General features: G+C 45.0%; 1 protein-coding gene across 16 annotated transcripts; it reads left to right on the top strand.

The window, feature by feature from the left end:
• Positions 1 to 27,148: 27,148 nt before the first annotated feature.
• On the top strand, positions 27,149 to 141,673 carry SCML4 (Scm polycomb group protein like 4). 16 transcript variants are annotated; one of them, XR_012378513.1, is made up of 9 exons: positions 27,152 to 27,406; positions 62,339 to 62,663; positions 77,465 to 77,679; positions 93,541 to 93,670; positions 95,862 to 96,062; positions 100,656 to 100,835; positions 119,271 to 119,561; positions 126,680 to 129,588; positions 129,682 to 129,794. XR_012378513.1 is itself a non-coding variant. In XM_073893726.1 (9 exons), exons 2-9 carry the CDS (start codon positions 62,627 to 62,629, stop codon positions 132,507 to 132,509), a joined length of 1,326 nt encoding a protein of 441 aa, XP_073749827.1. In that variant the 5' UTR covers positions 27,154 to 27,406; positions 62,339 to 62,626; the 3' UTR covers positions 132,510 to 141,673. The 16 variants fall into 16 exon arrangements, 14 of the variants coding, with proteins under 14 accessions (XP_073749828.1, XP_025719342.1, XP_025719293.1 ...); XR_003206234.2 differs by lacking the exons at positions 126,680 to 129,588; positions 129,682 to 129,794 and adding exons at positions 123,391 to 123,577; positions 125,047 to 125,359 and having other exon boundaries at positions 27,153 to 27,406; XM_073893726.1 differs by lacking the exon at positions 126,680 to 129,588 and adding an exon at positions 132,384 to 141,673 and having other exon boundaries at positions 27,154 to 27,406; positions 129,682 to 129,827.
• Positions 141,674 to 144,179: the final 2,506 nt, after the last annotated feature.

The raw sequence follows: 144,179 nt of genomic DNA, 5'->3' as shown, positions 1-144,179 counted from the left end.
TTTACCCTTTGTGTGATACATACATACTTCCCAACCACACAAGTGCATTACCCTCTAAATTAGTACTTTAGGTAAAAAAAAAACTTTCCATATTGCAAGAGCGAAAGAACTGAGCCTTCAGTTTATAGTTCCCGTCTCTCCAGCAAATCTCAAAACTCCATATCCCTTCTCTCGATCAAGATTTGATAACAAACCCTGGTTTGCATTTAATCTAATGGAAACTCTTAGTGTAGTTTCAGTTTTGTTTTCATGAGGAAACTGACATTTTGTCAACAGAATAAATGAACATATAGATGAAAACATTCAGTGTGTGTACACAAAGTGAAACTGGTTATGAAATTAAGTTACTTAAATTGTGTAATATTTTAATCTCTTTAAATTGGTGAAGTACCTATTAAAAGGTAACTCTTCCATGAGAAGACCACAATTGAAAGTCTAGCAGTTGTTTGTCATGTGTGTATCTCAGTCTCAAAAGTCAGGTGTTTGTGTCCTTTCTAAAAATTTTTAAGTTTTCATGAATATTTTTTAAAACTAAGCACTTTGAACAAGGTTCTCTGTAGAGAACAATACTCTTCTAGTTCTCCCAGCTTGCACTGAGGGGTGGAGGATGAGACTGTCCACCGTGCTCCACTGCATGGCGGGAAGCTCAGACCTCGGGTGCAAGCAATAAGGGTAGGGGGATGCCAAAGGACTGATGGGGAAGGAGTGGGGAGGATGTTGAGGAATGTAATGAAGCTCGCTGAGTGCGTCATTGACCGTGACGTTTATCTAGTTATTTGCTTCAACAAATCAAAACCAGATGCAGGAGTGTTCTTTAGCAACAATTATTTCAAATGTGATTCAGCACTCTACATATTTTTTGAGTGGTTGCTCATCATTCATCATATATTCACTTGAGTTTCTTTGTGCCTGGGTCTATGATTGGATACCGGAGTTATAGAAATAAAATAATTCATGTTCCAAGGACTCACTGGTATTATGACAGGAAGATGTGTGGCAATCCATTCTAATCCATTTGCATTAGCTAATGGCCATTGTTTGGAATGCTTTTTTTTTTTTTTTAAGTCTTTTCCACTGTAGGCAGAGGAATTTTGTTTTTTAGATGCTAGGCATTGGCTCTTTATTTTTTTAATAAGCGATTCCTCATCCTTTATTTTTAAGTATTTCTTTAAAGCATTTTTCTCCCCAAATATTCTTACTCAACTCCATGAAATCCCCTAGTTTGCCTTAAAATGAAACAGCCATCAGTGAACCATAAAGTAACATATCACTAGCTGTGTTGTGATTAGTCCAAATATGTCTTAAGTTAGCATCAAACATCTTCACACATTTAAACTAGATACTAGGGCTATTTTGCAAAACTTTGAAAAGCTGTGATCTTGTACATTTTTCTGTAACCTGAGCTAAGAATCCAAATACAGCGATCACTGGCATGCTTTAGGACTGTGGTTTCAGGTGGGGGTGTGTTATATCCCTGGGGTATGCAGATAAATCAGTCCATTGGGAAAATGTTAAAATGGTTATTTGTATTTACTCTCATCCTTTTAAATTTCTATTTTTGTGTGTTTTATAATGTACATAATATATTGTACAATTGTACACATATAATTCGTAAATAAATACATTTATTGGTTCATTATTTTTTTCTGATTTCAGTGCATGATCGAAACATTTGGATACGTTGCTTTTAGGTATAGATAGGGTGGCATTTAAACTAAAATGATTTGGACCTTTAGCACTCAATATTTGAATTCACAGTGTGATGTTACTCTACTGGGAGTTGGCATTCACTCTGTCTAGCCCTACTGTAGTCCCCAGGAGCAAAGTGACACTTTTCTAAGATGAGAACTGAGTAGGTTTCGTGATGGGGTTAATAGATGAGGGTAGAGTTCTAAGCAGATGTCGTCCGTGGAGTGGAAGTGGGGCAGGTAGAGGCCAAAGACGGGCTAACTGCTGGGATGTCCAGCAAAGGCTACAGCTGTTAAGAGGTCCCTGTAATCTGGCTGCCACAAATTAAAGGTGAGTATGGGAAGGATTGTCCACTCTCTTTTCAGCACTAGGTAGTTCAGCATTAACCTGTCAGGCTGCATATGCAAAGGGAGCTGTGTTCTTTTATCTTTCTGAACACCTGAGGTTTACCCTTTAAAATCTGGAAAATGGTAGCAATAGATAACAGAGATGGGAGCAGTTTCCATAAAGAGCAACTTCAAACTATTTGCCTGTAGTTTCCAGCCTGGTTCCGGTAGAGGGCGATAGGGCTATAATTTTCATTAGCAAAGAATGGTTGAGCTTGTGGGACTAAACCAAAATTAAAGACATGCTTTGTAATTTATTTCTGTTTCCACCTTTTAGGATTACCTTCTTTCCCTTTACTCCTTTTTTAGCCTTATCTAACCTTTGTCTTTCTTAACATGTATCCTTTAATACATTATATTTACTTCTCGGTTTTCTAGCTGGAAATACTAGGTCCCTTTGCAACAAATTCCAGAAAATCCATATTTATTCATTGTGCTGGAATTGTATTAGATCGTTTGCGTGAGAGAGGTGGGAGATTAGGTAGGACTAAAAGATCCTTTTATTCTATAAAATTTAAATTTTGGGGTTGGTTGGTATCAAGAACTATGTATGAAGGGTCTGAGACACTGCAGGCTAACAAGTTAACCCGCCACGGTGTCATGGATGTTAGCAAAGACAGGAGAATCCCGGGTCAGAAGCACTGCAGGCTGCGTGAGCTTCATGTTCCCCATCTGCTCCTCTGGTTCTCCCAAGTTCCATGGGGGCTCCGCAGAGCAGATGTTGCACAAGAAAAATACTTGAGTCACAGCTGAGGAATTTCTAGCTCAGGAAGCCTAGTCTTTTAAAGGGTATACAAGCAAAGCTGTCCAAGAGGGAGATATTCTCGATTCCAAGCTAGTTTCCTACATAAACGAAAAGTCTGGAACAAAAGCTCTGTGCCTCTGCTCACAAGGTGCGCCGAAACATGAGATCCCCATGGAAAATTGTCTCAAAAGTTGGAATTCAAAATACATAGTACCTCTACTTACAGGGAGTCTTTGGACCTTTGGTTAAAATTGAGGAACCTCTGAAATATTCTCAACAGTTGTGCTGGCACCTATGATCATCCTTTGAGGGAAGATTTATTTTTGGTTTTGACTGTGAAAAGTTGCCCAGAGATTATGCAGATGAATGGGGAGGGTAATCAAATTTGCTGATAGACATTTTGATCAAGAATTAGGCATGTGACTAAAATACAATGAGAGACTTTAAAAATCTTGATCATTAAACTGCATTTGAGACATCCAATGATATTACCAGGATAACTCTAGCCTCCCTCATGTATATGCATTAGTCTGCATCTATAGCTTTGGAAAATTAGTCTACTTACTTTATAATCACATCCAAAGTTTCTCCAGCTTTTTCAAAAAATTCCAGTGTAATTAACATACAGTGTTACATTAGTTTCTCTCCAGCTCTTTAATTTCTTGATTCTCTGCCACATTCCTAGGATGTCAGTCACTGGCTGTGCCACACATCAATTTCCAAGTTTCTCCAAAAGCCTACAGTTCCTCTTCTTGATGTGACAACATACACAGAGAGAAAGGGGGAGCAGCAGGAGGGGCGCCCCAGCTGAAGGGAGGCAAGGCACCCCTTCCAAGTGTCTTGGAGTTGCAGCTCGCTCCACAAGCCCCTCCCGGTTCAGAACTCTGCAGTTAGTCTTTTTCCCACCATCCCAGGGAGCTCTTGCGGCACTACCCACCCCTTACTCAGGAAACACTGATGGGGGCCTATTATCATGGAAATCATAAGGATTAATGTGATTTCCAGCAAAGTGCTTTTGAGAATTGGAGATGAAGCTATAGTGTTGTGATTCACAGCATTATTTCTTTATACACTGAAAGCCCCCACATCTTTCAAGTCTGCTGACTTAATGACAGGGTATCTCAGTAAATGTCAGGAGTGACACGTCAGGAGCAGCACATTTCAGATGGGAGTTCGGGTTCGGTAATACTAAAACGGAATTTTGAGTAGAATTTTGAATGTGTGTTAAAAAGAAAAATCTTTAGAGCTAGGAAAAAAAAAATCTTTAAAAAGCCTTCCTCCGTCTCGCTCAGTCTGATTTGTCAGGTTTTGTTTTGCATTTGGTACGAGGGTACTTAGAATCTGATCGAACCGAGGGCCTGCCTCCTAAGCCCTCCACGGAAGCGAGCGGGAATGCAGGACTGGAAGCGAAAGCCCTGGGCTCTAGCGTTGGAGCTCCGTCCGTCCGCGGGGCGCCACCGGCCTGGGAAGTTAGGGACGGTGCGCGCGGAGGTGCTGGGAACCGTAGCGATGCCCTCTGCAGCTGGAGGAAATGGCGCTCCCAGTCTGACCCACAGCGGGCCGGGCGTGGATGGAGGGAGAGACAGAGAAGAGAAGTGACCTGTCGCAGCGAGGGACAGAACTGGAGCGGGGACGCAGGCACGCTTCCGGACAGGGTGCTGCGCACGGGGCGTCTCCCGGCGCCACGCCGCTTCCTAGGGCTGAGCTACCCCCCGGAGCCCCATCGCCGAGCTCCTCGCCTGCGCGGGCCCCAGGGGCCTGGGGCTACGGGGAGGGGCTGTTGCTTCCTGGCCCGGGTGCTCGGAACACAGAACGGAAAGAGAGGGAAAAGATCCCCGCCCTACACTCTACAAGGGGGAAAAGAATGAACAATAAATATAATTGATAAGCGCTGTAAATAGTACATTTGAGCGTGGTAAGTGTAGTGGTAAAAAGGAGTAGAGAAAGGTAAAGAAGGTAGGGGGAGGACAGGTTTCAGCTTTCAGGGTCAGAGGGAGTCTCCTCTCAAAGCCGGCATCTGGGCCAAAACTTGAAGGGGTGAAGAAGTTAGTGGTGCAAGTGCTTGGGGGTTAGGGTGTTCCGGACCCGGGCTGTCAGGAGCGGCCTGGCCTGTGGGCAGAGCGCCGGAAAGGCCAGTGGCCACATCAGAGTCAATCAGGGGAGAGAGAATGAAGTCGCGGCAGGCTGGGCCTTGTAGGTCCTTGTAAGGACACCGGCTTCAACTCTGAGGAAGTGGGAACCATTGCAGGTTTTTGAGCAGGGGAGTAATGGGATCTGCGCGTGTCTTAAAAGGATCCCTCAGGCTGTTGTGTTTAAAACAAAGACAAAGGGGGCCCGGGTGGCTCAGTCTTTAAGCGTCTGCCTTCGGCTCAGGTCATGGTCCCGGGGCCCTGGGATCGAGCCCCGCATCAAGCCCCGCATCGGGCTCCCTGCTCGGCGGCGGGAAACCTGCTCCTCCCTTTCCCACTCCCCCTGCTTGCGTTCCCTCTCTCGCTGTGTCTCTCTTTGTCAAATAAATAAAATCTTAAAAAAAAAAAAAAAAAGACAAAAACCAGAGAGGGGCAGAAACAGAAGACCCAGTGAGAAGGTTATGGCAGAAATCTCCCGGGAATTTTGACCCACTTACAAGGCAACAGGTGCTGTGCGTTTGTCCACACGGAGGCTCTGAGAGGGTGGCAGCTGTGGAGGTTGGGGGCAGAGTTTGGATTTGGGCTGTGCAGATTTGAAGATAAAGCTGGCAGGATTTTCTAGTGAATTGGATGTGCTGTTAAGAGGGAAAGAGAGGAGTAAGGATGCTGCTAAGAGTGTTCCTGAGCAAGTGGAAGGATGGAGTTGCCATCAGCTGAGAAGGTAAAGGCAAGATGTGGAACAGATCTGGGGGAAAGACTACCAGTTCGTTTGAAATTCTTCAAACGGAAGAGTTAGGGAGGCAGCTGGATGTATGAGTCTGGAGTTTGCCAACAAAGTCTAGTTAGGAATCTAAATTTGGGGCTAAATGGCATTAACATGCTCAATGAGATCCCCAAAGAAACAAGGGCAGAGGTCTGGGCCCCGAGGGAGACTGACATTACCAGACTGGGGGGCAGGGGAGGCAGAGGAGGAGTCTCGGGAAAACCAAGAGTGTGGTGACCTGGAAGACACTGTGTCAGGAGAAGGGGTACCTCTGGTGTCACCTGCTGCCGAGAAGGCAAGTGAGATGAACATGGGCGTTAGCCAGGAAGAGGTGTTGCTGATCTCCCTAAGAGCAGTTGCAGGGGAACAGTTGGAGACAAAACCCTGTTCCAAGTGGGCTTGAAAGAGAATGGGAATTAGGGCAGTGTGGTATTGGGACAAAAGCAAAGAGGTCAGTGATACAGAATGGAAATCCAGAAACAGACCGGCGCAGGTGGACAGACTCACACAGCTGGTGTACGTGACAGGTTGGCATTGCAGTACAGTGAAGGAAAGGAAGGCTTTTTCAAAACACTGTGCTGGGACAATGGGACACCCATTCAGGGGCGGGGGGGAACGACGCATGGTCCCCTTCTCATTCCTTATGCAACAATTAATTCCAGGTGGCTTGGAAGTCTAAATCTGAAAGGCAAAACAATAAAAGCTTTTAGAATATAGGAGATATTTATGACCTTAAGGTAGGCTACAAAAAGCATGTCTAAAAAGGAAAAAAAAAAAAAACTGAGAAATTGAGTTACATCCAAATGCAGGACTTTTGTTCTTCGAAGACACAATAAAGAAATGAAAACCGGAAGTCCCAGCATGGGAGAAGTTATTCGTCACACACACAATTCACAAAGCACTTGAATCCATACTAAACAAAAGACTCCTACAAATTGGTAAGAAAAAAAAATACAACTCAATGGGAAAATTGGCAATAGGCTTAAAAAGACACTTTGTGTCACAGATTGGGTCCTTCAGAAGCAGACACTGAGAAGGGGTTTGTGGTGTCAGATATTTATTAAGAACCAAGATGTTTATTGTGAACAAAAGAGGGAGGAAGCAGAAAGGGGCAGAGAAAGGAGCTGAACTTTGACATAGACCTAGCAAAGCCTGGACCAGCCTAGGAGGGTGCTCAGGAGTGAATATTGCTCATTAGTATGTCTCGTGCCAGGATGTAAAGGCTGTGTCTTTATAGTCCTGCCTTGCTCAGTGAGCATGGGCTCCTCAGGAAGAGCATGACCTTGACAAGGTGGTTCTCTGTATCAAGGCCAACCCTGAAGGAACTGTTGGCTGGAGGCTGTCTGCCGACCACACTCCCTGCCGCTAGGCAACATGACCTTCCTTGAAGGAGGATCTGAGTGCCGTGTCTCCATGTCTACTCTGCTGCACAAAACACTGCATCTGAAGGGCAAAACAAATCCATGAAAAGCTGTTCAAGTTCTTTATCCATCAGAGAAATGCAAACTAAAACCACAATGAGATATCACGACCTGTTCACCAGAAGGCAGAAGTTGAAGAATTGGCAATACCAAGTGGTGGACACGTAGCACCTTGAAATCTCATCTGCTCCGGTAAAAATATAAATTTGTAGATCACTTTGTAAAGTAGTTTACCATTAGTTACTAAAGTTGAAGTTATGCATAGGCATGGACATAGTAATTATACTTTCAGGTATTTACCAACAGAAATGCATGCGCATATGTACCAGTAGACATGTATTAAGAATGCTCATGGAAATAAGTCAATCAGAGAAAGACATGTATCATATGATCTCACTGATATGAGGAATTCTTAATCTCAGGAAACAAACTGAGGGTTGCTGGAGTGGTGGGGGGTGGGAGAGATGGGGTGTCTGGGTGATAGACATTGGGGAGGGTATGTGCTATGGTGAGCGCTGTGAATTGTGCAAGGCTGTTGAATCACAGACCTGTACCTCTGAAACAAATAACACATTATATGTTAAAAAGAAAAAAAAGATAGCAGGAAGGGAAAAATGAAGGGGAGGAAATCAGAGGGGGAGACGAACCATGAGAGAATATGGACTCTGAGAAACAAACGGAGGATTCTAGAGGGGAGGGGGTGGGAGGATGGGTTAGCCCGGTGATGGGTATTAAAGAGGGCATGTACTGCATGGAGCACTGGGTGTTATATACAAACAATGAATCATGGAACACTACATCAAAAACTAATGATGTAATGTATGGTGATTAACATAACATAATAAAAAAAGAATGCTCATAGAAGTTCTATTCATAACAGTCCCAAATTAGAAACAACCCAAATGTGGATTGATAATAGAATGGATAAATAAATTTTTCTATGTTTATATAAAGGTTGTGATGGGCAGCCTCTGAGATGGTCCCCAGTGACCCCCTTCCTCCTGGTGTTCACATCCTGGGCTGGTCCCCTCCCACACTGGACCAGCTTGGTCTCTGTGATTAATAGCAAACAGCAACAGTGATGGTGTGTCACTTCTGAGATTCGGTTATAAAAAACACTGCAGCTTCCATTGTGAGAGCTCTCATTCCCATATTCTCTCTTAGACTATTTGCTCTGGGGAATCCATGTCATGAGCACGCCTATGGAGAGGCCCACATGGCCAGGATTTAATCTCTTGTCAACAGCCATGTGAGTGAATTTGGAAGTGGACCCTCCAGCCCTAGTTAAGGCTTCAGAGATTATAGCCTCAGGCAACAGCTTGACTGCAATGACTTGAGAGACTATAAGCCAGAACACCCAGCTAAACCACGAATGATTCCTGACTCTCAGAACATAGGTCGTATAGTAAGTGTTGGTTTCCAGCTGCTAAGTTGGGGGTAATTTGTTACACAGCAATAGATAACTAATGCAATGGGATAATATAAAGTAATGAAAACAAATGAAATGCAGTTACATATGTCAACATGGGTGAATGTTACCAACGCAATATTGAGTGAAAGAAACCAATAACAGAAGACATTTTTAATTATCCCATTATTTAAAGTTCAAGAAACAGGTAAAACTAAAGCACGATATTTAGGGATGCATGTCTAGATGGTGAAACAGTCAAGTCAATCAGGGAAGTGGTTTTCATAAAAGTCGGGATGATGGTTACCTTTGGGGGCAGAACGGGGTCAGAAGTGAGAGGGGGCAGGAGGAAGGCTTCTGTGCTCTTGCTAATGTGCTATTTCTTGACCTGGAGGGTGATAGCAAGGGTATTTGTTTTGGATAAATCATTAAGCTTTATGCTTTTGTTCTTAACCCCCCACTCCACCTTTTTGTCTATGTGTCAGTTTCACAATGCGAAGGCAAACAAAGAGGGTGGGATGAGAGAAATTAGGGACAGAGCACAGACAACTCTTCAGAGGAATGTTGTTGCAAAGAGGATCAAAGAAATGGAATAGTAGCTAGAAGAGAACTTCTAAGATTTCCAAAACAAGACTTTCTTTTTTTAAAGATTTTCTTTATTTATTTGACAGAGAGAAACACAGCGGGAGAGGGAACACAAGCAGGGGGAGTGGGAGAGGGGGAAGCAGGCTTCCCGTGGAGCAGGGAGCCCTACACTGGACTCGATCCTGGGACCCTGGGATCATGACCTGAGCCAAAGGCAGACACTTAACAACTAAGCCATGCAGGCGCCCCTAGAATAAGGCTTCTTAAAACATGAAACAACAGTATGTTTTATGCAGAAGGAAATCATCTACTGGAGAGGAAAAACTGGTAAGACAGAAGAGGGATCTTGCTGGAACCAGGTTGTGAAGTAGGTGAGCGACAGTCGGGCCTGAGCTAGGGGTACTGCGTCAGTCAGAGTCCTCTGGAGATAGAAACAAGAGAATGTAGCTACACCTATACACTCTATACAGTAAGCTTGTATCTGTATCTATTAATAAACCTATATCTGTATTTATCTATCGACCTATCTTTAGATTTATTTTAAGGAGTTTATCTATAGTTTATTTTAAGGCTCACATGATAGGCGAGTCCCAAGCCTCCAGGGTGGGCTGGCAGGCTTGGCAAGTGGTATATTTGAAAAGACGGGATTCCCCTATCACACATACTCAAGGTGATCCAACTGGTGGGGCTGGCAAGCATTAAGCTACCGAATCCCTGTAGACGAGCCGGGCAAAGAGGTCCTCAGGAGGAATGAGGATCTTCCCCGGGTGGACAGGCAAATGCGGGCTTAGTTCGGCCAGCTGATGTGGGTGACCTGGTAGGTAGGTGCTTTGGGGGAGTTGCAGCTGTTCCCAATCCGTGAAGACACTGAGAGAGGTGCCTTCGGTGGAAATGCTCCCTTTCTTCTTCCCTGCCCCCGGGAGGCAGGAGCCCATTCCACCCCCCAGCCTTACCCCCAACTCCCCAGTGCTGGTGCTCAGCGCCCGGGTCCGGACTGCGGCGCGAGCGGGCGAGCCAGCTGCGGCCGCCAGGGGGCGTGAGGCGGCCGAGGAGGGCCGGGCTGGCCGGCAGGGCCGGGGATATCCGGGGCCCCTTACTGGAGCTGGCGGGCCCCAGCGGGGTGGCTGGAGCTCTCTGCTCCGCCGGGCCCCCTCGGCCGCGGGCCAGGCCCCCCCCCCCCGCCCCGCCGCCGCCCAGCCAGGCCCGAGGGCGGCCTCGGGCCTCCGCTGGTTCACCGACCACGTCTCCTGTGCCTCTTGCCAGCCCTGAGCTGCTCTCCTCGGACCCCTGGACGCCAAAGGTGGTCCCCTGCCGCTTGCACGTTTGGCCTCTCAGATGCTAGAGCTGGCGCCCTGCCTCGTGCGGGGCCCTCCCCCTGCCCCCGGGCCACCCTGGAGGAGGGGGACAGCTACATAGTTCACGCCTCAGAGGTGGCCCAGTGAGCTTTCAGGACCTCTCGCTAAAGCAGGGCGGATACAGCTTCCCTCGCCTAACGGAACCCCCCTCCTCCTTAGGACCCGCCACGCACCTGGCTGAGCTGCGTCCCACTTGCTGGGCGACCGGGAGCAGGGGGGCCAGATGCCCCGCACGCACGGGACGGACACATACATACGTATTTGGGACAATACTTACCGTATTATCTATCTAGTTAAATCTATCCATATCTATATAGTTTAAAAAAATCCGATTTCTCTGTTTTGTTTCAGTTAAACCCAAGTACACTATCCCCCCCCCAAGCCATCAGCTTTCTTAACAGATTTTAGAAAAAGAAGGAATTTATCCTTTTAATCATGGCATTCATTCAGCTAAAGCTGTGGCCCTTTATGTCTGTGGAAACTTTCCTTTCAAGGAGCTTAATGTTTTTATGTTAATTTATTTTTATGGGCGAATCTGTAGTTTGCTTTCTGACCGGAGTCCACGCTGAATAGGAGCTGTTCAGTGGGGCAGATTTTGGAAATCATGATAACATCTGTACACCACCCTGAACAAGGCCCTGTGGGAGTCTCCTGGGGACCTTACTTCTGGGTAACCATTTCGCACCCACTCTCCTATGGGAATGGGACACACACACACACACACACACACACACAGTCTATGTGTCCATTACATTTATATTTTGGGTCAAGAGACTCTGCCTTGTAAGGGACAAAAGCCCTTACAATATTCCTAATAACACTCCTTGGCCCTTGTGGAGCTCATTTCCTCATTCCACTGTGGAATGCCATCCAAAATCAAACTGGCTCAAATGTAGATATGCTCTCCCTTGATCCTGACCTGCTTGGTCTGGGGGGACAGGAAGCCAAGAACATCAGTTTCCTGGGACAAAGTACCACAAAACTGGATGGCTCAAGCAACAGAAGTGTAGTGTCTCACAGTTCTGGAGGCTAGATTCCCAGAATCAAGGTGTCAGCAGGTTATTTCCTTCTGAGGGCTATGAAGGAGATCCAGGATCTTTCCTTGGTTTGTAGATGTGTCTCTTCACATTTTGTTTTCCTCTATGTATGTCTGTCTCTCTGTCCAAATATTTCTTTTTAATAAGGAGACCAGTCATATTGGATTAGAGTCCACCCTAATGACCTAGTGACCTCTGTCAAAGACCCTATCTCAAATAAGGTCATGTTCTGAGGTACTGGGGGTTAGGATTTCAACATATCTTTTTGGGGGGAGGGACACAATTCAACCCATACACCAGGAAACCCTGATGAGGGAAGGTGCACTTCACTGGTGTCTGAGAGATGACTCTTTGAGGGATCCCATCAACACCTCAATAGACAAGTTTGGCTGTCAGGCTGGAGTTTTGGTCAGGAAGCTTCTAGAACCAGGAAGTGATGACTTCATGGGAGAGCTCGCTGTTCCTGTTGGACACCTAAGCTTGGTCTGAGAGGCCAGCTGAGCTCCCAGTAGCAGAGGTGCTTTCCTCTCTACAGGAGCCTCAGGGAGGGGTCCTTGTCTTCACCATATCTGGTGGTGAAGCCCACTTACCTTCTTATCTGGGCAAGAAGCCCACTTAGCTTCTCTCACTGCAGGTGGGAACAGGACTGTGAGCAGAGCATTCTCCACAGACTTGTCCAACCCACGTGGCACCCGAGTTCAATGGGGAGCTGGGAATTGGTCCAGGAAAGAAAAACAATGGCAGGCATTTGGAGGATTTGAGGTAAAAATTTAATAACATGTGTGGTAAATGTTAATAGTAATTTGGGTCTCATAAAACCCTGCCTTCCCACACTGTATCCCCTTACTCGGACAATAAAACTCTAATGTTGTGTCACACACAATTGAAATCTGAGGATTCAAAATAATACCTTGCCTATTTCTTTCTAAGGGAGCACAGTCAATGAAGAGTTTCAAACTTAGATTTTGGTCACTTATCATTCTCATAAGACTTTTTTTTTAAGAGAGAGAGAGCATGTGCACACAAGTGGGGGCTGGGGGGAGGAGCAGAAGGAGAGGGAGAGAGAGAATCTTAAGCAGGCTCCACATCCAGTGTGCAGACCAATGCGGGACTCGATCTCGCAACCTGAGATCATGACCTGAGCCTAAATCAAGAATCGGATGCTTAACTGATTGAGCCACCCAGGTGCCACTCTCATAAGAGTTTATTTTATTTTATTAAAGATTTTATTTATTTATTTGACAGAGAGAGAGAAAGCACAAGCAGGAAGGGCAGTAAGCAGAGGGAGAGGGAGAAGCAGGCTTCCCACTGAGCAAGGAGCCTGATGCGAGGCTCCATCCCAGGACCCTGGGATCATGACCTGAGCCGAAGGCAGCCGCTTAACTGACTGAGCCACCCAGGTGCCCCTCTCATAAGATTTTAATACTCTCTTTAGTAGTAGGAAATCATGCAAGCGAGAAAATCCCAGTCCCTCTATTGATTCATGGAGAAAACAGACTCAATCCTTCTGTCATTTCCAGGGAACCATCAAACTTTCCAACAGCTGCTAAGTCCAGTGTGAAAAGAAGCTAATAGCACATGTGATCTCCCAGCATTTCTGGCCCCATGGGAAAGAATATTCAGGCTCCAACAACACTAACCTGATAGGCAGGATCATCATGTCCTGCCAAGTTAGGAAAGATTTTTTGACCCCCTCCCAAGCCTAATTTCAGATGGTCCTTTTTGCGAAAGTGAGATCCTTTGAATCACTATGTTGGGGATATGATTTCTTAGTCTCTCCAAAATATATAGTGTGTTGGAGGTGTGAAATTTGGCATGTGAACATATGGGATGGAGAATTGACTGCAGGGAGGGAGTCCCCCTGCTGTGACTGCCCACGCAATTTGGGGCTTCCGAGGTAGTTGTTTGGAAAATGAATTAGATTCTGTCCTTAAAAATAAAGTTATTTAGCAAAGTGAGGAAGCCTTGATCCAGCTGCGGAGCCACAGGAGCAGCTGGGGGCTTAGCACCCTTCTGCACACCTCTAAAGACATTTGAGGCTTTTGGTTGCTAATCAGTACCTGCAAATCATTTTAATCATCAGCTTCTTGTTACATTGTGAGCACATTAATAATTTTTTCTCAATGCATTTAAGGGAAAAAGAGATTGCCAGTAGAAGCCTGTTTAATTTGATCACCTGTGCCCATGGGCACCAACACCCTTTCTTCCGCCTTCCTTCCTTGGCACCCTCTGGCTATGACCTATATCCATCATGCATATGTGAGTCAACCCTGTGGCACAAGACCTGCTCACCCTCCTGTAGCCAAGTGGTGTTTTCTTTCTGCTCTTCATTTCCTCTTCTCCTCCTTAGACACACGCACATCTGTTTCCCATCATTTAATTATTCTGTGTCACAGTTGACATTTTATTTTTCAGTCTTCCTCTGTCTACCATCATATCTCTAGTTTTCCTTTAGCAAACACGTACTCATTTCATTCTGATACTGTGTCCTGATAGTTTTCCCTACTTGGTTTGCTACTGTTGTTTGTTTCTTTTCTTTTTCTGATGTTTTTTTTTCTGTTGCTTTGGTTTTTTTCTCTCTCCAGGGCCAGGGAAACCTGGGTACAGGTGCCAGAGCTGGTCAAGAGGACATTGCCAGCAGCCCGGGGTTATACCTGCCCATCTCGGGTGAAAGTGGGGTGTGATAAAGACCCCTTCCTCCCCCCTCACCTCCAGGCCATTGCAGGAAGTTTGGGTGGGTCATCCCCACCTAGCAATATGTTCAGTCTCCTTCTTCCCCAAAGTTGAGTGTGCCTATGAGTACGCTGCTTTTCAACAGTCCCCCTTTGCCATGTCCCCTGTGCTGGGGACAACAGTCCCGACATCACTAGCAGGGTCTGCAGGCAGAGGAGGGAGGTCGAAGAAGAAGGCAGTGAGTGACAGAAGTGTACCTGTGTAGAGGGAGTTGTTTTCCTGGTTTACTTTGAATAAGGCACTTCTCTGTACTTTGGAATATCTGGTGGTCAAAGGGCATGCTATTGAAAGTTTTAAGATTGTTGCAAAACAGGTTACTATAAGTTTGGTGAAGTCAATGTTAGATTCCTTTTTTGTTTTTAATTTTTGGATTGACGATCTTCTAAAAGGGCACAAGAATGATGCTTTTGGCAACTGTGTGAGAGTCTCCTGGCTTCCTCAGGGAATGTAATATGCCTTTTTTCTTTGGCTGCCTTCAAGATTTCCTTTTAATACTTTATTTTCGGTGTGATTTTTTTTTGAAGATTTCATTTATTTATCTGTCAGAGGGAGAGAGAGAGAGAGAGAGAGAGAGAGAGAGCACCAGCAGGGGGAGCTGCAGGCAGAGGGAGAAGCAGGTTCCTCCCCCCCGCCACCCCCCAGCAAGGAGCCCGATGTGGGACTCAATCCCAGGACCCTGGGATCATGACCTGAGCTGAAGGCAGATGCTTAATCAACTGAGCCACCCAGGCGTCCCATAGATGTGATGTTTTTGTTTGTTTGTTTTCTGCTTCGTGTTTCTGAGCTTCTTGGATTTGTGGTTTGGTGTCTGTCATGAACTTTGGGAAATTCTCAGCCATTAGTTCTTCCAATATTTCTTCTGCCTCCTTCTCTCTTCTCCTTCTGGTATTCCAATTGCATATATATTAGACCATTTGATATTGTCTCACTTAAAATACAGGAACATAGATTCATTATGGCTAAGAGGATGAAAAATAAATACCTTGCAAACACTAAAGAAAGCTGGAGTAGCTATATTATATTAATATAGGAAGAAGTAGACTTCAGAACAAGGAATATTTTCAAGGATAAATAGTGACATCGTATAACGATAAAGAGTTTAATCCTCCAAAAAGACCTAACAATCCTAAATGTGTGCATACCTAACAACAGTGCTTAAAAAAAACACAAAGCAAAAACTGCTAGAACTGAAAGGAGAAAGAGACAAATCTAATTAGAGATGGAGACCTCAATGATTCATAAAAAAAGAAGGCAAAATCAGTAGACATAGATCTGAATAATATCATTAACCAACTTGACCTAAGTGACATTTACAGAATACTGTACTCAACAATAGCAGAATACACATTCTTTTCAATTGCACACAGGATAGTCACCAAGATAGATCATATCCTGGCCCATAAAGGAAACTGTGACAAACATTTAAAAATGGAAATCTCTTCTTGGCTTCTGGAGGTGCAGCCTGTGGGCAAGAGTGGTGGGGCCTCCTAGAGAGTGTGCAGGGCGCTCCTGCTGGGCTCAGGGGTAGAGGGCAGGAAGAAACTCTCACAAAGCATATTCTTGGAGCACAATGGAATTAAACTAGAAATCAATAACTGTAAGATATCTGGAAAATCCCCAAATAATCAGAAATTAAATAATACACTTTTATGGAATCCATGGACAAAACAAAACAAAACAAAAACAAGCCTCAAGACAAATTGAAAAATACTTTGAACAATATAAAAATGAAAATTTATTATCTCTAATTTGTGGGTTGCAGCTAAAGTAATGCTGAGGGGAAAATGCGTGGCACTAAAATGTTTATGTTAGAAAAGAAGCAATGTCTCCAATCAATAATTAAGCTTCTACTCTAAGAAACTAGAAAAAGAAAAGCAATTAAAACCAAAACAAGCAGAAGGAAGGAAATAATTAAGAGCCTAAATTAATGAAATCGAAATAAAGGGAAAGGCTTCCTCCCACCCACCCTCCCCCTAGAAGAATCCCATGTCTCTAGTACATTAGTGGATGCAAACAGAGACGTGTGGAGGAAGAAGAATATATCAATTTACTCAGATCAGACTGTGAGTGTTAGCTCTCTCCCACCTAGGACCTCTGTGAAAACTAGATATTATAAATGTTTTTAAAAATATTACAAGCAGGGCACCTGGGTGGCTCAGTCCATTAAGCATCTGCCTTGGGCTCAGGTCAAGATCCTGGGTCCTGGGATCAAGGCGAGCCCTGCGTCAGGCTCCCCGCTCAGTGGGGAGTCTGCTTCTCCCTCTCCCTCTGCCCTTCCCCCACCCCATTTGTGCCCCTCTCTTAAAAAAATTATAAATTATCTATGTCATTTTAAAAGCTAGCATCTATTGGGAGCTCATGACATCCCAGGTACTCTTGTTGGCACTTTAAATATTAGTTTATGTCATCCTTACAAGTAACTTATTTCTACTCCCATATTATAAATGTGGGAACCGAAGCCCACAGAAGTTAAGTAATCTGGCAAAGGTTATTGACCTAGTGAGTGACAGAGTCAAGATCTGATTCCAAGCAGTCTGGCCTCAGAGCTCAGATGTAAAGGAGTGGTTTTGCTGGGACTGTGAGGTCCATGATACAAAAGGCTGTATTTGTTTCCCCTGGGCCTGGCACCCTCTGACATACAATAGCTCTGGATTTACAGTTTAAGACCACTGTAGAATAAAAATAGAAACAATAGTGACTTTTTAGAAAGGTAACTTCAAAGTTGCAAAGAGACTAGGTCTTAAATGTTCTCACCTCAACAACAACAACAAAAAAAGCAGCAGCAGCAGCAGAAATAACTATGTGAAATGATAGGGGTGTTAGCTAAGCTCTGGTGGTAATCATTCTGCAATATAGAAATGTGTCAGATCAACATGTTGTACACTTTAAACTTACACTACCTTATAAGTCAATTATGTCTCACAAAACAAAAAAGGTGATGACTACAACTCTACAATTTAAACTATACATACTGATATTGATCAGTATAGATGATCCTTCACTTTATTGTTTGATGCTATATAGTGGGGAATGGAAGACAGATGGTGTGTTTGGGGATTGAGTAGATAGGTGGGGAGTGAAGTTTCTCTGATAACATCACAAAAGTCCAGAAGAGAGCAAATAAGTCAGTCTCAAAAATCTTCATATCCCTTCTTCATGGTAACTTCCATTACGCCCGCTCTGAGGGGCCCACACAGAGATTAGGTAACTTGCCCAGGGCTCCTTTGCCAACATGCAGTGGATGAGGGTCCCCCAGAGCGGATACCCCCGCTCACCTTCTTTCCACTATGAATTGTGGTGGAGTTGAATTCACTGGGCTCTGCCCCACTCCCTCCTTTCAGGTCTTAAAACATCTTCACCTCCAGCAGACTCTACCGGCTGCTCTCATTTTAATCACAACTCTCTTCCTCCTCACCATCACTCTGGCATTCTCTAGCCCTCTTCCAACTGCTCAAATGTTTCTCCTTAGCACTAATCCCTATTCAACATGTACCTACTTTACTTATTTACTTGCTTATTGTCTGTCTCCCTGCAGTAGAAAGTAAGGTCCCTGAGGGTAGACATTTTGGTCTGTTTCTTAAGCTGAGCCTAGAATACTTCCTGACACTCAGAAAGTATTCATTCCATATTTGTGGAATGAGTGAATGAGTAAAGATTCCCTGTCGTTTCACCTACAAGTTGGGAGAAGGACATTCAGAAGCCAAGACTCTGTGAACATCTGATATGCTAGATAGCTCAAAAAGTGCCATGTTGATGAGAAAATCCCTGCTTATGACAAGGTGTGTGCTCGGCACATAGTGGCTCATGTTATTTGTCTCAGATCAGGACCCACTGATAAATCTGACACAGCCTCTGCTATTAAGGAACTCTCTCCCACTCATTCAGAGTTCAAGGGATATTAGATGTTCATAAGTGTGTAACAAATTAGTATTTCTCATTCATTCATGATCATTTAACAAACATTTATTGAGTGCTTACCCTATGGCAGGCACGGTTCTAGGCGCCACATTGTTCATTGGATGTCACCGAGAAAAAAAGTCCAATATTCGACTAGAGAGCAATGGTTAAGTATCTTCATAAAGAATCTGTAATAACATGGCATTTGTATTATAAGTAAAAAAGCCATAAAATTAAGTTTACATTTCTTAAAATTTTGTTTACAACTTTTATTTTAATTTATGATTACATTTTATTAAATTTTTTTAAAAAAATGGCAACTCTCCTTAGGTGAAAAAATATCATGCTCATACTTTTTGTGAACTCTTCCATTCTCAGGGGTAGAGAATCCATGATTGTTTTTTATGTTAATGAGCATGCTTAAAACGTTTTATTTAATGCTTTTTACAATCAAAAGTATGCATGCATATATGTATGTATGCATCTATTGAGAAAGATTAAAAAGGGAAATAGTTCTATAAGATTTATATCAAAAATACTTGCTTCCTGTTTCCCGTCCCTTCTCTCTAATGACAGCCATGGTTTTAGCTGTTGCTTCTGATATTTGCCTCCGAATTTCTAATTAACATGCACATATTATCATTTCTTGATTATTTTCTGTTTTAGATATAGTCGATTGATTTCTTACTTTGGAAGGTGTGTGTTTAGTTGAAAACCTCATCTTACTTTTTCCTCCCTCCATCCTCCCAATAAAGTTATAGCACAATTTTTGGTGAAATCAATACTTAGTGATAATATTATTTTGAAAATGTGTATATTATCTAGAATTGAGCTACATAGTATACTAGGGTTATGTTTTCTCTTTCTCTGAGTTAATAAGTCTCACTCTCTTTTTTATTTGTTCACTTGGTTTTCCAAGTAACTCTCATAAATTTATCCCCAGATTACCCACCTGCACTGTAACACTTTCATTATGTCCAAACATTACCTGGCCTCCTACTTTTATTTTTTCCCTTGGAGACATTCCTCTAGGATGGACAATTCACTAGGTCCATTGATAACTTTCATTCTGAAATTTCTCCTCACCATTATTCTGGAATGAAGCATTCCTACCAACTGCCTTGTGATGCTCTGTCCATCTTCAAATACTCCTGCACCAAGCCTTAGAGGACACTGTGGAAGAATTAAGGACAAGCCAGACCTGACATCATGTTTCTCTTACCACCCCTGGTATATGAGTTACTTGACCGCCATCACAGACATGGTTGAGCCAGAATCCCTGCTCTGAGCCACTGAGCTTCACATAAAACTTGTACATTTCTTGTTAAATTTTCTTTTCATTTTAGTTTTTGCTATTTCTATCTCCTTTAGTGTTCGTATATGGGCTGTACCCTTCCTACAGTCTGGGAAAATGAGGCCTCTCTCTCCAGAGAGTCCCCCCAAACTCTCTGGGTTTTGCTCTTAGTCCAAAGAGGTCATTCCTAGTCTCCATCACTGGAAGGTCAGTAAAGGGCCCGTTTTTAGATGGTGCTGCCCTGTCCCGCTGCTACCTGAGTCCCCTCAGTGTCGCTTGAGCCCCAAGCTGTGTGATGCTTGCTCACCAGCTCCTTCAGTTCCCCCCTGGTCATTTTCCCAAGGCTTGCCTGTACCCCTGACATGGTCCAAGAGTCCAGAACCGACCCTCCCACAATTCCCTTCAGGCAGGGCCTGGCTCTCAACTCCTACCCCACGCCACACCACACGCACACATGCACACATGCACACATGCACTCGCAGCCGAGGGGCAGACTGCAAAGTCAGATTAAGGCAATCACAGTATTCTCTTAAATAACTCATGTGGAGAGTACCGGTTCCAGTCAAGTCTTCCTCTCCAGAAGATCCCTCCCCTTTATTACAGGACACAATATAGCTAAATACACATTCCACTTACGTGGCTCTAGCCCCTTTGTTAGCTGGCTGTCTTTCTGCCCTTTAAATTCCTGATTTTCACATCCTGGAAAAGTCCAGAGTCTTCCTGGTATGGCTACCTCCTCCCCCAGGCTTGATAGTTTCTAAATCCCTTTGGTCTCGGCCCCCGGGCTTCTCATGAGCTATTTGGTTTCACCTGCATTAACCCAGGATGCAAAACTCAGCCTCTTCAACTGTTTCTACAAGAAATTCAACCACATCAACCACTTCATGATTCCTGTGGTCTTTCCTGAAGATCTGTGTCTGAGAGCGCTATAGGGTGAGGGTCACAGGCGCAAAGCCCAGCCTCCTACCATCTCCTCCCTACCCCCGCCCTGCGCTCTTCTCTTCTTCCAGATCTCCCCCTCCCCGCCTTCTACTAGTCAGTAGCTTCTTGCCGATTTAGGTCTTTTAGCATCCATTTCTCTTTCTTTTTGCTAAGAGTACTGCAACTATTCAGGCATCTAGCCCTTTCTTAAATAACTCATTTGCCTGGGGGAAAGCAGAACTCTTCTCCTTGCAAAGGTGAACTTAAGCCAATCAGCATATCCTGGTGGCACCGGTTGGTTCCAGGATGGGACTTTGTCCCCATGAGATGAGAAAGATGTTGGCAGGAGACTCTAGGGAAAAAAAAACTTCCTAGCTCCTCTGTGGAAAAGTACCAGGAGAGGCTCTCCCTTATGTTGGTTGTCAGTGGGAAAGGATTGCAGCCTGAAGGCAACTGTCAGCCATATTGTGACCATGAGGGAAGCCCGGCATAGGATGATTCAGACCATTTCTTTGGTGGCATTACTGAGTTGTTGGATCAGCCTCACCTCAGGCTCACTGGACACTCTGCCAATGTATTCTTTTTATTTTTAAGCCAGTTTCAGTTGTTTTTACTGTTACTTGCTGTCTTCCTCTTCCTTCCTCTTGCCCCAGACCCAGTTTTTTGGGTTCAGCTTCTACCCCAAGTGAGCTTATCAGAGACATGGTCCACACTAAAGTTGGTTATCCTTAAGAGGAATTCATCAACCAGTTGTTTTTTATTCACCAACTAGCTGCTTTTTTATTAAGGAGAGTGAAAAATTTCAGACTGTGTATCATCTGCATTCAGATGCAAGTTTTAGTAACTGAAAGGCCCATCTTGGAGATCTTCCCTCAAATAAAGGGAGACAGGGTGCCTGGGTGGCTCAGTCGGTTAAGCGTCTGCCTTCGGCTCAGGTCATGATCCCAGGGTCCTGGGATCCAGCCCTGCATCTTGCTCCCTGCTCTGCGGGAAGCCTGCTTCTCCCTCTCCCACTCCCCCTACTTGTGTTCCCTCTCTCGCTGTCTCCCTCTGTCAAATAAATAAATAAAATCTTTAAAAAATAATAAAATAAAGGGAGACAAAGCCTCAGGTGATCCATGACTTTATTCTAGAAACTAGAAGTGCAGGCAACCCTAACAGAAAATATCCAAATGAAATTTAAAAAAAAAGTAGTCTCTCTTGGCTGTGCCCCCTGCTATGTCCTTTCTACTTTACATGTGTGCGTGCACACACAGACACACACATACACAGACACACACACAGACACACAAAGTCTTTCTGTAGAAATTGGGCCCAGGGGTGCCTGGGTGGCTTAGTCAGTTGGGTGTCCGACTCTTGATTTTGGCTCAAGTCATGATCAGGTCATGATATTAGGGTCATAGGATCAAGCCCCACTTCAGGCTCTTCCCCCCTCCCTGCCCCCCTGCTCAAGTGGTTTCCCTCACATGCGCTCTCTCTAAAATAAATAAATCTTAAAAAAAAAGTTTCAAACAAACATGGCTCAGAGAAGAAGGGATCTGAAGAAAATAACATTTTAAAAGTATAAAGGAGGAAGAAGATAGGAAATAGAAATCATCCTTTTAACAAATTCGGATTTTTTTTCCTTTGACAGACATCCAAAGTCAATCACTTTTATCAGGGAAAAGGAATAGTGTCTAAAAGCTTATACTAACATTGATTAAGATTAGGTTACTGTCTTTAACCCCTAGTTTCTTTTATTTGTCAACAATAATTATTTGTTGACTATAGAAAAAGCACGTGTCTTATGCTGCAGTTATAGTGGAGTGTAAGACTGGTGCCCTGCCATCTTGGAATTTATGGCCTGGTGACCAAAGAAAAAGCCCCTGCTGTCGTCCCCCTCAGCTCTCCCAGCTGTCAACACATATCCTCACCACACCACCCCTGTTAACAGTCGCTGTCCCTGGGATGAGGGTCTCTGGGCTTGCACCTACCCAAACTGCCAGACCTTGAGACAAATATTTCCACTAAGTCAATCCCTGAATATCAGCCAGGGCCACAGGCCCAGAGCCACAAAGAGAGGAGGCCCCACCTGAAAGGAACCATGTTTTAGGCCCAGGAGAACTTGAATGATTCACTTTTTCCTTGGACAGAGTGATTTTCACTTAATTCCATCACCTTCCCCCCTTCCCTGACCTCTGGCGTCTTAAGCACGTGGCTTTACTTTTACAAGGCTGAGTATTACCAGCTTGGAGAGGACCCCACGGAGCCCTTGGGTGAGCCAGGGGCGTCTGCCCCTGATTTTGTATCAGCTGTGCTGAATATCCAGTGTGGCTTAAAGGTGTTAGAAGGTGGTAAGACCCAGTGTGGAGGACAGCAAGGACAACTTAGCGAGGTGGGGGCAGTCTCCATGCTTGAAACACTGCTTTAAGGCCGTGACTGAATGTGGCCTACAACCAACCACCAGGCAGAGGTTTTATTTTGATTTCATTGCTTAGAAAAAGAAATTTGAGACTTAAGATTTATGAGAATTATAAGCAAATATGTTTGCAGAGGTGATAGGAAAAATTCTGTTGCTAATCCATTGATTCACATAACTTTTTATTATCACCAAAAAGTAGGTCTTCCATTGTAGAAAACATAAAAAAGAAAGATTAAGAAGATACAAAGTACTCATAATCCTATCACCAAGAGAACATGACTGTTAACATATCTCCAGCATTTTGCAAATTATTATTTTTTTCTAAGTAAGATTCTATTCTGCATATTACTTTGTAACTTACAATTTTTTTTAGCAATTCTATATTGAGAGCACTTTTTCATGTCATTAAGTGTTCTTCTATGACATCCTTTTTGGTAGTTACATTGTATAATCCATGGTGTGGACACATGATACACTTACTTAAGTAAGCTCTCTGTTTTTCTTTTTTTTTTTAAGATTTTATTTATTTATTTGAGACAGAGAGAATGAGAGAGACAGCGAGCATATGAGAGGGGGGAGGGTCACAGGGAGAAGCAGACTCCCTGCCGAGCAGGGAGCCCGATGCGGGACTTGATCCAGGGACTCCAGGATCATGACCTGAGCCGAAGGCAGTCGCCTAACCAACTGAGCCACCCAGGCGCCCCTCTCTGTTTTTTTTTAAGATTTTATTTTTAAGCAATCTCTATACCCAATGTTGGGCTTGAACTCACAACCCTGAGATTGAGTCACATGCTCCACCGACTGAGCCAGCCGGGTCCCCCATTAAGCAATTCTTTTTTATTGGACATTGAAGTTATTTCCCATTTACCTTTACTAAGAAGAATAGTTTTGTTTTTGTTTTCGAAAGATCCCTGCTTGCATGGTTTAGACTGAAATCTGGCCCTGTGGAAGGTGGGGCTTTGGGTTGAAAAAGACTCAGGTTGGAGGAGCCCAGGAGTCTGGCATCCACATTTTGTTCTACCTGTCTTGTCTGACTCACCAGGTTAATCATTTGTTGCCTCGATTTCCACTTTGGCAAAATGGTGACATAAGCCTCGTGACTTCCGTAACCCTGAAACTTCTGAAACTCTTGGACATGTAAGGAAAAGTCGGTGTTGAGTGATGGGAAGCAAAGTCTTGTGGCCTCGTGAATGTGGGAGACTGGTCTGCCTTTGCTACATCAGGAATGGAATCTCGGCCTTTATGACTTCCCTGTTCTTTCTACATGCTCTCTCCCGCTCCCCCCATCCCAAACTGGCTTCCAAAGCACTGGTTTGCCAGGTCTTATTCTACTGAGAGAGAGGGTGCATCTTGTCCCTTGGTCGTTGTCATGGCCATAGCCACAACTACACCTGAGTTCTCCTACAACCCGAAGTATTGGCCTGTTCCAGCCCTGCAGATAAAGCAGTTCATCGGGCTGTAGAATGTCAGCACCATCGGGGACCACAAAGATGATCTAGTCCTCTACCCCTGTCCCCCCATGCTGTTTAAGGACAGTGATTTGACCAATATCTTTGGTTTAATGGCAGAACTGGAACAGGTGTAGTGCCAAGGAGGCCATGTGGCCAAATGATGAATCATGTGTCTTTGGGGACAGACTGGCTGGCTCAATCCTCTATCCAGCACTTCTGAGCTGTGTGACCTTGGGCAATGTATTAGCATCCCTGTCTCAGTTTCCTTATCTATAAAGTGGGGATGGCCCTCATAATACTTCATAGGGTTGTTACAAAAGAGGCAACTTATGAAAAAGGCTCCTACATAGTATTTCCCTAGTAATAATAATTACTTAATTAATTTCCCAATTATTATGCTAATATGGCTGGGTTTTGCAGCAGAACTGACACCCCTGCCCAGGACACAGCTCTCGTCCCCTGATGCTTGTGTTGGAACCATAGCTCTTTACCAGCAGCTGACAGGGATTACTCTTCAAATGGATACCACTTTGAGTAGGTTTGCATTTGGGATGCCCCCCGATTAACCTGCTCCCTCTGGCTGCCTCTTTCTAACCGCCAGCCCAATAGCATTTGTGTGGAAAGAGTGGAGCAAGCGGCCTGTGGTCGGAGACAGAAATGTAACCACAGCGCCAAAGAAAATTAGCAACGTGGCACAACTAAGTATCCTGATTGCAGCCCAGGGGTGCACAAGACTGAGAGGTATGTTAACTGGGAAGGGCTCCTTTGCCGCTTAACATACCCCTTGGCTTGTACGCAGCCATCCCAAATTTCTTTTCCTTACATGTTTAACTTAATTTTTTGCTTGGAATTAAAAACATTTAGGATTTTTACAAACATGGATTTAATTTCTTAAGGCCAAAGTCCTGGTGCATAAAAAAAAAAAGGAATTCCAGTAGATATCTATCAATTATCTGTCTATCATCTATCAGTTCTATCATTTTTTAAGCAAGCCATCTTTTAGTTAACTTCCATTTTAAGCCTCACTGCACAGCTGACCTGTAATGCCAACGCCTGTATCCCAGACACACTCGACTTAAGGACAGCCCACAAGAGCACCTCTGGGAGGAGGTGAGGAAGTGTGGACTTGAAGGATCAGAATCACAGACTCTCACAGAGCTAGGTAGGAAAACCGGAAGCTCCTTTCTTTTGGGCAGATTCTGCCAAGCTCCTTCCTCCCTCCCCCCACCGCCCCATCCCGTTCCTTCCTTCCTTCCGCAGGATTTGAGAACTATTTTGATTATTTAAGAAAGATTTATCCTATTTAAATCTAGCATCCCAGACCACTTGAGGCACTTTGCTGATCATCCTGTGGGATTGTGTTTGAGGCCTTGGGCACAAGACACACAACCACTGTGACAGAGGTGCTGGCAATTGGATCGTCCATTGGGTCCTGTTTTCCTTCCTCCTTCCCTTCCTTCTCCTTTGCTGAAACCAACTTATACTAAATGACCAAGGTGAAAAACTACCAAACTTGCCTTCTCTCACACAAAGCAAAACAACAAAATTAGATGATTAAATGAACTAAAGTAGTTAATTTTACCTTTTTCTTAAAAAAAGATTTTATTTACTTAGAGCAAGTGAGAGAGAAAGAGAGAGAACACGAATGGGGGAAGGGGCAGAGGGAGAAGCAGGCTTCCCGCCGAGCAAGGAGCCCGAGGCGGGGCTCGATCCCAGGACCCTGGGACCCTGACCTGAGCCGAAGGCAGACACTTAACGACTGAGCCACCCAGGTGCCCCTATTTCTTGTTCAATAAGTACAATGCTTTGACTTCAAAAAATTTTAATTTTTTCCTGTGTTCATAATTCGAGGAGAAAGATTTCTTATTTCTTTCTAATGTGACTCTGTGTATATATTCAGAAAAACCTCAAATTGTAATTTCTTTTTTTTGCTCTCAGTAACTGTCCAAGTTGTGGCCTAAGCCTTAATTGGCCCTAGTTCATGGTTAGTCCTAAACATTTGCTAAATTTGCTTGTTGTTCATCCCCAGGAGTAAGCCTGTGGGTGGCCACATATTGGTTGAATGGATGTTTCATCTTGTAGGAAAGACTTGGGAATAATAAATACTCCAGAATGGGCTGAATGAAATGGGTGATGGGGAGTCTTACTCCACTTTACTAAAAAAAAAAAAAAAAAAGAGAACAAGTCCCTTTACCAGTATAAATTGATTTGCCACAAAGAAGACAATGGGGTGTGGAGGCTAACTAGTAGCCTTTCTCCTGTGTGAGGACCGTTCTAGCCCACGTGGGCCCTGACCGCCGTCACGAGTGGAGACATGCTTCTGCGCTTACACACAGATCTGGAGCCCAAGTCCGGGCTCATCCACTGACCACGTGCGCTGCCTGCAGCTATCGAGTCAATGCATATGACTGTGCTGTGTCCACCTGTGTAGGCAACACTCTTCTGGCAAACACACAGTCTCTCCCGCACAGCGATGTTATTAGAATATTGTTGTTGTTGTGTTTGTTCAAAGTCAAATATTTACTCCCCCAGATCCCCAGTATCTTCTAAGCCCGGCGCTGGCCCACACTGCTGCAGACTGGGACAAAGAGATGATGTTACAGTCTGGTTTCTATGGCAACAGAAGAGGGGTAATGAAAACCGAAATGTTGGAAACACCCACTCTGACAATTGTGACATAATTCAGGTTATTACAAAGACGTAACTACCAAAGGAGCAGAATTGTCATTACCTTGCAGCTCATGTCGGCAAAAAGCTACACCGCACATTTCTCTGAGTTGGGCTGCTAAGAGGAAGGAAACACGAAACACACACACACACACACACACACACACACACACACACGCACGCAAGCGCCTCGTTTTCTGCATGTAAAATGTGTGTGTTCTTTAAAAGCCAGTGGTTGGCTGGTTTTCCGGACATGATGTGGTTGAAGCTGTCATCGTAATGGAAATTCATTGCTGTAGCTATGGTAAATCGAGTTTTCTGCCTGTGCTGAATGCATTAGTCTAATGAGATGTTTGCAGCCGGGGAGCGGGGCTGCTGGAGTCTCACTGTGAGCTACTAACACACGGGTGGAAGATTAGCTTTTGTAATACTCGGTTTGCATGTACCGAAAGTCATCTGTCTTCTGAGTCAACATTCCCGGCCTGGTCAAGAACCTGATCAGGGCTCTGGTGAACAAGCCGTAGGTAAGGGAGATGCACAATCGGAGGGTGTGCCATTGACATGGGATCCTTCTCTTTCTACTGTCAGCATGACAGGTGACCTGTTTCAGTGTGTCTGGCTTGCATGCCTACCTCCGTGGCAATGCCCGAGTGTCCTGCACTCAAACCACTGAGGTCAGCAGGTAAACTTCAGTTCCTCCTACTCAGAACAGAAATGTTTGATTTCTTAACCAGATCTCAGAGAGGAAGAGGTGTAGCCTAGAATTATATAGTTTTTAAATTTGGGGCAACTCCATATTCACTACTCTTTAACTCTGCATTGAAAGATGTAGAAAGTTGTTTTTTTCCCCAAATGTGAACTCAAATAACTGTTTTACTTTTTTGCATGATGATTTTGCTTTGCTTTTGTTTTGTTTTAATTCAAAAAGTGTTCTATGTCTTGGGATAAACATATTTACTAAAATTTAATTATTAAAATTGATGTGTTGTGAACTCGCAAGAGTACTTTTTAAAATTGAATTTTATTATTTATATCCCAGGTGGAATATTTTACATGTCTTCGTGTTTTTTTTTTTCCCCTTAATTTATCAAGACAGATGAGAATACTATTTACTGCTAGTAGCTGGTACTGGTTAGTTTTGGGGGAAAAAAAACCCCAGGTGTCTATGGAGTGTCAGGATCAGTTTTCCCAAGTTCGAATACAGTCACCTTCTTCCCAGATAGGGTGTTGTGTGACTAGAACCCGGTGGCACAAAGCTTCCTCTCCAGGTTGCTTGCTGAGTAGAACAGGACAGTGGATGAAGGCGGTGTCAGCTGTGTGGAAGTCATTTGACCGGTAGCTGATCTGCTAAGTCCAAGTTCTTTCCGCTCCCACGTAGTAGTAATGGAGAGCTGCCTCATAGTGTTGTCTCTAGATTCTGTGACGGTCTCAAGAAGGTAATCAGATAACTCAAGATAATCAGTAGCTTTCTGAGAAAGTGGCTTTTGGTTGGTCTCAGACACTGTGGTACTTGAGAAAGTGATCCTGGCGCTTCAGAATCGAACACTCTTGTGTTTTTCTTTCAACCAGAGGAACCATTTTTGAAGAGTGAGAGACATAGTTGTTTTGGGTTTTTTTTCCAAGACTTAAAAAAAAAATAGAATATTTGGAGTGAAAGCATAAAAATAACTATGAAGGAATTTACAGTGTGGTAAAGTAAACCATCCAGGGGCACAATATTTGTGTGAAGCATTTTTTTGTGTTTGGTAGAACTAGCCTGAAAAAATGAGGGGGCAGTTCCTGAGCAGTAGCAGCTGAGTGAAGATTACCTAGAAAGACAGTAGTGACTATCTCAACTCAAATAAAACGTTAACGTAGAAACTTCAGTTTTAGGGACTTTGTTTGGTGGCTCCAGATCTTTACCATTTAAACACATGTGTGTAAGCAGATATTTTTTTAAAATGTGAATATGTTTTCTTCAGCTCTTTAAACTGTGCATGTGCACAGTCTCTGTGTGATATTTTGGCAAATCTATCAGTCTGCTTGCTTTGTAGAATCACAAGAGCAAATCCCACACACAGAAACCCCCCAGTTCTTCTGTGCTTAACATGTTTAAATTTCTTTGTGTTACCAAAACGGCTTTTATTTTGCTGCAAAAAAAAAAAAGAAAAAAAAAGAAAAAAGAAAAAAAAATATGAATACAAAGAAAAGAATCAGAGACACAAGAGTAAATCGCTTTCGGTCATTTGTTTGCTTTTGGTGGTGTGTTTTCAAGGCAAGTGGAAACCAGCAGAAGCAGTTTCACTTTCTGGTTCCTGGCCCCTGGGGGCTGGGGTCGCAGGGCTCTCCAGCAGCAGGTAGGACTAGCAGACCAGCTGCTGGGAAGCAAGTCAACCCCACGTGCTGTCGTCCTGCCGCGAGAACTTTTCTACTGAAAATTCATGAAAGTCGTGACTTTTTCAACGGGAAGTCGTATTGGCTTATTCTAAAAATTCGAGCGATGCCCCAAAGCGCAAAGATCGAATTTAAAATTTTTTTTAAACTTGCAATGATGTGAAAATCACAAGCAGATGGCCTCCAGCCTCTCCTAATGGGGTGGGTGTATTTATGTTTCAATCTCAAATTGTGGAGCCCACAGACTTCCAACACATTGAAGGCAACATTACTGAAGTTCCCTGAAATCCAAAGAAGGCACGCTCAGAGAAGGGTACCTCTTCGTACGTTGGCGGGAGTGGGGTTCAGTTCCAGGCTGTTTTGCAGAGCGGGTGGATAGTTCGGCGCGGCGGGGGGACGCATCACACACACACAGACCCTGACACGCTTGGGTCCCGGCAGGGGTGGGGCGGGCGGAAGCTCGGAGCGCACTCACGGCGGCTCCCAGGCGGAGCTCGGCGGGGCGTCTTTCCTCCCTCGCCGGTGCCCCCCGGCAGCCTCGGCCGCGCGCTGAAGCCAGGTAGCCCGGGGCGTGCCCGCCGCAGCCCGCGCGTCCGAGGCCAAGCGGGAGGCGACGCCGGGCCGCGCCCGCCTGGGGGCTCCCCATGCCAAGCCCCCTCCCGTTTCAGCTGGCGCCACTCCTCTACCCCCAAGCCTCCTGCTTCGACCCGGGGACGGTGAGGGAGAGAAGAGAAACGACGGGAGGAAAGACTCTCTTCCCATCTCACCACCCAAGGGCATGAAATTCGGTCTAATGTTTTTGGAGCCCAAGTTTGTGACAGCCGTGCCTTTTGGTGCGGGCGTCCGTGCTTCCTCGTGGGGGGTGGGCGCCCTTGACCTGTCTAGGAGGGAGCTTTAAGTGCGTCCTTGGACATCTTAATTCAGCCAGCTCCCCAAAGGCTGGTTTGAGATTTACACGTTTTTAGTGTTTTTTTTGTTGCCTCCGCAGGCAGACAGATGAGGAGAGATGAGGGGGATTAATAACAGCCCCTGGGAGAAAAATCAAATGGTTTTGTACATATATAATGTAACAGAAGCCCACCAGTGTGTCTAGTAAATGACTCTAAATTTTAATTAATGAGTCACAAAAGCCACACCATAAGCTTTAAAAAATTACCCCTTTATCAATAAAGTGATAATTAACTTTCTCTGGAATTAGCAATTCTCTCAGCCCTGGGCAGTATGCAGCCTAGTAAGTTCTCTGGAATGCTGCCAATTTTAAACGATCGCTCTTTCGGCAAATCTACTGGATTTTAATTCAGACATCTATTGTGACATCTTCCAATGTGGTTCAGAGACCATTAGGATCAGCCAAATCAGGGTAAAATTTCTGAGGTTGAAGGAGTGGCTCAGAATGTTTGGATTGCATGGGGATCTGTCACTTTCTCTTTCTTCATTGTCCTTTTCTACCACCCCCCCAAACCCTCTGCCTCTGCAAGAGTGCCACACTCTAGTCTTTGCTATAAATCTCTGCTAGCCTCTCCGCTATAAATCGCTGTGGCGAATTCTGCATTTGTTGGTAGGCGCATACTAGGTTTGAGGGCTCTGGCTGCAAGCCCACAAGGTTCTAAGTGCTTTTCATTGTTGTATTCATCTCGGTTTCAGTGCTGGCAAGGGTTCTTCCCTAATATTTCTGCAAACTCTCACCCGCGGTTTGTCAGATGCTGAGATTTAGGTTGAGACGCAGAGGAGAGCTGCTGCAGGCAGAAGGGCCATTTTAGCTATACTCCTGGCCGATTGAGATTTGGCTTCTTCTGACACACACATATTAATGTCTGAAGAGGTACAGGAGCACTGGGCATTACAGAGCAGCTGGTTCCACACTGAACCCCCCCCCCAACACACACACACTCACTCACGCAGTCCTCAGTGCTGCTAGTCACTGGTGGGTGACGCTCAGGGGCAGCCTGATGACAGATGCTGTTTGGCCACAGTGGTTAGGAGGCAAGTGGCGATGAGTGCAAATCACTCCTCCAGAAGTCAGACCTCTCTCTCCTCCTTCTGGATCCTTCAAATGTTAGCATCGGTGGGCTTCTGCTTCTCTTAGCCAAGAGCCTGGCTAGGATGGCATGCTGGTGATAAAGTTTGCTGCTGGGTTCAGCTAGCAGCATCAACACAGTCAAGAACATCCTTCAGGAGGGTGAGACGGACGTGAGCAGCGAGCAGGAGCTGTGCATTGTAGAATCAGTCAGCACCTTCCAGTCAAAAGAGGCACTTTGCCACCACCGAGGAGATAAAACACCTCTTGGCATCTTGCAATGATGACCTTGTGGACTACTATTTTAGGACAGAAAGGAATTTATTACCCGGTGGCAGTTCTCACTTTGTATTAAGCTGAAAAGCATTCCACGGAGTCTCTGTGACGCCCCGGAGTAATGGGAATGTATCCGGAGATCCACACTGTAGGTGTCCCTGTGATGGCTGTTGTTACTCTTGGACCACTTGTGTTTTAGAGAGAATCTGGCGGCACAGAACCATGTGAACTTCTCTTGACTCTCCCACCAACTCAGGCATGTTCCACCTAAATTTTCATTTGTGGGGAAGCATGTGTGCATTTCTTTTTCAGCAGCTGCCTTGACTGATCGGCTAAAGGGAACCTGGTCCCAGTGTTGCTCATTTTCAAGAATGACTGCATACTCTGGCAGGCAGGCTATGCCAGCCCTTTGAGGAAGGGGCTTGGCTGAGGAGTGGTGCCTTTACTTTCTCCATAAGGCGTACAATGCAGAAACAGTGGAGTTGGCTGTTATGAGAAAATTGATGTGCCAGGGAAAAATAGTGTCAATGCTGTGCTTTGCAAGGTGGTGACGTTTTCTGGTTAGCCCCGTGATAGTGACTCAACGTTTGGGAGCTAAATATTTGGTAACAAAAGCCTTTGCCCTTTTTCTCTCTCTGTGCTGATCGTTACAGAGCAAAAGCCGTTATAGTTTCAAAACAGAAACATATGGCTTGAAATTAATCCTAAAGAAACATGCAGCTTTTCATGAGGATGGGTACTAAACTTGGGACCAAACACTGGGCTGGCAGAGCAAAGAGTTACCCTCGTTGGGTCCCAGTCCAGCCATCGGAAAATGGCACCTAACAAAGAGGTACTGGGATAAAACCCAAAGGAGAGATCTTATTCCATGACCCTTCCAACGAGTACTTGACCATCCCTCTCCCTCCTATATCTGCTGATGCCGTTCAGATGGGACTCAGTAATGGCCAACAGTAGCATATACGGCTGTCAGCTTATAGACCTGCTAGGTTTATTTCCTTTTGGGTGGAAAGAAAGGCTTTCTCTTTTCCCTTTCACATTTGTCCACAAGTCATCCTGGGACATCATCATTCTGATGAGAAAACCAGTGTCAAACATCAAGCACCAAGGAGTCTGTTTTTCCCTGGTGTCTGGAGCTGAGCCTGCGCCCTGCCACCAGACCGATGTTAAGATCACAGAGGCCAAATCTGAGGGTCTGCCCTGGATGCAGCCTTCGAGCTGGCAGGGGGGCTGGTGGCAGGATTTTAATCCTGTTTGACAGGCAACTGTGAACAAGGAAAGGAAGAACTGAAGAGAAAACCACAAGGTGAAAGCCAACTTTGGCGCATTCATGCTTTTTGTTTTGGAGGTCATGTAATGAACAATTCCTTTGGGCCTAGCCATTTCTAAACTATTATAAACCAATAGGAATTATTCTCATTTTTTTTTTAGATTGTATTTATTTATTTGAGACAGAGAGAGAGCATGAGCCGCAGAGAAGGTCAGAGGGAGAGGGAGAAGCAGACTCCTTGCCAAGCAGGGAGCCCGATGCAGGGCTCGATCCCAGGACCTAAGATCATGACCTGAGCTAAGGCAGACGCTTAACCGACTGCGCCACCTAGGCGCCCCATCATTCTTTACGGCCTTTTGAAAAAGAGGCTGACTGCTTTTCTTCACAGTCCTTTGGGATTTGGTACCCTCACTATTGGGGAATTATGGTGATATCAAGACTTACATCTAACAATTAGCTATTAAGATATGCTGTTCATCCCAAAGAGAATAACTCAAAAATGTCATGTAAGGCACTGGACTTATTGATCGGTAAAGAATGCTACTCTGGGAATAGATTTCAGTCATTTTTCAGTCTTGAGAAAGGTGTGCCATTGGTTCATGTTGTTGCCATTGTTGCCTGTGCTAGGGGAGTTTGCCTTGAGATTTGGGGGTCAATACAGTACATGGACATCTGTGCATTTCCCCTTATGTTGGGAATATAATATAATATATAATCCCTTTCAGATGCCATGAGATGCTCCAGCATATTTGATTGTATCCCTCTTAAGAGCTCATTTGTAAAAATGCTTCAAGTGAATAGGTGTAGAAAGCTTTACGTTTGGGTGCACAAATTACAAAGCATAGAAACAGTGGGGAAAGAAACCTCAACTAGTTCTAGTGTCTGAAATCACTACCCACAGTATGAAAATGTAGCATTTGTTTTGAGTGTTTGTAACATAATTAATATTAAGGACTTGACATAAATAACGAGGGCAAACTGTACGGTGCAATTATGTTGGTGCCAGATATGGAAATGGTTAATTGGTCCCATAGTGAGACCTTTACCGTTGTGTGTTGCCTTAATGAGACCAAGTGAATATAAACTCTCTCCAGGGAATTGAAGTTATAAAGTCAAGTTGGGTGTGATGTGTGTGACAATGTGTGGGAGACTGGTCCTTCCTTTCTATTGCCCTCCCTTTCAGTTAGAAGTCATTTGTCATGCGTCCGGAACAGAAATTCTCTGTTAGCAGAGTAAGGAAAAAAGGACATTCAGAAAACTTTGTCTCACACATGTTTCCAAATCAGCTCCTATCTCTGCTAAGGTCAAGTGCTGAGTTTCTACTAATTGGCTTGAGACCAGAGTGATGTGGATAAGCTGGAAATATAATCATTTAAAAATATATTTTTGGGCACAGGTTAGGTCACTGTTTTTATGGAATATATTTAACATTTTCATGCCTGAAGAAAAAAATTCCGTGGAACCAAAGACCTGGCTGGTCCTTGTAGATTTCTAACAGTGGATAGTATGGGTTACATGGCTTCCTGGACAAAGTTAAGCAAACTCAAGTTCTCCTTTGGCCAAGATTTCCTGTATTCTGTTTGTGTACTTGGTAGATTATCAGTTTCCAGGGGGTTTTCTTTCTCTTCCTGAGAATACAGATTTAGGACAGGATAAGAAGAATTTACATTGGGACCATGGAATCACTTAAGTTCCAGACCATGTTCAAGCCAGTTCACCCTTCTGTGGAAGCTGGAAGGTTAAAATGTAACCAAACTAATGAACTTGAGGGAAAAACAGCTGACATTTGAAGGGACAAGCTAAAAGCAAAAAGCTATACTCCAAGAAGTGGTCTTAAAGTGATTCTTAGATTCTTAGACTGAATGGATTGTAAAGGCCTTCCTCCCAGGGCAAGCCTCAGACTCTTCCCTAGTGTCTGCAAAGGATGCAGATAGCGCATCCTCCATTCTCAAGAGGCCGCCCCCTCTTCCACCGTTGGAAACTTCAATTGTGAGCAAGGGCATTTTTCCCTCCAGAACTTCCCCTAGCCTCCTCCTTCAGTAACTTCCTGCTGGGGTTACTTTTGTCCTCAGAGATGTAGAGAATAAATGTCAATGGAGCAGCATGGATTCTGAGTGGGAAAAGCCAGTTGAATGGTCACCAATGTGACCTGGGGCAAGTATGGTGGCAACCCTGGGCCTCCCTTCCTCCCTGTGGATGGTATTCCCTGTCAGTCCCCACTGCTGAGCCCCAGTGCTTTGAATGGGGCAAGTACTCAATAAATATTTGTTGCATGAGTGATTGCATGAATGATAATGTCAGCATGGGTGGAGACACCATGGTGTTGTGGAAAGAACATGCCCACTCTTTAGTGTCACCCCAACTTTAGCAGATCATGGGATATAATACTTCAGAAGTTGTTGGGAAGGTTAGTTAGGTTAATGTATATAAAGTTCAAAGGAAACAGTATATGGAAAAGGGCTTTGTAAACTGTAAAGTGCTGTACAAATGGTAATAAATACATGTTCCCATTTATTGTGCATCATATGCTCAGGGATGCCGAGAGAAGCACTTAACAAGCTTTATCTTATTTATCTAACTTAAACCACAGAGGAAGTCAATATGAGGGCTATTTTTATCTCCATTACACAGGTAGAGAAATTGAGGCTTACGTTAAATAACTTGTGGAGGGTCACATGGCCATGCGAGGTCTGCTGAGTCTTTCCTTCAGTGTTGAAAAGCCAATGGGGCGTCCATGTCTTTTCACCTGTGAGGGCTGAAGAGAAAGAGCTCTTTCATGCCTCAGAGCCAGCTGCTCTTGCCGGCTGGGCTGCTCCCAGGTCCAGCAGGTTCCAGAAAGGAAATGATTCCCTGGTGTTTCCACTTGGAAAGGCATTTGTGATCCACAGCGAACTTCTTTTAAAGCAGTAGGCTTTCAGTCCTGTCAGATTCAACCCTCATTTTTATTGCAAATATTTTTAATGCCCTGTTTACAATCCCAGAGTGAAGCTCCGAGATAATACAGCCCACCCACACTCATAATGGAAGAAAAACCAGTGTCATGTCATAACTGAAATATGAAGAGGAATAAAGGCAAAGCAATTTATAATTACTTCCGGTGCAGGCGCCCTGCTCTGGACACCATAATGAAGTGGTCAGGTGCTTCACATCCGCGGTCTCCAATGAAGCCTAAAATAGTGCTCTGGGCCACTCGGATAACACAAGCTGGCCCTGCTGCCAATGATGTGATTTTCTCAAATGGTAAACAACTCTTGAGATCCTGAACAAAACAGAGAACAGTCTTCCCTTGATTTATGAATTATTTGCATTCCTGGAAAATAAAGTATATATTATGGCTAAGTAGAAATATGTTTATATGTAAAATGCAGTTAACTCTAGGTTCACAAAAACGAGATTTTCACTCATGTGACCATATGGTGAGACAGTGCTTCATAATGTGGGACAGCTCCATTTGTCCAGCATCTCTGGTCTCTGCCCTCCAAGTACAAGAATGCTCACCCCGCCCCCAACATTGTGCCAGCTAAAACCATATCCAACACATTTCCAAAATGCCCCTCTGCAGGGAGTGTTGCCACCACCACTGAGCACCTGTGGATCAGAGCATGCCAACCTGCCATGAATTTCACTTTCTCTTACCTCCCCAAATGCCTGATTAATTATAGTTTAAGAAAGATGGTGCTGTTTTGCCAGTTCCCTATAGGATTGCCGAGTAGAGGCATTTCAAATATCATGGCAGAAACTCGGGGGTATCTTTCCCATTCTGTGAAGATGCTTATAGTGGATTTTCTCTAAAAACTGTAGCTTTGAGCCTGAGAAGACCTTTTTATCATGTTTCATTCTCTTTCAGATTATGCCTAGGTTTTATCATAAATACAGTATTTTAAAAACACCTTGGTAAAATCCTCACTATTCTCTGGGTTTGCTTAAAAAGCATGAACAGTTACTAAGGGACCATGATGATGTTGGCTCTGTACTAGTTATTCACACCATAGTCTTGGAAAGTATCATTATTCTACTTCACAGACAAAACTTCAAGATTCAGTGAATTTAAGCAGTGAGTTTCAGTGCCTCAAGGTCATCCAGTAAGTTCTGTAATTGATTTCAAAGCCAAACCCATGCCTTTGCTCCTGTATCAATTTGGATATATGGTATAGACTTTTACCTGTGATGTGGAAATCCCATGTCTGAGAACTTCCTCCTTGTTGAGTACATAAAAATGGGGTAGAAGAATAAACATGGCCAGAGATTCTTTGACATTCCTTCCATGAGGCTGTGGGGTCTAATTCCCCTCTCCTTGACTCTGGGCTGTTCTAAGTGACTCGCTTGGTTCATAGGATGTGGCCGAAGTAATGTTCCAGGACTGACATCAGGAGTGTTCCGGTTCCACTTGGGACTCAGAATGCTCGCCCTTGGAGCCCTGAGCCACCACAGAAGAGGTAGATGCCCCAAGGCTGCTAGGAGCCAAAGTTCTGTGGAAGGCCCTGAACAAAAAGACGTTAGGGTGGGGCTGGGGGAGGGGGGAAGAGAAAGAGGCAAGAAGCATGGAACTACTAGATGTGGGGATGAAGAAGACACCTTGGAAGTGGGTCCTTCCATCCCAGTCTCCCCAGCTGGTGCTACACAGATCAGAGACGAACTGGGCAGTCTAGCTTTTCCTGAATTCCTGACACACAAAATGGTGAGGCATAATAAACCACACATTTTGGAATAGTTTTAAATGTACTAACTCATACCCAAAACACGTGTGAATGGCATTCTTTCTCTTGTAGTGTGTATTGTGGATTATTTTTGATGCCTAAGAGAGAAAGATTTTCCACTTTATTTTTTTAAAGGTTGTATTTATTTGTTTGTTTGTTTATTTATTTATTTATTTAAGAGAGCACGAATGGGGGGGAGGGCAGAGGGAGAGGGGCAAGCAGACTCCCTGTTGAACAGGGAGCCTGATGCAGGGCTTGATCCCAGGACCCTGGGATCATGGACCTGAGCCGAAGGCAGATGCTTAACCAACTAAGCCACCCGTGTGCCCCAAGATTTTCCACTTTGAAAAAGAGGTTAAGATTCACTATAAAATATAGTTGATCTTGGGGTGCCTGGGTGGCTCGGTTAAGCATCCAACTCTTGATTTTGGCTCATAAAATAAATCTTAAAAAATATATATATATTGATCTCCATTTGCTAAGAATCGAAATGAGAGGAGTTTTGTTCCTTATATAGTTACCATCAGAAGTATGTGTTTTCGGGGGGACTATTATTTTAATAAGTGCATATTTAATTTTACAGTTAATTTATGGATTTACGTCTGTAACAACAAATACTTGATTTGAATTTGTAAATATGACATAAACTTGGATTTAAGTATTTATTTCAATAAGCCATTTAAAGATTTAGTAAGTATTAAGTAAATGTGGTATAGGAGGTGTATTAGTCAGGATTCTCCAGAGAAACAGGACCAGTGGGGTAGATAGATAGGTAGATATTGTAAGGAATTGGCTCACATGATTTTGGAGGCTGAGAAGTCTTAACGTCTGCCGTCAACAAGCTGGAGACCCAGGAGGACCAATGGTATAGTTCCAGGACAAAAGCTGGCTGACTGAGACCCCAGAGGAGCTAATGTTTCAGTTTGACTCCAAAGGCAGGAAAAAAGCTAACGTTTTAGCTCAAAGGCTGTCAGGTGGAGGAGTTTCCTCGTACTCAGCTTTTTTTTTATCCTATTCAGATTTTCAACTCATTGGACAAGGCCCACCCGCATTAAGGCGCTTTACTGCTTTGCTTATTTACAGATTCAAATGTTAATCTCATCCAAAAGCACCTTCACAGATACACTCAGAATAATGTTTGACCAAATACCTGAGTACCCCATGGTCTGCTCAAGTTGACACATAAAATTAGCCATCATAGGAGGTGTTCAGACATAGCGAATTTTGCAAAGGTTGTACCTGAGGGATCGGAAGTTTGGTAAGCACTGCTTTGAGCCCTAGGCTGACTGTGTCTCTAGTTCCTGGGTTTAGAGCTAAAATCCCAGGTGGTATTGCTCATTCATCCATAGGGACATGATCCTCTGAGTCCCTCCCATAACATCTCTTGAAGTTATCCTTTGGTTTGCAGAGCAGCTTTTAGAGAATGTCCCTGTTGGTGACTATAACTGTGGGAAAGTTTGAGCTATCCTTTAGATTTCTGGCTGCCTCTCAGGAGTGGCCATTTCCCAGCATCCCACAGCTGGCTGCCATGTTTACTATCAGTGCCTTGGGCCGCCCGCAGTTCTATAGCTGCAGTTCAGGCTCCCTGCGGGCTCCCACGCAGGATCGTATGTCACAGCAGGCTCAGTCTTCTAGTGAGAGAATGTCTGCCTTGAAAGTCAGGGTCACTGATACCCTGTCTCACTATTTAATGTTAAGTCTGGCTCAGTGGTGACAAGGAGCTCAGATGTGATATATATAATATGACATCATAGGAGCTATGATTGCTCCATGTCTCAAGCCATGAAGGCAGCTAGACATTTTCACGTCCCCCTCTGGGCCGTGCTTGCTTAGATGATGCTATGTGGCACCATAAATTTCACTTACCCACTGTCCACTCTCTGTGATTTTGTGTCCAAACTGCCCCCCAGAAACAAGATAAAAATCTTGAGGTCAACAGTTTCATCTCTGGCTTCTTTGGCTTAAAGTGTCATTGCAGAACAGAAAATCAGTGACGGGCACCTCAGTGGGTTGGAAGAAGACACATGTTTTTCTTTAGGTGCATGCCTTTTGATTAGAGCATTCTGGATAGCCCTCAGCTTACACAAAGTGCTACAAATCAGTGCAACCCGTTACTGCCCTCACCTGTCTTTAGCTGTGTGAGGGGGGGATGGAAGCTTCCACACCATAATGATGAGCCATGGTAGGACTAGAGAGAGAAGTAGAGGTAGATTGATTCAGAAGTAATATGAAGAACAACAAGAAGCACAAAATGTAATAAAAGAAAGGTAAGTTCATAAAAACAAGTTGTATTTATCTTGATTATGTATTTATAGGACGAAAACAGAGGTGATCTGTTTCCCATGCTAAAGAAGAAAATGTGTTCACAGTGTCTGTGTTAGTTGGTAGGACTGCCATAAGAAAACCCCAGATGCTGGGTGGCTTAAACAACCGAAATTTATTTTCTCACCATTCTGGAGTCTAGAAGTACAAGTTCAAGGTGTTAGCTCTTTGATTTTTATTGAGGCCTCTCTCCTTGACTTGTAAATGCTTGCCTACTTACTGGGTCTTTACATGGTCTTTCCTCTGTGCGTTTGCACCCCTGGCATCTCTCCTTCTTATAAGGACACCAGTCCTATGGGATCAGGGCCCCACCCTTATGACCTCATTTAACCCTCATTACCTTTTTAAGATGTATTTATTTGAGAAGAGAGAGAAAGAGAGAACATGTTGGGGGGAAGGGGCAGAGGGAGAGGGAGAGAGAAACCCAAGCAGACTCTGCTCTGAGCACAGAGCCAGATGTGGGGCTCCATCTCACAACCCTGAAATCATGACCTGAGCTGAAATCAAGAGTCAGACACTTAACTCTCTGTGCCACCCAGGTGCCCCAACCTTCATTACCTTTTTAAAGGCCCTATCTCCAAATACAGTCCCACTGGGGGTTGAGCCTTCAACATACAAATTTTGAGGAATTCTGCAGCTGTAGAACTGTGGGCAGCCCAAGGCACTGACAGTAAACATGGCAGCCAGCTGTGGGATGCCGATGAATTATGCAATTTAGTGTATAACAATATTTATCTTAAGATTTCATCTGACGGTTTTCATCTATTTCCCTGTAAATTGCCAATGGTAAATGTACCTCATAATGGTCTCTTATGATTTGGTAAATACTTACTCTTTTTAATGTTAGGTCAGTCACATTTCTGCTATGCCCACTCCAGATAGCCTAGGGATGTACCTCACAAAAGTTCTAACTCTCCCCTCAGGGCAGAGTAGGTGCTCTGATGTCTCCAAATCCTTTTTAAATGACAACTGGAATCTCAGGGCAAGTTCCCAAAGTCCATAAAATTTCTGAAATTCAACAAGGAGTGTTGTGTTGATAGAGATAGGCTAGCACCCCACGGCCGATGCTTGCTAGGCTCCCGCTGTGTGTCCCACCTCTCCTGGTGGGACATAAGATGCCCCTAGTGGTCAGCAGACATCCTAATATGCTTTGTGCCCTGGTTGGGAGGGAGAGTCTTGAGGATACAGATTCTTCTATTTGAGTAAAAATTATAAATCTTACTTTCATCCTTTTAACTAGATTTTCACGAACTCTTCAGTCTGGGATTTTCCTCTAATTCATGAGAGCTTAACCTGTTGAAAATGAGTAATAATTATTGTAGCCTGAATCTTCAAACTGACGTTCAGAGTGCTGCATCTGTGTGAGGTAGTTAAGCTTTGTTGCAAGGAGACTGAGGTGCCTTAAATGTCTTGCTCCAGGATCAATGACAGTAACTGGATTGGGACAAAAATCTTGCATTCTTGAATCCTTTGGCCACAGTCATTGCCAACTGGCCCCAGATGTTTTCCTAAAATGCCTGACTTGAGGATGAGCAATGCGTGATGCTTGAACAAGGGGAAACTTGAAAATACTTGCTTATAACATAAAATTGCAACACTCTCCTCACTCATATTTGATGGTGTGAATTTGACCATCTGACCTGTCATAGTTTGACTAATGTCCCAGGTGTTGAGAGAAAGCGCGAATGAAAAGAGCTGCCTTACCTAGGGACCAGTGGTTTTCCTGGGGGCTTGGTTGGCAACTTTCTTTATCCATATGCCAGTGCCCCCACCCAAAGATTTCCAGCAGATTCTGGGTCCTGATGTGGCAGGCAGTGTGGAGAGGGCTGTAGTGAGAGGAGTGAGAATGAGTGCCCATGGCTTTGGGTCCCTCACCTGATAGTAGTGATGGTATCCAGATTGCTGTGTGAGCCTCCAGGACAGAGGCCAGTGGCTGAGTAGCTAGTGTCAGGGCTCAGCTTTATCAGCCCAGAGATGGCCTCTGCTCATTAACTGCCCTTGCCTGCTGACCACGTGAGCATGGGGCCTAGCACAGAGAGGCACTCCTTGTGTTTTCTAGATGGAATGAAGGATATATGGACAGGAAAGGAGATGGGTCCTTATGTGAGGGGGTTACGTACCCAAAGGCTTGCTTGGCTAGCTCCTCGGGTTCCAGGCAGGAATTTCAACTGTTTTAATGGCCACCTCCCCCCATGTGTTTCACAGGCACCCTACACTCAACATTTCCAAAGCTGGACTTCTCATTTGCCCCCTTCCCCACATCTTCTCCTTTATTCTGTCTTCACGAAAGCTATCACTGCTACCCTTCCAAGGTAATAGTTTCAGAAGCCTAAACTTTTCTTACCCCATGGCTTCCAACTGGAAGTCCTAATTGATGCTGCTTTTCCAAAAGAGTTTCCTGTACTTTTTCCTTTTTCCCCTCCACCCTCTGTTGGCCTTGCTCAGGTCCTCACCAGCACCCTCCACCTGGACCATAGTCGTGGCCTCCAGCTCCATCTCTCTGCTTGCAACTCCCCTCCCATCCCCCACCTCATGCATCACACAAGGTTATCCTTGTAAGACACCCACACACTCTAGCCACTCAATTGCTTAGAAATCTCAGATGGATTCCCTTGCTTATGTCAATGGTAGCCAAATGTTTGGACTAAGTTCCCCATCATAAATAATTCCTCGAGTGCACATCCCCGATGTATGTATCATAGATATATACATAGTAATACATTAATGCATTATACATATTACAAAACACATGCAAAAACAGAAACGAAAAAGGCCACATGAGCCCTTTGCCCTTCCCCATAAATTCTCGAAGCTTCTGTGTTTTTTCACTTTCTATTCCTGACTCCTGGAATTCTTCTCTTCCCTCATTTCTCCACATGATGAAATCCTGGGTGTCTTTCAAGACACTGCTTACACATCACTCCCCTGCGCTTGATTCACCACACAGACTGCCTCTGTGCCCCCTTTTTATATAGCATTTAGATTCTTTCCCTTCTCTCGTGGCATGACTTGAGACTATTTTTCTAGTGGGCAAGGGGAAAAAAGGAAGGTATCAAGATGTATGTCCCTCTTGTTGCCAAGAATAAAATTGTAATAGTACGTATCTTTCCTTCCTTGTCAGACATTCTAAAGAGGTGTTTTGTTTTGTTTTGTTTTTTCCCTCTTTCAACCTTCCTGTTGCTCAGGGTAAAATTTTGCACCGTCTCCCCCAGACAAGAGCAAACACCGGCACCAGCCAGACACAAAGCGGGAGGGCAGGAATTGAGGGAGACGTGCAAAAGTAAACTTAATTCTGCATATCAAGCAATTAGGCTAATGTAATTTAGAGCAACGTGATGGGTGAAGTTTGTGTTTGATTTCCCCTCAGTCTGTAATTAATTCATGGTAGTGTCGTAGGTTGTTACATTTTGGTAAATGAATAAAGAACTGTTCTTTGAAATAAAAGCAGTGAACAACCTAGTCATTTCACAGTATCATGAGCAGAAGATAATTACAGTTTGAGGGACCGTCCCCCTCCAGAGTGAGAATACTGCCTGCCTGTCGACTTGTCTTTGGAGGGGAGTTGCTGTGAGCCCGAATTGCAAAGGTGCCGGGTGCCACAGGGAAAAGGCAACGCATTTTCCCCATCTAGCCATGGAGAGGGCTTAACTCACTTTTTAGATATTCCACCAGTGTCCTACAGGGAATTGTGCTAATAAATATGACAATAACGTTGTAAACGGGACAAGAAAGGCTGACGCAGCATTTTGTTAATTTGTATTCAGCATTAGCAGGGAGCTTTGCAGCCCCTGGGTGATGAAACAGGAGCGTATCAGTCAACTGCAGGCATTTTAATTAGAGGTCTTGGGAATATCTGTGTGCTATGGCAGCAGAGTGAGACCTGGCCCCACAAAGTTTACCCAAAGCGTGATTTCCTTCCCTGCCCTCAGCAGCCATTAAAAGGTCTTACTGGTGACAGGGGCTGGGGAATGGCAAGAAAAAGTTTCTGAGAAGAGGAGGACTCCTGATGGGCTGGCATCCAACACCAATTAGCTACTCGGCTGTCAGCACCTGCAGCCCTGGTTTTAACAGAGTGGTGGCAAAGATCGACAGAAACGGCTTGACCCCATGACGGATCCCAAAGCGTTTTTAAAAGGCTCTTTTTACTCTTGCTACCTTTTCACAATTTGGCTTAAATACAATGCAAGAATAAGAACATCATAAATCAAAAGCTGCTAGCGTACATGACCCCTGAAATGTATGGGTATTAAGCAGAAAAAGCTTAAGAACATGTCACCGAATAATTTCCCACTCCCCTAAGCCTCATGTAAATTTCCCTCCTTTCCATCCCCTGTTGCTGATGCATATTTACTGCACAGGTGCATCTGAGACCCAGAGTGGAAGGGGCCCCCTCCTTGCCATCAGACAGACTGGCTGATTTTTATGAGGTGTAGCCCAAAGCTCTGCCCGGTTACTGGCCCCACAGGGGCAAAGAGCCAGGAAGCCCAAGAAAGCCAACGGCAAATGCCCTCTGTCAGTGATGCCGCCTTGGAAATGGCCGGGTCTATCAGTGCCGCCCTCCTTCCCATTTCTTTCACCTTCAGTCCTGGCGCCAGAGGGTGGGGAGCTTCAGTGGGAGATGGTGGGACTAATTGGAGGTAAAGGGCCCACTGCCAGGCTAGGATGGGGACTTACACGGAAAGCCAGCCACTTCAGTGACGGTTCAGGGAAGTGAGTGCCGGCGTTGGAGGCCCAGTACTAAGGCCAGGAAGGCAAGGTGTAGAACCGTGGGCCCACCAGAAGCCAGCCCGAAGGGGCAGAACCACCCAGTTATGCCCTGGATGGTGGTTACTGGGTCTCACTGTGTTGGTGGAGAAGTAGACACCAATTAGTGGTGTTACTTACATTTGTTAGTCAACCTGACAAATAATCCTTGAGCCCCTCTGATGGGCAAGACCCTGCTTTGGGCCAAGCAGGCAGACAATGTGAGGTGAGTATCCACCAGGGCCAGAAGTGGCTCTCCTGTCCTCCAAGGATCACCTCTTCCAGACAGCCTCCTAGCCTTCCTCCAGCCCTTGTATTTACTCTTGGAGGGCCATTCAGGTCTGCACTTCAATCTCCTGCTTCCTTAGGTTGGGGTTTCCCTGGTGTGTGTGTGTGTGTGTGTGTGTGTGTGTGTATGATTGTGTTTTCTTCTCAATTAGGGCAAACTCTGAGGACAGCAGCTGCCTCGCACACGAGGCTCTGTGGTATACCATTGGGGTCCAGACAGCCTAGGCTCTGCCTCCCAGCCCTGCCACTGCCTCAGTGGTCACCCTGCCTCTTTCACCTCTCTGAGCCCCAACCTTCCCACCGTGAAAATGCAGACATTAGCACCTGGATCACAGGTTGCCATTAGGAGCAAATGAGTTATGTCCAACACTTTGTATATTGCCTGGCCCACAGGGAATACACAATAAATTGAAGCTAATATGATTATGTCATTTATTCATTTTATTTATTTTTATTTTTTAAAGATTTTAAAGATTTTTTAAAGATTTTACTTATTTATTTGACAGAGAGAGACACAGTGAGAGAGGGAACACAAGCAGGGGGAGTGGGAGAGGGAGAAGCAGGCTTCCCGTGGAGCAGGGAGCCCGATGTGGGGCTCGATCCCAGGAGCCTGGGAACATGACCTGAGCCGAAGGCAGATGCTTAACGACTGAGCCACCCAGGCACCCTTGATTATGTCATTTAGCACATGGAGTGTCAACTGAGCCTCTGTTCATTGTCTACTAGGAACAAAAATCTCATTTGACTGTCTTTTCCTTCTTGAGTTGAGAAGGGGCCTTCTAAGTTAAAACCTGCCTGGGAAAAGTAGAGAAGGTGGTAGACATAGGACTCTCTGTTGTGTCACTTGGGCCCTGTGATAAATTCTATTCTATGCTGTGAGGAAATGAAAGAAAAGGAGCACATCCTTAGACATTCTTCTGAGGCTGATGGGAATATACATGGTTATCTATCAAGTAACCTTGGCCTTCTCCATATGAATCCCTGGGCTCTCAGGCTCTCTGATAATGTCTGTCCATTTCAATGCCATTGTTCTTATTGTGATTAGGAATATGATATTTCAGAACCAGGCTGATTTCTCATCAGGTCTCCTGGCCAACATTATAGCTGCCATGCGCTCTTAGATCTGAGGACCTATAAAATAGCTCACCACATATGTGAAATTTTATGTCACTCTTCACTGAGCTAAGTTGGAAAATTTATAGTTTAGAAGAACAGAGTCAAGTTGAAAATGAGGCTTTGGCTGGTCTGGGCATAATTGGGGTTTTCAGGTGTAGTTTGGCAGCTTGCAGCTAACAGAAACATCAGGCCCATAAAATCAGTCCAGTGTCAGAGTTTGAAGGTGCTGTATTAAATATCCCTGCAGTGCTCCATCCCTCACTTTTCTTTTTTTAAACTGAGGGTATCAAAATGGCAGGATATACTGTTTTAAAAAGGCTGCCATTCCAATCCGCCTCACAATGAGTGAGAATAGCATGCTGTTGAAAAAGGTGCTGTCTGATGTTTTCTTATTTATTCATATTTCCTTAATATCTATTGGCCTTCCTGTATTTTAGGCACTTTCCTGTAATAGAAAAAAAGAGTAAGAGGCAGTTCTAGTCCTCAGGGAGCTGATGGAGTACTAGAGGGGTCAGCAAACATATTCCGGAAAGGGCCACACAGCAACTATTTTATTTTGGGGGGCCGTGTGGTTTTGAGGGTGATACCCATACCAGCAACTCCAGGCATTTCCCACAGCCCTCCACTCTCCATTCTTGGTGCTCTCCCTCACACCCGCTGAGCCTTCTCTTCTGTGCCGATACCCATTGCCTCCTCACCTGTAGGACACACACTAAGGCTTCCAGCACGAGCTGATTGCGAGGACAAACTGAGCTGACAGGTGCAAAGCCCTTGCTAAGGCTCTAGCTGTCACTGACAAATGTTAGCCGGCCTCCCTCCTGTCCTTCCAGATGAATCAGAGAAAGCAAAATCCCTCTCGCCTCTTCCAGGTTAAGCCATCTACCCATGTCCCAGCTCCAACCCAGGCATCTTCTCCAAGACCTTCATCTACTCCGCTCTTTCTCTCAAACACCCAAGCCACCTCTCTGTCTTGTTCTGTTTTGCTTGCAACACACTTAGGTCTCTTCTACATTAAAGACGGATTTAAAGAAGGAGAAGGAGGAGGAAGAGGATGAAGAAGCAGAGGACGGGGGAGGAAGGAGGAGAAGAAGGTGAAGGGGACGAGAAAACCTCTCTCTGACCTTACATCCTCCTCCAGCTACCGTTCCTTTTCTCTTTTATCCCAGTGGTCTCACTGCCTTCACTTGCCCATTATTTCTCTTTGTTCATTTCTGCTCCTTCCTTCTGTTTTTCCTTCCCAGAGACATACTGGGCTGTGGAAAGGGAGTGCTCTAGGGTCACGCACACATCTCCACAGTTCTGTTTGTGGTGTCACAGACCCGGGCAGCTTCCGTGGCACCAAGGTCCTCATCTGTGAAATGGGAACAGCAGGCTGCCCCCATGAGGGAATTATGAGTAATAAGGGAGGTGATCGGTGAAAGGCACCTTGTCAGGGCTTGGCATGTGACAGGTGCCTCTCAATTAATTCTTTTCTCTTTCTCCTCTATGAAGGAGGAAAGGCAGGGGCCTCTGTCCTTGGGGAAATGGGGAGGGAGTGGGGTAGGGACTATTTTTTGTTCCAAAAATACCTACTATAGTACTTTGAGCTGGGAAAACATGCCTAGACATCTTCTTTTCTTTTTTCTTCATCTTTTTTTTTAAAGATTTTATTTATTTATTTATTTGAGAGAGAGAGAATGAGAGAGAGAGAGAGCACATGAGAGGGGGAAGGGTCAGAGGGAGAAGCAGACTCCCCGCTGAGCAAGGAGCCCGATGCAGGACTCGATCCTGAGACTCCAGGATCATGACCTGAGCCCAAAGCAGTCACTTAACCAACTGAGCCACCCAGGCGCCCCTCTTTTTTCTTCATCTTTGATAAGACTTGCAAAAAAGTAATATGGGATTCTAGTCACGTAAAGTGCCCAAGTTGATTTCATTTGTTAATTAATCACTCTACTCAACATATATTTATTCAGTATCAGCTATATGTTCACTCCTGTGAGAGGCCTGGTGGTTCCTGCTCTCAGTCTGACTGCGGGTACAGAGAAGTGAGCCAGGCCAGTCACACCGGATTCCTGTGCATTGGAGGGTGAGCTGTGGGAGTGCCCACGGAGTGCCATGGGAAGGCAGACAGGGAGGGGCCCTCTCTGCTGCACGAGGCAGGGAGTCTCGTGAGGCCATGAGCCATGTAGAAGGATGTGCCAAGGCAAAGACGACAGTGGAAAGGGATCCTAGGAGGCTGGACAGCTCTGTCTGTAGATCAGTGAGAGCCTGTCCTCAGTCTGGATCAGAGAGAGGTGAAGTGAGAAAGGCAGGCCGAAAGTGTGAGTCTTGTCTTGATCCTCCTCTAGAAACATAAAGACTTATTCTTCCGTGGGAAGGGAAGAATGGACTTTCCCATCCTGAGGGTAAGAGGTGAGGCCTGAGGAGAGAAGTTTCTGGGAGGCAGAGTTCAACTCAAGATTAGGAAGAATTTGCCATCAGTCATGTCCAGCAACGGGAAAGGCACGTGCAAGCTGGAACCAAGGCATGTGAGGGCAGTGAGTGTGGGGAATGTAGAAATGGGATGGGCGGGAAAGATGAACTTGATTCCCAGCCCATGCTTGGGCCACGCCCACCCTACCCCAGCCCACACTGAGAGCTGGTGCTGGCTCTCACAGCTCAGGGTCTCCTCCCAGGAAAGGGCTGTGTGTCCAGCTCAGCTCACGGCGGCCTCAAGAACTCCGGTTTTGCCACACATTTTCCCTTTAAGGGATAAGAAAAAGAAAAGGGACAACTGGATAATACCTTCTGGTAACAGGAGTTTATAGAGTTAGCCAATTTTTAAAATTAAATGGATGTGTACATGCATGGTGTGTGTGCAGACGCACACATATACATAGGCATAGTATAAAATATTATTATTTGATTCCAAATATTATTATTCCAATAATAATAATCATTATTATAATTATTATAATAACATAATTATTTATTGTTATATATTTATGCTTGCTATTTTTATATTTAATTATATAATATAATAATAATGATTATTATTAATATTATTCCCAATATTAGGTCTGTTTGGAATGCTTAAACAAACCGTGATTTGCATCTGGCCCACACCGTCTCCTATCTCCTCTGGACTCCCCTTTCAGAGTCTGAAAGGTGGAAATTAACATTGAGAAGTGGAGCCCCAGACCCCATCTTGTCTTCCCATGGGGCCTGGCCACAGGCAACTGTGAGCATTCTGCCAGGACTTAATCTTGTAGCAGGCTGCTGGGGTTATTTATTTAAAATTATTTTTTCAAGGTATACAAGTTGTACATACACATATTCATGTTTACAATGAAAATTAGTAAATTAGTACAGAACCTACGAAGTTGGGCTCTCCTCACAGCAACTGGAGTGAGTCTGAAAATGTGAGTCAGATCATTTCTCTGCCAGGCTCAGAGAAAGAACCAGTGATCTTAAGTGGCCTACAAGGCACTACATGCTCTGGCCCCCCACTCTCTGCCTTATCATTTCTCCGCCCCCCTCCCAGTCACGTTGTGTCCCATATCCTTACTGTCTTGTCACACACCTAGTACACACCCACCACGGGGCTCCTGTGGTTTCGTTCTTCTCTGCCTGGAACGTCCTTCACCTGCACATCCCTGCTGCTACTCTCCAAGCCCCTCAAGGTCTCTGCTCAAATATTCTTTAATGAGAGAGGTCTTCCCAGACCATCAGTATGGAATAACACCATCCCTGCCGTCATGCTTTAGCTCCCTGAACCTGATTTTGTCTTACAGCATTTATCATCAGCTGGCTTATTATATATGTGTTTACTTGTTGCCTACCTCTCCCTACTAGAACATAAGTTCTATGAGAGAATGTAAGTTCCATGACTTTATGTTGTTGTTTCTACTATATTCTCAGTGTCTGAATAGTGGCACATAGTAGGTGTTCAATAAACATTTATTGACTAAATGAATGAATTCATGAAGACTATAGTAAAAAGTAAGAATTTCTCTCTCATGTCTTCACTCCATTTCCACATTTCTCAGTTTTTAGCACTGTAATGGTGTATCCTTCTAGAAATTTTCTTTGCATGTGAAAGCATACCTAGAGGTCTATGCTTCTAGTCAGGATGCAGAAGGATGTGAAAAACTTTTGGCCATGGGAAACAACAGTGCTTTTCAATGGGAGTAGCAGAAAGTGATGGATGCAAAGAAAACCTGATGAACTGTATTCTAGAGAGAAATGAGCCCTTCCCAAGTATAGCAGAAGACTCTAGCTTCCACACCCGGGGAATGGGCAGATTCAGGTAGGTTGTAGGAGTGGGGGGTTTTCCCAGATGGAGATGTCCATCTGGAAGGATGACTTTGAGGAAGGGAGGTGGGGAAGGGATTACAGGAGTTGGGAATAGTGTGTTCAAGGATAGTGCTGCCTGGGGACCATTGAAGGTGTGACCTGGGTCTGGAATGGAGGAGTGGACCTGCAAAAGACAGAGAACCGACAAGGAGAAAGCAGTCAGGCTTTATATACAGTGTGCACTGGTAGGAGGGATTGGAATCTGAAAGACCCTTGGGTTCGGTCAGAAGACGTTAGCCATAGGCGAAATTTGAATAAGGAAGATTTAATATAAAGAACTGTTAACTGTATGAAAGGTGGTTACCTACTGAAAGAGATAAAGGAGAACTCTAAAGTAGTAACTACAGAAAGCAGTAACTACCCCTAAAGCTGACAGAAAAGTAAGTAATCAAAGAACTTAGATGCAGAGGAAAGGCTGAGATTCAGACCTCTGGCGGAAACTGTGTTGACATGCATCAGAGAGTGTTTGCCGCTGAACCAAGGACCGTCCTCCTCCCTGGGAGACTCTGCCAGGGCCCCTGCATGCAGATCCATTTGCCACCAAGTAGAAAAACAAAACACTGGAAGAAGAAAAAGTCCCTTCTTTCTCTTCCAGATTTGCAGTATCTCTCCAGTGCCGTCTGTTGACAGGGTCCAACATCAAGCCAACTGGCAAGGGCAAAAGGTAGTCTGTAGAATTACCCCAGGATCACAGAGTGGGGCAAAGAAAGATGGATATGTTGCTGAGAAGCAATAAATTAATAAGTGGCCCAGAAATACATACATAAAAAACACACAAAATCACCACAAATCCATCTCCTTCTTTCTGAATTTTGCTGAGACAGCACCAGTGGAGGAGGGTCTGGTGGGCAGAAAAAAAATCAGGTAGCTTCAGACATTCTCCTGGTTTTTGGATTCTGGGGGCCCTGTAAGAGTTGAATTAGAAGGTAAACAAAGAATAGAGGGCACTGGCTGGGAGTTGGGCAAATCGCAGGTAAACTCGGTCTGTGTAAAGCTGCAGCTCAGCGCCGGGTCACTTCAACTCTGGGTAAATGTGTTCCATTTGCCACTATTTTTTTATACACCATTTCTGGAGTACTGTTTTATTTTATTTTATTTTTTTAAGATTTATTTATTTATTTGAGAGAGAGACTGTGCACGTGTGCCCATGTGTGCGCACAAGTGGGGGCAGAGGGAGAGAGTATCCAAGCCGACTCCTGCTGAGCACAGAGCCTGACTCAGGGCTAGATCTCATGACCCATGAGATCGTGACTTGAGCGGAAATCAAGAATTGGCCGCTTAGGGCGCCTAGGTGGCTCAGTTGGTTAAGCGACTGCCTTCAGCTCAGGTCGTGATCCTGGAGTCCCTGGATCGAGTCCCGCATCAGACTCCCTGCTGAGCGGGGAGTCTGCTTCTCCCTCTGACCCTCCCCCCTCTCATGTGGCCTCTCTCTCTCTCTCATTCTCTCTCTTTCAAATGAATGAATAAATAAATCTTTAAAAAAAAAAAAAAAGAATTGGCCGCTTAACTGACTGAGGCACCCAGGTGCTCCTGGAGTACAATTTTAAAAAAGAGACACAGGTAAAGAAACAGGGAAATGTTACTCATGATTGAGAAAAAATGCAGACAATAGAACATATCCACAGATGGCCCAGGCATTGGAATTATCAGTGAAGTACTTTAAATTAACTATTATAAACATGTTAAATAATTTAAAGAAAAGAGATGGATATTTCAGAAGAGAAATACCTAAAATAAAAACAAGTGGAAACTGAAATTCTAGAACTGAAAAATAAAATACAAGACATAAGAATAAAAATCACTGGATAGGCTTAATAACAGAGTAGCCATTGAAGAACAATGGATAAGTGAACTTGAACACGACTAAGAGAAAAAGCAAGAAGCCAAGAAGCCAAAACCAGAAATAAAATGGAATTCTTAAAAAAACCCACCCAATTAATACAAAAGAAGGCAGGAAAAGAGAAATAAAAGACAAGTAGTGAGCAAATAGCTAAATGGTAGGCTCAGAGTCAACTCTTTCAATAATTACATTAAATACAAATGGACCAGGGCATCTGGGAGCTTCAGTCAGTTAAGCATCGGCTTTCGGCTCAGGTCATGATCCCAGGGTCCTGGGATTGAGCCCCTCGTCGGGCTCTCTGCTCAGTGGGAAGACTGATTCTCTCTTTCCCTCTGCTGCTCCCCCTGCTTGTGTCCTCTCTCTCTGTCAAATAAATAAATCAAATCTTAAATAAATAAATAAATACAAATTGGCCAAACACTTCAATTTAAAGGCAGTAATTGACAGACTGCATAACAACAACAAAAAACTTTACTCTGCTGGCTACAAGAGACACATTTTAAATATAAAAATTAAACATAGGTTATAAGTAAAAGATCAATAAGAGAAAACATGCAAAAATTAATCAAGAGAAAGATGGAGTGACTATATTAATAGCATTGAAATAGACTTAGAGACAAGTAGTTTTATCAGAAATAAAGAAGGTCATTCATAATGATAAAAGAGTCAAATCATCAAAAGAGTATTAAAATATTAAAAGCATTTGCACCATAATAACAAAGCTTCAAAATACATGTAGCAAAAGCCATCAGAATTTAATGTCCCTTCATGGCAACAAAACAAAACAACTGTAAGGAAACTAAAAATAGAAGAAACGTTCTCAGTCTGATCAATGGCATTGCGTAAATGCCTAAAGATAATACCACCCTTAAACATAAAATATTGGAAAATTTCTCCCTAAGATCAGGAACAAGCCAGGATGTTCTCTTTCATCATTTATGTTCAGCATTACCCCAGAGGTTCAAGCTACTATAGCAAGGCAAGAAAAAGAAATTAAAAAAATTAAAAGGCAAAAAGATTAGAAAGAAATATAATTTTTAATTCACAGATCAGACTGTGTATATAGAAAATCTAAAGGTGTGTACAAAAAGCCTCGTGAGGTCTGGTCATTTAGAAATGGTTTCGTAGCAGAAGACAAAGTCAATGGACAAATGTATTTGTATGTAAAAGCAACAATTGGAAAATAGTGAAAGTACCATTCCAATAGCATCAAAAAACAAAATATACTTAGAAATAAATGTAATAAAACATGTGCATGATATCTACACCAAAAACTACAAAATGTTTCTGAGAAAAGTCAAAGTCATAAATAGAGAGATATACTATGTCTATGGATTGTAAGACTCAAATTTCAGTTCTCCCCAAACTGACTGTCAGGAGGTTCTTGGCACTTACGTGGAAATTCAAATGTAAATTATGAAGTAATCATGAAAAAGGAAAATAAAGTTGGAGGACTCACATTACCTGATTTTAAGACTTACTATAAAGTTATATTAACCATAAGAGTTTGGTATTGACATAAAGATAGACAAATATGTCAATGAAATAGAATAAATAGTCCAGATAGAAACTAAAACTCATATGGTTAATTGCTTTTGACAAAGGCACCAAAGTAATTCAATGGAGAGAGAAAAGTCTTTTCAACAAATTGTGCTGGGTGATGGATATCGGTGTGTAGGAAGAATGAATCCTGAACCTTATCTCACACCAAACACTATAGTTAATTTGATTAAATCATAGATTTTATTTTTTTTCTGATTTTTACATGGTGGGATTTTAGTTTAATTTAGTTTAGGTTAGTTTTGTTTATTTAAATTCAAGTTAGTTAACATATAGTGTGGTATTGGTTTCAGGAGTTGAATTTAGGGCTTTCTTGGCATTTCCTGGCTAGCAGTCCAACATCACCCCAAACTCTTCCTCCAGCCAGAGGGCCTTCATCCCTCTCTGTGATCTCTGTATCTCTACAGATCAAGTCCCACATATTGGGCTCCCTGCTCAGCGGGGAGACTGCTTCTCCCTCTGCCACTCCCCCTGCTTATGCTCTCTCTCTCTCTCTGACAAATAAATAAATAACATCTTTAAAACAAAACAAAACAAAAAAACAGTTGAACATAGGGGGAGAGAAGGAAAAATAAAATAAGATAAAAACTGAGAAGGAGGCAAACCTTAAAAGACTCTTAACCATAGAGAACAAACTGAGGGTTCCTGGACCGGAGGTGGGTGGGGGATGGGGTAAATGGGTGATGGGCATTAAGCAGGGCACTTGTGATGAGCACTGGGTGTTATACATAAGTGTTAAATCACTAAATCTTTTGTGGTTCTACAAATTTTAGGATTATTTGTTCTAGTTCTGTGAAAAATGCTGTGTTATTTTGATCGGGATTACATTGAATGTGTAGATTGCTTTGGGTAGTATAGACATTTTAACAATATTTGTTCTTCCAATCCATGAGCATGGAATGGTTTTCCATTTCTTGGTGTCTTCTTCAATTTCTTTCATAGGTGTTCTATAGTTTTCAGAGTACAGGAATAAACCTCTGTGGTTAAGTTTATTCCTAGGTATCTTAAGGGTTTTGGTGCAATTGTAAATGGGATTGATTCCTTGATTTCTCTTTCTGTTGCTTCATTATTGGTGTATAGAAATGCAACAGGTTTCTGTACATTGATTTTATATCCTGTGACTTTGCTGAATCCCTGTTTCAGTTTTTTTGGGTGGAGTCTTTTGAAAAACCTTCTGCTTATTAGAAGACACTATTTGGAGAGTGAGCAGGCAAGCCATGGACTGGAGAAGTTTTGTAGTGCATGTATTTAACAAAGGAATTGGACCCAGAATAAATAAAGAACTTTTATAGCTCAATAATAAAAAACGTTAACAACCAATTAATAAATATTTGGGCAAAGGACTTGAACAGGCACTTTAAACAGAAGATACAAGAATGGCCAATATACACATAAAAAGTTGCTCAACATCTTTACTCATCTAGGAAATGCAAATTAAATTCCACCTGGTAGAACAGTTGAAATGAAAGACTGACAGCACCAATGTTGGTGAGGATCTGGCCCCTCTGTGCTGCTGGTGCTGTGAAGATGGTGCAACCACTGGGAAATTGTTTGGCAGTTCCTTACAAAGTTGGACAGGAACCTATCCTATGACCCAACAGTTCCACTCCTAGGGATTTACTCTAGAAAATGAAAACATGTCCACAAAGGACTCAATACCTGAATGTCCCTAGCAGATTTATTCAAAATAGCTTACAAGTGGAAACAATCCAAATGGCTATCAACAGGTGAATGGATGAACAGACTGTGGTACAGTTATCCAATGGGATACCACTCAGCAATAAAAAGAAATAAACTTCTGGTATATGCAAAAATAGGTTTATAAACTAATGAAGCCAGCTGAAAAGGGTACAAATTGTATGATTCCATTATATGAAGCTCAAGAACAGAAAAACTAATGTGTGGTGATAGAAATCAGAACAATGGGGCGCCTGGGTGGCTCAGTCGTTAAGCGTCTGCCTTCGGCTCAGGTCCTGATCCCAGGGTCCTGGGATCGAGTCCCACATCCGGCTCCCTACTCAGCAGGAAGCCTGCTTCTCCCTCTCCCACTCCCCCTGCTTGTGTTCCCTCTCTCGCTATCTCTCTCTGTTGAAAAATAAATAAAATCTTAAAAAAAAAAAAAGGAATCAGAACAGTGGCTGCCTTTGAAGAAGTGGGGTTGACTAGAAAGAGGCATAAAGAAATTTTCTAGGGTGACGAAAATAACTACATTTGATAGGCATATGAGTTACATTAGTGTATACATTTATCAAAGCTCATTTAACTGTACCCATAAGACCTGTGCATTTCACTGTGTATAAATTATACCTCAATTAAAACAAATATTTTTATTTGGAAAATATAAATTTAAATGGAAAATTTATTTGCACAAATTAGCCTGGGGATAAAAGAGTAATATTACAAGAAGGGCTATCACACCTTCTTCATCTTCCCAGAGGATACAGGAAGAAAAATGTCTTTATTTTATTATTACTTTTTGAAGATTTACTTATTTTTATTTGAGAGAGAGCGCACACGCGTGCAAGCTGGGAGAGGGGCAAAGGGAGAGGGAGAGAATCCTCAGGCAGACTCCCTGCTGAGCAGGGAGCCTGACAACAGGCTCCATCCACAGACCCTGAGATCATGACCTGAGCTGAAACCAAGAATCTGATGCTTAACCAACTGAGCCACCGAGGTGCCCTGCAAAATGCCTTTAAATGACAGCAAAAGACTTCTGTAGAAATTCATATTTGAGTTAACACACCACCATAGCAGGTAAGGTAAAAGACAGTATTCCCCCTAACTGAAAGGTTGATACAGGTGTGCCTGGGTGGCTCAGTTGGTTAAGCGTCTGCCCTTTGCTTAGGTCATGATCTCAGGGTCCTGGGATCGAGCCCTGCGTTGGGCTCCCGGCTCAGCAGGGAGCCTGCTTCTCCTTCTCCCTCTGCCCCCTGGCTTGTGCTCTCTCTCTCACTCACTCTCTTTCTCTCAAATACATAAGTAAATTTTTTAAAAAAATTAAAGGTTGTTGCATACTACTTATATTAGGTTGAATAGCATCCTCACAAAGTTCATGTCCATCTGGAACCCCAGAATGTGACTTTATTTGGAATTAGGATTTTTGCATATGTAATTAGTTAAGATGAGGTCGTCCTGGATTAGGACTAGAGTCATTATGAGGAGGCCATGTAGAGATACAGAGACCACAGAGAGGGATGAAGGCCGTGTGACAACGGAGGAAGAGTTTGGGGAGATGTTGGACTGCTAGCTAGGGAATGCCAAGGATTTCTGGCAACCACCAGGACCTAGAAAAAGGCATGCAACAAATTCTCAGATTCTCCCTCATGGCCCCAAGAAGGAATCAACCTTGCTTGAAATCTTGACTTCAGACCTCTAGCCTCCTACACCATATGAGCATAAATTTCTGTTGTTCTAATCTACCACGTTTGTGGTAATTAATTATGATAGCACTAGGAAGCGAATATACTACTCATTAGGTTATCAAAGAATAAAGTTTTAAGTATTCAGCAATCTGTTTGGTGTATACTCAAGTAGACTTTAATCAATAAATTAAAAATATGCTCTGAAAAATATATGCTTTTTTTTTAGTATACATTCAGATAACACACAACTGAGATAAGTGTACATATTCTTTGGCTACTTCATATTGTTGTTTTCTAATGGAACAACAAATCCTGAAGATCTGTCCCTGTTAGCACACAGAGAGAAGGCTGAATGTGCCCCTCTGGCCTGCCCTGGGACCAGAGAATTAGTCTTTCTAAAGAACTGAGCTGTGTTCCGGGATGTGGATTTACCAGGATTTACTTTGCCATCCAGCTCACTTAGATGAACGTTTATTAAATGCCTCATCCTGAGTGCTTCGGTTTAAATCTGTTCAATTCAATCCAATCCCAAGCAAACCAATTCAATAAGCATCTACTGAGCACCCTCTTTGGGCCAACCAGTCTGCTATGATCACATTTTTGTCTCATCTTGATTGACTACCTCGACCCTTCAGGTCTCATAGCAAAGATACTTCTTGAAAATCTATTGTGAAATATAACACAAGAGACTGATAATAAGACCATAGTAGGGACGCCTGGGTGGCTCAGTTGGTTGAGTGTCTGCCTTTGGCTCAGGTCATGTTCCCAGGCTCCTGGGATCGAGTCCCACATCAGGATCCTTGCTCGGCAAGGAACCTGCTTCTCCCTCTGCCTGCTGCTCACCCCTGCTTGTGCTCTCTCTCTGGCAAAGAAATAAGTAAAATCTTAAAAAAAAACCACCCTAAAAAATAAGACCATAATAAAAGGAATTGATGTTTGGGATGGATAAAATATTTTTTTTCTATACTGACCTCCTTATTTTAATAGACTCTAATGTATTTACTTAATTAGGCTTCTTAGGATTTGGAATTTGTCCCAGATAGCAAGGTGCAACTCAACCTATCAACAAGCGACAGAACTGCTGAAAGCTTAAAGATCGGGATTCCATCGGATTCACCCTGAACAAGACACAGTCTTCGAAGCAATGAGGACAAATCCAAATGTTTTGTCTTGCAGTTATTCAGCACTTACTGGTCCTGTTTCAGGTTGTGCAGGCAGGGGCTTCCTGACCTGTGCAATAAATAGCCACGGGCTGTAACACAGTGTCTCATTCAGTTCTTGCTGCACTTTAACTGTTGCTTTCCTGCTTTTGAGTTAGGCTGGGTCTTACATAATGAGAACTCTGACTCATCATCCCTTTAATTAACAATTTAAATTCTTTTTTAAATAAAGATTTTATTTATTTTACAGAGAGAGAGAGAGCATAAGGAGAGGGAGAGGGAGAAGCAGACTGTCCGCTGAGCAGAGAGCCCGATGTGGGACTTGATCCCAGGACCCGGGGATCATGACCTGAGCTGAAGGCAGACGCTTAACCGACTGAGCCACCCAGGTGCCCCCAGTTTAAATTCTTGGCTCAGTATGAGAATGCTCTACCCAGGGGATGGGGATCGCCAGGCACCATCTAGGAGGCTGCCCTCCTAGCATAGCGTTATCCTGCTTCTGCCTTGGAATAATCGGTCTCTTCTCCAGGTCAAACGTCCTTCATTATTTCAACAGCTCCAAAAAGGATAGTCTCCATCTGCCGCACTCTCCCCCATTTTGGAGGCAGTATTTCCTTTAATTCTTGCCCCGGACACAAGTGTAAATCTCCGATGCTCTACAGATACCGGGATTGTTGTTTCCCTCGATCTGGACACTACTCGATCTATATTCCCATGAGTTTCTTGCTAAAATGGGCCACCCCATAGTCTAAATAAGCCTCTTTATTAATGAAAATTCCTAGATCTTTTTCACACAGGAAACCTTTCCCGTCAAATCTCTCCTGTACATCTGTGCACAAGGTGTTAGCTATTTATCTTTTTAAACTTCCATTTGCCTGATTTGGTCCATCCAACGAAAACATTTTGAACCTCAACACTGTAATCTGTGGCATTTGCTGTCCCTCCTAGACTCGTGTCATCTGCTTATTCGTTAGTCCTGTCTTCTAAATCTTCAGCCACATCACCAGGGAGAATGTAACGGGAACTAGAGACCTGTGGTGTACCATTAGAGACGACCAGCAGATTGGTGCTATATCATTAGTCATGCAACTTGGAACCTTGCTTATGATTTTCCCCCAAAGTATTATGCTTCTGCTCCTATGAACTGTTTGATCCATAAAATAATCTTGGGAGATTGTGTCAAATACTTTGTGGTAACCAACATAGACCATGGTGATGGCATTCCTCTGATTTCCAGCCGAATTTCCACGCCCTCTCACAAGTACACCTAGCTAGGGTAAGCCTTAAACGTAAGGGGAATTTGCTCTCAGAAAGTCAATGTTCTAGTATTAGTGATGAGCACTTTCTTTCATAAGAGCGCATTAATTTCCACATCCAGAATCCCATCTGTTTCGAAAATTGGGATAAAATATGCCCCTCTGTTCCTCTAGTGCTTCTCTCCCGTCCATGATTCCAATTTCCAACCGCAGCTCCGAGACCCTCTGTGTAAACTCCTGCATTCAGGGGATGTTTTGTCTGAGCCTGAAGAGATCTGAGCTCATTGAGGTGATGTGCAGCTTGTCGATATCCCTGCCTCTCCTCTCTGTCCTGGGTTTGTGGCTTCCAGTTTGAGATCCTTTGCTTTTGGGTGCTAAACACATAGAAACAAATAGTTACTGCCACTTGTGAACTCCCCAGTCTATTTTGAGCAGTGGGTTAATTCTGTCCCTGTTCTTCTTGCTTTGAAAAAGAAGAATTAACCCAACGACACCTCCCTGCATTCTTTAGTGCTTTTTGTGACTGTCAGCCCCTTCTGTGTTTTAACTTCTGCTGAAACTCTTCTTCCTGCCTCCTCCACTTAGGCATGAAAGGTTTGTCTTAGATTAGGCACGCCTGTCGGCCGCAGGCGTTTTTCTGTTTGCAAGGTTGTCCCGATGCCCCTTTGTATCTCCAGGGCCTGGCACAAATGCCTTGCACCTAGTAAGTGTTCAATAAATATTCATATATACAGGTTTTCAAAAGGTAAACTTTGAAAGCTAATTAAGAATTGATTTAACTGTCGTTACATGGCCACAGGAGGCCTTTGGAGAGGGGAGACGGTTTGGAAAATTATGCTATTAAGCGGAGGGAAGCAGGACAGAAGATTGGTTAGTTTTTCCTTTTCTGACCTTTCCTTTAGCAACCAAGAAGTGGAAGACCACAAGAGCATTGTTGTAATACACCCTCCCTCCCTTTCTTTTTATCAATTAAAGCGTATTTATTGGGGACTTGCTGTGTGCAAGGCCGCAAGAGGTCGCAGAAGCTTTTACCCAGCCCAGACACAGCGCTAGTGACGTCATCCACTTGTCTCAGGGTGTGGTCAGCTTTTAAAATGAGGCGTCTCCCAGCCAGGAAAGAAAGCCTTGGGAGATGACCCTCCTCGGGTCTCAGCAGCTAACATCTTGCTGGCCACAAGAGACAGGCTGGCCTGGCCTTAGCTGTGCGGCCTCTGACAAGACATGGAGCCCTTCTGAGCTGTCATCCATGGAGATCTGACAGACTCCATCTGTATTGTGGGGGTACCCAATAATACTCGCCTTAAAGGCTTATAGTGAGTAAGAATCTAACAACATAATGTCTGCATGTATATGTGCTTTATCAGCCCATTTGTTTATCCATCTACTCTTTGTCGCCTTGTTGGTCCTGTCAGCAGGGCCCCGGGCCTAACTGGGTCCACCAGAGACAGCACCGGAAGCAAGGGGATGCGGGTGCGAGGCAAGTCGCCCATGAGGGCTGGAGCGACTGGGAAGCCTGTGTGTCCAAGGGTGGGGTGCTTCGCTGTTGGAGGGGAGAAGGGGTTGCCCCAGGAAGACCTGAAAGGTAAACCTGGCTGTTTTGCCATGGGCTGGTAGGCCTGGTCGACAGAGGCTCTGTCTTTGTGGTCATTGCCCAGCCCTCCTTGTCTGGACTGCATGTGTGCTATGCTGGCTTCACCTTCTTGGGTGAACCTCGAGTGTCACCAGGCTCAGAGCTATCCCAGGGGTGGGGGTGGGGGAACTGAGACCGAGAAGCTGTGTGTTGACAGCACGGACGTGGAGGACTCAGCTGTGGGGGTCCCCCGGAAGGGGACATGTGGGCATGTGCATGCCCATGGATGGGGGGAGGTGCTGCACATGGGGAAGGGCTGGAAGAAAGGAGATGTGGTGACCTATATGCTCTGCTTCCCTTCCCTCCTCCTGGGAGTGTCTGCGGAAGGGATCATTCTGGGCTCATCTTCACGTCCCCAGTGGGCTCTGCACAGGGCCTGGCACACAGTAGGTGCCCAGAAAATATTTGTCAAATGAGACAGGTGGGAAGAGTCCATTTCTGGCCAGCAGTTCCCTTTTGAGGGCCCAAGAAGTTGTTTTTGGGCCCTGGTCTTGTAGTGCCATGAGGCCCGAGGGAGCCACCAGGGGACGCTGGTCAGAGAAGCAGCGACCTGCCTGCGGTGTCCGTGACAGGATGACGCTGGGACCATGCTTCCCAGGATAACTGAAGACTTTGTGATCCTTGGCGGTCAGCAGCCAATTAGGGCTGCAGTTCGTTGTCCTTCCTTTAAGTGAGACAAAAACCATCCGGAGCGAGTTTGCTGGTACTGCTTGTTCTAGCCCTGGCGAGAGCTGGCACTCCTAATGTTTGAAGCCCCTGGGATTTTTCTTTGTGAAATGAAGAGGGGGAGCGAGCCAGAGCGCAGGGCCTGCGTGTGCAGGCGACACGTGGTGACCCACGCCGCGTCTCAGCCTCCCGGCTTTCTCGAGAGCCATGGAACCTCCCAATGCCAGGCTGTCATCCCCAGCTGCACCCCCATGAGGGGAGGTTCTAATCTAGGCGGGAGACAGGACTCTAGGACTCCCCGCAGGAAGCGACGAGGAGCCTGGCGTTCTCTGGATGCATTTGGGTGGACTTCTTCAGCGTGGTAGATACAAATGAGGGCTCTTGTTGTGTGTGGTCTTTGGGGTCCCTGCAAGCAAGTTGGTTGGGAAACAGAGTTCCTATTGACAATCTGTTCTTCACAGAGGGAACAAAAGAAAAGAATTATTTGTCTGGCAACAGAGGTAATTTATGTCACGTGGGGCTTTGCAGATTACAATGGATTCTCACGGCCATTTTCTCATCAGATCCTCACGGCAGCCTGGTGGTTGGTGTGATCCTGGAGAGTGCTGGTGTCTCCGTTTGCCAGGTCAGGACACAGGCCCAAGAGTCACACGGCTGCTCTATTTCTTTCCCATGGTGACTCAAAGCCGGCTCTCCTCATCCCTGCTTGCTGGCCCCTGACCACCTCTGCCTTCACTGACGCCTCAACCTCAGGAGCCTGGTCCTTCCTATTGGGGAAGCAAGGCTCTCAGTTACCAAATATGGAGGAATAAAACCAGCTTCAAGATAATCTGCACTTGCTCTTGCCTTTCATGTCGAAAAGGCATCTCTCTTTGACTTGCACAAGAGGTGAGGGTGTTAGTTCTTGGGTTGTTTTCATATTTGTTCTCTGCTGACCACTGTACCTTGCATACCTGGGTCCAAAGTGTGCAATGTTCTTAGACAGTGGGTTCTTCAAGGGCAAACACCAAGTCGCTACACTCATTACATAGCACTAACCCTGTGTCTCAGGCACTTCAAAGTTTTGCAGAGAGTATCACAATGAAGATATTATAGCACGTTTCTATGCTTCAGTATGAACAACCGCGTGCCTGGAAATCTGTGTGATAATGTTTGTGTTGGAAAGGTGACTGCCTCAAGAAGCCTTGGGCAATTCACAAATCCCCAAGGCTGGTGAATGGATTCCCATTCCCTGAAGCACTGACTCGGAGAGTTGTGATTTGTGCTATTTGAATCCTACTGTTTTATTGTTAAAGCTTGAAGAATTTTTCTTAGCAAAGTATTTGAAAAGAATCTAAGTCTACTGTTGGTTTACATTACAGAAAATCATCTCAAAAAGAGAGTTGGTTTTGTAGATAAAGACTGAACTAGAAACAACCAAAACCCCAAACCACCAGTGCTTTCTCAAAACTAAGCGTAAAGTATAAATAGAGAACAAAACAGGAAATAGTGGTTTGCAAAAAAAAAAAAAAAAGAAAGAAAGAAAGAAAGAAAGACATACTTGTAGCTGCCCTAAAAAGTGCCTTTCCTTCCACTGCAGGACGTGAGCTTGGAGAAAGCCGAGGGCCCCAGCTCCTAGTAGAGACGAGCATCTTCCAGCAAGTGCTGCCCTACTCTACCTGCGACTACTCTTTAACAAGCCTTTAGAAATAACGTGGGTCGATCTATATGTCGCAGGTGCTGATTCAATAAATGTGCGCTTGTCTCCATCCAGTCATCGTGGCCTCAGCAAGTTGATTGGGTTGTCTTAACCACCTAGCTTTCACTTAGTATCAGTGCCTCTTCTCTGTGTCCTAGAAGACATGAAGGTGTGGCTTGAAGGGTCAGGTTTCCCTCCTGTCCCCCTAACCAGCCCCATTGCTGGCTCCTTACGTGCTACCCAGGGCTGACTCTGGGAGGCAGCTGGAGGGATTTGTGCAAGGAGCCCTGGGGTGGAATCTGAGTTCTGCCCACTAATGGGCCATCTCATGCAACCTCTCTGGGCCTCAGAGCCTCATCTGTACACCAAGGGCAGTAATGCTTATCTCACAGAGTTGTTGGGAAAATTAATAGAGATGAAGTAGATGAAGGCCCCTCTTGGCAGCATGCGGTGCTCTATGGTCTTGCTGGAGTGGCCTTGTTGGAAAGCGGCTCTCGGGCTGAGCCTGGTGGAGGCAAGTGCCCTGGGCTGGATCCTGATATGCCTCGGTGCTGGGGAATGAAAGGATCTGGGAAGAGGGTTTGGGTTGCTTATCATTCATTCATTCATTCATTCATTCATCATTTATTTGATAAACATGTGTTAAGTCCCTAAGATGTGCCAGACACTGAAACAGGCAGACTACATTGATCAGGACATAGCGTCTCCTTCAAGGTGCTCGAGTATATTGGAAGACATAGACAAGTATACAAATAAGTGGAATGACATGTTGCAGGTGCTATGGTAGACATTGTTCAGTCACGGTCACAGAGGAGGATGTAGAACAGAAACATTCTGTCCAGGCAGAGCGGTGGGGAGGGACCCTTTGGGAAGCCACCTCTGTGAGGCACACAAGTCTTTGAAGGTGACTCCTTTCCACCTAGCTAAGGGGAAAGGCTTCACATTTCAGGCAGAAGCTGATGCTTTTTGAAGAGAGGCTAGAGATAGGGCTCTCTTGAAAAGCTGAGCAGAGCTCAGGTAACACTACTTTCCTGACTCCAGCCTTAGAGAAAACCGGGAGTGGAGGCACCAAAATAGAGGTGTCTGAGGAGAACCTTTGTGACTGACTTACCTTGAGTTCTCCTTCCTTCTACCTCTCATTCAGATAGGAAGCAGGCCACTTTCATGATCATGTTCAAGCCCCTGAAAGCCTTCTGGAATGGGGTAGGTAACGGGGGTAATCTCCAGGGGCTGCACACAGGGCAGTCCTTCAGCTTGGATGTCCTCTAGGGTCAGTAGCAAAGGGGGAGGTGGGTGCACAAGTTCCCTCAGGGAGTGCCAGGCTGCAAGAACCTGGTGAGGGTGGGGGAGCCAGCAGGCCCCAAGCTCCGGCTTTCACTTCGTCACCGAAAACTTCAGCCCCATAGGACCCCTTCTCTCTGAGCTTGGGCTCTCTGAACCTGGACACGCATTGCTTCAGAGCTGTCCTCCTGGCAGATCACGTACAGCTGTCTCTTCTCCCCTTCTAAGTGGTAAGCTTCTCAGAGCAGGAGGGGAATGCAGAGGGCAAGCTCCTCCATGGCGCCTTGGAGACTGCACATCTCCACAGAGGCCACACAGGCAAGGCTTGACTGCAGCTGATCGAAATCTTGGCAGAATCCCTGTGAATCCAGGAAGAATCCCTCCCAGAGCAGGACAGCATGGGAGGCTCGTGAGGAGCCGCTTCCAGATCACCTGCCACTCACCTCCCCATCTGCCCAGGAGGCTGTTGTAGGACAATTTCTGATTGCCTCCTGGGTGCTTATGAGCTGTGGGGCTTTCACTTGGCTCTCCTTCAGGGTACAGCTGCAGACTTTAAGACTGCTTCTCTGCAGACTGGTGGCTCCTCAGCAGCACGTGCCACACCTCTCCGAATGCAGTCATCTGGCCCCTTTTGTGGGACGAGGGACATCGGGGAATTGGTACTCCTCTTGCTTTGGCTGTCTATGTAAGTAAGAAACTTTCTGAATTGAACAAGGGCTTTTGGCTCTTCACTGATTGAATCCATCAGTTTTGCTCAACAGGGAGGTTAGAGATCTAAACCTGTGCAGAGGCCCAGAGAGGCTGAGTGGCTTGTCTCCATTGCTCAGCTGATTAGGAGCAGAGCCAGGACTGGAAGCCAGCCTTCTTAAGTCTGGAGTCATTTCCACGAGCACCTAATACTGTGCCTTATGTACTGTGAATACCCACTGAAATGGTTGCGGATCTGATCAGTCAAGTCTTCGGGGTTATTTGGTGTTGTGGTGTCCAATGCAAATGCGCACAACCATGGCCACGTGATAAAGGCCACACGCATGTGTCTGAGCCCCGGGCCCTCCCCCATCCTCCATGCTGGTACAGCAGGCCCCGCTGATCAGTGTCGGCAGATGACAGGGCCACATTCTCTCTTCTCTAGAGTAAGAGGTTATAGATTGAGTTTATTAGTTTGTTTTTCTGTTTTTGAATACACACCAGATACAAAAGGTGGAAACCAGTGTGTGGAGAAAAGTCCCTTTCCCTCTCCAGTCCCTAGACCCCAGCCCTCCCACACCCCCATCTCCGAGAGATGACTGCTACCATCTTTAAACTTTTCCAGAGATATTTTATGCGTGTAGAAGCATATATGCCTGCCTATGTGTGTGTATATTTATGTGTCTTCCCCAGCTACCATGTAATAGCATGCTCTACATGCGACTGTGTAAATGTCAACCTTTACCTTGAAGAGCATTTGCTCTCATTATACAGAGCCACGATTCTGCTGACCACAGCAATGGCAGAGAGCATCCTCTCTCCTGCCTCCCCCCACGTTCTTCTCACAACCCATGTGTCTGCATGTAGGCATGGCCCCAGATGTGGCCACACGTGGACAGACTCCATCCTTTGAGAGAGCAGAAAAGATAAGCAATTCTCAAAGGAGGCTTTTTTACAAAGTTCCCATTCTGTCGGCTCATTAGCTGACCTGATTATAGGGCAGGCAGATGCCATCCTTTTCCACGTATGTCTGTCGGGCTCTAACTAGGAAATCTCTTTCGTATTTAAGACACTGAATATTTAATGCAGGGAAACGGTGATGAAAGAGCCAAAACAGCAGACTGGACAATTAGCCACAGTCTCCGTGGGTGCCATCACCCCTAGGCTGGAGGGACAGAGGGAAGGGGTGGTGTTGCAGAAGGCAAACCAGGTTACCTCAGGGGAGAAGTTTCTGGCAGAGACTCAGCGAAGCAAAGTGAGAGGGTGTTAGGTTCTCTGGCTTCACCCATGCCAACCACCACATTTCAAACTCAGACAAGCACCTCCCTTTGGGCAATCCAGCCAGCAGCCAGCTGTCACAGCAGCCTTGGAAAACTGCTTAGGGGGGTCAGCCCCTGTCACACAGAGAATTGCAGGGGCAGGGTGAGGGATGGAGCTGAGGAAGACAGGCCCCGGGCCAGCCCCCCCGGAGCTCCAGAGTGCTGTCTTCTGGAGGGACAGCACCTGAAGGGGGGGCTGTCAGTGTGGGGGTCTTGATTAAAGGAAAGACATGGGCACCTGAAACAAAGAGGTGGTGACTAGTCTCTCCTGGGCCTGGCACCTTCTTCCCCGTGCTCTCCGACACTCACCTTCTGAGGAGCTGCCCCAGGCCCGTGGGCCCAGATGGCAGTGCTGGAGTTAAAAGCAGCCCCTCTCTTCTCCTGCTCGCTGAGGGGTCAGGCGGGTCCCAGAAAATAGGTAGATTCGGGCTCCAGCTGAGCAGCTACCCTGCCAGTGAATTGTTCACACCTCTGGTGTGCCTATCTCTCATGTTTCAAATGTTCCAAAGTTTTTCCAAATCCTGCAGATTGGAATGGTATTTTCCCCACTTCCCTGGGCACAGTCTCTGCTCTTACTTGATGCATCTTTCCTCCCGCCCCTTAAATATGCGAATCTTGGCTCTCCGTCACCCTGGCAGCTGCACCCTTACTGGGTGCAGCGAAGGTTTCAGCGTGACGGAGAGGAGGGGCTTTTGTAAGTTCAGCCAAGGGTGGAATGGATTTGATGGACTTTTAGAGTCTGCCCTCACCACAGACAGCTGCTTACAGGAGGCCCGAAGCCCCCCTCCTCACCGCACCATACCGCCCCACAACCCCCACCCCCACACCTTACCCAATAGCAGAGTTGGGAGACACCGATGTCCTGAAGTCGCCCTCTATGTGCTAGACACATCTAGAAACTTCTTTTCCGGGCCTTGAGGGAACAAGTCTGCACATTACAGCTACCCTGAAAGACATTTAACAGACTCATCACCTTTGAACATTCTGCTGAACCTGCTTTCTACCTGGTTATTTTGTCAGACAACTGGGACTTACCGGTCCCTTTTGTTCCTGGGTCAGTTCCCATTTTTCCAGGACAAGTTGGCTTATTTACAGTTTCTTTGTACTCACCCTCGTCTATTTCAACAGGTAGAGAAAAGGGCATATCAGTATGTAATTAATGGAATAAAATACCTATGGATAAACTCTCCCATGTTTTAAAAAAATAAACAAAAATTAATTATATATTATTTTATTTACCCTTCCATTGCAGTAAAATGATTGCAGCTAGAGCTTGGTGCACTTTACCTTAGGTTTCTGAGTATCACAAAGAACTCATACCTTTTCACAAAGAGTTGCTTCATCATATTACCATTGCTGTCAACAATGGTCATTGTTATTATTGATTCATAATTTGGAATAACTTGCTTCTTTGTCCTCTTAGCGCCATCACTGATATTCTTAAAATCATCCTTGTTCTGGTAATAAAAGATGTTTCAAGCTAATCCTAACCTTTCTCTGTCCCCAAGATATGGAATTGGCTATCTTTAAGTAGTTTGGTTTTATTTAAAAAGGAGAATAGTATCAGAAAGCAAAATGTGAGTGCTGGGAGTGAGTACACATGGACATTGGCTTTGGCTTTTGTTGGCCCAATTTTTTTGTCAGAATTGAGGAAAAGGTGTATTAAGAAGTTCCTTTTCGGGGCGCCTGAGTGGCTCAGTCAGTTAAGTGTCTGCCTTTGGCTCAGGTCATGATCCCAGGGTCCTGGGATCGAGCCCCGCATTGGGCTCAGCGGGGAGCCTGCTTGTGCGTGCTCTCTCTCTGTGTCAAATAAGTAACATATTTAAAAAAAAAAAAAGTAGTTCCTTTTCTCCATTTAACAGATTATAGGGACAGTACTCCCTCTTATGGTATGAAGGTTTCACTGACCATCAAAGTGTTCTATTATATTGATCTATTTCCATCCAAAATTTAAAAAATATGAGAGCACACCTCTGACCCCAGCTGTGGACTGTTAGCCGAGGTCTGAGGGTAGACTAGACGCGGTGGTGAATGATTCTGCCGCAGGTGTCAGGTGCACTGTGTGGGCTCGGTATTGCACTAGGTGCTGTGAAGAGCAGAGCGACATGTGAAACACGGCCCCCTAGCCTCCAGGAATGCGCAGAGGTCATTTATGTGCAGGAAACCATGGGCAAACTGTAGAAGGTGTTGTCGCCTTGGTGCCTGCTGCAACTGGTGGTGCAGGCGGTGGGTGGCGAAGGCGACCAGAGCAGTGAGAGGTGGCTGTGTGGGGAAGGAAAGGTCTCTGAAGCAGGAGCGGATGGGCCACCTTGGAGAATGGCAGAATTTTAGACAGATGCCAAGGCACATCCTTCTCCCTGGAAACGACCTCACACACACCTAGGCTGCCTGCGAAGCCGTGGGAATGAGGGTGTGTACAAGGCTGCTGGCTACACCAGCTTACGGTGAATTCAATATGGTGCCTCAGAATGAGAGAAGATAGGATTGTGGTCGTACTTTTGAAATGACAGAAAGAGCATCACACCAAGGATAGGAACCCATGCCATACAGTTAATGGAAGGAAATAATTTAGAGTCCATTAGGAGTTTAGACATCTTTCTAGTTGCCTCCTCTCACAGCTTTTAGAAGCAACAGAAAGCCATCGATCCTGCTTCCGGTCTGGCTGGCCCACCCTCTCCACATACCTGCTCTATTACCAGCTCTGTGCATTTAGCTTATTCTGCCTGGGAAAGTCCTAGCTCAGTGTTACCCGTGTGGGCTTCTCCTGCCACCACTCCTTCCAACCTTGTTAATAGAACTGATTTCTGTCCTCCTTGGTGCTCTTCTAGCATTTCACATGAAACCTCTGTTAGACCATCTATCCTGCAACTTATTATTGCCTCTTTACTTACCTACTCTCCATAGTGAGTATCTTAGGAGGTGTCTTTTATTTATTCTCATCTGTAATCCAAGTGCCTCACACAGTATTTGACACTCACTGCACATTTAATACATATTTGTTGGATGAATGAATACCCGAAGGAGTGAATGAAGGAGTGACTGCACGAATATGTGCCTCAGGATTGAGTTAGGGAACTCAATGGTGCTGTGCGATTGGTGTCTGCTTTGGATTTGGTAATTCTTTGTTCCTTACCTTGACGAAGCACTGTTAGCCAGGACCTAGGTTTATATGTATTAGATTTGCAAGGCTAGCAGGTAGAATGTCATCCGGAAGTTCCTAGACCAGATCTTAGTTTCTCTTGGTTCAGTCGTAATATTTCCAGCCAAGCCTTGTTTTGATAAGAAGAGGGAGATTTAGGAAAACAGCAGCAAATCACTTGATTTAATATGTCAAGCCAGGATTTGACAACTGCTGAAAGGTTTATAACTTGAAGAATTATAGACTTGAGGATGAGGCTGTTCTAGGGAGAGAATCTTTTATGTTTACTAAAGCTCTTTGCTCCAAGATGACTTCCAAATCTGACATGAGCTAAGGCAGTCTGTATTCGCTGAAGTCTGCAATTGAAAGCAGAGAAATTCAGAGGTATCCTATAACACCTCCAGGATTTTGAGAGTTCTCAAGTGATGTACGTGTTTAGTTGTATCAGATCATGTGTCCATGGAAAGGATGTCTTTGGACAGCAGTTGAGGTCTTTTAGGGTCTTTGGAGATGAGGGAAATCACTGGGGGAGGGCAGCAACCCAATTTCCACCTGGTCCCCTCAGTGGAAGGGCCTGGAGGGAGGTGGTATCAAGGAAGAGACGGGCAGTGAGCTGTTTCTCTCTTGAGAGCTGGTTGTCTCTCCCTGTCCACCATCTGTTTATGACATTCTAAGTAATCTCATCACCCAATGAGGGGTTCAAACTCACAACCTGGAGATCAAGAGCTGCATGCTCTACCGAATGAGCCAGCCAGATGCCCCTTATTTATGGCATTCTTGTTAGCTCTGAAATAAACTTCTCCATTATTTTTGGTCCTAAAGTCCTTTTTTTTTTTTTTTGGTCACAATTTGTTTACGACATTAAAGCAGTGGCCAGTGAAGTTCTGTAGCTCAGGAGCCAAAACCATGAGAAAACAAGAAAACAAAAGGCCATCTAAAGAAACACAAATTTCCACCCCCCCCAAAAAAAAGAAAGAAAAGAAAACCACCCCAAAAACCCTTCCAGACAATGAGAATTATTCACTCATTGTTTATTTTTCTATTTATAATAGTGTTTTTCTGCCTATGGTTTTAAAAATTCAAACAGTGCAGCATGGTACAAAGACAGCAAAAACATCTTTGAATATCTTTCCACCCAGAGACAACTACCATCAGCCTTTTGATGATTATCTTTCCAAGACCTCTTTCTGTGCCTAATACATGCAGGCTTATCTATAGCTATATACATAAAGAGATATGAATAGAATCATACTACATATGCTTGGAGCATATGTGTACATATACACATATTTAAATTTACAATTTATGAATGTGAAATATTTTATTCATAAAATACCCATTTTATGAATGTGAAATAATTTACTTAACTAAAATGGTTTTGAGAGACATTTTGATTGCTTTCAGTATTTTGCTATTATAAACAATGTGCCATGAACACCCTTGGTCATATATCTTTGTGTTCTCCTCAGATCATCTTCTTAGGATAAAGCCTTAGGAGTAACGCAGCTGGCTTAGGAAGTGTGCTTGTGGAAGTTTTTAAGTGATTTTCAATTGTCCTCCAGAAACGTTAGCCAGTTTCCACCCCTACCAACAGTAAATAGGAATGCTTGCTCGCCTACCCTTCGCCAACATGAACTATTGATTAGGTTATTCACATTTAGCGATCTGATCGGCGATAAATGATGTCTCAATGTACTTTTGGGGGAGGTCACCAGTAAAGTTTAGAATCTTGATAATTGACCATTTATTTCCCACCCTTCCTTTTTTTTTTTTTTTAAGATTTTATTTATTTATTTAACTGACAGAGAGAGAGAGAGAGACAGTGAGAGAGGGAACACAAGCAGGGGGAGTGGGAGAGGGAGAAGCAGGCTTCCCGCGGAGCAGGGAGCCCGATGCGGGGCTCGATCCCAGGACCCCGGGATCATGACCTGAGCCGAAGGCAGACGCTTAATGACTGCGCCACCCAGGCGCCCCTCCCCCCCTTCCTTTAACCTCCCTCTCGCCCTCCCTCTCTTCCTTCCTTGTTTCCTTTCTCTCTCTGTCTGAATTATCTGTGCCTTTTGCCCGTTTTTTTCTCTTTCAGTGTTTATTTGTATTTTAATAATTTGAAGGAGTTTTTTTAAAGATTTTATTTATTTATTTTAGAGACAGAGAGAGGGAGAGAGGTGGGTGGGGGAGGAGCAGAGGGAGAGGGACAAGCAGACTCTGTGCTGAGCTCGGAGCCCAATTTGGGCCCTGATCCCAGGACTGAGATCATGACCCGAGCCGAAACTGAGAGTCTGATGCTTAACCAGCTGCGCCACCCAGGTGCCCCTTGAAGGAGTTTTTTGTAGTTACCTTTCATTGGTCCCTTATGTAACAGTTTTTTCAGATTTTCGTTTGTTTTAACCCTTCTTCATGATTTTACTTTCACTGTATGAAAGCATTTGAGTTTTATGTAGTCATGTGTATTAATCTTTCCATTTCTGCTTCCTGAGTTTTTCAACGTACTAAGAAAGTCTGTCCACAACCCAAGAGTATTAAAATGTTGACCTTTGGGGCACCTGGGTGGCGCAGTCGGCTAAGCCTTTGAATTTGATTTAGGCTCAGGTCATGAGCTCAGGGTCGTGGGATCAGGCTCCATGCTCAGTGCAGAGTCCGCTTGTCCCTCTCCCTCTGCCCCTCCTCTTACTCTCTCTCAAACAAACAAACAAACAAATAAATAAATAAAATCTTTTTAATAAATAAGTAAATAGGGGTGCCTGGGTGGCTCAGTTAAACATCTACCTTTAGCTCAGGTCACGATCCCAGGGTCCTGGGATCGAACCCCGAGATGGGCTCCCTGCTCAGCGGGGAGCCTGCTTCTCCTTCTGCCGCTGCCACCCCACTCTCTGTCTCAAATAAATAAATAAAATCTTTAAAAATAAATAAATAGGGCGCCTGGGTGGCTCAGTTGGTTGGGCAACTGCCTTTGGCTCAGGTCATGATCCCAGGGTCCTGGGATCGAGCCCTACATTGGGCTCCCTGCTCCTTGGGGAGCCTGCTTCTCCCTCTGCCTGCCACTACCCCTGCTTGTGCTCTCTCTCTCTCTGTCAAATAAAATAAATAAAATCATAAATGAATAAATAAATAAATGTTGACCCTGATTGTCTTCAGTACTTCTTGTTTTTTTTTAAAGGTATATTTTAGTCTTAGATATCTCTAGAATTAATTTTGCTCAAATACAGCTGAAATTTTACTTATTTCTAAGTGTCTGTTTTCCACAACTCATTTATTGAGCTTTCCTGTACTGATATGACACATGATCTTAGATTTCAAACAAATGGAAATTTAATATATGTTTAATTTCTGGACTAACTTTTCCATCGATCTGATTGCTTATCTCTGTACCATACTGCTGCCATTGTTAGAGTTTTATAATACATTTTAGAAACCGGGAGAACAAGTTTCTCCTCCCCGCCCCCCCTCACCCAGCAATGGGCCTTTGTTTTGTCCTTCATTTCCTAAAGTCCGTTCAGATTTTTAATGTGATTGTACTTAATTTATAGAATGATTTAGGTGACAATTATATTTTAGAAGTATCCGTCTGCCTAATAACAGAATAATCTTTTTTATTTATTTGAATCTTATTTTAGGGCATAAGTAGAATTTTTTAAAATATTATTTTCTTCATGTAAGTCCTACTTCTTATTGAATTTCATGAAGAACTGTGAAGGGTCTGCAGTTTTAATCTCTGCAAGCAAATAAGTCAGCCTACTACCATGTCATGGACACGGTGGGAGGAAGGGGCTCCTAGACCAGAGGCACAGCAGGTGGTGTTGTCTTCATGTTCCCACCTGCTTCCCTTGTCCAGGTTCCATGGTGGATGCTGTATATGCAGCGGGTTAGTGTCACAGCTGAGGAACTCTAGGCTCAGGAATTCAAATGAGAGGTCAGGACAAGCTTCTGTGACCTAACTGATGAAGAATGAGAGCAGTAAACCAAGGGAGAAGAAAGAGAGCATTCTGGGCAAAGGGAACTATATATGCAAAGACCCTGTGGTGGGAGGAATTGTGGCAATTATAAACACCTGGAAAAAAAGGTCACTCTGCTGACTCCATTATTTTTCTGGCTAATGGTGCTATCGAGAGCTAGCTTGTTTATTTTTCCCATTATAAATGATCTATTTGTTCTGCCGAAGTGCTTAGAGATTTTTTTCCTTTTTTCTTTTGGGTGTATCATTTTCATTAGGATTTCTTGCTGTTGTACATTCTTAAAGAACTTTTCTTAAGACGCAGAGAACCTTTTCATTATGGAAGACAGCCTCTTATATATCTTTGAATATTTTCCTTTACTATTAGTTTTAATCTTTTCATTAAACATCGGATAAATTGTCATTGTCTATCTTCCATGGTTATATTCTCCCTAAAAAAATCCCGTCTGTCTTATTTCCACTGCATTCCAAGATTGGGACCCTTCCTTATTTTCAGTATTAATCTTTGCTGTGTTTACTTTTTTTTGGAGGTTCATGTCTTACTTTTGGAAAGGGAGATTTTTGGGGACCCTGAGCTTTTGTCACAATTTGTCACACATTTCCAAAGTGTCTGGGTCTGTTATTAAAACCACTTTGTAAGCATTTTCCCCCAAATCTTGAAAATTATTCCAAGGAGACTTTCAGAGAATCCCCATAATTAAAATACCCTCTTCAGTTTTTAAAAGTCTCTGTCTTATTACTTAACATCGCATTTACTTGTGTATTAAAATTGTATTGATGTGAAAATCGCATCTTCTTGATCAGTGGATGACCTATCTCCAAGTGTCTCCCCAATTACTGTGGAGCTCTGTATGCCTCCAATAATGGTTCATTGCTGCTCCACTAGCATGAAATCCATTAATCAGATTTACTTTTCAGGAAAGGCCCTTCATGCCCTAAGATAGATGTACTTTCACAGAAGTGAGGACATAGAAAGTGGCACAAGTTCTGTTTTTCCCCTCACAGTAGAGAAAGAGAAGTAGAACAACAGAAAAGCCCAGTTTAAAAGATGACTATTTTTCGGGGTGCCTAAGTGGCTCAGTCAGTTAAGCATCTGACTTTGGCTCAGGTCGCGGTCTCGGGGTCCTGGGATCTAGCCCCGTGTTGGGCTCTGTGCTCGGCGGGGAGGCTGCTTCTCCTTCTGCTCCTCCCCACCCCTTGTGCTCGCTCACTCTCTTGCTCTCTCTCAAATAAATAAAAAAAAATTAAAAAAAAGATGACTGTTTTTCTAGGAAATATTTTTTTTCTAACGTACTGAGAAATTTGGGGATAGTTCAGTATAATTTTGAGTGACATAAATTCCTAAGATAATATGCTAATTAATTTGTTACCCTTTCTTTACTCCCCCAAACCTATTCAACAAGAAGATGTTTGTGAGGGAGAATCTAAAATAGCAGAGAAGCACAATTCACCAGGGAAGGACTGCAGCTGAATAAACCTTCACCTGCAGGAACAAAGAGATTCAATGCCTTGTCAGGTCCTGGGTGTTCTCTGACTGACTTTTGATCTTAATGTTAGATACGTTGCTGACCTCCTCACTAGAAGCAAAGTAGAAAGGTAGAAAAACAGGTACTAGACTAGAAAAAGTCTGTTCCCCAAATATATGTAAAGATAACCAATAATGCAGAAGCCAGAACTTGATCATGAGAGTTCAGAATGGGACTCGGATCAAGTTCTGCACAGCAAAAATGTTACTGAATGAATTTTGGTGGGTTTTCGATGTTTTGTGAAGCCTCTTTTTTGAAAATGAGTGTTTGGGGTATTTGTTGGCACTGTGGAGTCCTAACACCAAGTCTAGAAAAGGAACGTAGCTTTGTTCATATCTTGATGGATTTCTCTTCATTGATCATGATTCACTGACTGTAAGATGCCTTTGATAATAGCACACCTCACTGTTTCATGTACCCTAAGAAAGAAAAAAATGCTCCTTATGGAATTCTGATGTGCTTATGGTGCTTTAGGGTGCGTTGTGATTTCAGAGATGTTAATGAGTGATAAAACATGCATCTTAGAATCAATGAGATGTGGTATTTTTCTTATACAAAAACAGGGAAAACTGACATCCACAACAGCTTGTCTAGCTACCTGAAATATATAACAATAAATTTATGCTTTAAAATTCTATGTACTAGGTGTGATATTTCCAAGAGCAATCAAGATTATGGAAAGAATACTGCTACTAATTCAAAGAATTAACAAAGTGAACTGACATTTGTAAAAGATGCCCCAATTTCTCCGGTCATGTTTTCAGATACCAAATATCCACTATTTGATATTTTCCTTCCTGAGCAAAGCAATGTGGTTCCTGCAGTGTTGCCCAGACCAAAGGGTAGAGACTGTAGAGACGGCTTCCATCACCTTTCCCGATTCTTTCTGCAGCCTTTTGAGCAAAACCTTCTCATTTCCACTGTTGGCTACCGCTAAGGCTCAGACATACATTTTATCATTGAACATCCCTCCTGCATTACAGTCTAATGTTCTGTCCCACCTGTCACAGTCCTGAACATTCAAGGAAATCTGACCCCTGAGCTCATGATACCACTGTGTTCTCTGGGTTGGAGTCGATCAACTACCTCTTGCTGCAAGATTTAGGCAACTCTACCTGAAGGAGCTTGTTATTAGTATTTTTAATGCTACGAATATTATCGTATGTGGGGTATCTGCATGGGGGAAAGGATGTGTCCATAGTGAACAATTACCCACAGTCCCACCATCTTTGCCATCGGTGGTATTTTAGCATGTCTCCTTTCACTTTTTCACCACATAAATTTTTGCAGAGCGGCGATGATTTTTATGTGCAATTTATGAGATGCTTTTTCACTCAACCTCCTGTTATTGAAATAGTTTTGTTAAAGGCTTTAACCGGTGGACTGTTTTATTCTGTAGATATATGAACTAGTCCCTTATTGCTTGTTATTTGGGCTCTATCCATTTTATTTTTTAAGATTTTATTTATTTGACAGAGAGAGACACAGTGAGAGAGGGAACACAAGCAGGGGGAGTGGGAGAGGGAGAAGCAGGCTTCCCGCCGAGCAGTGAGCCCAATGCGGGGCTCGATCCCAGGACCCCGGGACCATGACCTGAGCCGAAGGCAGACACCTAACGACTGAGCCACCCAGGCACCCCAAGGGACATAACTTTAATACAATTCATTTGTATTGTCAAATTTCTTTCACAGGAAAACTAAAGGTCAGACCCATTTATAACCCAACCAAAGGGACAGGAGTGGATGTGAGAGGAGGGTTGTATTTACTTAATACTATTACTGTAGCACCTCACAGTTAAACTACCTGGGGAAACTGAGACACACACTGATGAAGCCGCCTTGTTGCTTGTGTTTGGAGCTAGGAATCGATGTTCTCCTCCCCTAGCCAGGATCGCCCCTACTTCATCATAGCCCTGAGGAAATTTGTTCTCCTGGAAATTCTACCAGGAGCCCGACAGCACTGTGGTGCCTGGCTCTCTCCTATCTGGTCTTCCCCTCCGATAAAGGATTAGGGGTGGCCAAAACCAGCAAACTGGATACATGTTTGCCTCGCAAACCAAACAAACCCTTCTGTTTTTGTTTTGCTTTGTGTCTGGACTAATTCTTAGCTCCTCTTCTGCCTGTGAGCGATTGGTCACTTCCTTCCGTAAGACTGGCACCAGCAGACATGCAGTCTCAGAGGATCCCGGGGAGAAAGCGAGGCCGACCCCCGCTTCACTCAACACCTATGAAGATGGCGGTTCATAACCTTTATTCCGCTTCAGCTGGCTCTTTGCCAGCAGTGAAGATTCCAAAGAAAAGAGGGCGGAAGCCTGGGTACAAGGTACGGCTCCATCATCTTCTCTCTCCACGGTGACGCTGGGCTGGGCCACGCGTGCTCGGGCGGAAGGCCCCTGCCCGCTGTGAGGGAAGGGCTGACAGCTGGGGCCCGACCTGCCGGGCACGAGGTTTCTCTCAGGCAAGCGCGTCACGGACAGGGCCTCGTTGTTCCCCCGGCACACAATGCATGCGGCCCCTGTCGTGTGCATTTTTACAAGCAGAGAAAGCAAATTGCACCAGATGGGGAAAGTTGTAAGGCGAGCAGATTTTAGGGTCATAGCTAAACACACGTTATTAAGCCTCGCATCTAAATTAGTGTTTCAGACACCGCGTTTTCCCCTAACCGGGCCTCTTAGGGCGGCGCTCAAAGCCACTCTCCAGAACTCCTTCGTCGTTGGTTTTAGTAGAAGCAGATGATGTTCCTGAGACATCTGAATTAATAATGTGTGCAGGCTCGTGGCAAAGGACACAGGAGCGCTTTCCCAAACAGAGCCCCAACAAGGGGACTCATCACGAAAATTCGGGGTGTTAATTCATAGTTTCCTGCTTATAAGAAGTGCTGACCTCAAGTTTGGCTCCAAGGAGGCCTATCAGGCAGAATTAAAATCCCGTGACCCTTTGAAGACTTAACAGTTTGGAGTGGTGGGGGGTGGAAAAGAAATTCTCGGATGTAATTGCAATCACATAAGGCAATCTGAACCGAAGGAGGGAGAGCTTCTCCTCCCAGAGGTTTTTGAAGAGGCTACTAGAAAAGAGAGACTATTGAGTTTGTTCTTCACGAGCCTTTTGGGCATTAGAAAATGAGCTTCAGAAGTTTTCCTTCATTTATTTTTCTTGAAATAAAGAGCTTATGTTTCCATCTTGAGATCTGAATACTCAAACCAAAATGCAAATTGGCAATTAACTCCCATATATTTAGGAAAATGTATGGAAATTATTTCAGGTCAGCAGGAAGACTAAGCTTCCGGAAGAATTGGTAATGAATTCAACCTTTATCCTTTTGGTTCTCTGCAGTTCCTCCAACTGCTGGAAAATAAAACTGGTAGGTGGGGGGAAGGTGACTCCAAGTTATTTGGGGGTCACGGGCTTTAGTAAAAGGAGCTTTTACTCAGCCATCTCCTGAAGTAGAATCTTCTGTCACTGCTTATTTTTCTAACAAAGAGAGACTCCTTTTTCTCATGGGCACATCAGCTTCGGTCAGCTTCAGATTGTGTCTCTGAAGCGGGCACGGGGCGGGTCTTCCCAGCTTGGCTACCTGTGCCATTGCTGAGGTGCGGGAGTTGGGTCTGGAAGGCTGGAGCAGGGCAGCCTTCTATCAACAGAGAGTTGATAGAGCCAGGGAGCAAATCCAGGATCTGAGGAAACACGCTGAAAACCCCTCTCTCCTAGTTGGCCTTTCTCCTACTCCCCTGGGAGCTGTGGCCCAAGCATGAAAATTACCGACAGACACAGCATTTCTAGGGCCAGGAAAAATGGAAATTCAGTCCATGGAATGAGCCCAACTTGGCAATTGTCCTGTGTCCTAAAAGGGGCAGTTTTCAGGGCTCCTAACACATAGAGACACCTCGGGGCAGGAAGAAAGCTTTTGGGGTGGTTAGCTGACAATCCGGGTCCTACAACATGGCAGGCAGGTCTTGTGCCCATACCTCACAGGGACAACAGGCCCCAGCTCTTCCTCGAGTCCACCTTCCACGTATTTGGGGAAATGTGTGGGAATTATCTCAGACCAGCAGCTCCCAGACAGCTCCCCAGACCGTGGGTTTGGTGTTCGGGAATGACTCCAAACCAGGTGCCTTCTGCTGGAAGTGCTGACTCCCTCGTGGTGATGCAGGAAAAATAAGAACCATGTGAAAATCTTCATAAAGCTACAATGATTCCACCCAAAGGATCCTCCTTTATTCTGAAACCTCCTACTATTTTTTTTTTTTAAAGATTTTATTTATTTGACAGAGAGAGACAGCGAGAGCAGGAACACGAGCGGGGGGAGTGGGAGAGGGAGAAGCAGACTCTCTGCTGAGCAGGAAGCCCGATGCAGGGCTCCATCCCAGGACCTTGGAATCATGACCTGAGCCAAAGGCAGGCCCTTAAGGACTGAGCCACCCAGGAGCCCCTGAAACTTCCTACTGTTTTGGTGTTAAAATTTATTTTATTTAAGTGTCGTACGTTGTCACGACTTGGGAATTTTAAAAAGTGTTTTATTAAATGTTGCATGTTGTCAGGATTTGGTAATTTTTAAAAATGTCCTTACTTGGCAAAATGAATTTGGCAACTCTTAGGTCTCTCCAGTTTTATTCTGACAATTTCTGAGACCCAGAAGCCCCATTTTACCATTAACGAAAAGGTTTTAATTGTGGGGGAGCCAGCAAGGAAACTGTACAATTTCATTTCATTTACCAAATGGCCACTAAAATTTGGCAATGTTAACTATCTGAGATACAGTTAGGGAGGCAGAAGTTGTTAAAAAAGAAATCCTGAGCAAGCGAAATAAGATATTACTTGGTCTGCCCTTAAAGATCTTCTATTTTACTACTAAGAAAACATTTCCAAGCCCTCCTTCAGAGTCTATTTACCTTTATCATAGGTACATTTCTTACAAGCTCAATTATAGCAATATAATGGCCTCTGATTTGAAGCGGAAGATATTTTGGGAAAGAAGAACGCACACACATTCTGGACACAGAATAAACATAATAAGAATTTTTGTTATAATTAAATGGTATTTTATTAATAATATAGAATCTGATCAATATTATAAAATAATAACAATTGTTATGTCAATAGCATCATTATGATATATTTATGCTAACAATATTGTCATAACAAAATAATCAGTGTTTGAATCTTCGGAAGGCTCTTTTCCAGGAGATTCTGAGGATGCCTGGTTGTGCTGACTGTGTCAAGGTCTTTGCAGGTTGCCATTTGTCACTTCTTGCCTGGTGCTCTCCCAAACTGCACTGCCAATCACCTCTGTGTCAAGCACATGTGGAAACTCTCTCTGGTCCAAGTATGGGCACACGCCTCTCTGTTTAAGACCCAGGCACAGCTAACACAGGCTGTAATATTTAACCCCTTCTCTGGGTCTTGAGAATAATATGAGTGAATTACAGGCAGAAAAGGAAGAATTCAACTGGTAGTCAGATGTCAGCGCCCCAGAGTTCATAGGTCATGCCGCACCCCCCCCCCCGGGGGGGGGCCATCTGCGCATGTCTCTTGGCCCAGGCCTGCAGCCACATTGCTGGGGCATGCTCACTGCTGTAAGAACATCATTTGATGGCCTTACGCCCCCTTGTCACCCAGTCGAAGGAAGCAAAAACCTCTTCACATCATATTTTCTCTGAAGAGCCATACGCTGACTGACATGGAAACAGCCTTCTTCATTATGGAACTGAATTTACATCTCAGTTTGAAGCATCTGCTATTGGTTTAGTTCAGAGACAACACAAGGTCAACAGATAGATTTTCCTTATATTTCATGACTAAAAAGACCATTAAGGTTGTTTTAAAGAGATAAAGAGAGAGAGTCTATATCAAGGAGAAACTGTAGCTTCTGTTCTGTACATGCAGCTGATTATAATGTCACCGAACAGTGGGATTTCCAGCTTCTGTGTCTTTATGGTTGGGAGTATGATTGAAGCAGGAAGAAAAAAGTGCTGGGTTTTAAAAATAGCTGTTTGTCCCCTCTACATAATAGTAATAGTAATAATAATAATAGCAGCAATAACAGTCATATGTAAAATTCATTGAGCACTTCTGTGTTTGAGGCTCTGGGCCAAAGCAGTTTGTGTGTATTTTCTTACTTGATCCCTGATAGTGAGGGGAGTGAGATAAATGGCAGGAATTAGGTATAAATGAACCAAGTTCCACAGCCTGAGTCCACTTACTGACCTTGGCACTCTCTTTGCATTATTGTTCAGAATAGTAATTATGCTTTCCCATTTACTCTTTCCAAAAAAGAGTAAATTATGTTCTGTCTGCTCTGTTTAATAAGCTTAGAAAAATGTAACATGTTTAGAAAGAATATCATCCCTAAGATATTAAAAACAAATGGTTAACATGTTCTAACATGTTGGCAATTGTGTCATTTGGAATACAAATCCAGTTGCTGTAACAAAGGCCAAACAACAGCGGCTTAAAGAACGTAGAAGCTAACTTCCCTCATGTTAAAGTCCGGGAAGCATCTGAGGGTGATATGATGCCTCCATGACTCAGGCTCCTTCTCTGTTGTTGCTCAGCTACTCTTTTTTTTTTTTTTTAAAGATTTATTTATTTTAGAGAGAGAGAGAGAGAGAGAGGGTGTGAGCCCGGGGAGGGGCAGAGGGAGAGAAGCAGACTCCCCACTGAGCGCACAGCCTGACATAACACGGGGCTCATCCCAGGACCCTGAGATCATGACTGGAGCTGAAATCAAGAGTCAGATGCATAACAGGACTGAGCCACCCAGGTGCCCCTGCTCTGTTACTCTTAACACCAAGTCTCTACCTCATGCTCTAAAATGACCCTCCAGTTCCCACTACTGCACTAGTCTAGGCAGCGGATGGGGGGAGAGGTAGTGGAGGCATGTCTTTCCCTTCAAGGACTCGACCCTCAAAGCTGCACACACCCCTTACACTTGGATCTCACTGTCCTGGACCTAGTCCCTTGGCCACACTTAGAGCCAAAGGAGATGGAGAAATGCAATGCTGGTGCTCAGGTGGCCTGCTAAAATTCAGGGATCCCACTAATAAAGAAAGGGGGCATGGATATTTTGGGGATTAACCAGCAGCCTCTGCTAAGTTCTTAAAGAAGAGTCTTTTTTTTTTTTTTTTTAAAGATTTTATTTATTTATTTGTCAGAGAGAGAGAGAGGGAGGGAGAGAGCACAAGCAGGGGGAGCAGAGGCAGAGGGAGGAGCAGGCTTCCTGATGAGCAGGGAGCCCGATGCGGGGCTTGGTCCCAGGACCCCTGGATCATGACCTGAGCCGAAGGCAGAAGCTTAACGGACTGAGCCACCCAGGCTTCCTAAAGAACAGTGTTCTGTTAACTAGAAGATTCACTCTATAAAGAGAGTGATTTTCTAATAAACATAAGTAATGCCACAGTATGTTTTATTCCCTCTTTTTTTTTTTAAAGATTTATTTATTTATTTTGAGAGAGTGAGAGAGAGAGAGAGAGAGAGCACATGAGAGGGGGGAGGGCCAGAGGGAGAAGCAGGCTCCTCGCTGAGCAGGGAGCCTAATGTGGGACTCGATCCCGGGACTCCGGGATCATGACCTGAGCCGAAGGCAGTCGCTTAACCAACTGAGCCACCCAGGCGCCCTATTCCCTCTTTTTTATTGCCAACCTTTTCTCCCCACCTCCCTTCCCCCCAAAAAAGGTATGTGTTCTTGGCACTGTGTTACAAGGAAGTCAAATTCACAAAAATCTCAATTAAGAGAATGTTCAAACTTAAGTAGAAAGGGTTTTATTTGTTCCAACACTTGCTTAAAGCTCTTTCTACAATGTGTTTTCATTAGAACTGTTGAATTGACTTCCACGATTCTTTGACTATCCTGATCTTGTATTGTCTTGGAGTCATATTTATGAACGTCAAATGTAGCATGATATTGTATGTAAGGGAAGAATAGCTATCTAATGAGCCTTCCTGCGCTGATCTTCAAGGTACCCCCTTGCTGATGGTGGGCATGGCATGCCCCTTGCATGGGGAAAATCATTACCCAAGCAAAACAATGCAGGGGCCATTCCCTTAGGCTGAATGGGGTACAGTACTCCGGGTAGGGACTGTCTCTCCTGTGGTTTCCTGTGACCCTCCACCCCCCAACCCCAGGCTGGAGCAAGGGCCAAAGTTGAGGCTCAGTAGTGGGTGGGAGGCGGTGCTGTGTTGGCCAATGTACCCCCTCCCCACCAGCATTCTGAGTGTAACTCCAACATGAATGCTAGCTGATATTTTCAATTATGCTAAGAAGTAAAAGAAAAGTAAACAGTGAAGTCGTATGTTGGAATTTTGCTCGTTTGTTGAGAATGTGATGAACTTCTTCACTGAATTGGATGATAGTTTGTGAAAACCGAAAGTAGTTCGGTTTTTTGTATTATTCATGGTGTAACAGCCATAGACAAGGCACACTTTGAAGTTTAATTTGTGTTTTTAACATTTTCTCCTCACTTTCTTAAGTCTGTAAGTCAACAAGAGTAACTTCAGCCCTAATTTGTAGCACTCGATAATTTTCAAGGTATAAATATTCCCATCATGTCCAGTTTCAAGGCACCAAGATGACAGCCCCAAGCATGGTGTTGGTCAGAGATATGTGGCCCCACACCCCTGCCTCTGTACGTCTCTAGGGGCGCGATAACAAAATAATTAGAAAGTCATGACTTTTGAGTATCGATTACCTTTGTTTTTAACGTATTTTAAATTAATACTCTGTAAGTATATATACTTTAATGTTCAGCAATCACTGGGTTTAACAAATAACTTGCAAGTCATCCCTCATGGCCCAGTATAAGCCAGCTCCAACCTCCCACTGCTCTGGGTACTCCTAAGCACACAGTCCTGTACCTGGATGCGCCCTGTTTCCTCTCCCATCTACGGCGTGGACCCCATGCCTGCGATGCAGAGAACTTGGCCTCCTCACCAGTTTCTGTAAGAAACCCAATCACACCACGAATTCCTTGAAATGTGTGGTCTCTACTAAAGATTGTTGGGGGTCACAGGGCATAGTGGACAGTATTCCATTAAATAATTCTCACGGGGAGATCCACTTTTCTGAATTTCACTTTATCCCGTGATGGTGTTTTGTGTTTTCCCTTTTCTTTCTTCTCTCCTGGTACCCTGGAGTACTGGGTTCATCGTCTCCTCTCTCAGCTTCCCTCTGTCTAGGAGGAAACTAAACCAATCTTCCCTGCCCTCAGCAAAGCCCCACCCCCCCACCCCCCGCCCTCACCTCTGCTCTTCACCAGTCTCAGGGGTTCTCTGGCTCCAGAGGAGAATCTGAACCCAGCACAGAGATGGTGGGAGAAAGCTCCAGATTCCTCACCCTATCCCCACCCTGTTTGCACCTCTGAAAGGCATGAGAGAGCCGGCCCATTTCCCTCCCACCTTCAGGCATCCCCTCTGTCTTCATTGTCATGTAGGCAGTTTATTGTATTGGGGTAATTTTATTATCCTACAGAAGTTTTAGTTCAAAATAAGCTGAGCTACCTTCTCAGCTTTAACTGAGGGACAGGTTGCCAAAGCAGGCCTCAAGGCCAAAGGATAGTGGCCCCTCCATCTCTTAGGTGTTTAATCAAAGGATAATGGCCCCTCCATCCCTTAGGTGTTTAATCTGTCCTCCAAGTGCAGGGAGAAAAAGGTATGGGTAGACCCAGAAACAGGCTGACTCCTAGGAATGGAATTAGGTCATTGGCTATGAACTTCTTGTTGTTGGAGCTGATTTGCATTTCCAACAGGCAAGTTTTTAGACTAAAGTCTGAGGTTAAACACAGTGAGGTATTCAATTTTCCCTAATTTTGCTCCCCACAGCATCTCCTCAGAACCCTGAGGGAGTTTTGGGTGGAGAAAGAGTGTGAGTCTAAAGGAGGAATGTGCCCCCAAGGAAAGCTATGGCAGGGACATGAACAAAACTATCCTCAAATAAAGGTGGGGAGGTATGGAGGGGAGGATGAACATGATTTTTTAAAAAAATATGGCATATTAGGTTCCTAGGGCTGCTGTAACAAAGTACAAAAACCTGGGTGGCTTAGACAACAGAAATTCATTGTCTCACAGTTCTGGAGGCTGGAAGTCCAAGATCAAGGTCTATGCCTTGGCTCGTCGATGGTGTCCTTCCCGTGTCTTCATATTGTCTTCCCTCTATACTCATTTGTCTCTGTCCAAATTTCTCCCTTTTAATGACACAGTCATACTGGATTAGGGCCCATCCTAATGACCTCATTTTAACTTGATTTTCAGCAAAGATCCGATTTCCAAATAAGGTCACATTCACGGGTCCTGTGGGTTAGGGCTTCAACCTCATTTTGGGGGACACATTTCAACCCCTAATGTCCAGTAATATAATAATCTTTGTCTTTTAACTAGGCATTTGGTCCACTTACGTTTAAAGAAATTACGGATAAATTTAGATTTAAATATATATCTTATTTCGTGTATTCTATCTGTCCCACTCATTCTAGGCTCCTTTTACCCACCTGTCCTGCCTTCTTTTGGACTTTTTTTTTTTTAGTATTTAATTTTTTTCTACTCATTGAAAATTAAGCAGTCTGTTTTTTATTGGATTACCATATGGCTTGTAGCAGTATCTGTTCAGAGATCTGCACACTCCCCTACCCCAATATTAAGGCAGCTTTCCTCATTGTCAGGTGTGGGTGGGGAGCAGGTGGCACAAGTTTACAACTGGCTCATCCTTCCCTGAGGTCATAGCCCTTTGGATGAGCCCTGACCCCCATACCAATTCCCAAGGCCTAGATTTCACTTATATTTCGGCCTGATAATTTTTAAAAGATTTTATTTATTTATTTGAGAGAGAGATTTTATTTATCTATTTGAGAGAGGGGGGAGGAGCAGAGCGAAAAGGACAAGCAGACACCGCGCTGAGCATGGAACCTGATGCAGGGCTCCATCCCACAACCCTGAGATCATGACCTGAGCTGAAATCAAGAGTCAGACGCTTAACTGACTGAGCCACCCGGGTGTCCCTGGTCTGATAATTCTTTATAAATTGTCAGCTCCTCTTTACTTTCATTAATTTTACATTTTATCCATCATTTGTGGCTGTTTTCAACTGATCCAAAGAATCTACTTTTCTATATTTCTAGAAATAGAATTCCAAAGAAATTTAGGCTGGCATATTTCTTCTAATCGACATTCAAAATGTGGCACTGACACTGGTTTTGTCTCAAATGCTTTAATGTTTTCAGAAGTAGTCTAATGCAGGGTATATACACATTATGGATTAGAAGAGAATTTAGAAGCCAACAAGCTACCCAATCTCATGGCTTTGGAAGGTGAAGCCCAGAAGCTCTGAGTGAGTTGCTCAGAGTCCCATGTGAGTTGGTGGCAGACCCAGGATTCAAACCCCAGTCCTGTCTCTGAGCCCTGTGTTCCAGCCATTCCCCTGCCAGGCATCAGCAATGTGTAGTTGATGACTGAAATCATACCAGTTTTCAGTGTCCATCTCTCGGGGGGAGGAAATATGGCTGCTCTTCTTCTCGTCATGCCCTCCCCCAATACTATCAGCAATAGTAATATGAACATTTACTGAGTCCTCACTTTGCACTAGCCCTATGCTAAATGTTTACATTTAAATCTTGCCACATCCCTGTGAGGGGATATTATTATCCTCACACAGGTAAGGAAAGGCAGGCTCCAAAATCCTAAGTAATAAGAGCTCTTCATGCTGAGTGTCTGTGCTGGACTTTGAGCCCAGATCCAAATGCTAGTGTTCCAATGTATGTGCCCACCCCATCCCGAGCTTTGTTGCTTCATCTCTGCTGATGTGCATGCAGGCAGTCTCTACACATCATACCCCCTCAACCACATTCTTTGTCCTTAGATTATCAACCTCTTGCTATCAATGTATGAAACATTGTTTAGTTAGTACTTGTTTCTGCCACACTGGCATATTTCTAGAAAAATACTTCAATTTTTACACTAGCTAACCCCTTCTCCATTAGTGGCCCCTGGCCACACATCTCAGTTTGCGAAGAGACCCTCCCCTTCCCCAACTCTTTCCAGTGGTTCTCTAGCAAATGTCTTAGAGAAGGTCTTCCCAGAAAGACAGCTGGAGCAAGAAACTCTCCAGGCCCTTATTTTGGATCTGTCAGTGGAAAAGAAAGATGAGCTGCTTCCACATTCTCCAGCCCCCATTGGTGGAGATGCCAGCTGGCAGGGGCCGACCTTCTACTCTTTTGCTTCACCCACCATGATACTCTACTCCAGCAAAGCCCAGCCCCTTGGGCAGCTGCTGGTGACCACGGCCTGGATGAGGAGTCACCACACCGTTTTGATTGAGGTTTTGAATTTCAGGTGAAGGTGCCAACTTTGCCAGCATCTGTGCAAGGCTGTTGGCTTTGAAGGCCAAGGATTAGTGCCAGTATATGTCAGAGCATGGTGTCCCGGCACCTAATCTCTCTCTAGTCTTATGCTTCCAAGAAGGAAGTTTTGTCTCCCTTCTTCCCTTCCATTTTACCCAGTTTATTCTGCCAGATCCTGTTTTTTGTTGTTGTTTTTTTTTAAATGTTTTATTTATTTATTTGACAGAGAGAGACACAGCGAGAGAGGGGACACAAGCAGGGGGAGTGGGAGAGGGAGAAGCAGGCCCCCCACGGAGCAGGGAGCCCGATGTGGGGCTCAATGCGGGGCTCAATCCCAGGACCCTGGGATCATGACCTGAGCAGAAGGCAGACACTTAACGACTGAGCCACCCAGGCACCCCTGCCAGACCCTGTTTTTAATACTTTGAAAACAAACTATATTTTAGAATAGGTTTAGATTTACAGGAGAGTTGCGAAAGTAAAACAGAGAATTCTCATATACCCCATACCTACTTTCTTCTATCGTTAACATTTTATATTACTAGGACACATCTGTCTCAATTAGTGAACTGATAATAACACATCATTATTTAATCATGCCCATATTTTATTCAGATTCATTAGTTTTTCCCTATTCTCATCCAGGATCCAGCCAGAATATTAACATTCAGTCATCTCCTCTCCTTAGGCTTCTCTGGGCTGTGAAAGTTTCTCAGCGTTCCCTTGTTTTTGATGACATTGGCAGTTTTGAGGAGTATGGGTCAAGTGTTTGGTAAAATGTTTATAACTTGGGTTTGTCTGATGTTTTTCTAATGATTAGACTGGGGTTATGGGTTTTGGGGAAGAAGATTTCAGAGGTAAGGTGTCATTCCCGTCATGCCATGTCAAGTGTGCATACTATCAGCGTGGCTTATCACTGTGGATGGTGACCTTGATCACCTGCCTGAAGTGGTGTTTGATGGGTTTCTCCACTGCAAAGTTACTTTCCCCACATTTCCATCCCGTCCTTTTGGAAGGAAGTCACTATGTGGAGCTCACACTTAAGGAGGGGGATGTTAAGCTCCACAATAAACTATTTGGAATATTTATGCATAAGAGTTTTGTCTGTTCTCCTCCATGTATTTATTTAGTCAATCATTCATTTATGTCAGTAGGGAGTCATGGATATTTATTGTACACTTTGAATCATAATCTATTACTCATTATTTGTTGCTCACATTGCTCCAGATTTGGACATTGGAAGCTCTTTCAGTTGACTCCTGTGTTTCTATGACCTACCCTCACCATTGTGTGTGTTTGTGTGCTTAGTACTCTCTTACTTTCTGGGACAAGATGCCCCAGGTTCATCTTGTATATTTCCTGCCCTTGTCCTTGAATCAGCCATTTCTCCAAGGAGCCCTTGTTCCTTTTATTGAAGAATGGTATTAGAAACCAAGATAGGAGTATTCTTTTTTTTTTTAAGATTTTATTTATTCGACAGGGAGAGAGAGAGAGAGTGAGAGAGGGAACACAAGCAGAGGGAGTGGGAGAGGGAGAAGCAGGCTTCCCGCCGAGCAGGGAGCCCGATGCGGGGCTCGATCCCAGCACCCTGGGATCATGGCCTGGGCCGAAGGCAGACGCTTAACGACTAAGCCACCCAGGCGCCCCAAGATAGGAGTGCTCTGTTTTATTTTGTCCATTTAAAAAACAAAACACAACGAAAAAGCAATTTGAAAAACCCCAGCAATTTTGTTTTGTTTTATTTTGTCCATTTAAAAAACAAAATGCAACAACAAAAAATTAAAAAAAAAAAACAAAAACAAAAAACCCAGCAATGGCAAAGACAAATGTCCTGCCAGAGAATAGCATCCCTGTATGTTGGGGGATACTGGGAGCTCCTCAGTTCCACATGTAGGAGAGGCCCTGACAGAGGGGCCCCACATCGCACCATAGGACATTCCTAGCCACTGGGCTCATTTCTATTTTAGGAGCCCTCTAAAATCATATGTGACTCCCTTTCCTAGGCCAGGCTTTTTTCCTTTATATTAGGCAATGAGCTGAAAATTTCAGCATGCTAGGTCAAAGGTATGCCTAGTGATGATCTATTCTCTTACCAAGAAGAATTTTTAAAAGTCATATACCACCCACAGTTGCATGAGATTTCTTCTTTGTTCAAAAGTCCCAGCAGTTGTTTTAGGGGTTGGATGAATGCCGAAGGTGTGAGCTGCAACCAGCTGACTTATTCTAATTCCTTCAATTGCTTTATCTGAGCAGAAGTGATGGGTAGAGGTAACAGCCAACTATAATTGTATTACTTCCTTGGAGGTGGGTTCAACAAACAGATCCTTTTCTAATAAATATTAAAATAGTGAGCAAGCATTAGATGTTAGGGTTGTTAACGATGCTTATATGAACAGGAAACTGTCCGGCAATCTAAGTCTTCGCTGCCATCCCTACCCTCACCGTCATCACTGCTGTTATATCACCATCCTTCTAGGGAAGGGTTGCAAGCATCTTTGTGTGATTAACTTAAAGACCACAGAGGGAAAAACGATGACTTGCCAAATCTTGCTTTTCCCCCACCAACATCATTATCTGTATGTTGGTTGGAGGGCTTTAAGCCTGTAGTGGAGGACTTAGCCAAGGTCCTTCTAGAGCCTGCTGCCCACAGTCCTTGGGGACTGCCACTACCAGCTTCTCCACTGCAAGCCACGCAGGGCAGCATATCATTCCTCGAAGGACTGGCAGAGGGACCAGTGCGACCTGGGAGGACAGGCGGGGTAACTCTGGCTCTTGTCACACTTGGTGGGTGAGGGAACCATGCCAAAGCCATGGTGACTGAGTCAGAGCAGGTTTCTTGTCCGCTCCTTCTCACCACTGATGTTTCTTTGAGATTATTTTTATAGTATTTAGCAGAGCAGAGCTACATGGTGCACCCTTTAATTTTTCAAATGCTAAACACAGAATAAGATGAAATCTCTGTTAACTGTAGCTTCTGACTAACATTTGGTCTCTTGCCAGAGTCCCAGAATCTGCACCCATACAGCCCTGTGCAACCCGGGTGCTCGCTTTTGACTGATCTCATTTTAAATTCATTTCAGTGAATTTAAATTCATTTCCCCACATCCCACTGCGCACTCAGCAGCCACGCCCTATTCCCCACTTGTCCCCCCTCCTAGTTCATGAACACGCCCTCCTACATCCTCACACTCAGGCTTCCAGCATCACTGAGAAATTAGAAGCCGTCGAAAGAGAGCTTTTGTAAGTTCCCATCTCCACATCCATCCTCCCCCCCCACCCCAATCCAGACCACTATGCTCTGCTTTGCAATAAAATAGATGAAAGGTCCCCGTTTCTCTCCATGGCCTTGACCCAGCCCTCCCACCCACCCGCCTCCATTCACTAAATCTCACCCCTCACCTTCTCAAAGTCCTGATGCCGCTAGGTCTCCAAGCACTCCCCTGGATCATCCTTCTTCCCTCTCCGCTGGATTATTTCCATCAACATTCAAGCATGTCTCTCCCATCTCAAAAAAAAAAAAAAAAAAAATATAAATAAATATATATATATATATATACTAAAAGATTTTTTTAATGTTTTAATTGTGGTAAAAGACACATGGCATAAAATGTACCGTCATACCCATTTCTAAGTGTACGGCTCAGTACTAAGTATATTCACATTGTTGTGCATTTGATCTCCACAACTTCACCTTGCAAAACAGAAACTCTGTCCCCCACTCCCCATTCCCTCCCTGGAAAACACTATTCTACTTCCTGTTTCGATGAACTTGACTCTTCTAGGTGCCTTAAATTAGTGGAATCATGCAATATTTGTCTTTTTGTGACTGGCTTATTTCACTTAGCAGATATGTTCAAGACTCCTCCATGTTGTAGCATGTGCCAGAATTCCCGTCCTCTTTAAGGCTGAGTAATATTCCTTTGTGTATATATACCACCTTATGTTTACCCATTCATCTGTCAATGGACATTGGTAGTTGCTTTCTTGTGGACTATTGTGAATAGTGCTGCTATGGGCATGAGTGTACAAATACCTCTTGGGGATTCTGCTTTCAGTTCTTTTGGATATAGACCCAGAAGTGGAATTGCTGGGCAATTCTATTTTAAATTTCTTAGGAACTGCTATACTGCACCTTTTTATGTGCCTGCCAACAGTGCACAAGGGTTCCGATTTCTCCACACCTCGCCAACACTTATTATTTTTTATTTGTTTTTGATAATAGCTACCCTAATGGTGTGAGGTGGTGTCTCACTGTGGGGCAAAAAATAACTTGATCCGACTTTTCCTCCTTGCCATAGCTAATTTTTGGCTCCCCTTGAAAGACTTGACTTTAACTCCTGACCCCAGTGCTTCCCTTCCCGTTATTTCTTGAACTAATTCCAATCAGGTTCTCAGCCCACCCTCTGCACTACCACCTCTCTTGCTGAGAAGTTGCTACATCTAAAGGCCACTTCTAGTCTTCCTTGATCAGAGGTTTTGACATGGCTGACCACTCTCTCCTTCATGAAATGCTTTCTCTGTTTGGCTCCCACAAGACCACACTCTCCCAGTTTTCTTTCTACCCCACTGGATGTCCTTCCTGGTTTCTTTTGCTGGTTCCTCCTCATCTCTCCAACTCTACATGTTGGAGTCTTGCAGGGCTCGGTGCTTGATTTTTCTCTTCTCCATCTATACTCCTTCTGTTATTCTCTGATGAGCTCACTCATTATCATGGCCTTAAATATCAACTCTATATTGGTGATTCAGTATAGGGGGGTGGGGTCTGCATGTATATTAACAACAGAATGCACACCCTTGCTACTCAAAGTGTGGTCCACGGACTAGCAGCATCAGCACTGCCTAGAAGCTTGTGAGAAATGCAGAATCTCAGGCCCCACCCCAGACTTCCTGAATCAGAATCTATATTTTAATAGGACCCCCTGGTGACTGATTGCACCTTAAAATTTGAAAAGCAGCGGAGCAGTGGCCTCAGCCTTAACTACGTATTAGAATCATCTGAGTACCTTTTAAAACTCCTGATGCCTTGGTCCCACTCCCAAAGAATGATTTAATCGGTCTGGAGTAGAGAACAGACACAGGTCAGGGGTGAAGAGATGAAGTGACTGAATTATTCATTAGTTTTTTGGTGGAGAACAAGGATTAGACAATTTTCTGTCAAACCTTGGTATGGAGAGTGACTTACTGGCATTGACACAATCAACCAACCAGTCATCTCCATCTTATTCCATAACAGCAAATATCAGCTCCTCATCTGTGATTTCAAATGAGTCCTTCAAGGCAGCTGCTTCTCACCACCAGAGAATACGCTCATGTCCACACTCGGGCTACCCGTGATAGTTTCTGCTGTAGGAAATAAACACTGAGCAGTATGGCAGCCCCTTGGAGGAACGGTTTCTGCTCTCTTTTCTAGCAGGGTCCAGTGATCCACGTGAGCTGAAAGCTCAGCAGAGATTAAGGAGAGCTTCGGCATTTGTCCCTGGGTAGCTGTTGGGAAAGCCCTGTCCATAGGATTCTAGGGATTCGAAGCCTGGGAACTGTCCCCTACCGTGCATTCTGCACTCAGAAGGCTCATAGGCTTCAACTGTTCATACCTCTTGTATTCCCACACTCACTGCCTGACACCAGTCATTTCCTGGGTGGCTCCACTGTAAGGGTGGGGTGTGGAGCTGATCTCTGAATTTGACCCCAAACATGAATCTTGATTGTGAGCTTGAATCTGAAGTTCAGCCCCTTAGCTGAACAATAGAAAGGTGTGGAAACACGATAGAGGAGAAATGGTTAACTGATATCCAGGAAAAATTGGGGGCAAGTGTAGAGAGCATTTCCAGATTTTCCTTGACCAAATGGGCTCTGTCTTGCAGCTCAAGTCTCGGGTTCTTATGACTCCTTTAGCCCTCTCACCTCCGCGAAGCACGCCGGAGCCCGACCTCAGCTCCATCCCTCAGGATGCAGCCACCATACCCAGCTTGGCGGCCCCACAGGCTCTCACAGGTAGGTCAGCTGAATGACCTCTAAGGCTGTGATGGCCAGCCTGCCATCTAGCAGTTACTCTGTGAACTGGAGAGCTGCCACTGAGATAGCGCTAATGAAGGATTTAGTTATTAGCTAGACAGCAGGGAGGACGACCAAATTCTCTGAGAACATTAGCTTAAGTGTCTCACAGATAGGATTACTTGAAACTTGGTTTTCAGTGCATCTCTGGTTCAGCTGGTTGCCTTGGGGTGGGACTAGAAAAGGTGGTTTGGTGGCCCAGTGTTTTCTTTTCAGAGCCACGTTTACTTTGCACCAAGAGTGAGCCTGCTTACCTTGAAGAGCTTCCATCCCTGTGTTTGTGCTTCCAGATCTCCTAAGGACCCTAACCTCCCTTAATCCCACCTGGTGTCTCCAATCCAGTCAGAGTAGAATTCAGTCCAGTCTTTCTTATGGGGTGTCCACCAACAATCATTTCTATCATAAGAGTACCAGCAGTAGGATGGCATTGCTCTCTCTCTCTCTCTCTCTCTCTCTCTCACACACACACACACTGTCCCCCTCATCACAAGCCACCCCTACTCCCATCCCGCTCGAATCCTTTCACTTTCGCTCCCATTGCTCTTAGGTAAAAACCAAACTTGTTTATGTGGCCAACAGAGCCCCGCAGTTCATTGCTCTCCTCTCGGTCCCTAGAGCTCCCCCATAGCATTTCAACATACTGCCTTCCCTCTGTCTGGAATGATCTCCTTTCTGGTCACCCTTCTCATCCCTTACATCTCAGTTCAGGCATACCTTGCTCCAGAAGGCCGTCACTGACTTCCCTGCCAGGGTCCCCAGGATCGGCCCTCCTAGCACCTCCCCAGTGTGACTTGAAGTGACAGTCCCACCTGGCTTCCTCTAGGGCTCTGAGTAGCTCCGCCTTCCCAGTGGGGCCCCAAGCTCTGTGAAGCCAGGGACCCCGCAAATCTGTAGGGCCTACCCAGCACAGTGCCTGGCATGAAGGTCTCTTACTGATTAGATTTCCTTAATCATCTGGGATGAGTACAAGAGAAGGCAGCCTGGTGGAGTGGAAAGAGCACAGGCTTTGACAGCAGAAAGACTTGAGTCTAAATCCCTGTTGCACCCCTAATTACACTTTAGACTTTAGAGCAGCCATCCAACCGTTAAGCCTCATTTCTTCATTAGGTTCTTCATCAGTGAAGGAAGTAATCATATCCCACTCCCAGGCCTGTCTTGAGATTCAAACAAGAGGAAATATAGGAAGTGCCTGGAATAGAGTAGGGGCTCAATAAAAACTAACTTTCTTCACCTTTGTTCTTACTGTTTAATCCTTCCCATATCCTATTGGTCTCTTCTTCAAGTCCCTTTTCAACACTTCTTTGCCCTAGTGACCCCCAAGGTAAGATCCTCATAACCTGGGGCGGGGGGTGGGGAAATAGATGAGGAGTCGTTGCCACATAGGGAAGAAAATGTGACGCCTACCATTAATACTTATTTTTATTTCATCCTTTAAAATTTCCTATTTCTTGGTTACGTTTTAAAATGCATGCAATATATCAAAACAGTCAAGAATGTATATATCCTACAAATAAATAAACACATTTGGGGCATGTGCTCATATATTCCGATGGGGTGTATGACTTTAAAAGTGTGAGGACCGTTGGTTGGGCTCACCTAAATGGGCAGCTGAGTACTTAATATCTCTGAGATTATACATAGCACTCTCTTTAGAAATTCATTGAGTATATAGTCTTTGGTGTAATCAGCATCATCTTAATTTTTTTACTCACTGAAAGTTAACAAAAAAAAAATTGGCAAACATTATGTGTAGCTCAACAGCTCCTTTGGAGGAGGAGGGAAGATTTTGTATGTGTACATGCCCAGTATGGAAATACATTTATACACATGGTCCGCACGGACCTCCATAATTGTCTGCAATTCCGATTTGACTACATCAGAGGGGACCCACCTGTCTATCTGTTTCCAACCAAGGGTTCTCTTGAGAGTGAGCCCTGGAAGTTGGGAGTGATGGGCTCTTTTGCCTCTTGTACTTCTCAGGTTGGAAGGAATCAGTCCCACCTTTGTTTTTTTCAGCTTTCTCAAGGTGAGGGCCAAGGGGGCACAGCTGAGCCTCGCCCCCCCCCACAGGAACAGCCCCCTGGTCTGATGTGACTGATGCTGAGGGCTTTGTGGGTCTCTGTTTCCACAGTCTGCCTCTACATCAACAAGCAAGCCAACACAGGGCCGTACCTGGAGAGGAGGAAGCTGCAGCAGCTCCCCGAGCGCTTTGGGCCTGAGAGGCCATCGGCGGTCTTGCAGCAAGCCGTACAAGCGTGCATCGACTGTGCCCACCAGCAGAAGCTGGTCTTCTCCCTGGTCAAACAGGGCTATGGTGGCGAGATGGTGTCAGGTAAGGCCCTGGGGCAGGTTGTATGAGGAGGGCATGGGTGTCTCTCTGAAGAGGAAAGAAGCCAAAGTCAGGCTTGGGGGGACTGTGGTTGTAGCCAGAGTCTGTTTTCCATCTGCTGGGCTCCAGGGCCTTAAATGAGCCTGTGTGCTGGAGGCCTCTCTCTGGGCTTGAGGAGAAAAGGCTTCTGGACCTGGACAAGAAGACTGAACATCTGAATCCTCTTTCACAACCCCCTACTTCCAGCTCATCAGTAAATCCTATTGCTCTAACTTTATTTTTTATTTTTTTTAAAGATTTTATTTATTTATTTGACAGAGAGAGAGAGAGAGAGAGAGACAGCGAGAGAGGGAACACAAGCAGGGGGAGTGGGAGAGGGAGAAGCAGGCTTCCCGCTGAGCAGGGAACCCGATGCGGGGCTCGATCCCAGGACCCCGGGATCATGGCCTGAGCTGAAGGCAGACGCTTAACGACTGAGCCACCCAGGCGCCCCTCTAACTTTAAAATATATCCAGAATCCAGCCACATTTCACCACTCACAGCAACCACTCTGGTTCTTTAAAAGTTGAAGTCAGATCATGCCCCTCCTCTGCCCTGCACCCTCAGTGGTTCTCATGTCACTCCAAGAGAAAGCCCATGTCTTTACGAGGACCCAGAGGCCTTAAGTGACCTGGCTCCAGCTACCTCTTTGATCTCCTGGTCACTCCTCTTGAGTCCCCACTCTGCTGCAGCTATGGTGACCTCCTTGCTCTTCCCTCTGCTATCTCCCGCCATGCCCCTGCCTCAGGGTCTTTGTACCTGCTCTTCTGTCTGGAATGCTCTAACCCCAGCTATCCAAGTGTGACTTGCTCCTTGACTTTCTTCAGGTTTCTACTCAAATGGCGCCTTATCCAAGAGACTTATTCTGACCACTCTGTGTAAAATATCATCCCCTGTCACTATCTATTCTCCTGTACTCTGCCTCATTCTTTCTTCATGGCACCCTGAGCAGTGGGGAAGCTTATGGTCCCAAGCACCTCTCAAGGGCTAGGTTGTTGTCTTTTTTAAAAGATGCTTCAGGGTCAGTCCCTTCTCCCGTTGTCACTGTCCTCCAGTTTCAGCCCCACCCCAGCAGCTTCCAGTGGGAGTGGCAGTGTCACCCTAGGTGAGAGGCAGAGTTGGGAGCTCTGCCCCCTTCAAATGTTTGCCTCCAGAGGTTCTTTCCACGCTCCCCAAGGCTCTCTAGACAATTGATGTCACTACCTGCCCTTAAGCCCTGGAGCACCAGGTCTTTGCAAGATGTCTTAATTCCAAGGGGACAGACTGGTGTCTTCTTTGGCCCAGTATCAAGGGCATGGCCTCCATATCACTAGGGAATAGCAGGAAGATTCCCCAGCAATGGGGGTGGTGCAGATGAATGACCCTGCCTGCTGTCTAAGAGAGGGGACAGGAGGGGGGCCTCTAATGCCGCTGGGCATTTTTTTTAACCCTTGATCCCCAGGACTTGGGGGTGGGGAGGTTGTCCAACACAGCTTCCCCAGCTGTGATTGGTTCTGCCCACCTTCTAGAGCTCCCTCTAAGCGGGAAGCTGGGTCTGACTCGCTGGTAATTGATTAAAATAGAACTTGGTAAGGTCCAGGTGCGTGTGTCTGACCCAGGGTGACTTTTAAGAAACTTTAGCAGAAGCAGAGACAGGAGGAAGAAGTACTGCACCAAGAGAGGCCAAGAGGAGAGTCTTGTTGTCAGCTTTCTGAGAGCTTGCTGGCCATTCTTCGCCCGATTTTTGTCTGAGAGCCAGGTTCTCAAACCTGGGCTGCCCTCTGAGGTTGAAGGCCTTGTCGTTTTCCTTGCTGAGTAGCAGGGCTCAAGACACTGACATGATGCTAAGAGAAAGCTCTTCCTGTACTGTGTGCCCACGTTCTTGAGCAAATCCCATCTGAGTTTTTTGTGTTCCCTCTCCCTAAGCTGGGAGAGCCAACGCTATTTCCCCTGCTCTCTTGCTCAGCGTTTCTGTGGCCTCAGGGGCCTTGGCACTGGGAGCAGGTTTTGCAGTGCCTGGCACCAACACAAGCCTGGGCAGAGCCCTGCTGCCAACTTTCCCTTGGCTGAGGGATTCCCAGGGAGTCCAGAGCTGAGCCCTTGGTCTTAGTGTCTTGGAGAATGCAGTAGCACAGGGGGACTCCTCATGCTGCCTCCCTGAGGTCGCAAAGTGGCAAGGTGGTCTTTCACATTACTGATGGTGATATGGAAGCTCAGCGAGGCTGTGATAGCACCAAGCTAGCACCAAGCTCAGGGAGGGACTCAAGGAGAAATAGACTCCCCCACTCTGTACTTAGAACCTAATCCTAGGGCACTGCTTTCTCAACGTTCCCATGGCACAACACAGAAAATGGTGACGTTGGTGCTGGCACAGTGGGCTAAAGGAACCAGACTGCCATGGGTGTGCCCAGGGCCACCCCAAAGGCTAAAGGAGCAGTATTGCAGTACCCCATAACCCTCATGCTCTGCCTGAGCCACACTATCCCAGAGGAGTAGACCTTATGGTGTCACGAATGCCACATCTGCTTCTAGGAGGTGGCCCTTCCAGGCACCTCTGGGAGTGTATGCACACTGATCTATGGGACAGACCCGATGACCCAGACTCTACTGCTATGGGTGCAGTTTCCATCACACTGGGTCTTCTAAAATATTGGAGGCCAACAGCAATGCTCACACTAAGAGGGAATTTCCAGAGGGTCTGAGTGGCTATGATAAACCCCTTAGTGAGCACGTGGGCAAGATCTTTGCCGACTCTCCCAGAGTCACGCGGAGTATTAACGTGACAGGCAAGTGCCACTTAGAGGCCACATGAGCCAGAAAAACTGCTCTACGCCTTCTTCTCAATTTCCTCCTCTGTAACATGGGGTAATAACCTCTTGTCTACTGTCCTCACCAGATAGTTAGGCGGCCTGAATGAGGTGATGGATATGAATGCTCTTGTCAAACTATAAAGAGCTATACACACAAAAAAATGGATTCTTTTGATTTCTAATTAAAATGTTTTGTTTTGTTTTAGTTCTAAAATCAAAACTAGCTCTGGTATTGCCCCTGCCCCAGCCCCTGCCATGTGCCTGCCTTTGGGAGATAAAACATGAATAACAGGGCTGCCCTCTAGGTGTTGACAATGAGTGGCTGAGGCCTAGCTGGGAGCAAAATATCCTCTTAGGGTCTGCTCCTTTGTTCCTCACAGTGGAGCTGGTATGCAAGCTTCGTGGGGTGAGAGAGGCTGTGAGGACAGTTACAGAAAGGAACATGCTGGAAGAAACATGTTTCTTCTAAGTTCTGGTAATGCTGTAGAAATCAAATTTCATCTAGAATCACTATGAAGAGGTTATTGTTCTTTTTAAAGACTCCTCCCCAGAAGAGTAGAAAGAACCCTGAATTCTGTGATGCTGGATTAGAGCTAGAGACCTCAGCACAAACTCAGGTTTATCTGGATATCTCTAGATCTAGACCTACCTATCAATCTATTGATTGACCTAGCTCTAGCCATCTCTCTCTCTCTCTCTCTCTATATATATATATATATGTATATATATAGACAGAAAAATAGAGACATAATCTTAATAGGATTGTATACATGCATATATTTCTTAGCTCTCTCCATTGAAAAGACCCAGAGCTACTGACACCCCAGTAGCAATGAGCATATCCAGTGCCCAAATCCTGGTTTCTAAATATCACTCTTTAGGAACAAGGAACCGGGCTGTTGGAGAAATAGCTGATTTTAGGGCAGGGCAGGGAAAATATAAGATGAATCTGAAACATAGTGAAGCTTCAGTAACCAAAAAGTTGCTAAAAAAAAAATGGAGGCATGTCACAGGGACACAAAGACAAGAGATGGAACAATTTGAGCAACAAAATAAATAACATAGTATTAGATAACCCACAGTACAAAATAAATATATTGTGTCTATACTGATATTAATGAATGAATGAATGAATGAATGAATGAAGGAGAATGTACAATTCTTTCTTATAGTAGAATTCCAAATGATATAGAGACTCTCCCTTCCTCAGGATGTAGAGCTTAATCCCTCCACCGCCCTTGAGTGTGGGCATGATCTTTTGACTTATTTCCAAGGAATGGAATATGGAGAGTACAGTGGAGAAATGCAGCAAACCCCATATGGCCAGGTGATGAAGGCTGACATCCCAGTGTTGTCATACGGACATCACATACCCCTGATCTGATGTGATGAGAGGGGCACTTCACTTCTTTCCCCAAAACCTTAACCCCAGTCAGATCATGAGGAAAACATCAGACAAACCCAAACTGAGGGACATTTTACAAAATACCTGACCGGTACTCTTCAAAACTGTCAAGGTTATGCGAAACAAGGAAAGACCGGGAACCAGTCCCAAGCCAGAGGAGACTAAGGAGACCTGGCAACTAAACCTAGGGTGGGCTCCTGATGAGATCCTGGAACACAAACAGGGCATTGAGCGCAGAAACAGGTGAAATCCGAATAAAGCTTAGTTAAAAACAAAGCACAGCTGGACAAACGAAAACCTCCTCCCACAGACCTGTGGCTTTGTTGTGCCCCACTCTGAGTTGCTGGCTCTGTGGCTTTCCAGTCTCGGCGTCCTTCGACGGGAAACAGCACCTGCGGAGCCTGCCTGTGGTGAACAGCATCAGCTATGTCCTCCGCTTCCTCGCCAAGCTGTGCCGAAGCCTCCTGTGTGATGACCTCTTCAGCCACCAGCCCTTCCCTAGGGGCTCCAGTGGCTCTGAGGAAGCCCAGGACAAGAAGGAAGGTAGGATGGAGTCAGGTAGGCTCTGTCCGTCTGTCTTCCCTGTGCCGGAGGTGGTCCCAGGTGTTCCTGCCCTCCTGGGAGCTCCCGAGGGTTCTCCTGCTGGAGGCTCCCAGGCTGCCTCTCCGCCACCCCCAACCCCAGCAGAGGTCAGGAACAGCCAGGACTGAGGGTACCCAGACAGTCCCCACCCAGGCTGTAGTGGTAAGAGATTGCTCCAGCTACTGAGAGCTGATGTTATGGTTTTAGGCTTATGTTACTGGAATTTAGACAATGAGGCCACATCACATATAATGAATTACTTTCTTCACTCTCCTCTAATTTAGACTCTTGGGCACTTATCCATCATCGTTAAGTCATTGAAAGACTATGACACTAAGGAACTAAGAAATCCTGAAGAAACTAGGGCTAAGAAATGGATTATGTTCATCTATGCCTGGGGGCCTCAGATACCCATCCGTGTCAATAAACAGAGTGTCTATTGCTTCAGGGATTTGACCAGGCCATGAATCAAATATGTTTTTCAGTAAGAGTTAGTGTTTCTCTCTCATCACAGGATGAAAAGTGATCCCAGGGCTGAGTGCCTTTTGTTGCAGAGTAGTTCAGCATAGGAAAGCTGGTGGGAAGGTCAGTAAGGGCATAGAGGGCCACATGTTGTGTGCTGAAGGGCTAGGTACCTCCACTTAGCAGCCCTGAGTTATGGAAATCCATAAAAAGTTAACATGAATCTAGGCTCTGGATTCCAGGTCCCCAAGAAATGTTGCCTTTATTCTTTCTCTGGAAGCAGTATTGTTGATATATAAAGAACACATAGCCAGTGAAACTGGAATCTAGTCATTATGTCATTCTACAAACATTTGCTGAACACTCTTCTGTTCCAAGCACCATGTGACATCTTGTGTTGTGATAAGACAAATACATGAGCTTGGGAAAATTTTTGAGGTATTGAGTGACCACTACAGATAATGAAAAATGAATACATTTGCAGGTATGTGCTCACAGATAGGCTTAGAGCCTTCAACAAAAAAGATGTTTATAATAAGAGTGGCTATATTTTAAACTTAAGAGGACAGCAGGGAAGGATAAATCTAGATTCTTAGCATAAATTTTTTTTTAGATACTGTCAAGAACCCTGTTTATAATTTTACATTAATCTCCCTGAGACCTGGGAATCAGGAAGAAATTTGGCCTTCACAATGAAAGCTACCTAATTAAATATGGTCTATGTGAGCAGATACTATATACATTTGTGGCTTTTGTTTTTATTTTGTTTTGTTTGTTTGTTTGTTTTTGATGTCTCTATATGTGCAAGCTTGGGAAAATCTTTTCTTATCTCTGGACCTCCATTTCCTAAATGAGGTGTTGGGGTTGCTTATGCACAGTGCTACTTCTGGTTCTGACAGTATGAATCTGGTCTCTCCTATAAGCCTTAGCTGACTCAGGAACATATCCTAAAGCTAATGAATCTTCTAGTGAATCTTGCAACAAGAATAGCAGAATGGTCTGATTTCACTTTGCAATCCACTGAATCACCGTTACATTGAACAAGCAATGTCCCATAGGATATAATCATAAAGCCACATAATTCATGTCTCCCATTCTTCTTTAAATATATCCTGTGGGACCACTTCATTCCTACCCATGGATGAAATTTTGGACAAATCTTGTGACTTTTCTTGTTCCTTTCAGGTAACAAAACATTCTCTAGTCAATAATTAATATATCTGGGTCAGTGTAATAATCAAACTTTAAATTTCAATCGAAGATGTAACTACTCCCTATTCCCAGTTCAGACCTGCTTCAGGCCAGTTGGCTTCTCTCCACCTCACACCTAACCTTGTGCTTTTGCCCCCCCTCCCATATCTGGCTAATAATGATTTCGGATGCTTCATGACCACAGTAAGAGGAGGAGGAGAGGCAAGAGGTAGGAGAGTTTTTACCTGACTGATCCTGCTGTGAGTTGGCATCATACTCCCAAGTTCTGGTGGGTGTTTAAGGCTGAGTCTTCATCCTAAGGGCTCTCACATGGGCATTTTGGTGACCCTGCCATCTCTCACCTGCACTTTCCCTGACATGGACAAATATAATTCTTATCTGGCTGGTTACCCAGTCACTTCCTTCCACAGCCCCAAATCTGCAGGTAGGTCTCTAGCTTCTTTCTGCAGAGGCCCCCTTGTGCCACCAGACAGTCCCACAGAAAGAATCTAAGATGATCTTACTTTTTTTTAGAGAGTGGGGAGGGAGGAGGAGAGGGGTAGAGGGAGAGGGAGAGAGAGAATCCCAAGCAGGCATTTCACGGGGCTCAATCTTACAACCCTGAGATCATGACCTGAGCTGAAATCAAGAGTCAGATGCTTAACCAACTGAGCTACCCAGATGCCCCAAAGATCTTACTTTAGCTTTCTCTTCTGATGGCCCACATCTGGCCCCTGACAAACACTACCCATCCTTGGCCCAAACAAATTCTGGGCATGCAGCTGAACCTTGCAGTCACCTCTCTTTTGTTCTGCCATCAGAGTAGTCAGACTTTTAGATTTCCCATGGGAGTCAAACAGTAATCCACTGTGTCTCTCAAGCTCCAGGGACAGATATCAAGCTAGTTACATGGCCACATTGAAGCCCTTGGTAATACACTAGACAGTTCTCCCCATAATTCATCTTCTAGTCAACCTGTTTCTCAACCTCTACATTTCTTTTGCAGGCTGGATGTAGGTGGTCACCTATAGGTATAAAACTGGCTTTCCACCATCTTTTTTTTTTGCAAGATCTGCATACTTCACTCTACCTTGGGGTGTCTGTTGTCTTGCAGCCTCAGCAAAAACTGAAACTAAAATGGTTTCATTTTAACATCCTGTCCAGGAACCCCCCCTTCAGCTTTCCTTAAGTGATTACTGAGGAAACTCTTGCCTTGGTTTCCACCGTACTCTCTCCCAAGCTCACCATGCTGGAGGAAGTTCCAGAGTTTTCCCTGGAGCGGTGTCGCTGCCTCACTTCTTCCCTTGACTGGGACAGTTATTTCTAGCCAAAAGGTGCTTTCCTTCCTAGCTGGCCTGGCTTTGGAAGCAATGACTTGAATTGTCTTCATGAGCCCTTCCCTAGCCCATGGCTGATTTGAAAAAATGAATTGCTCCAAATCAACGAACCTTGTGGACATTGTTTCTCAAGCCCCAGGTGTTGCAGAACTGAGTTCAGTGCATCTCACGTGTCTGGGAGCCTCAGGGAAAGTAGAAGAAGCAGCTACGTCACTGTAGGCTCTAAGTGGCCCCCTTGCCACATATCTTTTCCACCAATCTGCCATGGAGCCTAAAATGACACCAGTAGAGAGTTTGCCTTTAGATTAAGACATCGCCTCTTTAGGATTGTCTTGTCAAATTTCCCTTAAAGGGTCACACGTCAAATTATTATCACTTCAGATGAAGACTTAGTTTATCTTGCCCTCTATTGTGGCAAGAAGGGCACATACAAAAGGGAAAGGATGGAGGCCTTGGTTGATTTTAGGCTCCAGATCCCTCCATAGAACCACATCGTTCCTAAACACGACTGCACAGTCTTGAGCTCATTTGAACCAGGTGGTTCTCTGCCCCAGTGCTGTTCAGTTAGAGCTGTAACCTATCAGGCTTGGTGCCACAGTTGCAGGGTTTGTCAATGTTCATTAGAGCATTTCCAGAAGACAGTTAATGAGATAATAAGAAAAGGAAAAACCGTGACACATAAGGAACTATCAAAGAAACAAGGTTTGTGGCCAAAAAATGGATGATTTGGACATCATTTTCTGAAAATGGACATCATTTTCTGATCCAGCAGGTCATACAGATTTGTTCTCAGTGGTTCTGGTGGTAGATTTAATTAAACCTAAGATCCTGCCACTCAAACTCTGGTCAGGGGCATTCTCATCACCTGAGAAAGGCAAAAGCTCAGAGGCCCTCTCACACTCTTTAACAAGAGATCCCAGGTGTTTTGAAGACACATTATAGTTTGAGAAGCGTGGATTTAAGGACTACTGTCCCGGGTAGAGAACTTGGCAGCTGAAGAGCCAGGTGGAACTCTTACAAGATAGCTCCCTTAGGAGTCAGGTGGGGTGTATTCGTAAGGAACTTTGAAAAGTCAAAGCTACAGAAGTAGAAGGGACTGCTTGAATGGTAGTGACCTCCTCGTTACTGGTGACAAATGTAGATGTCCACTTGTTAGGGCCATGAGGGGGGACGCTGGTAACCCAGAAGAGAAGTAGGAGCAAGATGTCACAGCTGGAGGGGCAGCTGATGGCTCTGGGCAGCAGGTGTCCAGGAGCCCCAGTGAGGGGCCCCCCAGAGGTGAAAGTGAGGCTACCAAGACAGAGCAGGTCACATTGGAACAGAGAGAGGACATCTTCCACATCCCTTCCTCAGAGCTTTCAGACAGAAACTTTCTTCTGTGATGTTTCTCCTGTGTCTGGGGAAAACCAGACTACATACTCATCTGCCTGAATCCCAACTGGGAGGTAAAGTTCTTGGCTTGAAATCGGGAAGTTCGGTCATTCCCCTTTAGTTCTATTACCTGACAGCCACATGTGGTGTGTGTTTTAGGAAGAACAACTCTCCGGTGCTTTAGGAGAATGGAGGCGGAAACGTGGATTTGATAACATTTGCACTTCTGTCAGAAGCCATGGGATGATCACAGGGAAATTTTACCTTACCTTTGAATATTGGAAAGAAAAGCCCTCAATTATGAATAACACTCGCCAGTGTTTTCCAAACTTAAATGTGCTCAGGAACCACCGGGCATCTTGTTAAAGGGCAGATCCTAGCCTCAGTGGGGCTGGCCTGGGGCCTGAGAGTCTGTGTATCTAACAGGTGTGCAGGTGGATTGGTGCTGCTGCTGGTCGGCGACCACACTTTGAATAATAAAGCGTGGGCTGGCACAGTCCTGCTCACCTGCGGAAATGTATCATTTATTCAGGTTTTCAGTAAAATAAGTCTATTTGCACTAGGACAATGCGCCGTCCCCCCCACACCCCTGGCCCCCGGACAAGTGTTGCCACCGAAGATGATCCGATGCCCCTGGAGAGCAGAGGGGTGGAATGATCAGGCAAGGTGGCAGGTGTGCAAATCCAGGTGACAAAGAGGAGGTTTGCTGCTCTGGTGAGAAGGGGTGAAAGAAAGCCAAGAATGACGACAGGCAAAGTCCCCAGTGTGGCCTGGCCACCTTCCATAGCAGGGTCCCTGCCGTCTTTTATGCTTCCCCAAATCCCAAGACGTCCATCTGTTCTCCCAGACCCATGTTTACACATCCTCAGTGGCACCTAATTTTGTATTATATTGCAAGAATCTGTGTCCAGATCTCATCTCCCTGCTGGATAGATTTGGGGAGCAGAGCCTGAGATGTAACGAATCTGTAGCAAATATTTATGGCTTGAATTCTATGCAACACAACAGAACAAATTGTCTGCTCACCAAGAGTAGGGGAGATCTCTGGAAACCACAAATGTGATAGCTGAACCCTTCTGCGAGATCTAATTTAGTGATTGGTTTCCTGCCCTTTGAAGTTTTAACACGATGGGAACAAACTGTTTACTTTTTCTCGAGTAGCTTTTTCGATACACAGATGGTAGGGGTGGGAGATGAGGAAGGACTTTTGTTCTTGAAGCTTGATGTTTTCGTCCTTGGCTGGTGGTCTTTGAGCCAGGCACCAGGAACCTAGTGGCGGACCAGACATTCACAGTTTCTGCCTGGATTTTGCTAAGTGCTAAGTGCTCCATTATGGTTAAGCCTATGTACCCAGCCTTTAGAGATCAAGTTGGCTTCCTTGTTGAACTGCAAATTTATATGATAGCTCTATGGAGAATGACTGTACAGGGAATATCTATCTTTCCGAAAGATTATTTCCTTTTTTTTTTTTAAGATTTTATTTATTTGACAGAGAGAGAGACAGCGAGAGAGGGAACACAAGCAGGGGGAGTGGCAGAGGGAGAAGCAGGCTTCCCACCTAGCAGAGAGTCCGATGTGGGGCTCGATCCCAGGACCCCGGGATCATGACCTGAGCCGAAGGCAGACACTGAACGTCTGAGCCACCCAGGCACCCCAGATTGTTTATTTCTAAAAGGAAAAAGAGTTTATCAAGTGCCACGAGTTATTTGACATAGAAACATCCATTTAGTCAGCAAACATTTAGTGAGCTTTCCCATTTGGGATGCACTGAAGCCTGCAAGTTCAAGGCTACTTGTTCAGAGCCACAGAGAAGGCCACAGTGGGGAGGAGACTGAGCCCAGGTCGTCTGTTCCCTGACCCTTTGCTTCCCTCCCAAGCCAGTTGCTGGTAGGATCCTATTACCCACTCTTGCTCGGGAGGGTGTACATCCTGTGCGCCACCCCCCCGCCCCGCTCAGAAACCCGACTGTACTCAATGGATTCTCATAAATGGCTTGTGGTACACCTGCGTCATTTCGTCTCACAAAGATGTAAAAGAACAAAACAAACCCCAACCACCATTTAGCAAAATCCAGGAAGAAAGTGTACTCCAATTATATCAATTCTCTTTTCTCCTTCTGGGTTTCCTATCTTGGCCCCAAGGAGTGTTTCATCCTTGTCCCTGGGCTCTGGGTACATTCCTGCCCAGTGACATACACAGGACAGACCGAGGCCATCACTCCGGACACCAAGAGAGCTCTCTCATTTTTACAAAACCCACACAGAGTGGCCTGCTCCACCAGACATTAGGCATAGTTTGACCTGGTATCTTATTTTAAAGATCTATTCATTTATTTGGGGGGGTGGGGCAGAGGGAGAGGGAGAGGGAGAGAATCTCAAGCAGGCTCTCCACTGAGCCTGGAGCCCGATGCGGGGCTCTATCTCATGACCCTGAAATCATGACCTGAGCCAAAATCAAGAGTCAGACGCTTAACCAACTGAGCCACCCAGGCACCCCTCAACGTAATATTTTAAATAATATGGGGAATGATGGAGGCAAAAAACAAAACAAAACAAACAAAAAAAACCCCACAACAATGAAGGAAGGTGCGTTACACCAGATTCCCTTGTAGCTGCTTGTCTCCCAGTGCAGGTCAATGATTGGAATATCTCAGAGCTATGCTTGCCCTGTCACAGCCAGAGGCCACGTTAACAAAACTGCGCTGTTCTGTTAGGCTTGAAAGAGAGTCATTTGGGAGGAGAACAAAGTATCAATACCAAGCTCAGGTGTTAAGAATCCTCTGAGAGGGCGCCTGGGTGGCTCAGTCCTTAAGTCTCTGCCTTCGGCTCAGGTCATGATCCCAGGGTCCTGGGATCGGGCCCCACATCGGGCTCCCTGCTCCGCGGGAAGCCTGCTTCTCCCTCTGCCACTCCCCCTGCTTGTGTTCCCTCTCTCGCCGTGTTTCTCTCTGTCAAATAAATGAATAAAATATATATCTAAAAAAAAGAATCCTCTGAGGAAGTTTTGATGGAAAAGTTCAGAGAGGAGTGTCTACCAGGTCCACAGCAAATACAGAGGCCTTCCTGTATTTTCAGACAGCTAGGTCCAGGGGAAGCCCAGCTAGTGTTCCTAGAGCATAAGATGAGGAGTGTTTGCCAGGGTAGGACTCCTAATCTTAGTTCTGCCCCTGGGCGTCATTATTTCATTTAGGAAAATTTATTTATTGTGTTTCCAATTATATCATTCATTAAATTATAATATCCGTACATATTTTAAACACCGAGCTAGGTAGAGCACCTGGCTGGCTCAGTCAGTAAAGTATGCAACTCTTGATCTCAGAGTTGTAAGTCTGAGCCCCACATGGGGTGCTGAGATTACTTAAAAAAATAAAATCTTAAAAAAATTGAGCTAAAGGGGAAACATATAAACTCATGAAAAAGGCCTGAGTTTTGTGGAGTTTAAAATCGATTTTTTCAATGTTCAGTAATTTACTGAAACTCTTTGCAGTGCAAGGCTTATGTTTATGTTCTCTTTTGAGTCCTGTAGATACTGAGGAAGCACAAGTATTCAATAATTATTGTTAAATGCATGAATGTTCCAATTAAGTCACTATATAACACTCTGAGATGAACTTCCTGAACTCTCTCCTATTACTGGGTAGTGTCTGGGTCTCATACATAAGCAGTAAACCGTTTGCTGAAAAAAATCCCATAAACTTTCTGGCAGAGAATTGAACAGGTATTCTATGGCAGATACATCCTCGCTGTGACTGAATCAATCACTGTAATTTCCAAACTGACATGCGGAGTCAAGAGAAATGAAGCAAATGCCCTTTTCCCATCTGTATCAGTTATCTATTGCTGTGTGACAAATTACCGCAAAACTTAGTGGCTTAAAATAACGTTTATTATCTCAGTTTCTGTGAATCAGGAGTTCAAGTGCAGCTTAACTGGGTCCCCTGGCTCTGGGTCTCACACCGGGCTGTATCTCAAAGCTCAACTAGGAAAGGATCCACTTCCTAGCTTATTCATGTGGTTGTTGGTTTCCCATGAGCTGTTGGTTTCTTGCCATACGGGCCTCTCCACAGAGCATCTCACAACATGGCAGCTTGCTTTACTAGTATTAGGAATACTGGAAAGTATCATGAGCTACCCTGAAAGTCAGGATGTCCATTTAGAACCAAAACTTACAAAGTGTCCTCTATTCTGGTGACTCCAACATTTTCCTGATTGAGGACCACTTTTAATTTCCCTGAAGTTCTAGAAAGACCAAAAAGGGTGGGGCTGTTGAGGAAACAGCATGATTGCAGAAGGTGCCCCCCTACCTTCACCCTCCCCCACCTGTTAGGAGTTGCCATAAGAATTTGGAGTAGAGGCATGGCAAAGCTGCAAGACCATATGGGAAGTGTTTTGGAACCAGCTCTCCTCTTGAGACCGAAAGGGCATTCATTATCCCAAACGGCTGACTTTGGGCAAAATTGTGTTCGGGCAAAATTTCCACAGAAGGAAATCAACCCATAGACTTAGAACAAAGTCTTAGGCAAACCAGAAACATTTGAGAGGACTGCCGAAGTTCAGGTGTCAGGCATTAAAAATTATGGCTGGTTTCTGTGCATCTCATTAGGGGAGAAAATATATAAATGTACTTAAATGGACCAGAGGGGAGTCATAAGGTTGATTCTGAGGGCTGAGTGATCTGAACTTGGAGACAAGCTTAAAGGGAAAAATCTATACTGGCCAGAGACCAAGTTAATGGAAAATTTAATTGAAGCAAATGAAATGCTAAGCCTCCTAGGTGGTGTGGCCTGGTGCCCTTTGAACCGGGAAGGCTGGGACCGGAGGCCACAGAGGGCCCTGAGGGAAAACATGATGAGCTTATCTGAGCAAGACGCAGGGCGGGACTGAGCCTGAGCAAAGAAAGTCCGCAAACCTCCACTAGAGCCTCAGGGAGAGGCAGCCTGGAGGGCAGAGAGGAAATCTGCTGATTTCTGCCACTGTGAAGTCCTTAGAGGGTCTCTGCCTCCTGCCGTGGCACTGAGCACGTGCTGGGCACTCCGGTGCCGGAGAGGAGCAGGGGTGCAGGCGGGAGGCCGCCACGCAAGGTAGGAAGCAATGGCCCCTCAGGAGGGGAAGGGCAGCCCCCCTGGGGACCTGCTATTGTTTCCCGGGTTCTCCTCCCTCCTGCCCCCTTCTGCGCTCTGCTTCCCCGCTTGTAGCTCTTTCTCTGCCACGGGAGCTTACTGGCTGCACCCCCAGAGGGTGGCACCTTGTTCGCCGTCGCTCTTGGAGCGGCAGAGTAGGGGGCCCACGGGGCTACTTCCTTTCGGAATCTGGGTTTCAGGGCTGGGATTTGTGCAGCTGCCTTCTCCTCAAGCCGCCGAGCCAAGCTGTTCACACATGCGGCGCTGTGGCCACTGACCCAGTGGTTTGCCTTTCTTGCCGGCCTGGGCAGGGCTGTATGGCCCGCTGGCCTGGGCAGACCGGCGGGCAATTGGTCCAGAGCAAGGCAGTGGCTCCCGGCCTGGGGGGAGGTGGCCGCGCCCATTATAGAAAGGGCTCACTGTGTGCCGCAGCTGCTCCTTCAGTTGAGAAGTTATGGCTGGTGTGGGGAAATAAGGTGGGAGTTGGGGGGGGGGGGTGGGGGGGTGTGTGCACGTGTGTGAAAGAGGCTGGTGGAAAGAACGGTCCGTACTGAAAAAGAATCGTTTCTAAGACTCTGGAATTTGGGGCTCATTACTGCACGAATAGGTATTATTTGAGACTAATTTTGCAGATGGTCGTATTGTTGCTTTTCAGGGCTTCATTTGGTTAAAGAACCCAAGTAAAGTGCTGGCTTCACTTTTTTGGATAAAATAAACAGGCCAGGTTCACCCAACTATGAGCAGTTCGGTCTTGGGTCCTAAAGGACAAGGGGTCAGCCGCCGCCTGAACTGAAACTCCATCAGGAGTGTCTGCACTTTTATACACGTGAGCCCCCCTTTTCCTCGCTGTGCTGCTCTTGCTGCTTTGGGACTTTCTCTCTCTGGCTCTTGGCTTTCTTCTTCCTGTCCCTCTGTCTCTTCCTGCTTCTCTTCGGACCTTCTCTACATTCCAGGTGCTCTTGCCAGACCCTCCAGAGCTGCAGCGGGAACGGGCTTTATCGGGCGGGCGATCTGGAAGGCTCTGCAGAGGTGAGGGAGGAGGGAGGTGCCCACACATGCCTGACCCTCAAGTTTGTTTCCCAGACAGGGAGGCTTAGACACAGTTCAAATTCAGAAGCAAATGGCTGTCCCTTGAGGCTCCAGTGGGTTTGAACTCTTCCAGAGTGTTCTTTGGCTTCACTAATGGGCAGGCTTTCTGTACAGCGGCTGGGGGAAAACGTAGTTCACAGAGCAGCAATGGTGAAAAAGGAACACCAGGCTCTCCCAAGTTCCCAAGTTCCCAAGACATTAAGTTCCCAAGACATTAAGCCCTGAAAAGTTCCCAAGACATTAAGCCCTGAAAAGTTCCCAAGACATGAAACCCTAAAAATGCGGCAGACGTCTTGGATGGCGCCATGGGTGTGTTTGCCTTTCTCTTTAAGCCTGCTTCTGTGATAGTCCAAGAGCAGATTATTCCTTTCCCTGGAGGGAAGATGTAATGATTTTCCAAGCAGCATCCTTTGTCTCTTGTATACAGGCAGGGAGGTTATAGAAGAAAGTGCAGGAGACCCCTCTCCCTTATCCCACTTTGCTGAGCTGATGTTCTCCACAGAGATTAAATGGCCTTACATGGAGGCTGGGTTGGATCCTCTTGTTTAATGAGAGGTGCCAGGATGACAAGCTCATTTCAGATGAGAAGCGATTTTCTAAGAAATCAGGAGAAAAGGACCGGGGAACGTCTTCACCTGTCCGCCCTGTGGTCGGTCGCGAGTCTGTACACAGGGGTTGGATCTGCACGGGGCACTCGTGCCTGGCAATCCCAAGACTGCTGGCCCCATCTGGTGTTCACTCACCAGTCAGCCACAAAACCGCTGAAAAGTGCAATTCCCTCCTCGGGTACAGATCTGGTCCTTCTTTTTACAGACTTTAAGTGGTGGTTTTAGTGGTGGTGACACAATAATCCATGTGTCACACGATGAAATTCTTAGTTCCTAAGGGTTCTGCATACCCACAATTTCTCTCCCTGTATGTTGATGACTTCATAGTTTTAAATAGTAGAAAGGTGATGTATCCAGCAGTCATCTTTTCAACTAAAGCAAGAGGAATTGGGGGTAGATGTAAGGAGGAACTTTTAGGCAGTAAGATTTGCAGTACAATGAGCTAATTGTGAGGGAGATTGTAAAATCTCTTGCAGGAAGCTTTTAAATAAGAGGCTCATTTATTTTTCCTTATTTACCACCCAGCCTGAAAAGAGGGCTTGGTACTAACTCAGTGCATTCCAGGGTTAATACACCACCTTTCACAATTTTTGCTATGTCCATATAACAATTGTAAAAGTGTTTACTCAAGATGTTCCTTTGAACAGATTCATTTCTTTTAACTTTAGCTCTTAGTCACTTTAAGCAATGATACCGTATCGGTGAAATCATAGTTTGATGGGCTAATTATATTTTATTGCTATAACACTAAAGTACATGACTATAAAAAATCATGTTCCCCTGTAGCTGTGTCTTCCAAAAAGATACACCTTCAAGTCCTAACTTTCTGCCTGTGAATAGAACGTTCTTTAGAAATAGGGTCTTTTGGGGAGCGTGGGTGGCTTAGTCGGTTAAGCATCCAACTCTTGATTTCAGCTCAGGTCATGATCTCAGGGTTGTGAGATAGGCTCCGCACCCGGCATGGAGCCTGTTGAAGATTTTCTCTCTCCCTCTCCCTCTGCTCCCACCCCCACCCCCCCCCTCTCTCTCTCTCTCTCTCTCTAAAAGAAAAAAAAATAGGGTCTTTACAGATGTAATCAAGATGAGGTCATACTGGATTATGGGCCCTATTCCAATGACTGATGTCTTCCTAAGACCTTTGGAAACAGACACAGAGGCACAGGGAAGATGCCATGTGACAATGAAGGCAGGTAGGAGGGATGTATCTACTGTGAAAGATTGTTGGCTATCACCAGCAACTAGGTAGAGACAAGGAGGATACTACCCTTTAGTCTTAAGAAAGAACATGGCCCTGGGGCACCTGGGTGGTGCAGTCAGTAAGCATCTGACTCTTGGTTTCTGCTCAGGTCATGATCTCAGAGTCGTGAAATCAAGCCCCACGTTGGGCTCCACGCTCAGCATGGAATCTGCTTGAGTTTCTCTCTCCCTTTGCCCCTCCCTCCACTCTCTCTCTCCAAAATAAATAATAAATAAATCTTAAAAAAAAAAAAGAAGAAGAAGAAAGAACATGGCCCTGCCGACACCTTGATTACACACTTCCAGCCTCCAGATCTATGAGAGAATGTGTTTCTGCTGTTTTAGGCCACTAAGTTTATGGTATCTTCTGTAGCCTTAGGAAATGAATACACCAAAGTCCCACCTAAAATCATGTGCTGTCCCACCAGTGGGACACACCTGACACTTGGGGAAATGCTGGGCTAGTTGCTCTTTGCAGTCTCTTTTTCAGTCCTGTAGGTGAATGATGATGGCCTCATGATATCAGTCATTTTTACACTTCGGTATGATGTAAGTGTCAGCACCCCTATTTATAAGGGTGAGGAAAAGGCTGTTTTAACCAGGTTTGAGCAGATGTGTCTCATCAATTCTGAACGGCACCCTAGTTTGTGCACCTGAACATGCTGCTCACTCCCAGGCTTCCTGGGAGCTACAGGCTAAGCAGAGCAGCGGTGGGGGGCTTGCGGATCTGTCTCCATGGTTGTTCACCTGCTGCCTGTGGAATAATGGGTGTATCCTGTGCTGGGTAGAGGGCTATTGCCTAATGGTCTCTCAAGTCGGTTTTACTTTTTGATGAATTCATTTGGATCCCAGCCCAGAAGCTGGCTTTTATTACCTTTGATCTCACTCATGGTCGTCAGCAGTTTTTAAACCAATGAAGTCCATGTTCCCTTGTTCCCCGTTTCTGCACGTCGTCATAGGATGATGATCTTTCATCCGCATCTGTATTTTCCAGCTATATTACAGGTTGGAGAATTGTCTGCATTCTCTACCTTACCACTATCAGAACCACGTAGACATATTTAATCTTGATTTAAAATATTTAATAAACAGAATAAATGTTTTAGTTAAATCTTTTTTATCATTGTTTATCATGTATCCACGATAATCCTTTCTAATCTGTATTGTAATGCATATTCTGTGTAATGGCCGCCTCACTGCTAACAGTGGCCCAAATGTCTACTCAATAGCTATTTATTGAGTGCCTTCTTTATGCCAGACACTGTGAGTAGCTTCCTCACATACACCAAGGCACCTGCCACTAGGGACACAGAAGCGATTAGTATCTCCGATACTGAGAACATTCCAGTAAAGGGGATATGAAGACAGCCTTACTGCTAACTGGCTTGGAATGGTGCTAACCCATAGTAGGTGCTCAGTGTTTGTCTGCCTCTTCCTCACTCCGTTCAGGAGGCAGCCTCGTACATAGCTCTGTAGCCTGGGCCTTTTTAGAAACTTCATACTGCTGTCTTCTGATCTGGATGGAAGAGATGCAATAGAGGTCATTAAGGAGCAGGTGTGGCGTTCCAGGTCCCTGAAGACCACTTACAGCATCCCCGGGCCACGAAGCAGAAAGCACAGAGCATGCGTACACTGAGGCTGCTCAGCTTACTTGTGTCATGGTGGCCAAAGTGGTGTTGGCCGGACTTGCCTGTATAACAACACTCCTGAGAATGTGTTCAGACCCAGCACCAGGCTTCTGCAGTGAATTGTTTAAACAACTTTATTGAGATTATCATACAAGAGTGCAACACAGTGGTTTTAAGTATATTCACAGAAATGTGCAACCACAATGGTAGAACACTTTCAATACCTCAAAAAGCACATACCCTTTAGCCAGCACCCTCTCTCCCCACTGCCCCCCTGCCCTCAGCAACCGCTAATCGACTTCTTGTCTCTATAGAGTTGCCTGTCCCGGACATTTCATATAAGTGGAATCACTTCATCCCTGGCCTTTTGTGACTGGCTTCTTTGACTTAGCAGAATATTTCAAGGCTCATTCACGCTGTAGCAGTTATCAGTATTCATTTCTTTTTATGCCTGAATAATATTCCATTGTGTGGATATGCCTCATTTTGTGGATCCATTCATCAGTTGATTGCCTTTTTGGGTTATTTCCACCTTTGGGCTATTGTGAATAGTGCTTCTGTAAATGTTCATGTACCAATTTTTGTGTGGACATATGTTTTCATTTCTTTTGATAGATACCTAGGAGTGGAATTGCTGGGTCGTAGAGTGACTGACTCTAGTTTGAACTGGTTGAGGAAGAGCCAGACTGTTTTCTGAAGAGGCTGTACCATTTTATATTTGCACCAGCAGTGTATGAGGGTTCCAGTCTCTCTACAACATCATCGACATTTGTTATTATCTGACTTTTTATTATAAACATCCAAATGAGTGGAAAGTTACACTTCTTTGTGGTTTTGATTTGCATTCTCCAATGACTAATGATGGGGAACATGTTTTTGTGTGTTTATTGGCCATTTGTATATCTTCTTTGGAGAAAGGTCTCATCAGGTTCTTTGCCCATCTTTAAATTTGGTTTCTTTTTATTGACTTTTATTGAGTTACTCTGGAAACAAGTCCCTGATGAGATATATGATTTGCAAGTATTTTCTCCCATTCCATGGGTAATCTTTTCACTTTTTTGATGTTATCTTTCCAAGCACAGAAGTTTTACGTTTTGATAAAGTCCAATTTACCTATTTTTTCTTGTGTTGCTCATGCTTTTGGTGCTAAATGTAAGAATATCTTGCCAAATCCAAGGTCATGAAGATTTATTCTTATGTTTCCTTCTAAGAGTTTTGTAACTTTTTGCTCTTACATTTAGGTCTTTGGCCCATATTGAATGAATTTTTGTATATGGTATGAATTAAGGGTCCAATGACATCGTTTTGCATGTGGATATCCAGTTGTTCCAACACTGGTTGCTGAAAAGATTTTTCTTTCCCCATGGAATGATTTTTGGCACCCTTGTGGAGAATCAGCTGAACATAGACACAGTTTATTTTTGAACTCTCGATTCTATTCCATTGCTCTGCTTGCCTGTTCTTATTCCACAATCACACTGTCTTCATTATTGTTGCTCTGTAGTCAACTTTGGAATTGGGAAGTGTGAAGGCTCTATGTTCTTTCCTCGTGATTGTTTTGGTTCATCTTGGTCCCTCGAAAATCATGAGTTTTAGAATCAGCTTGTCAATTTCTATGAAGAAGTCAGCTGAGATACTGACAAGAATTACATTGACTCTGTGGGTCAATTTAGGGAGTATTGCCATCTTAATATTCAGTCTTTTGATTCATGAACATGGGATTTTTCCCCATTTATTTAGATCTTCTTTACTTTCTTCCAACAATGCTTTGGAGTTTTCAGTTTTACACTTCTTTTGCTAAATTCATTCCTCCATATATTATTCTATTTAATGCTATTATAAATGAAATTGTTTTCTTAACTTCATTTTCAGATTGTTTAATCTGAAACACAGTTGATATTTGTATATTGATCTTGTATCCTGCAACCTTGCTAAACTCATTTATTAGTTCCAAAAATGTTTTAATGGATTCCTTAGGATTTTCTACATACAAGCGATAGTTTTATTTCTTCCATCCTATCTGGATGCCCTTTCTTTCTTTTTCTTACCTAATTGCCCTGGTTGGAACTTCCAGTAAAATGTTGAATAGAAGTTGTAAGAATAAGCATCCATGTCTTTTTCTTGATCTTAGCAGGGAAAGCATCCAGTCTTTCACCATTCACTATGGTGTTAGCTGTAAGTTTTTTGTAGATGCACTTTCTCCAGTTGAGGAAGTTCCCTTCTATTCCTAGTGTGTTGAGTGTTTTTTATCAGGAAAGGACATTGAATTTTGTCAAATCTATTGGGACAATTGGACTATCTTTTTCTTTTTTAATTCTATCTATATGGTGTATTACATTTATTGATTTTTGACTGTTAAACCAACCTTGCTTTCCTGGGATAAATCCTACTTGGTCATGGTGTATAAGTCATGTTATATGTTACTGGATTTGATCTGCTGGCATTTTGTTGAGGATATTTGCGTCCATATTCATAAGAAATATTAATCTGTAGTTTTCTGTTCTTGAGATGCCTTTGTCTGGTTTTGGTATCAGGGTAATAATGGCCTCATAGAATGAGTTGGGAAGTATCCCTTCCTTGTATTAATTTGCTTGTAAAGAAGTGGTTTTAATTTTTCTTTAAATGCTTGGTAGAATCTACTCATGAAAACTTCTGGGCCTGGGATTTCTTTGTGAGTAGCTTTTGATTACTAATTCATTCTCTTTACTTGTTATAGGTTTACCCAGATTGTCTATGTATTTTTTTGAGTCAGTTTTGGTAATTTGTCAGTTACTAAGTTACCTAATTTATTGGCATATGATTGTCCATAGTATCCTTTAATGATCCATTTTGTTTCTATAAAATTGGTAGTAATGTCATCTCTTTTATTTCTGATTCTAGTAATTTAACTCTTTTCTTTTTTCCTTGGCCAATCTAGGTAAAGTTTGTCAATTTTGTTGATTTTTTTCAAAAGGCCAGCTTAGGTTGCATTGATTTTCCCCATTGTTTTTCTAGTCTTTACTTAATTTCTGCTTCAATCTTTATTTCCTTCCTTCTGCTGGCTTCAGGTGTAGTTTGTTCTCCCCGCCCTGCCCCACTATCTTATCATGAAAGATTAGGTTATCATTTTGAGATCTTTCTTCTTTTTAAATGTAAGTATTTACAGCTATAAATTTTGCTCTAGGCGCTGCTTTAGTGACATCCCATATGCAATGGCTTTTATTTCCAGGCAAGTTTCATATTTATCCCCATCTATGAGAAGAATTGATAGCTCCCCTAAAAATCAAGTCTTAATCTTTCAATATCTACATTATGGGAAGAATTCATACATGAAGAAGACGTCTGGATCCTGTGGCCTCAAATGTGTTTCCTCATTGCTAACCTTGGAGGATCCATTGGTTTTTGTTACTCTAGCACATTTTCTCTGTGGATGTCAAGATCTGTTTTGACCATATGTGGTATAGACATGATTACTGATGGGACTACGCACGTACAATCTTGTCTGGGATGGGAGGGGCTGAAGAGAAGGAATTCCTAAGATATTTTTCTTCCTCTTTCTATCCCCATAATTCCCCTAAACTTTGTCCTTAAAAATATAACAAAACACCCCACACCTTTTGGCCATAAGTATAGCTCACAGACTGAGTTCAACAGGCTGAGGTTGAGCTTTAAAAATGTAGAAAGTCATGATTTACTTGGGCAAAGGGGAGCTGACAATGAGGTTGGCTGACTCTTTAGGTCCTTTACTCCCCCTGCACTTTTGATTGGCTCTTTATCTCTCATCTGCAGCTGATAGGGAGAACCCTGGGGTTGACCAGATCAGCATTTGCATCCCCAGTTTGTTAGCTTTGGGGGAAGGGCAGTACCCTCATGTGTTTTGGGACTGAAAGTGTTGGGGAGGAAGCACCATTGCCCCTGTGTCACCACCCAGGTCAAATTGTTTCTTTAACTCAGGGACATTGTGACTCCTGCTTGATCTCTCTAAAGCATCCCGGGCCGGGTGAGGAGGGCAGTGTTGGTGGGCAAAGAGAAAAGAGAGCAGGGAGATTCAGGCAAGCTGGTAGAGACTGCATGGAAGGAGAAAGACCTTTGAATTTTACTTTCAAGTCATCAATAACTAAAATAATCACTTTTTCCTCTGAACACAGAGGGGCTCATCTCCCGTCCCTACTATAATATGCTTTGTTGGTGAGGCAAGTGTCTCAGTCTGTTGAGAGGTGAACTATTTGGGATTATGATGTGGGGTCCATTCTTCTCATCGCTCATCCCCACAGATAGTGGCACCAGTGCTGCTGGGGAAACATTTGCCAAGACTGTCAGGTAGCCTCTTGACTTGCTCTCTGATCTCTTCTTCTCTGTCCTGCCTTCTTGCTTAGCAAAAACAGCCACCACTGAGGAGTGCCTGGTGAACCCTGTAGGCATGAACCGCTACAGCGTGGACCCCTCTGCCTCCGCCTTTAGCCACAGGGGCTCCTTGCCCACCTCCTCCTCGCTGTACTGCAAGAGGCAGAACTCTGGAGATGGCCACCTTGGGGGAGGCCTGGTCACCACGGCCAGTGGTCCCCGCTCCAGCCCCATGTCCTCTGGAGGCCCCTTGGCACCTGGACTGAGGCCCCCAGGCTCCAGCCCCAAGAGAAACGGGACCTCTCTTGAAGGAAACCGATGTGGTAATGTAACGCATGCTCTGGCTTCCCCATGTTTTAACCTCCCTGGCCCTTGCTCTGGGATCACTACATATAGGGGGAAGGGGGTGGGGTGGGGGGGAACTGTGCTGTCTGAACATGGGAACACTGGGAAATCAGAAGCACTTTCATGGGTTTTTGTTGTTGTTGTTGTTGTTGTTTTAAAGATTTTATTTATTTATTTGAGAGAGAGAGTGAGAGAGAGAGAGCACATGAGGGGGGTAGGGTCAGAGGGAGAAGCAGACTCCCCGCTGAGCAGGGAGCCCGATGTGGGACTCGATCCCGGGACTCCAGGATCATGACCTGAGCCGAAGGCAGTCGCTTAACCAACTGAGCCACCCAGGCACCCGGTTTTTGTTGTTTTTAAAGGCCATTAACTTCAACCTTTGACCACAGTAAAGAAAGTGGTATATTAGAGTAGGCTAGGCTGTAGGAGTAAGTAGACTCCAAAATGTACAGTGGCTCAAATGCAATAGAAATTTATTTTTTGTTCAAGAGTCCAAGGTGGGTGCTCTCAGTTGGTAGATGCATCCCAGTTCAGGGACTTAGGCTTTGTCCATTTTGTGGCCCTGCTATCCCCTGTGGCCTCCGTGCCCCCAACACGTAGCGGGTAGAAAGGGAAAGAGTAAGCAGGGAAGGCACACACTCCTCCCTAGAGCCTAGAAATTATGCACCTCACTTCCACTCACATTTCATTGGCAAGAGCTGGCCATTTTGCCACACTTAACTGTAAGGGACTCTGGAAGGTGTAGGTCAACTCTGTGCCAGGAAAAAGAAGAACCAGATGTCGGTAAAGCATCTTCTCTTGCATAGTGGGTGACATATGCAGGATACAAATATGTGGACAGAACCAGAGTTAAATATTTCCACAGTGCTGGTTGTAATACCACCTCTGTCTCACCCGTTAAAGATACCTTGTCGGAATGCAATGCATGAAATTGCTCTCATTCTAGGGACAGCTTGGTATCCATTGTGAATTATGTATTTTTTTACATCATTTTCAAGCTTCAGTATTGCATTAATGAACAAAGGCTGTGGAGCATAGTAGATAATCACATGGACTGTGGAGCCAGATGCTCTGGGCTGGAATCCTGGACCCACCACTTCTTGACTGACCTTTTACAAGTCTGAACTGCTCTGTACCTCAGTTTCCTCACCTGTAAAATTGGAATGATAACAATAGCATCTACCTCATAGGTTTGTTGGGAAGATTAAATAAGTTCATATGTGTATTTAATGCAAGACCAAGGACATGATAAGAACTCAATAAACATTAGCAGTCGCAGATCATGTGAGCCCACCTCTCAACAGATCACAGCCCAGCAGCTCTGCACCTGAAAACTGCCGAAGAGAAGAGTCCCCAGGCCCAGGAGTCAGGGAGTCTTCATCTTGCCCCTCTGGAGCCTCCCAGTGGATTGGCTGTCTTCTCTGGCAAGCCACGTCTTTGTTCTGAGCTGTGGCTCTCTCTACCAGTAGCCCTGTGAAGCCACAGTGATGAGCTATTTTGTGTGGTCCAACATCCTCCACGTGCTCCCCTGAAGGACCTCCCCCCATCCCACACAAGCCTCTCCTGGCTGAGGATAGAAAGGTGGGCAGGAAACACAGGGAAAGGCAGTTCTGAGGGGAAGAGCACAGAATCCCTCAGCCATGGGGGCTCTTGGCAAACGTAGAGGCATCCTGCAGACTACTTCCCAACATTGTCACATAGAGCCATCAGCCAGGCAGAAGATTTGAGCGGGCAGAACCCATTCTCCAAAGAGGAGAGACATTGTTCCACCTGATTTTTAAGAACAAGAGAAGAGAACAAGATCTGGCACAAATCAACATCTTAAAGTAAAAGAGGGGGCCCCAGCTGTTTCCTAGGCTTATCCCCAGAGTTTGTGTAACATCTGGTATAGAGTAGTTCAGTAAACATTCATTATCTCTGTGCCCCTATCATGATGCCAGTGCCCCCATGTTGCCCCTGGTTCTCAAACCCCTCATCTTGGTGTCCCTCTGCCCTTCACGTGTCTCTTCCTCTCAACCTCTTCTCCTCAACCCAATTCCCATTTTCTCAGGGCAGTGATCATAGGACATCACCTGATTGAACTGACTCAACTCATAATCCTAAGAGTGTTAACACTTTTTCAAAAGGAGATATTTACTCTCTCTTCCATTCAAGTTGGTGGAGTATCAGGCCCTAGGTCTTACGTGTAGGATTCAGGCAGTAAGAAGAAGGCATGATTTGGATGAAGAGAACTTCTAGCACTAGCTGAAGAATTGTCTGCTCCATCCCAGTCTATCTGGTGCCCCTAGATGAGGGGAATCTTGGACCCCCTCAAAGGGATCTCAAGGTAGCTTCCCTCCCCTAGTCCCTGTTGCCTCTTCTTAGAGGAATCCTGGGATGTCCTTCCATCCCAGCTTCAACAACCCTCTTGTCTTTCATTTTCATCTCCACCCCCCAGCCCTTTGTTTTCCTGGAATGATACCCTGATTAGCTGTCTAAGGAGTCTGCTTTGAGGGGAGGCCCGGACCCTCCCCTGGAACCAGCTCGGAGAGAGCCCTCTCCTTGGAGCTCTGGTTGCTCCCTGGGAGAGCCCCACTCATTCAGGACTTCTTCTCAGGATGTTGGGTAAAATCAGAGAGCTGGAGCCCACCAGTGCCTGCTACCTTCCACTCCAAGCAAATCACTAACTGTATCCTGAATACTGACTATCTCTTAAACGACTTAGAAATATTAGTGAGAACTTTTATACCCAGCAAATCAGAGTTGTTCATAATTAGCAGGACCCCTTTGGGCTGTGGAATATTCAAAAATCACACAGCCACCCAGCTTCCTCAGAGTTCAGCTGCTGCAGGATGTAGCAGCTGAAGTTCATTGTTGAGCCACTGTGTCACACTGAAGAAAAATAAAAGTATTTACCCTTTGTAGGTACATTCACTCTCAAATTCTCCAAAGATTCCTTTAACCGGTATGCTAAATGGAACCACAGATACCAGAAAGCCAGCCAGCTGTGCTCATTTTAGCATCAAGGTGGAGGAAGAGGATGGGGAGAACAAGGGGACAGGGGCAGTGCCGACCCCTCTGACTCTCTGAAACGGGGTTCCACTCTGCTTACCTCTCATTAGCCAGAACGTAGTCATGTGGCCACCAGCTGCAAGGGAAACTGGGAAATATGGTTTCGTTCTAAGCAACCATGATCCCAGCTGGACATCGGGGATTCCGTTACAAAGGAAGAAGTGGGAAAAAAGATACTGGCGAGGCGACCGACAGTCTCAACCACACCTCCCGATTAGAAATGTTCGTTCCCTCGATTTCCTTCTGTAGCACTTTGTTCCCTCATCTCTAGTACTTCCTCCTTCCTGTCCCATAGTAGGAACCAGACCCTCAGCTTTGTGAGGTCCCTTGCTCATCTCCGAATCCTCCATAGTCCCAGAAGAGGGGCCTGCTTGTTTGAGGCATTTACTAAATAGCTATTTATCGAGCACCTACTATGAGCCAGACACTTTCCATACATTATTTATGACTTCCTACAAGTTATATTTTGTAATTTATTATTATGGCATGTGTATATTATTATAGTGGGTATTATTTTATACAATGTACAGATAAAGAAAGTGAAGATCAAGATAAGGTCATTCAAGTGTGGAGCCAGGATTTTACTCTAACTGGCTCCAAAGCCTGCGTCTTTCAAAATTACCCCAGGCATTTTCAAACTATGTTCAGTGGGCTTCAGCAGGTCCCTTTGAGGTTCTGGGGGCTAGGGAAGAGGAGATGGGAACAGACAGGATTCCAACGCCCCCCTCTTTAACCAGGGCCTCTTCACATTTGCAGAGTGGGGTTCTGCGTATGTTTTGCTTGAACCGAGTTTTCACAGTTAAACACATTTGGAACCCAAAGAAATAAGCCATGCTGAATTGAGCGGCAGTATATTAAAGTAGGAGAGAAAACCATTGGCCTCTTGCCCATTTGTCACCTGGCTGCCAGTCTGGGCACCTGCTGTGGGACCTCTGGAGGCTTGGTAAGTTTTCCTTCCGCCCAAGGAACTGCTCCATTATTGCTCTGGAATTGCATCCCAAGTGTAAGTAGTTGGTGTTAAGAAACTGTACCTGTTTAGGAGGGTTTGACCCAAGTCATAAACCCTAGAAGGGACCTAAAAATGGATTTTCCCCTGTGGTGCTAATCAAAATGGTTTAAAACACAAGCCAGAAAACTGCATGGGGCTGCAGGCAGGAGGGTGGAGATGGATGATGTGACAGACCTCTCAGCCTTTTCTCTCCCATGAGTACTAACCCTGGCCTCCTGCTGTCTTCGTGTCTTCTACATATGGCCTCTGCCATGCCAGTGGGCTCTGAGGGGACATATTCACATTTCCCTGGTTTTTCCTGATACTACAAATTTGAGAGCTCTTCCCTGTCTCTCATCCTAGATATAAGCACCAAGAGCTATAAAGTTTTCAGATGACAAAAGCTTCCTAACTTTTGCATTAAATAGGCCATGCTATAGAATTCCCAACCACAATTGGTCCAAGCTTCAGAATCAAGAAATGAAGTAAATATGACATTGTTTTTACTACCCAAATGCTTCCCATGGATTAGAGTTTGCTTCATTGGGTGAGGTGTTGGGTGACGGACAGAGAGACCACCCAGTCAGAAAAAGGAGAATGGGGCCCACACTCTGTGTGAAGGAGTTCAAGTGGGTGAAGGCATGACAAGGGCTTATTCATTCTGGGGAAAGAAGAGAGTTTGTTCAGAACTGCTGAGGGGAATCACGCTGCGAGATTTGGGGTCCATGTCAGGCAGATTGGGCTTTAGTCTGTGGGAGCCAGACATTTCTGAAGAGGAAAGTAAGTTGATGGCCATGGACTTTAGGAAGACAAATCTATTGGCCACTACGGGATGACATATAATAGCGATTAGAAGAATAGCAACTACCTTTTGGTTAATCCCTTACTGTTTAATGCTTCACATTATCCCATTTAATCCTCACAACATGGTAGGTGTTTGACAGGTGAGGCAACTAAGTCTAGGAGAGAGTTTGCTCAGCCAGCAGATACTGATTGAGTATACTATGCTGAGGGCTCCTCTCGGGTCTAAGGATGGAGCTGTGAGCAAGACACACGGGGGCCCTGTTCTCTGACAGTGTGCAATTCCACAGAGACAAACATTAACGATATTGCACAAACTTAATGACAACTGAAACTATTGCTCCAAAGGAAAAGTATGGACACTCTGAGAGAATGGGCTAGGGAGGGGTCGCTGAGCCTACTCCAGGCAGGTGGGAAAGGCTTCCCTGGGAAGTGACAGTGGAGCCAGCCAGACAGGGAAGCAGGAGTTGACTGGGAAGAGGCAGTGGAGAGAAGGAGTGGCTGGAAGCTTCCCAGCAGAGGTCAGGTTGCTTGCCCAGAGGTCACAGTGTCTGTGGTGGTAGAGAAGGATCCAGCCCAATTTGGCCTCATTTCAGGCCTGTGGTCTCTCCTTGTCTCTACAGGCGTCCTCTCTTCTCATACAGCACGTCAGCTGGTCTTGAAGGAATAAAGGAAAAACCTGAGGGGCACCTGAGTGGCTCGGTCGGTTAAGCATGGATTCTTGGTTTCAGCTCAGGTCCTGATCTCCTGGTCTGCAGATTGAGCCCCGTGTCAAGCCCTGTGTGTCTCGGGCTCCCTGCTCAGTAGGAAGTCTCCTTCCCCTCTGCCTCTCCCCCGCCCCAACCCTGCACACACACACTCTCTCTAAAACGAATAAATAAATCTTTAGAAAAAAAAAAAGAAAGAAAAATCTGATTAAAATTTGAGGATTAGTCAGGCTCTCTTCTATCGCCTATCTTTCTCACCTCATGGAGTCTTAAAAAATTCTTACAACAGAAAAACAGAAACAACACTGTTTTAAGCTATCTGATGTTGCCCAGCTAGCCTGGGTACCTCATACACTCTGCATGGCCTCATTTCTAGGAAGGATGCATTTTACAGGGATCAGGTCATTAGGAGGAGCTGAGAACACATGTACTGTCCCCTTGCCTTCACCCCCATCCCTCCCAACCCAGATCCAGCTGCTAGAGAGGATGAGAGGGCCAAAGGGCCTCACAAGCAGCCTGAGGAAGGACACTTTTTGGAGGGGTCCCTTTTGGAGACTCATGGGCTTCCCTTCAAGATGCTTTTCGTCAGGCTCCAGTCCAAGGCCACATACTCACTTGATTCTTACAATACTCTTGAGAAACAAGATGAAGAAACCGAAGCCCACTGAGAATGATCAGGGCCTGGACAGGGCTACACGCCTGGCTGTTGGCTCTTCAGTCAGTGTGTTCTGCATGTGGACACACTGATGAGGCTCTCTGATACGTGAGAGAGTAACTCCCTTGGTGTTGTGCACGACAGCCTGTGGCAAAAAGGGACCAAACCAGCAGCAGAGATGGAAGGAACCTTAGAGATTCCCTCCAACTCCCAACTCCCTCATTTCACACCTGAGAAGCACAAAGATGCTTACATAGCCGGTGGGTGGTAGGGACTTTTGACTCCCAGCTCATTGCTCATTCCATTTTTCCACATGGCTGTACTGTTAGCTAAAAAGTTTTCTTTGAATTATGAACGAGCAAAAGGAGATTATGTGTGTGGTTGTGGGCATGTGTGAGACACAGAGACTCACAGACAGCAGTGCAAGGACCTGGGCTGTGACAATGCCTGGGGTTGCTCTAAGCACTGATTCACAGGCATTCTGCTCCTGGTGCCTGTGAGGTCAACCTTAGAAACAACCACCGCCATCTTTAGTTACAGCTCCGTTCACGACTGGGTTTCACTCTTCACTGTCTCTGGCAGCTCCAGTGAAGGTACATGACATACACAAAGCTCCCTGAGCTGGAGAATGCTGCCTTCCCAGGAAGGTGTTTGGTGAGCACTCCTCACGCCCTGGTCCTTTAGGAGCAAGATTCTTTTCACATTCCTCCTGTCTTACTGCTGTCCAGTGACCTCCGCCTGGCCTGGCTGTGTCAGGCCGGACACATCTGTCTTCCTGACACCTTCACAGCCACTGGAGGGGGGCTGGCGTATTTATTATCTTTGTGAGCACACACCACTGCAAAGGTTTTAGAAACCTGCCACTGGAAAGTTCCATTTCTCTTCCTTCTACAGCGAGTTTATGTGCTTTGGATCTTGAGCAACTCCCAAGGTGTGACGGGCTTCCTGCTGCTCTCTGTCTTGTATGACTGAGAGGCCCCTCGGAGAGGCTCCCAGGCCAGGCCCGGCTGCTGCCGTTCCATCCTGGAAAAGTGAAAAATGCCCACAGCAAGCACCGGGCGCCAGGAGCGGACCGCTTTCCAACTGGGCTGCCTCCGTCCACAGCCATCACCTGGCGAGCCTCCTCATAAAGACAAGCCTGCCCCTCTTGCTTAACCTTCCCCCACCCCCCGTGGCCCCTGGCAAAGTTGTGCCCTGACCTTGCTCAAGGAGCTTAGGCTCCCCGGGACGATGCCGTGAATTGGTCTGGTATTCTCCCTTCCTGTCAGATACAGGAAACTCGATTTGACCTCTGCTCAGAACACTCTAAAATCATTCGTGGCACCGAAAGACTTCCAGCCTTTGTAATCAGAGCATCTATTATCACCCCGATTAGTGCCGAAGCTCCGATGGGGCGGATTCCAAGGCGAATGCGATTTCCGTGATTTCCGTGATTCCTCGTCCCCATGTTGAGTGCAGATGTCTTTAGATGCAGTGAAATCATCTCTAATAAGCATGCATCGGCATTCAGATGGCTCCAGGGTGCATTAACAGTTTCCCGGCAAAATGCCCCATGCCAACCCACCTTAGGGGACCCTTCCAGGTCCAGCAAGGAAGAGGCAGGGGAAATCTCAAAGTAAATCCAATTCTCAAGCAAACCATTGTAATTTTAGGGCAGACTTGGAAATGCGATGCTGTACTTCGCTCAGCACTAATGGAGAACTGTGCCCTTCCTTCTCAAGCACATTAAAAAGAGGAGCAAGAAAGAGACAGCAGGAACCACCGCACCCTGGGACTGGAGGAGGGAAATGGAAGCCGAGGCTTCTGGACATAGAATTATTCTGTAGGGAAACCATTTCATTGTTCAGAGCCTCTGCTTTCTTCTGCCCTGAAAATAGGATTAAGAATTATCTGCTCAAGGCTTTTGTATGAGTTATTTATACTGTTTCTACAAAGTATATTGAGCCCACATTTACAAACACGTTTACTTAGAATTGGGGAGGAGCCAATGATTATAAACCCTGTAATGAGAGGATCCTGTTTTTCACCAAACACTTTGCCCCGGACCTGGTACAGAAGAGACGCTCAGTAGATGTTTACGGAATGAATGGGGTAGGGGTGGGGTTGGGGGGAATGAAAATGATCCTCCTCAAGAAACTTAAACCTAAATGGAGGTTACAGACATGCATACCTGCAGTATAAGGCAATTGTGGAAAGCATCTTAGAACAAAGGTGTGGGGTTAAAAGCCGAGGAAGGTGACATCCAGATGGCAGGACACAGACACGCTGCCTGGGAAGGGTCTGCCTGGGCTTTGATGGCCGGTGGAACATCTATGGAAAGGGGAGGGTAAGTGCTTCTAGAGGAAAGCAGAAAGCACTGGCTAAAGACGGAGAAGGGAAGCTGAGGAGACACTTGGTCGGCGTGCCTGGATAGGAGTGTGCAGGAGGGCAGTGGAGGCAGGCAGGGTGCCTCCTTCCCTCTGGGGAGCACCTGATGCATGGTAGCTCTAGGGCTGTGTCTGATCCCATTTCAGTCCTGACACATGCCCTTCCTGGAGGACAGCGTTGCCATTTTACAGCCAATGAGCTGAGTCATGGTCAAATTGCTAGCAATGAACAGCTCCAGGATTTGTCCCTAGGTCTCTCTGGCACCAAAGCTCTTCCCCTCTGTCTCAGAAGGAAAGATATTATTAAGACCAAAGAGAGTCCTTGACCTTGAGCTAGACTGTGGACTCTGGAGTCAGTGCATAGGCAAGGGACATTCACAAGGGGCACGGACAGAGCTGGGTCTGGGGAAATCGTTGAGGCAGTAGACAGTTTTGCTCTAGAAGGAAGCGATCCCAGGGCAAGGATGCCCATAGAAAACCGTTGCAGGGGTTTGGGTAAGAGGTTCCCAGCTAGGGGAACCAGGATGGAAGGGAGGATCCCATGTGAGAGGCTTCCTTCTAAGAGCTTTAGAATAATTCATGTGGGGAGCGAATAAGGGATGCTAGAGATAGGGGTAGAAGTAGAGACATCACTGTGGTTTCAGAAACCTGAGGGGCAGGGGGAGAAGCTGGTGCAGGGGAAGGAGGATGAGTTAATCCGGGCCATACCAAAAAAAGTCAATCCCTAAATAGTGCAGGTGTCTGATTCACTACCTTCCTCTGCCTTTACTTGTCCTGCACCTTTTAACCTGCCATGTGGGAGACTCACGGATGCAACAGTGCAACTCATGCAGTCATCGCTTTTCCAGGACCAGCTACACACCAGGCACAGGAGTAGGTCCTTGGCTGTCAAGGGGTTCCCGGGCTGAGGGGTAGATTGGTGCAAGTGCTCTGAAGAGCAGGGGGGCGGTGAAGGCACTCAGGGCACGCCTGCAGCAGCAAGACCACATCTCCTTTCTGCTCAGGGCCCTCACAGACAGGGGTTCCAAGTGTGGGTGGCAGAGACCCCGAACAAGGACCCAAATGCACCTCAGCTTGGCCACATCTCTATGGTCACGGTGTCCCCGGGGAGGCAGGGAGGAGCTGCATTCGTTCTGGCCCCCCAGCGCGGCAGGGGCCCATGGGGACACTGATCTTAGCCAGCTTTCTCTGGTCACCAAGGACCCGGCTACAGGAGGCCCGGGGCTCACTGACACAGAGCTGAGCAGGAGGGGTTTTTAAAACTCGAGCGTGGATCAGAATCTCAGCCTGTTGAAGGAGATCCATTTTCTAACAAGTTACTCCCTGGGAGAACAGAGGAGTTTTGCACAGATGGGAGGCTCTGCCTCCAGAAGTGGCCTCCCCGTGCTCCAGGCTCCCGATGCGAGCGGCCACCCCAGCCTTCCTCTGGCGCAGAAGGTCACTTGGGCCAGGTGGGAGCAGGTGGCACCGGGGAAGCAGGGAGGCCCTCGTCCCCGTGTCTCATGCTCTTCTCTGTGCCCACCCATCCAGCCTCGAGCCCTTCCCCCGACGGGCAGGACGCCAGGCGGCCGAGGAGCAGGAACCCGTCCACCTGGACTGTGGAGGATGTGGTCTGGTTTGTGAAGGACGCTGACCCGCAGGCTCTGGGTCCTCACGTGGAGCTCTTCAGAAAGCATGTAGGCGCAGGGTGGGCCCGGCCCGGGACAGGGCAGGGGGGTGGAGGGCTGCACGAAGGCTGAGGGTCCGGCAGCCCCGGGGCTGCAGAAGGGGGTGGGCTAAACTAAGCGCTGGGGAGGCCAGGTGGAGCCACAGGCTGCTCAGAGCAGAACAACCACATAGTTTTGTTTTTAAGAAGGGGTATTTGTCCCATCTCTTCCCCCGTTTTGGCCTTTATTAGGAGTGCCTGCTTTCCTGCCCATCCATCCATCCGGCTGGTCATTCAACATTTGTAGCACACCTACAATATGCCAGGCGGACTGTAATAGCACAGATTCCTAAGCTGCTTGGAGGATTCGATGAGAAAACGCACGTCAGGTGTTCGGCACGGTGCCTGGCTTGTAGCTAGCCTTCAGTTCACATGTACTCACAAAACTAGGAGAATCCGAAATACATAAATGTGGTAAATGAAAAAAAAATAGGTAGGTAGTAATTAATACTGCATCTGCCCAGCTTACTATGTCAGTTCTCCGTTGCTACTATCACCAGTTACCACGAACATCTAGCTTAGAACAACACAGATTTATCATCTTCCAGTTCAGTGGGTCACAAGTCTGACCAGGGTCTCAGTGGGTTGAGGGCAAGGTGTCTGCAGGGATGACAATTACTTTCTAGAAAGTCTAGGGAGAATTCGTTTCCCTGCCTTTTCCAGCATCTGGATCCACCCTCATTTCTTGGCCCTGTATGGCTCGGCCCTTGTCCTCAAATCCAGCAGCATCAAGTGAGTCCTTCCCAGGCTGCCCACTCCGGTTCTCTCTTCTGATTTCTTCTTCCACTTTTGAGGATCCTGGTGATTACACTGTCTGTCCCACCCGGTAATCCAGGATATTCCCCCTATTTTAAAGCCAGCTCATTAGCAACCTTAATTGCCTTTTGCCAGGTAACCTAACGTACTCCCAGCTTCAGGGAGCAGGACGTAGATGTCTTGTGGGGGGAAGCGAGGGAGCGTCATTCTGGCCTACCACAGTTACCACGATATCCTCCTGTCTCTCACTTGAATTTGGCGATTCTGTCATAGAAACCATATTCTCAGATCTGGGGAGACTCCTCCTCTAACCCGACACTCACATTTCGTTAGCAATATATCTGATGTCACTGGACAGCAGGGCCTTGAGAATAAGCACCCCAGAGGGTTACGTTGAGACGGATCTGAGTGGGAGGAGTCTGGCTGCCTTCCCAGAGTGGTAGGGGACGGTGGAAGTCTAGGAGGTGGGGGTAAGAGAGAAGATCAGGTCCACAGATGAGATTGGTCCACTCTGCCATTTTGCCAACGACACAGAGAGTGAGTGATACAAAGTGGGTGCTTCTGGCTGGCAGCCTAGATGCATGAGAGGGGCGGGGGGGGCCCTCACATAGTTGTAGGAGTCCTGTAACTGCCTCTTCCCCCAACCTGAGCATTCAAACTATCTTTGTCTCTTGTGGCCTGAAAATAACAGTATAGGTGAGTGAGGAAACCGAGCCTTACTAGGTTCATGAATTGAACATGCATTCTGGAGGGTTACCATCTTCAGAGACAAATGGGAACAATACCAAGACCACGACCTCAAGGGGCTAGCATCCCCTTAGTAGTTCACTGGGCTAAACCCCGAGATGAAGCAGGTGCATTATTTAGTTGTATGCCACCTGGTATTATTAACAAGGCCAAACACCTGAAATCCCTCCTCAAGTGTAATTAGCAATTTGGTAATCAGCTCAAGGTCGGTGGGCTTACCAAGAAAAGAACAAGAGATTAAGGTGATGGACAGAATACCCAGCACCTGAGATCGAAGGGTAATTGCTAGTTTCAGGGTCCAGCTGATGGATGACGCTTTGTCTTAGTCTGTTCAGGCTACTATAACAAAGTGCCATAGACCAGCTGGCTTATGATCAAGAGCAATGTATTCCTCAGTTCTGGAGGCTGAAGTCCAAGATCAGGGTGAGAAGCCTCCTTCCGTGTTGCAGACTGCCATCTTGCTGTAGAAGGATACTAATCCTATCCCTGAGGGCTCCACCTTCATGACCTCATTACCTCCCAAAGTCCCCACCTCTAAACACCGTCACATCTGCCTGGGGCTTGAACTCAGGCTGACCTGCCTTCTAGTTTGGGCTAACCTCCACCTCCAAATACCGTCATATGGGGGGGGTAGGATTGCAACATTTGAATTTGGGTGAGGAACACAAACATTAAGTCCATTGCAAACTTTTTGCTCCTTTAGCCCTAAAGCAGATAAGGAGATAAACATCACAGGGGGCATATTGGGCACATAACTGGGGTTTATGTTTTGTTCCTTCAATCGGGAGCAGGAATATGAAAAATCTAGTGTGTCATATGACCTCAGGGAGATTATGGGAAGAGGAACACAGTATTTGTTTGCTCTATTTTTTAAAAGAAGACATTGCCTTGGGACTAAAAGAATGTGTACCTGAGTGAATCCATATTCCCTTACCTCATCCCCTGACCCCCTGTTAACCATAGCCACTGTTTGATAAATCTGACCATCTTCTGGATTTTCTTTTTTCTGATCCTGTTCCACCAGGAGATTGATGGCAATGCACTCTTGTTGCTGAAGAGCGACATGATCATGAAGTACTTGGGTCTGAAACTGGGACCCGCGCTGAAACTCTGCTACCATATTGATAAACTGAAGCAAGCCAAATTCTGAAGGTTTTTACAAAGATAGAAGCGAAATCCAGACAACAGGTCTCAAGATCATCTTCTGCCTTACCAACATCCAGCCACCATCACAAAATGGATTCTCTCCTGAAAAATAACAGCCACAAAGACTGGGTCTTTTTTTAAACCTTGTGCATCTCTGCCTTTTAAAAAAATTCAACATGGCCCTTTTGAAAGGCTCTTCTGTGTTAATGATTTGCCAAAAAAAAATAATGGAAAAGCCTATTATTTTAGCATTTCTGATAGGTTGGTTGCTCTGAGAATGGGTCCTATTTTTATGATGAGAGATCAGGGAACCCAGTGCTACAGACCACGGAGAACCCTGGAGGGTTCCAAGGAGGTGAGAATAAAGACCTTTGTCTCTACAGGGACTCCACCATAGCACCACCTGTCTTTAACTCTGCCCCAGGGACCTGTCATTGTGAGCCTTGCTTAATTCAGCTCTGGAAGCTGTCTTCTGAGGAAACATGCCTCCTCACCTTGCACTATCTGGAAAACTTGAATTCTTTTGCTCTCTGAAGGAGAAGAAAAAAATCTTTTTCTATTCCTAGTTATCTGAAGTACTGTGTTGTCCCACTAGAGGGCAGACTGCTAATGAAGTTTCAGGACCCTCCCAGCAGCAGCCTGCTGATTTAGTACTCAGTGGACCGGTTAGGGTCTCTGTGAACAAGATCTAGCCTACACAGACATGGAGAATTTCTTCCACAGTCAGCACCACAGGTTGCAACTTGGGGAAGAAACTATCTTCTAGAATGTTCTAGTTCATAACCCAGTCATTATTGACTGACTGAGATGCCCAAGCAGCAAAGGCAAAAATGTGGAAGTATGTTCTTCCCAGATGGGGCTTTGGAGTTCCTTCCCTTTCAGAGTCCTTACCGGGGTGTTGATGTGTTGGCACGCTGAAGAGTCTTAGTGACATTTAGCCCATGGGTGTTTCTTTTAAAAAATTAGAAAAATGTCTCAGATAAGCTTTGAAATGGGAGAGTGTTGATTTCTTGTTACATTTCTGGATTGTGTAGTTGTACCGCTGGCAAATTTTTCTAGTTCTCAACAAATACACGGACGTGCTGTTACTGGGTTTAATTCCATTTACAAATAGGTTTTCCTTCCTCGTCGTGGAGTAATAGGAAAAAATCGATTTTTCACCCCTTTGCAGCTGTGTCCAAGCAAGGATGACGCGTCCCCAGTTTACGAGGCAGAGGGCAACCTCATCCCCATTCTTCTTTTTATCCTTCTTTCTCTCTTTCCCTCTTCCTTTTATCCGTCCTCCCTTGCTGAAGAGGAAACAGATTTTCAAAATGAATTCACCTTTGCCACGGGCAAATCCTCTTCCTTAAAAACATCCACAGTGTTAGAAGTGAGGAGATGAATACTAGACTCTGCAATCTCTGGGAGGGTGAGGATCAAAGAAAACTCAGGGCCCCCCTTGGCCCAAATGCAAATTAGAAAAAGCACACCTTTCTCCGGGGATGCAGCCGAGCAGGGGGGGTCTCAGGTGATGAACGGAGCGGGGGAGGGGGGATTTCCTCCCCCTCCCCCTCAACCGGGTGCCCTTGTGCAGGACAGGAGCTGTGCAGCCTTGAGGCCAACCAGGCTAGATTTGCATACTGATCTTCTGTAAATCAGTTAGAACTTAGAGGAAGACCCTAAGGAAGATTCCATGCCATGGTGTTAGACCCACTTGGATGAGCAATATTTGAGAAAGCACATCCTAGCAAAATCCTTTTTCAGACACACAAACGGTGGCTGGACTTAAAGCACGACAGAGGCGGGAAGGAGGACCGTGTCCTACCCCTGCTCACCGAACTGAGCTTGAGTCATCAGGTTGTGGAAGGGCTTAGTGTCGGTTGCTTTCGGCACCTGACAATACTACCTTGAATCAGGCCTCGGGGACAGAGTCTTCCAAGATTCTAAAGTGACAAAATGACTCTGCCCCTCAAAGTTTGTTCATTATGAGTGCTCATGGATGGTCTGGAGTTAGATAAGTCCCCTCAAAAGGCCACGGCTAGTTTATGTATTCAGAGCTGCCAGTGTGAAAACGGTGAGATCCAGAAAACGCCATGACAGCCCATCCGCTGTGTTTTGCTCAGGCCTCTGAAACTCGTCATGCCTCTTTCATCAACATATACCTCGTTGAGAGACTTTCAAAACTTCCTACCCACCCTCAGCAGTGCCTCGCTCACTACAAAAGCATAAACATTGGTGCTCCCAAATTAAAATCATCCCCAAACAATGTCAAAGAGATACTTTGAGTAGTTTTCGGAGGAGAGAGATTTTTTTCATCTCAAGTCTAGGAGAAAACTGGATCCATGTTCACGTGTAACTGCTCTCACGGAGGTGCGATCTCATTTTGCATTAAACTTTAAGCAGGACAGATTGCTGAAGCCATGATATTTAAGGTTTGACTTTTTAAAAATCTCATTACTCTTAAAATGAATCTGCCATATCAGAAAATAACCCAGGGAGGAAATTCCTCCTTGCCTGTTTTTGCACTGAAATGCAATTAGCCAACCAAATTATTGTAGCAATACTGCAATTATAATTAATTTTCACCCCTTTCAAAAATCTTGTCAAACCGAGCAGCTAAATAGCTCAGCAAATGTAAAACATGCCAGGCCATTTCCTCTAAATGGACCTTAAAGAGTCAGGCCATGTGTGTCACTCTCGTCCAAATGTGAGCTTATTTCGGGAGCCTCACACTCGTATGGATACGGTACTTGTCATTCCACTGCGGTAGCTGTATTTCAGGTTGTGGTGAATAATGATATAGTTTTGCATAATTCCAAATTAGAGTGTGTGAGTGTGTGTGTTCATGTCCAGACATTTCCAATCACCCGTGTCTGTTAAACACTTAAAAAAAAAAATCTAGAGACAATTCTATTGCCCAAATTCATTTTAAATATTTCATAAGTACATGAATCCCTTTGTGAAGACTTCAGGTAAAAGATGTAGGGGGTGTGTGTGTGTGTGTGTCCCCTAACACAGTGGTTGGAAGAGCCTAAGGAAGAGGCTGAGAGCGTGTCAGCTATTCGGTTTGCTTGGTTTAAAATGCCTCCCCAGTTTGGAACTTGGAGGCAGAACCCGCTCTCGGCGGTTGGGACGAGGTATCCCCTTTACTGCCAGCAGGGTGCGCCGTGGAGGCAGCTGGGGACGGTGTCGGGCTCGGGCCGGCCTCCCTGAGGTGCTGCCTAGCGCCCCCTCGGGGCGGGGAGCCCGCAGGGCAGGGAACAGGCGTCTTGAGCGCCTTGTTTAGGGCCCACCAGAGCGTTCACCAGGCTCCCACCATTTCTCTTCCAGCAGGGCTGCCAAGGTTTTTCCCCCTTTCATCAGGAAGGAGTGAAGAGCTCCTCAGGAGAGCCAAATACGCTATTTAAATCTATTGGGAAGGAGTCCTGAGCTAAGGTTGGTTTGCTTGAGAAGGAAACCGGTGAGAGAGGGAAGACACAACTATAAATTTCTTAGGAAAACGATAAAAGAGCACCTCCTCTCACAATCCCAACCCTTGAAGCTGCAATAACCTATTTTTGTATTTATGTGCTGTATGGAATTTCTTTTTAAAATTAAAGTCATTTTTTAAATTATTTTTTGAGATTGCTTGAGGAGAATTTTGTCATATCTCTGGAGATAATTGGAACTGCCCAGAGGTGACCAAGGACTTGAGTTTAGTCACTGTCAGAAGGTCTTGAAAGATGGAAATATTCTGCTTTATTTCTACCAGGTTTTCATACATGTGAGCAGGTGACAAATGCTCTGACAGGGCACTTCTTCAGCTCTTCCCTAGAGGGGTGATAGGATGAAGAGATTGGACTCACCTTTTTTCCTAACCTCTGATAACAAGACATGGGATTGTGAGGGAGTAGATGAACTTTGTAAAGCTGCAATGTTTTGTTAAGGAGAGGAGCAAAAGAAAGCCTGTTGGTGGATGTGGTTTATTTTTTGTTATAAACACACTCCAAGAACCGAGTGGTTGCCCAGCTCTGCTGTGGTCTTGCTATGTCCCCTATCCCCGGTGGCATGAGAAGGCCACTTGAGAACCCCAGAGGTGAATCCCGCAGATGGTCAGACGTCTAGAGATGCCGCCATTCCGGTTTCCATCTTGTGATGTCACCCCAGGGCCGACGCCCCGCTGCACTCACACACAGCCGCTCAGCTCCCAGCACCACTGCGGGCTGGGCTGTCCAGGGAAGAGCTCTGGGAGCCTCAGCTTCCAAGGAGTCCTTCCCTCCGTTGCTTACCCTAATCGAAGACGATTCCTTCATGGACAATTGGAAGCTGGATTTTTGAAAATCTAACGTTTACTTGAAAGAGAATCTCGCTTATTTATTGCCACCAGTTAAATATTATGGAAACATGTCTGCTAACAATTTGCTTTGTGTAATTTGTTCTAATGCTAATAAGCAACAGCTGGGATACTTCCTGTGGTAAATTCCTTTGTGGTTACAGTGGTATTATCACACATGGACTTCACCAAAACGCTGTACTTAAGAAGAACGTTCACTCTGGCTCTCTCAGACTTCAGGAAATTCCCCTAACTTAGAAACAGTTCTGGGCAAAAGCACATTTTTAGAGGAAGATTTGCTCTTCTTCACACCCTGCTTCCTCAAGCAGGCCCCCAGGCCTGTGCTTTTCAAATCCTACATACAGAGCCTGAGGGCGGGTCTCCTCAGCACTGAGTTTGAGTTGCTCCAGGGGAAAAGCAGAAAGCAGAACTTAAGAATGATGCCTTCCTCGGGTGAGGATGCCGTACCGAGTTGATATTAAGAGCATGTGGGCAGGAGAGGAGTGGAGACACATCCAAAGGAGAAGAGGTGGCTCAGCAGGTGATCAAATAGTGACGACGTCAGCCAGTGTGGGGACTGCAGCATCTTTCTGTCCAAAGGGTCTCAGTATACCACTCGGACTTGCTCTGGGCTGCCAGCCCACCAGGCTCGGCTCTGTCGCTCCACCGTATTACCTGAGACTTAGAGTTGGTTCCATGCACCGATGCTTGATTCAAAAGGCCAACACAAACATCCTCCATTAGATCCTACTTTGGAACACACCCGGTGCCTTGCTTTTCCCAACAGCTCACCGTGCAAGAGCAGACCCGAATGGAGTGCCCTTTCCCCGTCGCCTGTGTGACTGGACGCTGCCTCCATCATAAATGTAGCATCCTCAAATCTCAGGAAGGCTCTGCCTCCCCCCGCCTCCCGCCAGCAGTGCTGGATGGCCTTCCCCACAGCCCTGAGAAACGGCTGTGCCCGACTACTTCCCATTAGGGGGAGTTCACTCCCATAGGAAGTGGCTTGTTTCTCTGTTGGACAGCTCTGGTTGTGAAAAAGTTATTTCTCAGGGAGACACAGATGTCTGTGAATCACACACAGACGTTTGAGATGAAGCCAACTCTGCAATCTTTCTCTTTTTAACAGAGCTCGCCCATGCAGTAACCGCACCTATAATACAAACCGACTTGGCAAGTAGATCCCAGCTCTGCTACATGAGGATAGAGGAGCAGACACTTTATATAAATGTAGAACTTAGCTAGGTCATGGCCATCAGATTCATCAGCCCTGTCGTGAAGAACTAGCGAAATTCTTGTGGCCTCACACACGCACAAAAGGGGGTCCTGGGAGAAGCTTCAGTGCAGCTGTGAATCTGGCTGTGGTCACACAGGCATGTGAGTTACCTAGGCTTGTGTGAATGGATCTATAAGACCATGCGCTTCATTAACTGTGAAGAAAATGCTATGAGACGCTGAGGGCCTATCTCTTAATTGTACTCATTAGTGATATGATGAACTAAGAAAGCTTTAGTTTAGATAAAAATAAGTTATAATCGATGATAGAAAAATAAACATGGTCTGCCCTGAAGGTATGAAAGAGTGACACAGTTATGACCCCAGGCCCAAGTTGCATTTCGTGCTTGTATGTGCATGCACGAATGAGTGTGTATTTGTGAGTTCATGCAACCAGAAGTGGGAATTGAGGGATGTTTGAGAAGGGATCGCAAAGGGAGATTTTGCTTTCTGGGACATTTTGTCTTAATCAGAAGAACTATCTAGCAATGATTTAGAACTCAGACCCCAAACTAAATAAAACATGTAGTTTATGTAGCTTACTTATGTAAAATTCTGGATTATGGAGCAGATTCTCTATAAAAATGCTTAAATCTTGGTGCTTGGAAAAAGTAGATATTAGCTAGCACCTTGCATAGCACTTGTCATAAAAAAAGGCACCCTGTTAATGAACTGAATGAACACGTGTGACCAGTTTTCATATTTTTGTCAAAAAGCCACTAATTTCTCTTTGAACCCCATTATCTTTATTGAAAAGAGAATTGCCAAAGCAGAGCATGCTGCCTTTTATTTCCTGGCTCTCCCAACCTCTGCAGTCACCAACTTGCATTTCACTTGCCTCCCTTTGTCTTAAGATCTCACATTCCGATTGGCCTTGTGGTCTATTGCAAGCATTAGAGGGTAGTATTTACAACTTTACTTTTTAAAACACCTTTTCCTCCTCCTTCACAATCTGTGACACCTCTCACAAGTGAGTAGGGTTTCCATCTATGGGTAAACTTGCACAGGGAGTTAAGTTCTTTCCATGACCCCCGCACTCCCAGAACCTCACTCACCTTGGAGAGGGCCGGTCCACCAAACTGGGCCTCCCGCGCAAGCCACTCTGTCATACATGCCGATGGCAGCAAGCCTGTTCGGGAAGACACAGCCCGTAGGAGATGGATAGAAGAGGAGCTTCCCCTGTCCTCTGCCATGCTTTACCCACCTCCGTCCTTGAGAGTAGATTCAGAAATATCTGGGACTTCTCTCTTTTCCCAAGTGGTTATGTAAAACAATCATAGGACCAATTTTTTTTTTTTTTTTTCATAACCACACCAAAACTTAGAGTATTCCACCTTCAAGGAAATCACCTTTAAAAGCCTGGGCACGTGTTCCAAGGATGTTATCACTGCCCAGATATTTTTTAGTTCATCTCTTCTGGGGTCATCTTTAGAAGCCAGAACACTTTCCTTTCAAAGTGTGGTTGGAAGCGTACCCATCATCCCTTGGGAGTGGATGTTTTTTTCTTTTCGGAACAAGCCAAAGCCACTGGGGTGGTGTCTGGTAATCCATCTAAGATTTTAAAAGGCATCTCTCCATACTCATTAGTTTGTCTTTTCCTTGTGTGTTTCCTCAGTTGGTCCAAAACTTCGAGCAAGAACAGCCACAATTCATTTCTCAACTTAAAGATATTAGGCAGGCATTGGTATAAGGAGCTGCAATGCATAGACAACTTGGAAGGGCAGCAGCATCTGGATGTATAACATCCACCATGTTCATTTTAAAGTAATCTCGCTGTATCTTTGGGCATGGTAACCTCAGTGTATCATGAGCGTATGCAAATATACAGACCCTGTTTTTATACCTAGAGCCCCCAAATCCAGAGGAATTGGGAGGAAGAAGCATTAGGGACACCTGGACAGCTCATCTCCAGTGTAGGACCTTCTTCATGTCATCTCCCCTGGGTCCCACATAACTCTGTGAGGGCAGATGATGAGGCAGTGCAAAAGAAACAAGCTCTCTGCATGACCCACCTGGTACCCTCATCTCCTCAGCAGGAAAAGGAAGGGGCATCCAAGTGACCTTTAAAGGCAGTGACAGTAGTTACTCTCAGCAAAGACCAGCGCGGCTGCTGGCTCCTCACTCTTGTGTTTTATGACTTGTGGCTTCTACTTCTCCCCCTGTCTGACTTCATCTAGATACTTTCTTATCCTCTTCTCTCATGGGCCCATAACTCTTTCTCAAAGCCACATAAGTGTGATTTTGCCATCCTTTCTCATTCGTTTCTACCCTTCCTTCCTTCCTTCCTTCCTCTATGATTCTTTGTTTACCCCTTTCTGTTTTTCTCCATTCCACTAGTTCAAATGCTTTTTGGGCAGGAGACGGGGGTGGAGAGAGAAATAACTAACAGGTAGTCTCTTCCCTCCCTGGTCCAGCAGTCCTGACCCTTGCCTGCCTTCCACTGTCCTGTCATTACCCGCCCACAGCATTCCTCAGCTCTGTCATGTTCCCGACCTGATCTCCACTTGATCTTTCCATTTCTCAAGGTCTAGCCTTCTCGGTCTGTCCTTGAGTTTGGGAACAAGAATCCTGTTCCATTGATTTTTATTTCCATTTGAGTCCTGTCCTTTTTAAATGCTTCATTCTGTGACTCACCCAGACATCTCCCTATACAATTCATCAATCTTCCTTAAGCACAGGCCCAAATGCCCATCCATCTAGGGATTCCTCCTCATTCAGTCCTGAAGGTCAAGAGCCAAGTGACCTGGAGACAATCTGACATACCTCTTGAAAAGCAGGAGTTGTTTCTCCCAGCCACGCTGCCTCCTGTAATCTGCATGGGTCACTCTGACATCCAGTAGCAATTCCGATCGTTCCACAGTTCTTTAGGGAACGTGTAGCTTTGTCCAGACCCACTTAACACTGGCTGCACCGCCCGTGCCCAAAGCCAGGCCAGTGCCTCAGTGTAAATGAGGAGGGCCAGCCCGGATCAAAGATGAGGCAGGATGACCTATCTCAGAGGCATTCTGGGGTAAGGTTTTGTTTTTAGACTTTCACAGTCTGCTGAGAAGTGTGCGATAGTAAGTCTGGGTAGGGAAAGACAATGATATATTTCTCAAAGGAAAATGTGGTTTAGAAGAGAGAGAAAGGCAGCAAAATTCTGGAAAGGGGGTGCTCTATTCCTGGCCTTTGTCCAGCACAATCACACACCCTTAAGGTCTTCCTAGAAGTCAGACTTGTTTCCATCACAGGATCTGAAAGTGTTTCTGCCTAAGTGTGAGAATTTGAAGGACTTTAATTTCTTTTATTATCCATCATATTCGAAACCACAGTATTTAATTTGCTGTCATCCTCTGGCTATACCTTTGATCACTTGAGGATTAAAAAACAAAAATGAGCTCCTCTCATCTCATCCTCCAGAAATGTTGAAAGATCAGTTGCTTTATATAGCAAATATTTCCATTTTATAGACATTGGTTGATTACAGCGTTTCTCTCCTGCAGATACCTAGATGTAATTTTATTAATATATTTTCTCCTTTAAGTACATTTGCCGATAAACTAGCTTTTTATTCTATACACACACAATAAAACTAAATAAAAATGGGTGAAACAAAATCATTCCATGATAATTGTCTTCTGTTGCCATTTTTTCTTTACACTAACAGTGAAAACTTTTTGTTAATTAAGTGCCATTGTAATGTCACAAAGCGTCACTGGGCCAGAAGGTTTTTGTTTTCCTAGCTAGGCCAGGCTGTAATTATCTGACAAGCCTCTTGCTAGATAACAAGGGCATCTGAGCAAGTGAAATTCCACGTTCTCCAAGCCTGTGAGATTGAATGATGATGATTGAAATGTTATGCCTTTTGTTTTGTAAGTTGAGGGATTTATTGTCAGATTCTTTCTTTCAACTCAGGCTCAGTTGATCTCATGTTTCCACGTCTTTATTCTACTTCTCTACACTGCTGTGCCCACGCAGGAGGCTTCCTGATCTCTCTCCACCTGGGAGAGTGGCAGCCGAACCCTTTTCCTGGTAAAGCTTCTGTCTTTAACCATGCACTGCATGGAAGAGCCAGAAACCAAGGGTACAAACAGGTCATCTCCCTGTCTCGGTAAAATAAAAATAGGGTTAAAAAAAAAAGGAAAAAAAAAAAGAAAAACAGGGTTGATTACATTGCCTTAGATGGTCTCCCTCCCTTTTAACTAAAGATTTTAAAAGGGTGTGTGTATGCATATTCATGTGTGTATTTATGATTGGGTTTAGCAATTTGAGCTAAAGGTCATCCAGTGAAAGTTTAATGCATCATTTGCTCGTGCCGAGGCACATGTGTGTGCACGGAGGGCCTGGTATATGTATTACAGGTACTTTAAATACTTGAAAATTCATTGTGCTTTCACTTTTTGTGGACATAATGGAATTCTGGAACATTACTTCAATTCCATGCTTTATTTAGAAGTGCTTGGAGAGTGTGGAGCTTTGAGCTTAGGAAATGGTGTAGTTTTAGGGCCTAGCTTTTTTTTTTCTTTCTTTTTAAAAATTTCAATGGATCTAATTTTGCAGACCAGAAATCAATGAATAAAACTCATTGTAATGGGGAACAGCATTTACACTGGAGACAAAGAGCAGCAAACTCTGTCACCTGGGAAAGAGCCTCTCCTTAATTTTCGCTCTTTGTAAGCATGATGTAATCAGTGTTTCTTAATATCGGGACAATCCTCTCCCTTCAAAGTGTTCCTATGTAATTGTGTCACATAATGGTAAATTGTAATAGGCAATTTGGTTCTGTAATTCAGTTTGCAATGCATGCAAACATAAGATAACTAGGTTAAATGCAAATAAGCATTACACTAAGGTACAAAAAACAGGGGGGAGGAAAGATGCTGTGTCCATAACTTAGAATCTGGATTTTATTCCTCGTGTGCCTCCAAATGTAGTTTACTAAAGTTATTTATCCTCTAGTTTAATTGCATCACATGCTGTTCATACAGATAATTATCTGTGTATAAACATATATGTATTCTTATCGCATATATTTACAGATCTCTCTTTGCAATAAGCAGGCTCCAAGCAAGCATGTTCTTTAGGAGTGGGTCGATGTGCTCATTTTTTGCAACGGACGGTGTTCTAACAAACAGACGATTATATATAAGCACCATATCAAAATGTGCTTTTAATTTTTCAAAGCCTTTTTGTCATTGTATGTGAGCTTTTTCCTTCAGGTCAATTCTTTCATTATTTAGAGATCTATTTTTAATATATTCCTTTAAATAGTGACCAGTAGGTACACTGTAGTCAGATGTGTAGTTTCATTAAGTAAATGCTACTGGCCTTAATGATTTTAATATTTTGGGGTGCTTTTGCTTTTATTTTTGATGCAGTATTTTTTTCTAGTACAGTGTATTGTGGGCCTGAGAGTGATTCAATAAAATTTCTAAATCTTAAGATTCCAAGACAATGCAGTATTTTCTGTTCACGCTGTAAAAAGTATTTCTGTATTTTAATAAAGAATGGAATTTATGTGAGACTGTGTATCTTTTCTCTGATCAGCTTCCCTATGTTCATTATTATTTCATTAGACCTAATTCCCACGGGTGGATAGCAAGGAAACGCCTTTCAAAAGGGGGGACTTTTGACAGCCAAGGCTGAAAAGTCCCGATTCACAGTTGCCTGCAGCACCTCCATTGGCAGCACGGAGCTGGCTGGGAGCGACTTGTTACAGGCGCCCAGGGTTCTCTATTGACTATACTTCCTGTCCCCTGACCTTCCTATTCTGGCCAGTGAGTACAAGGGGGTTAGCCCAAGGCCGGGGAGGAACGTAGATTTGATCAGAGTGCCGGGTACCCGGTGTCTGCCCAGGGTCTTCTTGGACCAGTCTCTCCTCTAGGACTTCCTTCCTGGTTAATAATCAGGGACAAGAAGAGGGCTGCCTTCACTGGTACTCGGGAGGACTGAAAATAAATTACAGTGCTTGTAAAACCTCCCGAACAGTGTTAGTTGAATCTGGAAACCTATTCCAGCTGTTTACTGCAGTGGGGTGGTTGTGAGTCTGGCTGTTTGGGGGTCATGGCTGCTCCTGTGTTTTGATCCTGCTCTCACCCTGACCTGCCAGTTCCCTCTCAGAGGCCA

This window comes from Callorhinus ursinus, unplaced genomic scaffold, assembly GCF_003265705.2.
Source record: "Callorhinus ursinus isolate GAN/ISIS: 27379988/994484 unplaced genomic scaffold, GSC_fseal_2.0 scaffold6, whole genome shotgun sequence".
NCBI lineage: Eukaryota > Metazoa > Chordata > Mammalia > Carnivora > Otariidae > Callorhinus > Callorhinus ursinus.
Note: the sequence above shows the minus strand (reverse complement) of the source record. Positions and strands in the feature narration are given on the sequence as shown.

Bases quoted from the DNA above. Each gene is read 5' to 3' on its own strand.
- SCML4 (XM_073893726.1), top strand. From the start codon at position 62,627: ATGTCGAAAAGGCATCTCTCTTTGACTTGCACAAGAG. The intron at 93,671-95,861 runs GTAGGTCAGCTG...CTGTTTCCACAG, and splicing joins GGCCCCACAGGCTCTCACAG to TCTGCCTCTACATCAACAAG. The intron at 129,828-132,383 runs GTAGGCGCAGGG...CTGTTCCACCAG, and splicing joins TGGAGCTCTTCAGAAAGCAT to GAGATTGATGGCAATGCACT.